Genomic DNA, 144179 nt, shown 5'->3' with positions numbered 1-144179 from the left:
CTCATCTTCTACAATTTGTTTTTTGCTCTTGTAATCTTTTGGATATTTAATGAATTATAATAAAATTTCCATAAAATACTTCAAACTTCATTTATCCCTCCCTTCCGGTTTTTTGGAAATTTCGAAAGGGGGGGGGGGGGGGGGAGGGGGTTGACAAAAGAAGAAATTGATATTTGTTCCGGCCTTACAGCCGCGACTTTATACCAATGTTGCAGGTGGTGGACAGTTATTAAAAATTTTATCTGATACAACTCTTGGCATCGAACTCGCGAACTCAGGCGGTTACTGACCTGCTTAGGCGACAACTGACCTGCCAACTGAGCTAAATATATCAAAAACCCAAATGGGCTTTAGCGATTGTGCGGGTTCGTTCGGTGCTGGTTTGTCAAGTGATATGGGTCTCGAATCAGATCTTGGCGGATTTCAGCAAGAAAATTCGTATGAAAGCGGATCAGCTGAATGAGCTTTGTAACACTTAGCAGAGTTGCCAGATTTTAAATAATTGATCGATATAAAAATAGAATCACAGAGGTGTTGTTAGATGACCAATTGGTCTTTGTTTCAAGTAAGTTCGACTAGGAATCGAACTCTAGTCCTCTGATTTAATATCTTTCTGACACCTTACCAATAGGTCTAATCATCAGACTAAACAAGTAAATCTACAGCAGAAAACGCTCATCGTGCCCCGATTAATGGTGCTTACACTGCCCCAGGAGGAGTTTTATTTATGCCCCTACAGCGACTGATTTTCAGCTTTCGGCAAACAAATTTGAAATGCATTTTTAAACTTCTTTTTTAACAGAATGCGAAGTGCATCGAAATTGAATACAATTTATAAAAATTTCATAATAAATAAATAAATAATAAAATAATAAAAATTTAGCAACTAGTAGTTAGATATACTATGATTTTGGGAACAGAAACAAGCTGGGATGTAAATATAAAGAGCGAAGAAGATTTTGGTTCTAGTTTCAACGTGACAGAAACTTTCTTCTTTCCGACAAGAAATCTGGCGGTGGTGTGGTTGTGGCAATCAGCTCTGTCTTCGATTCTGAGCTCATTCCTACAACTAAACACAAAGAATTCGAGCAGGTGTGGTTCAAAGCCCGCATCTTCAATGAAACGCATATTTTTGGGTCGATTTACTTTCCGCCAGAATATGCCACTAAAGAATATTTTCAAAAGTTTCTATTTGACATTAACGAAATGTTCTCAAATTTTGAGCCCGAATTTAAAATTCACCTTTTTGGCGACGTTAACCAATCAAGCCTCCAATTCTTAATTGATGAAGAGAATGAAAGCATTCTCTTGCCGATCTGTGGTGATAATGAAACACTGCAAATTCTTTTTGATAATCTGGCTTCGTTGTGTCTCAATCAAATAAATCATGTAAAAAATGCCTGTAGTCGATATCCGGACTTATTATGTATTTTCAAATCTGACTGAAAATTTTTGCGTTGTAGAAGCCTCAGATCCAATTTGGAAAAACGTGGTCTTCCACATTGCTATCGAATTCTTAATCATATGTCCTGATACAAAACGTTTACCAGATGATTATGAGTTTATAGAGACTTTTGACTTTTTTCATGCTAACTATAATATGATTAAAACAAAATTACAAGTTGTTGATTGGCATACAATATTCCTTGCTGAAAACTCAACAGACAATCAAGTGGAGATTTTTTACAAAATTCTTGGTAATATTCTCAAAGAATTTGTTCCAACAAAATTAAAGCGACGAACAAATAATAACAAAAATCCGCCATGGTTCACGAAAGAGCTTGTGCATTTGAGAAATAAAAAGCAGAAGGCACATAAAAACTGGAAAAAGAATCCATCATTAGTCACTAAGTTAGAACACCAAGAATCCAGTAATCGACTAGACTTCTTTCCAAGACTATAATATAAAAATTAAGCAAAACATAAAACCGAACCCAAGAAACTTTTTTAGATATGTCAATACAAAATTAAAAAACAATAGTTTTCCAACTTGCATGCACTTTGGCAGCATAAAAGGTCAAAATTTCGACGAAATTAACTAATATACTTATTCATTAGACGCTTTCTTGACAGATCGCCACAATTTTTTTCACATGTGAACATTACATTACTAGGTAGTTTCATCAGTTTTCATGCCTCTCCTCAAAAGTTTTTCACAAATGAAAATGTTGCATTTTTTTCGAATACAGTCCTTATATTGTTTCAATGTTTTTGTCGACATTTATTTTCAAATCACATTTTCATTCAATCAGGGTTTGAAAACAAAAATTCAAAATTTTATTTTAATGTCACACTATTTTTCAAAACCAATTTGTTACTGATAGATAAGCAGCGGCTAGACCAGCCAAGGCAAGGTAAGGCTATGATCATTTAGTATCCGGGCACTTCATTTCGGTGATAGCTAGGTTACTAGAGCTCGGATATGCAAAACTTTAGCAGCGTTGTGTTCGTTATGAAAAGGACTATCTTGCCTATTTTTTCACATTTTTACATTAACGTGTGTTTTAGATATTTACGGTGCAAAAAGCCATTGTAAAAATAATTTTGTACAAATTTTCTCCTTTTACGCACTTTGCGCCTCGGAAATTCATTATTTTTTACTTGAAAACTCATGAACTGTTTATTTTCTCTGATTTTTTTTTGGTTCAGATGGTTGAGAAGCATAACTAAGGAGCCACTCTAGGATGCTTACGAAATTCAAACCAAGCATCGGAGTGGAACCCTTGATCTCAACTATAGGAACAAATTTATGGTTATTGAGGACAACTGAATGCAGACCTCTTAACTATGCAGTAAATCCGTTTCCGACAGGCAAAAAGTGTTTCCTGTCAAGTGGACACCCGGGAATTAACTTAAAATTAGCAGTTCCATGGATCGCAATCTGTGCAACCAGGTTTTACGCAATATAACAGATGTGTTCTGATGGACCAAGAAATTTATGTTAAACCCGAATTTAAGAGGTCATATTCTTCGAGATGCCTACTCATGAAAAGGTTCCAACCAGATTCCGATTGATTTTTACAGATAAATTTGTGTAAAATATCATGATTTTGAAAAGGTTTAGCTTCGGTGGTAAAAATAATAGGTCAATACATGGCTGAAAAAAGTGTGCAAAGATAAAAATTATATTTTATCATAAAGTAAGAGTATTTCTTGTCATCAAATTATTATTTTTATATTTTTACATAAACTATCATAATAACACCTTCATTTCCTCCATAGAAAGTTTTTCGATCAAATCAATAGTTTTTAAAATACAGAGGTTTGAAACTGCCCGGATACTAAATGATCATAGCCTTACTCTAAGAATACGGAATCTCAGGGCCGGCTGGCTACTGGGTAACCAAGAACATTTACGGATAAAATACACAAATCTGGAAATTTCATGTTTCTATGTTTTTTTTATTAAAGTTTTCTTGTGGCGTATTGTCTGTGTGTATAAAACAATGTTCTGTGTCTTGTGTGGCGTGTAGTTGTTTCACTAACCGTGATTATACTGCAGTTGCTGTTGCGTCTCGACGTTGTTGTTCCGGAATCAGGAGGGCCGTCGATGTAATGGCGTATCGACGGGGTGCCAAAACCGTCGGCGCCAGTGGGCGTTGCTGGACTCGGTCGTTGCAGGCGTCTTCCTTCATAGGCTTTTAATCGGTCTGCCCACGAGAGTGTCCCGTATCCGGACAGACCGAGAAGGGAAGTTCTCCTTGGTATTTAGGGGTCCTCAGACCCCGAGAACGTTGTTGCTGGTCCTTTACGTTGAGGCGCGAGACCACAAGGGATCAGAGGGCCGAACCGTGAAGAGGTCAAACCGGTATTCGGGTGAATTCCGTGGACATTCACAAACACTATACAGAAACTTGACTACACTCACGGACGCCTGGTACAGAAGAGAGCGATTTTTACGGAAGCAAGCTTCCTTTTCGCCTTCCATTATCTCTTTTTCTTTCCTCCTTTTCCTCCTCTGTGGAATGACAGCAGCCAGCAGTAAAATGTAGCCTACTATGGTGCTAACTTGTTGTGAGACAGACTGGACAAAGAACATGAATTTTCTAGAGCTAAATATTTAAAACTACAAAATTAAACAAAAATCAAACGATTTGTAACCAACCGGTTACAAATTATAGACTTCAGCCATTATAGACCACGGGAATTTGGAAAACCCAGGCCCCATAGGTTTGCTGATCGTACGGGTTGGCCGTTGTTGTCGTTGTGGATGTCGTGCTGCATGTTGTACGACGGCCCCCGCCTCGTTCCCTCGATCGGTGTCGATGATTGACTTTAAGAATTGGGGCCTCTTGTGTAAGTTCGTTGTTTTGAACGGCCTCGGCTGCGTTGAGCTACGGATGGTAGTGATGTTAAAAATATCTCAATTTATTTAAATATTGTATTTGAACAGTTTACTGACTTTTGGAACTACTAGTAGATATAGAACGATAAATATTATCACTTGAGAACGGAGCAGCATTTTCCAAACACTTTTGTCAAGTCCCGTACTAAATAGATACAATTCAAACTTATATACACAGCTGTCAATACTCATCCATTACAATTGATCGTTTAATTTAATGTTTCATGGCATGTTCATCATTTTGATCCATAGAAAAACATGAAGTAAGTCGTTAGTGAAATTTTCAAACTCATTGTATTGACAGCAGCACATGTTTATAAAATGTTTATTTCGAGAGCATCCTTGAATTTAATACAGAGCATTTGGTTACTAAAACATCTTCCAATTAAATAGCTTGAATCAGTTTAAACTTAAAATCATCGCAAGTGTCCAACATCCAATGAGTAATCCAAAACCCAACTTCAAAGTGGAGGCACCACCATTGTCCCCGTTGTTGGGTGGAATTGGTGTCGTGGGTGGTGCACTTGTAACCGTCGTTTCACTCGAATACATAAAAAAGCACCAATAGTGGGTGTGGTAATCATCTATCAATGGTTGGTCACAAATATTGGGATTTGCCGGAAAAAGGCACCCACGAGTGACAATCGATGGGCGAACTAAATGATATAAAAAATATAATTAAAAATTATTCGATGAAATTTCGTACGGAAAAACTTACTTTCAGATTGATAATCTATTGACACACAGCCATAGGTTCCATTCCTTATTATCGTGTTGGGTAAGCTGGGTAAAATGGTCTGAAGTTTGAGGAACATTGCTTGTGCATTTTGGTCAGTGCACGTTATATTAGTGGGAAGTCTACAGCCCTCGGAGCCATCGCACTGGGGACAAATGGTGGCGGTAACTATACGGTTGTAAGAAAAGGAATTATAAATTATCACAAAAACAGGATACAATCCTACTCTACTTACCGGATAACAGAGCACAAAATGCAATTGAAAGAACAAGATACACAACCTGATGGCGTCGTCGCAACATTTTTTTCGATACTAGTTACTTCCAAGTCCAAATGCTATCTGCTTTATACCTAGCTAAATATGATAACATTCGAAACACATTCGTTATCAATGCAATCGATAAGGGAGCGATTTGGCAAGCAGTTCGATGAATCATAAAATAATTCACCGAACTTCCTACACGCAAATTAATCTGCACGTGTGAAAAACTACATAATTATTATAATGGGAGCCTATAAAAATTTGTGCCATAAAACTCACCTCTAATTTATTTATTTATTTTTGTAGTAGGTAGTTAGTAATTTTATTCCTTTTAAGTTCATTACACTTAGTATTTCAAAGGTAAAAAACCAGATGTTTCTTACACTATAATTCTCAAATGTTTTAAACTTTCTGATCCCTCCCGTTGAAAAAGTTATGACACTCTCGTCTGAACGAGTTCAAAGTATTACTGGTTTGAATGCTGTTTGAAAGAGAATTCCAAACAGCAATGCCCCTGACAATGATAGTTTTGCTGTAACTGTCAGTGTGATGCCGTGGTGTAGTAAAATTTAACAAACGATTGCTTCTTACGGGAATGAGTTTATGGAATAAATATGAAGGACATATCAATTTAATAATCTTGTAAAAAAAAGATGCTAACTCTCAACTTGTAAAAATTGTTAAAAGATGTGCCGAAAATATGCATTTTATGGTGACTAACTAATTGTCTGGGAATCGAATGCAGCTATGTAATGCTATTTTTAGCTTTTTCATAAGATTAGAAGGAGCACCGATCAGAAACTCAGCTCCAAATACATAATGCGGAACAATCAGTGCTTTAACTAACATTAACTCGCTAATCGATCGTCAATCAGTTCGGACGTGTTTTAATCGCTCCTCTACACTTTGTGTTCATTTGTTTTTTGTTTTCGCGTGCGTGTTTATATTTGTCTGCGACCCGCGACGATTATTACCTTTTGCCGATTATTAATTTTGCTTACAAAATGAACAGCATGAAGTGTGATATTTGCACCTTGGACTCTGCTACGGATTCGATAATGTGGAAGTGTATTGGTTGCCCGCGAAGTTTTCATGCATCCTGCGTGGGAATCATTACCCAAAGGAACTCTTTCCGGAGCAAAAAAGCAGATCCCGGTACATATATCTTACCGTGCTGCGAATCATGCCAGGAGTTTGTACATGCTAAACTTGATTTTAAATTTTTAGTCGAGCAACAGAAAAAACTTGCGGAACAAATTCACCAAAATACGGAAGTGGCGCACCGCTTTGCGCTTAGTCATGATCAGCCGAACATGATCCTAGAAGCGATCGAGGGTATGGAATCAACGTTACAAGCAATGAAACAAGAGCTTGTGACCATCAGTAAAGACAGCACCTTAGCTGGATCAGTCGCGGCGCTAAAAAACCATGCGACATCTCTGTTCGACTCGGTTATGTTTGCTTCGAAAGAATGCCTGTCGAAGTCGGTAAATTCGGTGACGTCAGGTTTATCCAATGACCTGCGCAACATCAATGAGGAATTGCTTCAATTGCAGCAGTTGTCCATGGAAATCGCATCAAGTTGCACGATTACGTCAAATCCAATGTTGGAACTCGACATACTTGACGAATTGAAGTCACTGTCGGCTAACATAGCCTCTGCCCGTTGCCCTACTCCCTCACCTCCGACACCTGATTACCCAAGCTTAGAAGTGGAGCTCAATCGAAAGTTAAATGACTCAGGCTGGTGAATTCTGGGTAAAAAGAAGGTTTGGAATCGAAAATCAAATACCATCAAGTCACCATTCACCGCCCAGACACCATTTACCGCCCAAAATCACCCTTTTGTGTGTATTTCGAAAAAACTGGAATTTTTTCTAGAAAAATAAGACCTGTGTTCTGTGTCGGCATCATTGTTCGACCATTTCACTGAAAAATCACCACTTAATTATGCTAACTATAGCCAGAAATAAAATATTTGGTTTTTCGTTTCCGGTCAAATTATTGAATTCGACGCCTGTTAGCGAACTAAGCATAACTGTGCTCCTAGGGAAAAAGGGGTTTTGTTTACTAAATAGTACTTATTTGTCCTACAATCGACTTGAAACGATAGATTGGTTTTTGTAGAATAGATTTGCATCGGAAAATTTTCGATTTTTTCAATAGTTGTTGTTTTTGAAGCGTTTAGTGATGGGCGGTAATTGGTGTATAAATAAAAGTGTGGGTTCCTAATTACCGGTCACGCACAATTTCTTTGTTTTTAACGCATGTATTGTGTCAAAATTGTAAATTGTGAGAAGCATTTAGTTTGATTACGTTAGAAAATGATGTTTTATCGCTGAAAGTAACCGATTACTTGAGGCTGTTTGCCGGGAATCATCATTTTGTCAGTCAACGCACTTTGTTAAAATTTGTACAAAATTTGCGGGAAAGATTTCACAAAATGTATTCTCTTAAGATCCAAAATATGGTTTTGACAGCTCGTTAAATGGACAATATTAAAAAGAACAGTTTCCGTGTTGTTAGATAGTTTTTCCTTAAGAAAACATTATCGATACCCGAAAAAGTCGAGTGGGCGGTAATAGGGCCAGTTGAACACCTCAACGTTTAGTTAATTATTTTTAAAAGCGTACATTTTTCGCATTCCACTAAATTTTTTATTTGAAGTAGAGCAGTTTTGAGATGTATTAGAAAAGAAAGCGAATAAAAATCTGCCGTCGTTTTTTTATTACACATGTTTGAAGTTGAAAAACCGCTTAACTGGGCGGTAGATGGTGACATGATGGTACATATTTTTACCTCAGTCTACTTCCCTCCAGAAAGCGCTATAAAAGACTCGTATGAACTATTCTTTGAATTTGCTAAAAACATTTTATCAAAATTTGAACCTGAAACTAATGTACACATTTATGGGGACTTCAATCAACGAGCGGCAAATTTTATTAATGATGAAGAAAATGAATCACTTTTAATCCCAATTGTAGGAGAAAATGAAACGCTTAGTACCCTTTTTGGCAAATGCGCAGAGTTAGGTCTTAATCAAGTTAATCATATCAGAAATCAAAATAACTGCTATTTAGATTTACTTTTTACTAATATGACCGATGATTTCTGTGTGACTGAGTCACTTACTCCGCTGTGGAAAAACGAAGTGTTCCACACTGCAATAGAATGTTCCATATTTATACATGAAAACTCCACAGTGTTGGATAGTGGTTTATCTGAGCAATACTATGATTTTGAACAAGCCAATTACGCAAGTATTAAGAACAAATTAAATGCTGTAGATTGGCAATCATTAATTCGAAACCAAAACCCAGAACAAGCAGTGGATGATTTCTACAAAATTATATATGATATTTTAGAAACGACAGTACCAAAAAAACAAAGAAGTATAAAGAAAAGATCTAAAATTCCAGCATGGTACAATAGAACAATTATAAATCTCAAAAATAGAAAGCAGATAGCTCATAAAGCTTACAAAAAAGATAATTGTGATGTGAATCGCTCAAATTATTTGGCCATTTGCGAGCAGTTGAACATTGAAATTAAAAATTCGTTCGAGCAGTACAACAATTTGATAGAAAATAATATAAAGAAGGACCCTAAAAAATTTTTCAACTTTGTCAAAGAAAAGCAAAAATCTCAAAATTTCCCATCTCAAATGAAATTTGAAAGCAGAATAGGGAATACTGAAAACGAAATCAGTAATCTATTTGCAAATTTTTTTCAAGAAGTTTATACTACGCATGACGACAATGATCGAGATTTTGATTATTTCTCATATCTTGGTGATCCGTTACTAAATGTTGATGTCAATAACATATTGCTCAGTGAAATACTTGCTTCTTTGGATGCATCAGATTCATCAAAAGGTCCAGGTCCAGATGGTTTGCCCCCCAAATTTTTAAAGTTGCTGTCAAAAGAAATAGCCAAACCATTATTTTGGTTGTTTAATTCTTCTTTGGAAACAAGTATTCTTCCTGCAATATGGAAAGAATCTTTTTTGGTTCCAATATTTAAAAGTGGCATCAAATCTGATGTACGAAATTATCGTGGTGTTGCTTTATTATCCTGCATTCCTGAATTGTTCGAATCCATTATTAATAGAAATAAATTCTCACAAGTAAAAAATTTAATCTCGAATAAACAACATGGTTTTTTCAAAGGCCGTTCTACGACCAGTAATTTACTACATTTTGTAACATTTACTATAAAAGCGATGGAAAACGGCAATTATGTTTAAACATTGTATACTGATTTTAGTAAAGCATTCGATAGGGTCGACATTCCTTTGTTACTTATCAAGTTAGCTAAGCTTGGGTTTAATCATAGACTTTTGCAATGGATCCAGTCATATTTAACTGGTAGAACACAAAGAGTACGATTTGAAGGAAGTCTGTCACCAGTTGTAAATGTAACATCAGGTGTTCCTCAAGGTTCTCATCTTGGCCCGTTACTGTTTATTTTATTTGTTAACGATGTTGACTACATCTCAAAAGATTTAAATGTTTCAATTTACGCAGACGATATGAAAATTTTTCTGGTAATACGTAAACCATCGGATATTGAAGTGTTTCAACGTGGACTAAATTGTTTTTATACCTGGTGTTCAAAATGTTTACTAGAGCTTAATGTAAAAAAATGTAACTCAATATCATTTTCGAGAAAGCAAGTAATGAGACAAGAATCAGTAAAATTAGGTCAAAATAAAGTTGAAAGGTGTAGTCAAGTGAGAGACTTAGGAATCTTATTGGACTCTAAACTAACCTTCGTTGTCCATTTTAATAATATTATCTACAAGGCAAGTAATATGCTTGGTTTTGTCAAAAGATTTAGTCTACAATTTAATGATTCTTACACAATAAAAACTTTGTATGTAGCTTACGTTAGGCCCCTCCTTGAATACTGCAGTGTAGTGTGGTCTCCATACCAAGAAGTTCACATAAATCGTATTGAGTCAGTACAAAAGCAATTCTTGTTGTTTGCCTTGCGTAAATTAGGCTGGACGACTTTACCCCTTCCATCATATGAATCTCGATGCATGCTTATTAATTTAAATACACATCTTAACTTTTATGCTCCCACTAGATCTTTAAGAAACCGGAATTTATTTTACATCAATAGTCACAGAACAAATTATGCCAAAAATGTACCAATTCACAGAATGATGTCCTGCTATAATATGTATTATGAAAATCTAGATGTTACAATGAACAGAAATAAACTTAAAAAACAATTCTTCCGGATTAATTAGGCATAATATATAACTAGTTATAAACGTATTTGTAAATGAAACGGTCTACAATTGATTGACGACAATAAATATAAAAAAATAATTAACGGACATTAACTTGGCATTAACTTGGTATTAACGGGTAAAAAATATGAGGTTAGTCTCAGCATGCGCATCGTAGCATATATTTTGGAGCACTGAGCGTTGACAAATGATGTCCATTGGAGATTATTTTGGATTATAACACCTATATTTGAAGCTTTTTCGACGTAAGTAATCCTACTATTTTAAGAGGTGACAAATTGTAGGTACTGTAAGATGAATTTGATCTAGCTACCGAAAAATATACTTGAACGTCGTCAGCAAACATATGGATTATGCAACTTCTACAAACCGCTGGCAAGTCATTTATAAACATTGAGAAGAGTATTGGTCCTAATATGGATCCTTGATTGAACCCTGAAATCATAGGCATAAGTCGCGATGAAAAACTACCACAGTTAACAAATTGTGTTCGATTTTTCAAGTATGATTCTAACAATAAAACAGAATTTCCTGAAAACATGAATTGATCCGATAGCTTTTTGAGAAGTATATATCGTCAGTCAAGTACTTTAATTAGTGCGGTAGTAGTGTTGTGCTTAGATCTAAAACTGGATTCATATTCGATAAGTAGGTTATTGGAGCTTAAAAAGTTTTGAATTTGACATTTCAATATGCGTTCAAACATTTTAGAAAATGCACACAAGATATTTATCGGTTGAAGGTTGGTCAATTCGTTATTATTTGATTTTTTTTATAGGTATAATTTTAGAGACCTTCCATTCTCGAGGAAATTTACAGGTTTTAATAATGGAATTAAAAAGTTTACATAGTGGATGTAAAAGCGATGGTACCAGAATTCTTATAAATTTAAGAGGAATTCCATCTGAACCTGCAGCTCTTGATTTAATAGATAGAATTGCTTTTGAAATATCATCGCGTAAAAAATCTTAAATTTTTTGAATTACTCAAAATTTTAAAAAGTTTCGGAAAAAACTTTTATTTTTTCGATATTTCTGGTCTAGAGTCGCGTAAAAAAACTAGAACTTTTGGAATCACTCAAAATTCTAAACTTGAATGTTTTCCGGGAAAAAAATTTGTTTTTTATTTTTTCTGGTCGAGGATCGCGTAAAAAAAAACCTTGAATTTTTGGAATCACTCAAAACTTTAAACCTGAAATTTTATGGAAAAAACATCTTTTTTCTGATCGAGGATCGCGTAAAAAACCTCAAATTTGTTGAATCACTAAAAATTTTAAACTTGAAAATTTATCGAGAAATTTTTTTTTTATTATTTTTTCTGGTCGAGGGTCGCGTAGAAAACCTTCAATGTTTTTTATCACTCACAATTTTAAACTTAAAAAAAATCTTCGGGAGCAACTTTTTTTCGATTTTTCTGGTCGGGGGTAGCGTAAAAAAACTTGAATTTTTTAAATCACTCAAATTTATAGCTAGAAAATTTTTCGGAAAAAAAATCAGTTATTCGATTTTTCTAGTCGGGGGTCGCGTAGAAAACCTTGATTTTTTTTAGTACAAAGTCTTGAATTTTTTAAATCACTCAAAATTTGAAACTTGAAAAGTTTTCGGGATTTTTTTTTTCGTTTTTTGAGAAGTTTAAAAATCATGAGTTTTCGGTACTATATTGAGTTCAAGAGGAAATGTCTGAATAAATATTGCAATTAAAACTAAAATTTTTGAAGCAAATAATTTTTTTAAGTTTAAAGAAAAATATGATAATTAAATATTTTTGTAGGGGAGATGGGGGCATAATGGCCACCTTAAGGAAAACGGTTATTTAACCATAGAAAATAGCTATAATATGGAGGTTACATTATTGTTTCGTGTTCAGACACTTGAAAAGCCTATTCCCAACGGGCTGAAACGTGAAAAACTAGATGAAAACGTTAAAAAATGCCTTTTAAAAAATTTTGCCAAAAGCTGAAAACCAGCCACTGTGGAGGCATAATGAGAACCCCCCCCTGAGGCAGTATGAGCACCATTAATCAGGGCAAGATGTTGGGCAATCTAGCAGCGAATTCAATTCGATGAAGTCAGGTGAGTCGTAGATTCATCAAAAAAAGCAATAACAAAATAATCTAGGTCTGTTTGTAGAATACAAACAATTCACGCACGCTCATACATTAAGTGCTTTGTTCGGAGGATGATGCTACTAGCCGTATAATGTAACAATAAAAAAATCGATCATGAATTGTAAATGGAAAAAAATCACCTCGAACAGAAATCTAACGCTAGTCTTTTGATTACCTCTCCGACACCTTACCAATAGGCTAAATCGTCGGATGAAAACTAGTCAAGGTGTGGCGCTATAAATCAATTTTAATTCGCTGCTAGATTCGACGGCAGAAAATGCTCATTATGCCTCGATAATATGGTGCTCTATATGCCCCTAGTCAACAAATTTAAGTAAAAACGTGTTTTAAAATTGATAAATGTGAAAAATCAAAAATTTTATGATGGTAAAAGTTGAGAAACAATGTGTACATCATGTTGCAGTGCGTACATTATAGATCAAGGTTATTTTATGATCATAAGAGCTTATTTCGTGGTGCTCAAAAATTATAATATTTTCGTAACTTGAGAACCAAGCTAGTTTTTTTTAAATATCTCTGTAAAGATGATAAGGAGATTCCTTTTTTTGTGAAAAATTAATACTATAGGAAGTACGAAACAAATCCTCATTAAAATTTATTTAAGAAAATACGTACTTTCGTAGAAAAGAGTAGTGCTCATTATGCCCTGGGTGCTCGTTATGCCCTCATCTCCCCTACAGAATCGCAGCGCTAATATAATTTCACCACTAGAGCCGGTATGAAATTACCTTTCTAGTGAATATAAACGCAAATATAACGCAAATCTTGCGTTTATATACTTCAAATCCCGTGCAAAGTTGAATTTAAGTGCAAGAAAGTCTGAGAAATTGCAAATTGACTTAAAGTTCGAAAAACAGCTTCCTTTAAAAAATCGTCGAAAATTCTGTGTTTCGTATTTTGAAAATCTAAAAACGCAAAAATGTGACAAATTACGTCAACTTTCTAATCCTCTTTTCAAATTTTATCTGGTATGAATTAATCATTTTGACGATTCATTGATTTAAAAAAAAATTACACCACTTTTTTTACATTTTTTGTGGTCATGATCTTTAAAAACTTCAAAATGAGAGCTGAAGTAGGCGTTGACGGAATCGGACGTATAATTTTTTTTCCGCGTGTGTTAAAATCGTGGCTGGGAAATAAGTGTTTTCATGTTTTTCGATAATTGGAGAAACAGTTATACAGGGCAGTTTTCACTTATTGCGAAGCTGGATCAAGCTGTTAGGCCCTTGAATACCGATGCTGTTCTTCCCGGACAGTCCTGGTGTGAGTGAGCAAGCCTAGTGTGATGTAGTGTTGTTCCCAAGGCCGGGTGTGGCCCAGCGGCCACAAATGTCCATTCCAGACTGCGGACGAGTCCGCACAGTCCTCTTAGTCAAAATTGGAAAAATGAAGAAAGCCGAAGCTTAGTATCCTTTACTTTTTGGTTCATTCTTAAAAAGGGATATCGATATATTCTAAAAGTTTTAGGATGCACATTAATTGCTTTGAGTAGATATTTAGCATGGAGATTTACTTTCCTGTACCGTTTGGAAATTTTAGTTCAAATTCTAGTTATCATTATTGACAAATTAAATAAATAATAATAATTATTGACAAATGTCTTAAATTTCAATTTGAAAATTCTTATTTAGCTTGAATTTGATATGTTGAATGTTGATATTTTTGAAATCATTCGCTTACAGATTTTCAACGTAAAGATTACTATGATGCCTTTAATATTCTCGTGTATGCATTGGTGATAATTCTTTTCATCATTCAAATGTTATCTATACGGGAAAGTCGGGTAAGACGGACACAGCAGGTAAAACGGACACTTTCGATATTTCGAAAATAACAATGGTTTGCAAAAATCTAATGATGGGAATATGTTCGCCTAAGTGTATCAACACTTTCGAGACCCTTTGTTTATTTATAGCAAGTAAGGTCCCATAATAGTAAACAAAACAAACAAAAACTTTGAGGATCCATTATTTGATGTAATTTTCTCTTCTCATTTAGTAGTTCATAACTCGCAAAGTTTTCGAAAATTTCGACCGTTTTCAAAGGTAGAGTGTTTATTAGGCTTCTTTTTAACCATCTGGAGAAAAATCAGCAAATTTCCGTCAAAGGGCTTGAACAAAAAACGTTTTGAAAAAAAAGGTTGCTAAGGCAGGTAAGACGGACACCTCAAGGTCGGGTAAAACGGACACATAAGTTTCTCCAGGTATTTTAAATTTTTCATCGGTTTGATCTTCCATATGCCTTCGAAAGACCTTGGCAAGAGCAATTGTCGGTCGAAAAGCGCTCGGCATGTAAAACAGGCCATAAAACTGTAAAAATAGGACCTCCGGTTAAGAAAGTGCCTATAAATAACGGAATTCCGAAACCACAGTGGACTCAGACCTGTTGGTTCCATTTTGGTTTTAAAACGTTTTCAAATACTTAACTCACAAAAATACCTACTTTAACAGCAATTTTAGCGACATATTGTACCTTTTCTGAGCAGTGTCCGTTTTACCCGACCATTTCTGAAAAGTGTAATTGGGGGTAGCTTAGTGGGGTTAGCTTATGGGGTTTAGTGGGGGGAATGGACAGGACATCAAACGATCGGACAACTGATATACAATGGATTGTGGGCTCAAGCCAGCCGGAGTATCTCGGCAAATTTAGAATCATGAGTAGGTTACTTAGGTACCTTTACAGGATTCTTTATTTGTTTAGAACAGTTTGAAGGGTGTAAGATGAGTCAAACCTGTCCCAAGCCAGTGGTAACGGACCCCTTGGTTGTGCTGCAATTATTGTTGATAAGTTAAACATGAACAATTTTTGAATGTGCGATCGAGACTTCCCGTACCGACACGGGTCGAAAGACCTATCAGCCACTGGTGGGTTCTCATACATACATACATACATACTATGAATAATTCTGCTTATTTTGAGAAAAAATACGTATTCTACAAATTTTCCTTGTAACAAAAGCGGAACATGTGTCTAACCCTATCATAAGCGAGTGAGCATATTTTTGTTATGTACTTTAGGTCTCCCACGGATGCAATTTGCGGGTGCTTTTTTAATTATGAAAGTACATTTCCCTAGGCTAGTTAAATAAAAGAAGCATATGACACGTACATAAGTCAACGACATTGGATTGAGATTTTTATCTCAACACACAGCTGACATATTTAGAGTGGCCCAGGTTTCCCCATGGCCCACGTTACCCCGCTGTCCCCTACATAAATTTTATCCAAGTGAATTTCAGTTAGATGCTACGAAAAGAATATGTTATAGGAATAGGAGCTTTTTGAACATACCTACAACTTTGGTCAATATCAACTTGACATATTTCTTTCAATTTAACATTTCAAAAACTGAACACCCTTCATTTTGAAGGTGAGTCGATTTAGGGTCATTTTTGAATTTCTCAAACCCTGGGGTTTAAAAAGCTTCGTTTTGGTTCAAAACTCATTCATGATTTTTTGCAGAATTTTTAAGTAACGTTTACATGAGTAAATTTGAACTTTTAGGTTTGTATGGGAAAATTGAATATTTTGTAGTGAAAAATCAACATCGTTTTTGTTTCTTCTGTGGAACCGAGCCAGCTGATGTTTTTTGTGCCAATTTATAAATTCTTGAAACGAAATTTTTCGCTGAACTACTTTGTCAAAAATCGTAACTTCGTATCTTATTAGGCAATGATAAACAATAAATTCAATTGACATCCCTGATTGAGCCTCGCGAAGTATGTAGTCATGCAATACTTCGCGAGGCTCCAACAGTGATGTCAATTGAATTTACTGTTTATCAATGCGAAAAGACAGAGCCTTGTAAAAAAGCTAATAACTTTTTTGTTTAATAAGATACGAAGTTACGGTCTTTGACAAAGTTGTTCAGCGAACAATTTTCTTCCAAGAATTTATAAATTGGCACAAAAATACATCAGCTGACTCGTTTCCACAGAAAAAAAAAAAACAAAAATGATCTTGATTTTTCAGTACAAAATATTCTACTTTTCCATACAAACTTAAAAGTTCAAATTTACTCATGTGGACGTTACTTAAAAATTCTGCAAAAAATCATGGATGAGTTTTGGACCAAAACGAAGTTTTTTAGTGTCCAGGGTCTGAGAAATTCAAAAATGACCCTAGATCGACTCACCTTCAAAATGAGTGTGTGATTTTCTCGTTCTCACAGTGTTGTTCAAAATTTTTTGAATCATCTTTTGACAGTACATAAAAATGAATATCTGTGCTAAAATAGCTATGACGATATGCAATTTCTGAGATGAGTGAGAAGCATATTAGCAAAAGTAAAAAAAAAACAAAAATTTTCAAGGTGAAGAGGTCCAGGAAAGTACTCTGAAAGAAACTATTTTATATAGTCATGTTTGTTATTAGTATTTTTTTAAACCGCACTCGGGGATTTTGTTTTGAAAAGTAAAACAACAGATATAGATATTCTTCGCCTTACTTTCATGGCAGTTCTCCAAATAAGACAAAAAAAATTATTTCGAACTGCGCTTGTTTTATTTTTTACAGTGTTTAATTGATCAACCGTTTGATTACGACAAACAGGGCTCCCACAAAGGCAAATTGCATATTTCGATGCAAACTGGTGCTGCCCGCAGTGTAAGAAGTGCAATTGATGCCCACAAAATCACCAAGGTTGTGTTCGTTGCTACACAAAAGTGGATCCGACTTCGGCAGACATCCTTTGCGAAACATTTGTAAATCTGTGTAGAAAAGATTTTTCATTGATGTTTCATCATGGTTTTAATGGAGTTTCACTATTTCACTTACTGGCGGACACTAACTGCAACTCGAAACACTGATACTTTCCATTCTGTAGCAGTTTGGATTCCAAATTCGGATACACCGCCGTCATGATTTTGACCTCTGCCAGGGATTTAGCCGACTCGCATTCTTCCTTCACGGTAGTTGGGTTCGGACCGTAACAATTGTCAATTCCAGCGCAGGTAGGACAACCGACAGCAGTTGCTAAACGTTTGAGGACAATTTTGTTTATATTTTATTTTCTTAAATAGTTAGCTCTGAGTAAAGGTTCTTACCGGATCCAATCAATGCCACCGCAAAGACGAAAATTTTGAAAAACATTTTGAAATTTTTCCGAAGACAATTGTGGAACAACTGTTACGTTTCACTTTGAAATGTTAACTATATCAAATGTGTATCTGATGGGTATCACTTAAAGCGAAATTTCCTTGTAAATCTCACGCACGTGTTGAAGAGTTACAACTGATAAGCGCCTGATAGTTTCAAGTAGTTCACACTTCACAGTCTGATTCATACATTTGTTGGCCAAAATGACGTGAAAAAAAATCCCCATCGATCGACTAGTTGTGCAAAAGCTGATGAAACAATGTTTCAGGTCGGTTGAATTGAGACAAACCTGATATTCGATGATTTTAAGAAAATTTAATTTTTTGCTTGATGATTGATGATCCGAAAAAATAAAGAAAATTTCAGGATTGAATATGCGCTGATCTACATTTTGATAGATGCAGCTTCGAAGAAAAAAAAAACTTGTGATAGTGTCAGCGCAAATAAGCTACGTTGACAAGCTGGCAACAGCTCACACAAGAAAATATGAATGAGAGCGCCCTAAGGCGGCTTGCGAGCTAATATTGTAATGAGTGCCCATCAAATTTGCATAATTGCTTAGAACCAGCTCAATTATTTGTCACATTGACACAATATTCGGCTACTAGTTTTTCATTCACTTTTTTCTCATTCTATTGTAAAATATTTCAGCAAGCCATGCGTGCTCTACAAAAACAACGCTAAATCCACATTCAGCAGGTGTTGTCGCGTCGATTCATTTTCAAGGCCTACCTACTCCCTATGGATCTGCTACAAATACATGTCATTATTGATGCACTTTAGAGCGCGATGCCCACACACCACAATGACTGCCTTAGCGTAAGTGATCTATGGCCATTGTCAATGGGCACTGTCAAGTGCAATCGACTGGTCTTGGCGTGGCTTGCACCTCACTCATGGCAGGTAGCTAGTAGAATAAGATCAAGACAGCCATAAATTAGAAGAACGAGTGATAAAGTCAGCCAGACGCATGATCCGGCCTAAGTACAGTACTCACTCGTTAATCGGACACTGAGGGACAGAAGGGTGCGTCCGAAAAACGTTCGATTACCGAGGGTGCCTTGCAAGAAACATTGTCCTGTTTGAAATTTTTGACTCAAAACACTATTTTTCATCACAAAAGTTGAAATATTATTGAACGTTGAGTAAAACGTAGTGAAACTTAATAGAATGAGGTTTGAGAACTACAAACATTTGATGACAACAATATGAAAACAGCAGCATTGACAAGCCAAGTACAATAATCCATTGATTAATGAACAGAAAAGCTTCGAATTAGTGAAATATTCACTTAAATATTTAAATATTTAAAAATCCAAGATGATATTTTGAAATTATTCTAACAAATTGTCCGATTTTTGAGTAAACCTGGCTTTGAACACATCTCCCAAAAACGTCCGATAACCGAGTTTGTCTGATAAACGAGCGAGTACTGTACTTTGGTTGATACCTACGATTGTTAATTCTGCATGGGCCCGAAGTAAATAAAAAAAGAGAACACTGAAACCGGTCAACCAACAACAAACGCCACCCGACTTGTTAAGTTGTTGGTGGTGAGCTTTCAAGTTCAATCACCTGGTGATGATGACAGTCAATTGCAGAGCTAAGTGGATATCATTAAGTTGGGGTTTACTTTTGCCTATCAGTGAGCAGGGTAAAAGTTTCAGTGTAAAGCTTAGCTTGGTTGACTACTCATATCCATTTTAAATTGTAGAACTAGAAAGGAAGAATTCAGAAACTATATCAATATCCTTTTGAATAATCTCATGTTACCATTATTTAGCAAAAAGGTGTACTTTTCGAATCCCACAATCGCTGCAGTGGCTCAGGAGAATAAGCTATACCTAGCCAATGGTTGCTACTCCGTGGTTGACCGAGGCCATCAATTTTGCATAGAGCCCCGAAGAGTGGAGCTTGGGATTAGATTAACAATTTATCAGTGCACAAAACTGATGCTCTCTCTTAAAAAAAAAATTATAAATAACGGCGCTGGCCACGTCCTAGTAGTCAATGAGGGATGCACCAAGGATGGATAGTAAGGTACTCTTTAGTATCTATCAGCAACCTTTCAGTATAGTACAGAATTATTCGAATTTCAAAAAACTCAGAAACAAAGGCAAGTCGGTATCTCTACCTATAGAATCCGTCTATACGTCTGAGAATCTATATTTAAACATCTAAGTACAGTCATTTTATTAAAAAGGGAAAGGTTATGATAAGGATCCACTGTGAATAATGGTGCCGTCTTATTGGGTTTTCCTACACCTTCTATGCTTCTACATATTTATTATTTATATAAATTTCTTTTATAGGCTTAGAGGTACCGTAAACTGGGGGAACTTTGTTCACCGGGTTAACTTTGATCAGCATAATTTTTTGCAGATAATCATCATTAATTAAGTCTGAAGTTAAAATATATTAAAACTGTTTACTACGTTTGAAAGCCTATAAATTGAGTTACCAATTTTATTTTTATTCGTAGATTTTTGATATTACTTAAAATATCATTTTAAAATCTTAAAATATCTGGTTTTTTCAAGGTTCACAAACAAACATCTCTTTATGTGAAAGTACAACTTTTTTCTTTGTTAAGATTTAGTTTAAGTGTTATTTTTATGGCCATTTGGTGATAATTTTTGGATATTGAAAAAAAACGGTAATTTTCCATGAGAAAGCCCGTATAGTAATAATGGCTAAAACCCTATCAAATGGTTAAATTTGATGGAAAAAATGAACATGCGAACAGTACGAGGTCCTAGGGAGTTGCATGAAGGCAAAATTTTATTTATTTTTGAGGCCAAAAAAAAATTGAGAAATGTTTATAATATTTACCCCTAGATGTATGCAGCAACATTGTCCATCTTTTGATTAGAAATGTTTTTGAAAAAAAAACGTTGAAAAAAATAGTTTAATCCTAACTAAAATTACTGTTATTAATGTTTATGCCTTCTGTGCTAAATGGCACCATATCAGTAATTTAGGAGACGTGAGGTACTTAAAAACCATAGTGATCAAAGTTACCCCGAAACTCAAAATCCGGTTTTGTAACAAACATTTAATTATAGGCACCAATACCGTTTTAATTTACTGCAATCAATGATCATATTTTTATAATCCTCACCTAAGTAAGTGTTTTAAAACTTTTAGGTAATACGAAAAAGCAACACCTTCCAAAATATTCAAAAATGAATGAAAAAAGTGATCAAAGTTCCCCCAGTTTACGGTATTTTCTGGCGGTGTTAGTTTGCAGTTTATCCAATCATTGATAATGATAATTCATATGAGACCAGCAAATTTCCCTGACTGTGATACCCAGTGAAATGACAAAAATGACAAAAATAACAAAAATGACAAAAATGCAAAAATGACAAAAATAACAAAAAAATTACAAAAATTACAAAAATGACAAAAATGACAATAATTACAAAAATTGTAAAAATTTCTAAAATTATAAAAATTACAAAAATTACAAAAATTACAAAAATTACAAAAATTACAAAAATTACAAAAATTACAAAAATTACAAAAATTACAAAAATTACAAAAAATACAAAAATTACAAAAATTACAAAAATTACAAAAATAACAAAAATGACAAAAATGACAAAAATGACAAAAATGACAAAAATTACAAAAATTACAAAAATTAAAAAAATTACAAAATGACAAAAATTACAAAAATGACAAAAATTACAAAAATTACAAAAATTACAAAAATTACAAAAATTACAAAAATTACAAAAATTACAAAAATTACAAAAATTACAAAAATTACAAAAATTACAAAAATTACAAAAATTACAAAAATTAAAAAAATTACAAAAATTACAAAAATTACAAAAATTACAAAAATTACAAAAAATACAAAAATGACAAAAATAACAAAAATTACAAAAAATATAAAAATAACAAAAATTACAAAAATTACAAAAATTACAAAAATTACAATAATTACAAAAATTACAAAAATTACAAAAAATAAAAAATTACAAAGATTACAAAAATTACAAAAATTACAAAAATTACAAAAATTACAAAAATTACAAAAATTACAAAAATTACATAAATTACAAAAATAACAAAAGTTACAAAAATTACAAAAATTATAAAAATTACAAAAATTACAAAAATGACAAAAATTACAAAAATTACAAAAATTACAAAAATTACAAAAATTACAAAAATTACAAAAATTACAAAAATTACAAAAATTACAAAAATGACAAAAATAACAAAAATTACAAAAATTATAAAAATTTCAAAAATTACAAAAATTACAAAAATTACAAAAATTACAAAAATTACAAAAATTACAAAAATTACAAAAATTACAAAAATTACAAAAATTACAAAAATTACAAAAATTACAAAAATTACAAAAATTACAAAAATTACAAAAATTACAAAAATTACAAAAATTACAAAAATTACAAAAATTACAAAAATTACAAAAATTACAAAAATTACAAAAATTACAATAATTACAAAAATTACAAAAATTACAAAAATTACAAAAATTACAAAAATTACAAAAATTACAAAAATTACAAAAATTACAAAAATTACAAAAATTACAAAAATTACAAAAATTACAAAAATTACAAAAATGACAAAAATAACAAAAATAAGCAAGAGACAAAAATGACAAAAATGACAAAAATGACAAAAATGACAATAATGACAAAAATGACACAAATGACAAAAATGACAAAAATGACAAAAATGACAAAAATGACAAAAATGACAAAAATGACAAAAATGACAAAAATGACAAAAATGACAAAAATGACAAAAATGACAAAAATGACAAAAATGACAAAAATGACAAAAATGACAAAAATGACAAAAATGACAAAAATGACAAAAATGACAAAAATGACAAAAATGACAAAAATGACAAAAATGACAAAAATGACAAAAATGACAAAAATGACAAAAATGACAAAAATGACAAAAATGACAAAAATGACAAAAATGACAAAAATGACAAAAATGACAAAAATGACAAAAATGACAAAAATGACAAAAATGACAAAAATGACAAAAATGACAAAAATGACAAAAATGACAAAAATGACAAAAATGACAAAAATGACAAAAATGACAAAAATGACAAAAATGACAAAAATGACAAAAATGACAAAAATGACAAAAATGACAAAAATGACAAAAATGACAAAAATGACAAAAATGACAAAAATGACAAAAATGACAAAAATGACAAAAATGACAAAAATGACAAAAATGACAAAAATGACAAAAATGACAAAAATGATAAAAATGACAAAAATGACAAAAATGACAAAAATGACAAAAATGACAAAAATGACAAAAATGACAAAAATGACAAAAATGTCAAAAATGACAAAAATGACAAAAATGACAAAAATGACAAAAATGACAAAAATGACAAAAATGACAAAAATGACAAAAATGACAAAAATGACAAAAATGACAAAAATGACAAAAATGACAAAAATGACAAAAATGACAAAAATGACAAAAATGACAAAAATGACAAAAATGACAAAAATGACAAAAATGACAAAAATGACAAAAATGACAAAAATGACAAAAATTACAAAAATTACAAAAATTACAAAAATTACAAAAATTACAAAAATTACAAAAGTGACAAAAATGACCAAAATGACCAAAATGTTCAAAATGACCAAAATGACAAAAATGACAAAAATTACCAAAATGACAAAAATGACCATAATGAAAAAAATGACCAAAATGACCAAAATGACAAAAATTACAAAAATGAAATTAATAAATTTGTTTGGCACAACCTTCAAAGAGTGTTTAAAAATGACTGTTAAATAATAAACGCGACAACTGCTACCATTCTCCTCGATAGGACAATTTCTCGTGCACTTATGCATTCTAAGTGCTTTCAGTAACATCCAAACCAATCTTCAATGAAAAATCAGTTCATCTCTTAAATGGAGACACCGGACCATTATTAGGTAAAAAAGCTATCAATAGTCTAACAGGGGTATGTCTATTGGAATTAATAAACATGAAATTCAATTAACATCACTGCTTCAATCATCGGCTCACTGAAAAATACTAAATTAAACATTAGAAATAGCCTGCACCTACGCATTATAACTGATAATAAGATAGCTTTGAATGGTTCATTCAGCCAATTTTAAAGCCATTATTGTTAGAAAAACATTTCTAGCAGTCGGAGTTGTGGTGTAATCAGTAAAAACAAATACGAAGTTAAATCTTGTATTCCATTTCTGCTCCTCTTGTGATCAAAAGAGATTTTTTGGAAAAAATACGCTAAACGTAGACTAAAAGACTATCAACTCGGAATTATACACTAAAGGGTGATACGGTCAAAATTTGGTCAAGGAAAAACGTGTGTAAATCTGTGAGATCGTTTATTTAAAAAATCAAATTAAATTTCTTTTTCAAGTTTAATTAGTATAAAATTCAGGAAAAATATTCAGTTAAGCTTACACTTTTCCAAATCCAAATTGCCGGGCCTTACGCTTAACCCCTACCATCAGATTTTTTACAGCCACCTTGTCCACCTTCTTCGCCGCAGAAAGCCAGTTTGCCTTGAACTGCTACTTGTCCTTAGCAGTTTGTTTTTGTCTTCTTGACAATAGCCCAGTATTTCTCAATTGGGCGGAGCTCTGGCGTGTTGGGAGGGTTCTTGTCCTTGGGAACCACCTGCACGTTGTTGGCGGCGTACCACCCCATGGCCTTTTTACCGTAATGGCACGATGATCAATCCGGCCAAAACAGTACGGAACAACCGTGTTTCTTCAGGAAAGGCAGCAGACGTTTATTCAAACACTCTTTCACGTAAATTTCTTGGTTGACAGTCCCGGAAGCTATGAAAATGCTGCTTTTCAAGCCACAGGTACAGATGGCTTGCCAAACCAGATATTTCTTCGCGAACTTTGACAGTTCATATCTGCTGCCTTTCCCCTTCCTATTGTCATATAAAACTTCTGTCCCGGAAGCTGCTTGTAGTCGGCTTTGACGTAGGTTTCGTCGTCCATTACCACGAAGTCAAACTTCGTCAGCATCGTCGTGTACAGCATCCGGGATCGCGCTTTGGCTGTCGTATTTTGTTTATCGTCGCGATTTAGAGTCACTACCTTCTTGTAAGTCGATAGTCCGGCTCGTTTTTTGGCTCGATGCACGGTTGTAGACGATATACCCAGCTTATTTGCGGCATCTCGGAGAGAGAGGTTAGCGGCTTCCGGTTTTCAATTTCCCCCCGATCCAGACTTCCTGGCTGTCGACAAATGTTCCCTTAACACTTTAATTACGCTTTGGCAACTTTTAGCGATTTTTCCAGCTTTGCGTGCGAGTAGCTCGGATTTTCGCGATGCGCGAGCAAAATTTGATACGCTGCTCTTCTTCCTTGGACGGCATTTTGGCAACTGAAGAGTGAATTCCAAAAACAAAATAGGAGTAACATTCTACACACACACCCCTTCAAAATGAGGGATGTTCAGGTTTTTTAAATGCAAAATTGAAAGAAATGAGCCAAGTTGATATTGACCAAATTTTGACCGTATCACCCTTTAGTACTGCTAGGTGGTTCAGTCAAAACACACCGTTAACAGTCTACTTGGATAGTTTCTTGTTCTTGAAGCAAATTGTCACCCACCAGAAGGCTACTGCACAAACTTGAATGCATATATGCCTACATGCATACTAAATCAAGGGCAGGTGCAGTGTAACTCCAATGATTAAATTGGGGTGTTGACAAGCGGAAGTTGTTAGCTATTAATTTATTTAGGTAGCTCTGAAATATAACCATTAGACTAGTTCACTTTTCGGCTTTTTTCGCTGATCACAACGCCACTTACAGGGTTTGATCCTCATTCATTTTCAAGAACTCTGGCCGAATTTGAGCTCATTTAAATAAGTTTCCAGCGTGCGCTAGAAGTTTTATTGAAAAAAGTCCATTTTTCTGGAAAATTTTCTTAGATGTGTTCTAGCAAGCTGTTGTTAATATAAAATGATAATTTTATAGTGCTTGGTGATTGGTATGACAAGCATTCGTATGGACCTGTTTTAGATAATTGACTAAATCAAACCGAAAAAATTTAAAAATTCATAAACTACCAACTTTTACAGAAAATTTACTTACAAGTTAAGAGCTTAAAACCAGTAGTAAATAGAAAAAAAATATTTTCGATATAAACTTTTCATAAAAAGATAGCCTTATTTATAACCTTTAATTTGATGTATAAAACTTAATTATTGCAACAGTACAAGCAAAGATATTCAAACATTCACATCACATTCTTTGAATCATAATGTTGTCTCCATTCAAATTTTAGCATCATGCAACCTGCAAAACGTGGCATCAAGAGGACTTGCTTACAACTTGATCAAAGCGCGCGCTTTTTTTAACTCCTGGCCCCGTCATGGGGTACTTGATTGAATAAAATATCCTTTCTTGTGCACAAGTTGGTGTGGAGCAAACTTGAATGGAAAATATTTTAACAAATCAAATTTGTTGCATAGATATTTGAATAACTTTGTTAGCACTCTTGCGATCATTCAGTGTTATACATCAAATTAAAGGATATGAATAAGGCTATCTTTTTATGAAAAGTTTATATCGAAAATATTTTTTTTCTATTTACTACTGATTTTAAGCTCTCAACTTGTAAGTAAATTTTCTGTACAAGTTGGTAGCTTATGAATTTTTAAATTTTTTCGGTTTGATTTAGTCAATTATCTAAAACAGGTCCATACGAATGCTTGTCATACCAATCACCGAGCACTATAAAATTATCATTTTATATTAACAACAGCTTGCTAGGAACACATCTACGAAAATTTTCCAGAAAAATGGACTTTTTTCAATAAAACTTCTAGCGCACGCTGGAAACTTACTCAAATGAGTACAAATTTGGCCAAAGTACTTGAAAATGAATGAGGATCAAACCCTGTAAGTGGCGTTGTGATCAGCGAAAAAAGCCGAAAAGTGAACTAGTCTAATAACCATGTGTCAATAAGGTTGACACTAATGATGCCAAATATTAACAAAAAAACACTCAAATTGAAATTCACCTGGTATTTTTTCAATTTGTTATTTTTTTATATTTCGTGAAATTCTTCTGACTATTTTGTGTTATTTATTCATCATTTTTGTCATTTTTTTCATTTTTGTCATTTTTGTCATTTTTGTCATTTTTGTCATTTTTGTCATTTTTGTCATTTTTGTCATTTTTGTCATTTTTGTCATTTTTGTCATTTTTGTCATTTTTGTCATTTTTGTCATTTTTGTCATTTTTGTCATTTTTGTCATTTTTGTCATTTTTGTCATTTTTGTCATTTTTGTCATTTTTGTCATTTTTGTCATTTTTGTCATTTTTGTCATTTTTGTCATTTTTGTCATTTTTGTCATTTTTGTCATTTTTGTCATTTTTGTCATTTTTGTCATTTTTGTCATTTTTGTCATTTTTGTCATTTTTGTCATTTTTGTCATTTTTGTCATTTTTGTCATTTTTGTCATTTTTGTCATTTTTGTCATTTTTGTCATTTTTGTCATTTTTGTCATTTTTGTCATTTTTGTCATTTTTGTCATTTTTGTCATTTTTGTCATTTTTGTCATTTTTGTCATTTTTGTCATTTTTGTCATTTTTGTCATTTTTGTCATTTTTGTCATTTTTGTCATTTTTGTCATTTTTGTCATTTTTGTCATTTTTATCATTTTTGTCATTTTTGTCATTTTTGTCATTTTTGTCATTTTTGTCATTTTTGTCATTTTTGTCATTTTTGTCATTTTTGTCATTTTTGTCATTTTTGTCATTTTTGTCACTTTTGTCATTTTGTCATTTTTGTCATCTTTGTCAGTTTTGTCATTTTTGTCATTTTTGGTATAAATATTCCATCATCGACTGGTTCCCCCCAGCTAACGGCCATCATCGCCTAGCTGTAATGAGATTAATTCATCAACACGTTTTGAACGGCTCACACTTTTTTTGCTCTAGCTCACCAGTGACCGTCTTCGGAATCAACTTTACGGATGACCGATACCCCTCATAATTTATCGAATGTTTGTTTGTTTAACGCAGACAGCTATAGGGGATGAGTCACATTTCGGCTGACACCCCGTAATTTGGCAGCTCTCTGGCAGCTGCCATTTGTCATCGATAGTGTTGGGAATTCGGTTCTAGTTAAGGATACCCCTTCGGTGGTACCTTATTCAATTTGGTCATCCCAACAAGTTCCGATAGCTGAGCAACGTTAAACAATTTCTAATGTTTATTTTCCGACTTTCTTTCTATGACGCACTTCTTTTTAATTCAATTGATATCTTCTTAAACTTAATGTTCGCATGCTGCGAATACAGGGTTGCAAGGTGGAAGTTTATACATTTTGTTACTTTTTTTGTGTTGTTTGTAATTTTACTACTTATTGATGATATTGAAATCGATTCCGAAAGTTACACTCATACAAGATTTTGGCAAAAACAACATTCCTCAGGGAAACGTTTACTTACATCAGTCATTTTTTCAAACACATATTGTCATCCAAGTGTAAAATATTCCGGTCACATCAATATCTGTTTCGCAAATAAGCCCTAAAGACTAACTGTCAGTCATTTATAAAAAAGACAACACTAGAAGTATCAACCTGCTCTTGTTCGTTAATAAAACATGCCGATTCCCCTCGAGCATTTTGGAAGCTGCATATCGCTTGTATGCAACCTACAAGGATAGTTGAAGGAGCGCAAGAAAGTTTTTTGCAAAAATCATTTTTTCAATAAGAGTATAATAGAATTTTTATGAGAATTTGAATAGCTACCAAACAAGGTTCATAGTTTTATTGATTTTCATTGATTAATGCAGCCCACAAACCCCTAATAGTAAGTAATTCCTAGAATATTACGTTTGTTTTGCTTCTGGCCCGTTAACCTTGAGCTCGGGACCGGCTCGTTTTCTGTAGTACCTTGATCGATTAAGAGATCACGGTCTAGAACTCGATTAAGTAGCTGCGGACAAATATAATTAAATGCAATGGATGCGATTAGCTTGCACTTTGATACTGATCGGTGCCCTTGGGGGTTGGCAGCTCTTGAAGCCGTTTTACTACGATCAGGTTTTCCCGCTGCTATGAGTTAACACTTAGAAAACTCATGTGCTGTCTGTGCTTGATGGTGACTTAAGCTTAGCATATTGGGCTAAATATCCGTTAGATCACCATCATCGCATCGTCTGAATCACATCACGCAGGACAATCTGCTAGTTACAACTGGACCGTCTCAACTAGAAGGGGGTTTCGATCCAAATTGCTTGCAATGTTGGTGGTGTGCGAAATCAGAATGCGACAATTATCTGGTTGTTATGATTATTATTTATCGTTTGACAGTCCGTTACGAGTAATGTCAGCTATGATAGGGTTACCATATCCTTCAACGCAAAAAAGAGTACGTTGAAATCATATTTCAAAATATTTAGGAGAAACGGGAGAAACTAGGAAATTTAAATACAAATAGTGACATTTAGTTGCTAGTTATGTGACTTATGTCTTTTCAAAAAATACTTTAACAAATTGAAAGTTTTCGTTTTTAGTTTTTGTTCATTTTCCTGCAGATTTTTAGTGAAAAGTCAAAGGATCGTTGGATTATTCGAAAAGATAGAAATATGAACATCGCAAAAATGAGAAAATTTTGCATTTCAAAAAGAGTTCAAATTGCTGTTGTGCTCTTTGCTAACTGCTTAGGCGCTAATTGCATATTCAAAGGCGCTTATTGCCTGCACAGTTTATTTCGACGCCTGGGAGAAGCTTTTCTTAAAAGCGGTTTCAAAACGTTCGAAGCTGTACTTATAAAAAAAAGTAGTTCTGATGAAATAGCAAACTGGTGTTTAACAAAAATTTAGATTTCAATCGATTTGTGATGCTATTCATTTAAATTCATCGTTTGAACAACTCAACAAAGTAGAGAAACCTGAAATACCGTGCCATGAATGCATAAAGTGTTGCATTTCTTTCGGACTTCATGAACATATAGGAACACAAACTTAAGAACTGTAAGAAAAAAGTTCGTTTCTCTGATAAAATGTCTTTCAACGAAAAAAAAGAGTACATTCCGCATGATTTTACAAAAAGAAGAGTACGCTCATTTCTCGATCGAAAAAGAGTACATGTACTCTTAAAAGAGTACGTATGGTAACCCTAAGCTATGATGACGTCTGGCTGCTTGAGCTCAAGAATTCGCTTTTCGCACCACATATTCTTCAGGTATCTGTCTCTTTCAAAATCATGTAACTAATTGATGTTCATTAACTTAAGTCCAGTTTTAAGTTTGCAACTAAGTGTGATTAATTCTAATTAATAAAAAAAAGGTTTTTGACTGATCAAAGATAAATAATCTACGGTAAATACTATTGTTCATTGCTCTAAGTTTCCAAATTCATCACTTTCACACATTTTTTATATCTCTGTGTTTCTTTGGTACTGAACGGTATTCCCTTGAGGTTCAGTTTAATAAAAAAAAAACTTTCAACGCCCATAAAAGAAGCCAGAGATAAAACCTTTATTGGCTGGAATTGTCACTTCCATTGCCAAAAGAATGTGTTCCCCAAATGGCAATACATATTTCCGGATTCGGGAAGTGATCCGGCTTGATCTGGAATGTGCAGATGAATAATGGGTAGGTGGGGGTGAAAGTGTTCAGCCGACTCGTTGTAATGTAAGGTAAGCAGCACGTTTCCTACTGCTACTGCTCAATGATTGAGTGTCGTCTTTCATGTTTGAACGCCTCGAATCGGAAGGGAATGACGATAGTAAAAATCCGAACCGAGCCCAAGGAAGTGCCTGAGCGTTTCGGTTGGGATAAAGATGAAATACTTCATTCGGTCGCTCGAATCGAGAAGGAAGAAGAATTCCAGGTATGTTGGAATTGATTTCGGCAATACATAAATCATGATTTTCCCTCCGAATGTGTGTGGAAGACGTTTTTGGCTCGGCAATGTGGGCTTTCGCTGATGTTACTTTGTATTGTCATATTGCATAAAAACAGGGGCTGCTTCCTACCGTTTACGGGGTATAAGGATAAAGTATTTATGAATATGGATCGCGAACCAGAACGAAGTTTGATGTGAGATGCTTCTGCATTGCACTGTCAGGTTGTCGAAGAAAGGAGGCGAAAATTCTGTTGGGGGAGGGATTGTTTGGATTTGTGAAATATTTATGCTCTGCTTTTTGGCATCGGCACTACACGGTGTTGTTTCGAATTTGATAAGTTTATTACCGGGAGAAAGGGAGGATATTTGGTAAGATAAATCATAGCTCCGGATGGCGTGCATTTATTGACACCGCGGAATGGATGGGACGATTTTCGAGCTCTGGCTGACATGAAAATATTATCAGTAGCAGAATGAAAGATGTGAAAAGAGCAGTAAAGTCATCCCTGCTGTCAATTGCGATATAAATTATTTCATATTTTTGGCTTAAAATGAGCCAAACTTTCATGGATCAATATGCGTATGAAACCTTCAAGAAAAGTTTCAAAAATAGAAAAGATAAACGAACAAAAAATTACAAAAATGAAAAAAAATGACAAAAAATGACAAAAAATGACAAAAATGACAAAAATGACAAAAATGACAAAAATGACAAAAATGACAAAAATGACAAAAATGACAAAAATGACAAAAATGACAAAAATGACAAAAATGACAAAAATGACAAAAATGACAAAAATGACAAAAATGACAAAAATGACAAAAATGACAAAAATGACAAAAATGACAAAAATGACAAAAATGACAAAAATGACAAAAATGACAAAAATGACAAAAATGACAAAAATGACAAAAATGACAAAAATGACAAAAATGACAAAAATGACAAAAATGACAAAAATGACAAAAATGACAAAAATGACAAAAATAACAAAAATGACAAAAATGACAAAAATGACAAAAATGACAAAAATGACAAAAATGACAAAAATGACAAAAATGACAAAAATGACAAAAATGACAAAAATGACAAAAATGACAAAAATGACAAAAATGACAAAAATGACAAAAATGACAAAAATGACAAAAATGACAAAAATGACAAAAATGACAAAAATGACAAAAATGACAAAAATGACAAAAATGACAAAAATGACAAAAATGACAAAAATGACAAAAATGACAAAAATGACAAAAATGACAAAAATGACAAAAATGACAAAAATGACAAAAATGACAAAAATGACAAAAATGACAAAAATGACAAAAATGACAAAAATGACAAAAATGACAAAAATGACAAAAATGACAAAAATGACAAAAATGACAAAAATGACAAAAATGACAAAAATGACAAAAATGACAAAAATGACAAAAATGACAAAAATGACAAAAATGACAAAAATGACAAAAATGACAAAAATGACAAAAATGACAAAAATGACAAAAATGACAAAAATGACAAAAATGACAAAAATGACAAAAATGACAAAAATGACAAAAATGACAAAAATGACAAAAATGACAAAAATGACAAAAATGACAAAAATGACAAAAATGACAAAAATGACAAAAATGACAAAAATGACAAAAATGACAAAAATGACAAAAATGACAAAAATGACAAAAATGACACAAATGACAAAAATGACAAAAATGACAAAAATGACAAAAATGACAAAAATGACAAAAATGACAAAAATGACAAAAATGACAAAAATGACAAAAATGACAAAAATGACAAAAATGACAAAAATGACAAAAATGACAAAAATGACAAAAATGACAAAAATGACAAAAATGACAAAAATGACAAAAATGACAAAAATGACAAAAATGACAAAAATGACAAAAATGACAAAAATGACAAAAATAACAAAAATGACAAAAATGACAAAAATGACAAAAATGACTAAATTGACAAAAATAACCAAAATTACAAAAATGACAAAAATGATAAGAATGACAAAAATGACAAAAATAAGCGTTTTGAATAGGATAAAGCCAAACTCTACACAATATTTAGTGGTCTCTATAAGCGCTCGCTTACTTTGACCGAATAAGTGATTTATTAGTTTAAAACAACAAAACTCATACACGATAAATGATGTTCCAGGTTTATTTATCCAGAAAGACTTTACACATTTTTCAAAGCTTAAGCTTTTCTAGCCACTGGCTGGGGGACCACCCTGTGATCCACCCGGAGGAAATCCTTGTTGGCCACCACCCTGGGGACCCTGGCCTTGACCCGGAAGCGGTGGAAATTGGCCGTTCATGGGAGGAAACTGTCCGGATCCAGAACTCGGCAAAGTAGACGAGGTATTGGTCGCTGCTCCCTGTAATCCAAAACCAGGAATATTCTGAAAAAGATGATAACAACTATAGAACAAAATGTTTTACGCTGATTTTTGATTGGTTACTTACCAGCGCAAAGGCACTGCAAACTAGCATTCCCATAGCGAAAATCAGTTGGAAGAAGTTCATTTTGATTGATACTCTCTCGAACGAAGGTTTCCTATTTATATCAAATTTTAGTTACTGAGTTTAAAACAACCATTCATGTCAAATCGAAATGTAGGAAAAAAAATAGTCACCCAACTGTTCAAATAAAAACCAATTTCATTCATACTGACAGAACCCATAAAAATACAATGGTTATTGAAATAACATTTTGGATGAGATTTCAATCGTTTTTCGTTGGCTTTTTTGTTAAATTTGAATGCCTCGTGCCGACGAACGATAAACATCAACAACTGAAGTTTGGTTGAGCGTAGTCATGATGAAGTCCTCTGTGATTGCGTTGATAGTTTTCGTTTGCTGCTTCGAGGTCTGTACTTTAAATTTATTTTTAATTTTTAGAGTTTCTGAAAAATAATCTTTGAGGTGAACATTCAAAATTTATGTTTTTTTCCATAAAAGAATTACAAAAAATTTGAAAACTGTGATTTTATTTTATCCTCACCAGCTTAATGAGTCCTTTAAAATCAATCGTTATGCCCATCACCGGAGACGAGGCCACTCTAGGGAGTTTCCATCTGGAAATTATGACATAATAATCATAACAACGGCTGCTGCTGGAGCAACTACCATCTCGACTACGACAGTTAGACCACTCTTGACCACCACGAGTCCGATCATCATCAATCCAGTTCCTCCATCGGTGCAGAATCAGACTCTCCCTCCTGATGCATTCAGGATTGGACCAACGGTCTCTGGATGAGCATGGTATAGTGAAATATATGCTAACCAGTTGACAGAATAAATGGTGGTTTACACATATTCTATTTAGAATTTTTCTATTAAAGCTTAGTTCATTTGGAAATAGGACACTTTCTTTTGATGATTTCTAGTGATCGGATATGAGGAATTTAGATTGCGTTGTGTTGCCTGTAAAAAGCACGACTTATTTTTTTTAATTCAAAATTAACGCATTTTCGACATATTCAAGAAGCAAGAGAAGATACAAAATTAATTGAGCTCAGCTTCAAAATCCATCATTATCAAATCGGAAACTGACAAAATCGTTATTTATACCCAAAATAACTATGCGTGAGTGATGAAAAAGTGAAAATCCATTGATAATAATGTCCACAAGGTTCAAACGATGTGTTAGAGTGAAGCACATGATCGGAAACTACGGCAAAGGGTCATCAGGGATGTACAGGCTCATAAATCCAGAAATCTGACTCAGCTTCAATAATGAACTTCATTGGAGGTGGAATTATCGGCATAAAATTCTATGCCGGACCGGCATAAACAAGCTTTCACACAACTGGCATTGTCCTCCCAGCACAATCGCATTACATATGTCCGGGAGAAACCAAATAAAACATATCCCATATCCTATCACAATACAAAGCAGGATGGAAACAATCAGCCAGCAAGGGTATTGTCGAATGATGTAGCGAGTGAAGTGTGTGTATGTTAATCGCCAGTAGAAAAAAATCATTCTTTGTTTCCAACCGACGGCAAATAGCCACTAGCCAAGATGAAATGTGCGTTTGTATGTAAACCGGCCGGCTGTAGAAAAAAGTTTCTAGTTTCCCATCAAGAATTGAAATGGCTTCTTTTTTATAATCCACTTGACAGTCAGTTTGAAAATATCCCAAGTAACCAAAAGTGCTACAAAAGGTTTTCATTAAAGCTTACACAGCCCTGTTTCAAGCCTGTATAGCATTCTTCTATGCTAAAAATTTAAGTTCTTATAGATTCTTTCAAGGTCCATCATCAAATTTGAGTAGAAGGCGATTCATCCTATGCATGAAGACTTTGTAAAAAAAAAAATCAAAATTTAATATTCTCTAGCTTGCCCTTAATTTTGTTGTTTTGGTTTATCTTTTCTACTTCAAGTGTATTTTTTTTACATACTTTAAAAATTTCAATGCTGGAATATTTGAACCCGTAACCATCAGATAAGAGCTGAACACATTATCTCTGAATCATAATCGGTGCTTGTTTTTTTTTTTCAAAACATCAATTTGAATTATATTAAGGATTAACCTTTTCATAAACAGTAGGCAGCACAATAAAAATGTTGGTACCATAATCCGGGGTAATATTGATAACTTTTTTCAATATTTTTCGATTATTTTTTCTGTTAAGGGGAATGTGGCTTATTTCATATTTTTAAAACCAGTACTGGACTCCTATGAACGTTGAACATGGTTGCAGAAAATTATTAGACTATTTGAAATTTGATTTAAAAATCGATTTCGTCTCTTTTCAGAATTTGATGCTTTGGAGTAATATTGATCAGTCTCTATTTGGACGGTTTTAACGAGTTTTCTTGATCATAAAGGGTTCAAAACACTTTCATAATATTTACAAATGCTAGTTTATCAATTTGAGCTTGCTTTTTAACGTTTTCTTTCAAAAACATTTATAATCGAAAAAAGAACAATGGTGCTGCATACATTTAGGGGCAAAAACTATAACAATTGCTGAATATTTTAAGCTTCAAAATACAAGTGAAATTTTACCTTCACACATTCCCCTAAGCTAGGGTTGCCATCCGTCCCGCAAAAGCGGAACATGTTCCGCTATCCCGCTTTTTCCTCAAAATGTACCGCTTTTTTTCTTAGAAAATTTTTACAAAGTTCACTGACTTACAGCGGAAAAAATCAAACTTGAGTCTCAATTTAGATTCATTGGTTCAACACAGAAAATCTTTCAATTACGTATTTTTCTCAAAATAAGCAGCATTTTTCATTGTTATTTAATGACAATACTGAATAACTTTACAGTTCCTAGCATTACAGTAAGATTCTGATTCAGTGAAGCGTTCTTTACCGTTCAACATGAAGAATTCTGCTACAAACTTTCTAATTTTTTTCACTTGACGATAGAAATTCATTTCTGAATACTAAATTTTAATATCTTAAAATCATTTCAGGGTTCTGGTTCCCTATTATCAACATCTTAATTGTATTTCTGTTTTCGTATTTCGCACTATGTATCTGGTTTAGGAATCTTGATTTTCAGTTCACATCATCATCATTAGAAAATAGAATTGAAAAGATGTTTTGAAATTTTTATACAAATTTGGTTTTGCATTTCATTTAAAATTTTATCTATAATTTTTGTAACTCATATGCAATACAATAATTTATTTTCCAAATATGAAAAAAAACATAATATTAAGGCTATGATCATCTGGAATCCAGGCAGTTACAAACGTGTGTTTTTAAAAACAATTCGTTTGATCGAAAAACGTGAGCATTCTTGTGAGTTTCCTTATATTTCCGATCTAATTGGGCCAAAAAATTTCAGAAAAAGCAACAGTTCATGAGTTTTCAAGTCGACAAAGAAAGATTTCCGAGGCGGTTGTGCAAAAATATTGTTACCAAATTAATTTTCATTGTAAATTTGTTAAATACACGTCATTCAAACATCTGAAAAAATAAGCAAGGTAGTCCTTTTCACAACGCTGCCAAAATTTGGCATATCCAAACTCTAGGAATGTCGTTTTCGCCGAAATGAAGTGCCCGGACTCTGAATGATCATAGCTTTAAAAATTATCCTGTGTTTTTGTTTCATATTCAGAATCGATGTTCTTAAGCTTAATTCTTCTGCAGAAATAAAAAATGGCGATCCAGAATTGAAAACTTTAAGAAAAAGTCATCATACGAAATTCAAATTTTTTTAAATTGAAAATATAAAAATGATATTCAGATTGAAACCTAAGACATGAAATATTAAATACTAGATAGATGATTGAGGGTTCTGAAACAAGTTTCAATTCTTGGCTCGTATCACAATATTGATCTGAAATCTGAATTCAAAATTCGTTTATAAACATTTCAGAAATCGTATTGTATCTCGGAAACAAATTCAAAACTTAATTTCATAATTGGTAACTTGATAATGTTTGCTTATTCATGAGCTAAATCTGAATTTGGAAAATTAATGCTGAACTCTAAACCTGAATTCATATTCAGGTTCAGAATTCAGATACAGAATTAACATTCAATAATCAGATTGAAAATTGAAACATTTAATTTTGATTGTTATTTAAATTTCAAAATTTCAAATTTGTTACCAGTTTTCATTTAAGAAAAAAAAAATCAACATCCACAGGATTTTATAAAAGGAATTCATTTTTACGAAAAGTATTTGTGGATAGAGAAACATTTATCTAATATCCCGTAAAAATTCTATTAATATTATTATTGCTGTTTTATCAAGAGCCAAATTTCAAACATAAACTTGATTTTGGATCGAGATTGCAAGCCGATTTAGATTATTTTTTTTGGGCATAGAGTAAGATTTTTTTTTAACAAATTGAATGTTTTTTTTTATCAAATCAAATGTTTATTCTTGAACAAATTACCAAACAAACCAATTTTTATACAAATTACTCAAAGGTTTTTTACACGGTATCAAATCTGCTGTTTACGTATATGACTCGAAATATTTTATCTCAAATAACGTGTTAATTCTTGAGAGCCATATGGCAAAAAATCGTGTAAATAGAAGTCATGTAAGAAAAACAGAGTGTACTTTCTATGAACAACTTTGGCTAATGGTATACATAGGTAAATACAAGTTTGCTATACAATAAAGCTTTTTTAAGAGTTTTTAAAACGTTCCACTTTTTTTCGGCTGTGTCCCGCTTTTTTGTCGTGAAATGTCCCGCTTTTTTCTGAAAGTATCTGGCAAGCCTACCCTAAGCCTTCCCATTATTTCCATTTTCACTTTTATCTCAAAGTCAATCATTTGATAGGGTTCCTATTAGGATATATTGACAGTTCTACACGAACACCACCTTAGCAGGAGGCCTCAGCCCAAACCTTAGACCATGGGAGTACAAAATCGACTTTTGAGAAGGGCGTGCGATAAACGCGATTATCCGGTACTAAAGGGTGATACAGTAAAAATTTGGTCAATATCAACTTGACGTATTGCTTTCAATTTAGCATTTTAAAAACCTGAACCCCCTTCATTTTGAAGGTGTGTGTGTGTGTAGAATGTTGCTCCTATTTTGATTTTGGAATTCACTCTTCAGTTGTCAAAATTCCGTCCAAGCAAGAAGAGCAGCGTATCAAAATTGTGCTCGCGCATCGCGAAAATCCGAGCTACTCGCACGCAAAGCTGGCAAAATCGCTAAAATTTGCCAAATCAACCGTTACAAATGTAATTAAAGTGTTTGGGGAACGTTTGTCGACAGCCAGGAAGTCTGGATCGGGGGGAAATCGAAAACCGGAAGCCGCTGAGACGACAAAGAGAGTTGCCGGTAGTTTCAAGCGAAACCCTAACCTCTCTCTCTCCGAGATGCCGCAAATAAGCTGGGTGTATCGTCTACAACCGTGCATGGAGCCAAAAAACGAGCCGGATTATCGACTTACAAGAAGGTAGTGACTCCAAATCGCGATGATAAACAAAATACGACGGCCAAATCGCGATCCCGGAGACTGTACACGACGATGCTGACGAAGTTTGACTGCGTGGTAATGGACGACGAAACCTACGTCAAAGCCGACTACAAGCAGCTTCCGGGATAGAAGTTTTATACGGTAAAAGGAAGGGGAAAGGTAGCAGATATTTTCAAGCACCCGAAACTGTCAAAGTTCGTGAAGAAATATCTGGTTTGGCAAGACATCTGTACCCGTGGCTTGAAAAGCAGCATTTTCATAGCTTCCGGGACTGTCAACCAAGAAATTTACGTGAAAGAGTGTTTGAATAAACATCTGCTGCCTTTCCTGAAGAAACACGGTTGTTTCGTACTGTTTTGGCCGGATTTGGCATCTTGCCATTACGGTAAAAAGGCCATGAAGTGGTACGCCGCCAACAACGTGCAGGTGGTTCCCAAGGACAAGAACCCTCCCAACACGCCAGAGCTACGCTCAATTGAGAAATACTGGGCTATTGTCAAGCGGAGAGGGTTAGAGATACATTTTCGTATAATTGCACTGACCTATAAATTATATGTCTCTAATTCCACTGTAGGATACCACTTTAAAGTATTAAAACAATCTGCTTCTATCGTAATTCCCCATTATCAACGAACTGATCATCATGAGGTAACTGCATCATGAAAACAGTAGAGAATCAACGTATTATGTCACAAGAAGGATGCGCGATATGAACCTAAATTACGTACATGTTGATTGTTGACCCCGAGATACTGGAAGTGGCGCTAATGCAAAGACAAGTTCGTTAAACAATTATTTTGTAGGTTAAAAAAATAAAATGAAATGGATGTTTTCATATGTTGTCTCAATATTTGAAATTCATGCTTTATTATATCATAGCATTGGCGAAGGCAGCAATAAATCTTGATTATATTTTTCATGAATCGACTATATCAGTCATAAACCTTGAAAAGATTTTTTTCAATTTTTTTCTAAACCTAAAAAAAACCCTTAGAACGAAATCTCGACCATTTTCTAATACTTTTTAAGCATAATCTATAGATTGTTCATAAGCCTGTTATAAAGGTTTTTAAAAGTTTGTTTAGACACTTATTAAATTCCTTTACAATGAAGGTTTGTTAATTTCGCCTCAGAATCTTCTAGTAAAGGACAGATTTTGATCTGCTAAATGCTGCATTAATAAATATTTGAAGCAGTTGCTTTTTAAAAATGTTTTTTGCAGCCACTCAAACTTTTGAACATTTCACTTGATTCCTGATATATTCCTGTGCCTTGGTATCCACTTTCTCTTTACGTAGGTCCGGAGATTCCCAAATTAAGGCTAATTGCACCATGTCTTCTAGAATGTTCATCCACTTTCAAGGTCCCGAATAGACAGACTTTAATTACCAACCGATCGATCATAGAGCGCTGTTGTCCCAATGAAGTTTGACTTTGAAATTAACGGATGGTGTAGTGGGCAACCGGTTTAGTGATGCCCGTGTTGTATTCCGTAGGCATTCCGATCTTTGCTAGGTACTCAAAACGCAAAAACTAATAATACCCTTTGGCAGGCGCGATATCTTCGAGCGCTAATGTGTAATAGTAATTCTAGCGACTAATTACTGGTCACTTGTTGAATGCACACACTGCTACAGTTCGGGGCCAAAGGTTCGAGTTCTTGCACAATAACGAAAACGCCTGCTGGGATCTATACTGGTATTGCGCAGACACTCGCGTTGATGACGTTTGTTAGGCACTTTTAAGGTTAGACCCCTCGACGTAATCGATTGATCATTACCCGGTAAAATTCTGGTGGGCGTCATCTTCTTCAATGTGATCTTCTCAGCCAAACTAATGATGTTTACGAACTGCTTCGAGAACACTAATCAAAAGAGCATTTTATTACAGCACAACTGATTAATGGTTGGGTTGATGACTGACACAAGGATTGCGATCAACGTGATCCAAACGACCGATGACCTGTGCCAGTTATGGTTGACTCCACTCGAGAGAACGTCATTACAGAGGTCCTCATCTTCGCAGGCCACGCATTCCCGCGTTCCTCGGAAGCTCGCGTATCGTAGGTCACAAAAATCCACCGAAGTTGGTGCGAAAATACAGCCTCGCACGAAAAGGAATGTGGTATCGGTGAGTGAAGTAGCTCGCACGTGTATGCATTGATACTGATCACGTTCCGCCCTTTCGACCCAGGCAAGAGGAGGGATGAAGGTGGCCAGAGACCTATTTGTCAGCTCCACGATCTTTTCTGTACATTCAACCTTGTCCAGTTCTTCAGCGGAAACATTGCAAGCGTTGATCCCGATACAGAAGTTGCACTCCAGAGCGATGCCTACCAAATAAGGAGATACACATTTTAATTGAACCTTCCGAGAGAAGAATAAATCACTAAACACTACCTTGACCAATCAATCCAATTCCAAGTAGTAGGGTCAAGCCAACTCCAACCAAAGAACAGCAGCTACTCCAAGACCCCATGATGTCTTCACACTAATAAAAACTTTGTAACGTCCTGAGCTGAACCCAAGCAGTTGAATTCCTCCCTAGCAGGTCAATTTTGATGTGACACGATCAGCGATCAACGACTTACTGGGCGCCCGGGGTTTCAGAACTTGACGAAAGCCGGCCGCCAGCCTGTGTTGTCTACGCCTGACCTGAACAGAGAGAGAGCCTTTTTTCTGCGTCACTACACACCGTTGCAATGCACCTCGACGTTCGGGTTGTGGTGAATTTGTAAATTCTCTTTCCAGAAGTAAACAAAAGCAAAAGTTCCTTCTACTTACTTACCCCATCATCACATTCCCCCTTCGGGAGGTTCAGGTCAGCTCCAAACCCAAGTGGTGTGCAGCGCAGTGCACGTTGATGAATAAGAATATTTTAATTGCAAAAATGTGGCTACGTACCTAGGACTAGGACTAGGAGCGTAAGAGTGCAAGATAATTGATAGCTTGGGTCGATCAACTGACCGCAATAACTTTATGGGGCCGGTGCCAAGCGAGTTTTGCCGGTCGCGTGATCTTCATTCGCGTTTTTCTGCGGCTGGCTGGCTGCTCGATATATGACGCATTAAATACTTTGACTATGGCTGCAGGCCTACTACGCGAAAGATGATGACTATTTTTATCCATCATAGAAGGCGTTGCGTTTTAACGGGAGTAGCAAGAAGGGCTATCGTGGAAAAGTTTCAATGAATGAGCAATCGGTTCTTCGAACAGCATCGAACGGAAGTGCAAACGGGTTGCCTTTCCTGGTGGATCCCGCGAATGACACGTGCTCACAACTATAGGTTGTGTTTTCTATGAAACGATGATACAGGGTGAAGGGATTTTGCCGGATGAAGAGATAAGTGAGTCCCGTAAACGGGCTATCAAAGAGCTTGCTAAACGTCACTGCCATTCATACTGTGACTTCATTAAAAAAAAAAGCATGGATAAGGTTCAAAAATGTAGAATTAGTTATTGCTCAAAATTGGAGCCTCGAAGATGGGCTATTTTGCTTGAGAAACACTTGATTTCTGCTGTTTCATTTTTTACCGGAGGATGAAGGATCTATACATACAACCAAATAACTAAAATGTAAAAGATTGGAAAGGATTATCAATTGAAATTGGAAATCAAGGTTCTCTAATGAAGTATATGGGCGTTCGTTTCAATTCAGCAGAAGATTTTAGCCTTTCCTATACTATATTAATTACTTGATACATGATGGTCATAGAATTTTAAACACAGTAAGTCAAAAAAAAAATTTAAAATATAGAAATTCAAAACTGTATATAGGACAAAAGTATTTGAAAATTATCATAATTTTTATACAAAAAAAAACTATTTGCAACTAATTGCTGATTTTTAAATTGCTGGATCTTGGAATATTATGTATGATCCCGTTTCTTTGAAAGTTTTTGAAATAAGTAGGGTTAAAGGGGACAATTATAAAAATTGTTGTGCTACTGTTGAAGCATTTTATACCTCTGTTCAATTTTTTTTCAAGAATTTTGGACTCTGAGCCCCAACAGGCGAAACTCTAAAATATGTTCAAACACCATTTTTTGACTGGATGAATAAAACATCTCTTGTGATTTGGATAAAAAAAAAATAATGCTCTATAGTAATATCATAGCTGTTTTCCAATAAGTCTTCTTCAATGATATTTCCGCGATAAAAAACTTTCGATTCGAAGCTGTGGAGCAAGCTTATGCTTTACTATCTAAATTTCATCCAAAAAACAAAAGATCTTGGAGTAACATTCGATCAAAAGCTCTCTTTCGTTCAGCATATGGCAACAACTACAGCAAAGGCTTTCGCTTTGTTCGGATTCCTTCGCAGAAATACTTCGAGTTTCAAAGACCCTTATGCTCTAAAGACTGTGTTCTGCTCGCTCGTACGCAGTGTCTTGGAATACGCCGCACCAGTTTGGACACCTTATCATTCCGTTCACATAGACAGAATTGAGAGGGTCCAGAAAAGATTTCTTCGTTTCGCATTGCGTCATCTGCCTTGGCGAGATCCCGTTCGATTGCCACCGTACTCCGATAGATGTGGTCTATTATCATTGACGTCGCTGAGCCAAAGGAGAATTTATCTACAACGAATGTTCGTCTATGATATTATTACGAATGCTATCGATTGTCCGCAACTGCTTTGCTCTTTGAACCTACACGCTCCAGCTCGACAGCTTCGTAACCAGACTCTTTTCTGGCTACCAAGAAGCAGGACAGTATTCGGCCAAAATCATCCACTACAACGATGCTGCCAAGTGTTTAATGATGTTTCTTATTTGTTCGACTTCAATGTATCCAAAGCAAAATTTAAATGTTTGATTCGTGATGTAACCTAATTTTAAGCCAACTATATAACCTAATTTAAGATCGATACTCATGGTCTGTATGACAACATAGTCAAAGACATCAAATAAATAAATAAATAAAACGTTTCGTTATTTTTTGTGCACCACAAATTCGCTGAATCACAAAGATGTTGTTCAATATATTTATAATGTTCTTACCCTCATTATCTCAATGAACTCATTTCGGGCGTTAAAGCATATGATGAATTAAAAATAATAATTATAAGCATAATTCAAAAAAACTCAACCATGTGTTTCAAATAATTTAACGTTTTTCCGAATCGATCTCTGAAGTGAAGAAAACGAGTAAATTGAACACATAATTGGGTAAAACTACAATCGCTGGAGTACGATGCGGTAATGTAGAGTTCAATAATCGATAGAACTTGCCTACTGCCTTCTTTCAATTTTATCACTTTTGTAAATTGCATGATTTTGTGTTTGACTGAAAGATTTAAGAAAAATTTTAAACAAAACATAAAATTGGTAAAATTGAAAAGAAATCGAAAAATTGATAAATAAGATAAATATTTACAAAATTAACAATAATGATCAAATAAACAAAAATAACAAATGACAAAACTGAAGAAATTGAAATCAATGGAATATTGACATTGTCATTTTTGTCATTTTTGTCTTTTTAGAAATTTTTTTAATTTTGTCATATTTGTCAATTTTGTATTTTTTGTCAATTTTGTCAATTTAGTAAATTTTGTCATTTTTGTCTTTTTTATCATTTTTGTCATTTTGTCATTTTAACACTCTTAAATATTGTAGGAGTCAATTGATCGATTTCTCACCTTTTACGAAATCTTAAAATACAAACCTTCAGATAACTAGTGACTGTGTAATCTTCGGTATCCCAACATCAGCCAGAAAAACTAACAATAAACCTGTGATAGTCAACCCCAACAAAGTCATGTAGCACCACTTCTCGATTCGTTCAATAGCCGAGACTCAACCTGTCAGTGTCAGTTTTGACAGCTTCCAGCGGCAGAATAGCACCAATTAATCAAGGCCCACTTGATCCTAAATGAATTCCTTTCAAAGGAGGACAAGCCGAAGCTCCTTCGATGGCGTCTTCTTGAGCGTCTGCCATTTCCGAAAATCCATCTCGACTAGAATAATACACCTTGGCCTGAAACTTTCCTTAATGTACCTACCTAAACACAACTCCGCCGAAATTCAATGAATAAGCCGAATGTCGTCGTCCCATACCCTGTCTAGCTTCCTACTTAGGCCAAGGATCCCATACATGAATCCTCCAGCCCAGTTGAGAAGCGGAATGAAATTCGATATAATTTATGTCACTCCACACCCGCGCACGTGAGATTTTCCACGCGCTGTATGTATGTTTTCCCAGCGTCAGCCATCTGGTCTCTGGGAAGCGAAATGAAAATCCTCGGCTGCAAAGACAAACTATATTTATCGATGCTAATACACGTGGACTACCACCTATGATGGTTGACTTCTTGGAGGTTAGGAGAATCGGCACACGTGAAGCAACGTGGAATGGGGGATGAAATTTCTTGTTTGGTGTTAATAAATTTGCTTCGTATGTCGCTCGCTTGGTTGGGAAATTTCGGGGAGAACGCTTTTTCGATGGAGGTGTGAAACTTTGCCCGCCGAAGAAGATGGTTGCTATGTCGAGCTCGTTCGAGAATACAGGAAGCATATTTTGATTTTTGCTTCCGTCTGATCTCTTCGATCAACATTTTACGAGGGGTTGTTCCATGGCATTCTAAAGTTTTAAGCTATTTAAAGCTATCTCCAGGAAAAATGTTTTTCTATACTTCAATAATTTCTGGATTGGAGGATGGATACTGCAAAAAAATTTCTAGAAACAATGATTTCTAACTTTCAAAACTTGGTTCTTTTTCGAAAAATCATCAAAAGTAAAAAATGTTGCTTGGTTTTGCTTAGTCATTTTTAGTTTTTTTTCGTAAAAATGTAGATTTTAGAAAATACTTACTGTAGATAAGTGATTATCAAAGTGGTGATTATGAGAGACAAGCTCGTAACATCAGCGATAGCAATCGCTAGAATAGCTGAGCTCTCAAGTATCTAGAGCTCGATAATGTCAGATAATGATTAAATTCGGGATGAAGAAGTCATTGATGCTTAAAATCTCTTGAAAAAAAAATTAATCTCGAGATTAACCCTATAAATGAGCCGTTTGGGATTCCACATTGGCAGATCCTGTCAGGAAAATTTTTTTGGCGTGTTTTGGCGTGAAGGAGAGGGGCGGGACCGGGTTGGAGTGATGCCCAACCCAAGTATTACAAAAAGTCCCTATAAATACCGCTTTAAATTCTAGAGAACTAGCCAAAATAGGTTTAAAACGTAAAATATAACAAGTATGGGGGCCCCAGTGAAATAATGTAGGGTGATTTGCCAATCGTTGCACAGCTAAGCACATGATTTTGGTGTTTATGCTGTATTTTAGCCATTTCAACCAAATTCACTAAATTTTTTTTGTCGATGCACTCATACAGGATTGGTCAAAAAGATCCAAAAGATCAAGTGTTTGAAAAAAGTGACATAAAAATTTAAAAAATCATTTAAAACAGCTTGTCTGTGCCCAATAGTTGCACAGGCAAATTTTGTGTCGTGCATAATGTTGTCCGATTTTTTCCAATGGTTGCACATTTTAAAAATCAGTCACGATGAGGTCGAATAGGCTGATATTTGTTACGGAAGCTTATTATGAGAACTTCTAGTTCAAATGCAATTTAATTTTTAGACGGCCCCTTATGAGGGAGGGGGGGGGGAGGTCCTCCATATAAACCGTCCAATGCACTTTCCAATTCCAATTCGACCTAAAAAAAACACAAAGCCGCCAGTTTGAGTGTCTGGAATAGCATTTATCACACGTGAAGTTTTCTCAGAAATTCAAATCCACCTCTTAATTTATCCGAAGCCATTTGAGTGGAGTGTTATTTAACCTAATTTTAATTTTATGTCTTTAAAATCCCATAGAATGAACTGAAAGGTATTTAATGCTTAATTTTTAAGTGGCTATTACCAGGTGAAAAAATTAGAGAACGTGATCTATTTTCACCCCTTTTACCCCTATGAAGAAGATGCGATTTTTTTTTATCTTTATTTGAGAGGTTTTCAGCCGCAGGCTGGTTCACCTCTAAAAACTAGATGCGATTTTATAAAACTAATGTTTTAGTATTCACTCGATAGTCGATCGATTTTTACATAACGAAACTCAATTTAAAACTTGAAAATGGACACCACCACGCCCAAAGTTTCAGATCGTTTGACTGATTTATGCTCATGATATAAAATTTTGTATCAGAATTTTTTTTTCTTGAAAAGTTAATTGATTTCAATATCTTTTTCATATAAGAGGGTTTATTTGTAACTAATGTAACCTCTATAGCAATTGATCAATCTTCAGGAAACAATTACATCACATAGAATTGCTTCCCAAGAGTTTTCCGGCTGAAAAACTGTTTTGGATCAAATTGAGTTTCACAAAGCTATGACTGTTTATTTTTCTGGATGATAAGGGCCAAATAAAGCTTCACATAGATGTCTCTAGTGACGGCAACTCGACGCCAGATTCGAATTCCTGAGAAAATTGCACATCAGATAGGTAATATTTCGGGTCTTTCAATCTTTGACTTCTAGTTTTTGGGATTAAGGGTAGTAGTTTTCCGCCTGTACAATATTATGACAATATTAATAACAATATCAAGGGAATCACTGTTGACATGGAATAAAATTCTTTTAGATTTGTCGTCACGAAATTAGAGAAACAGATTTTTTCAGAACAGCTTTTAAATTTTTTGCATAAAATGTTGAGTAAATGGTCGGGATAAAGGATTTCAAAATAAATCTGATAAAAAAGTAGTCTCTCAAAGCCAATGCACTTAAGTTGACTTTGACACTTTTCAGACATTGCAAATTTCCCGACTTTCATACATACATAAGTTTTTTCAACGTGTTTAATAATTTCAAAACTTTATTTTTAAGATTTGACGGTAGAAAAAATAAACTTATGGATATATAAAGTGTCTTTGAATTATTGAATTAATTATTAAAAATCATATTGAGTGCGAAAAATGTGATATCAACAGACAATTCGAGTTGTTTTAGTTGCATGTAGTCAATGAACGTGTTCAATTTTGTGTTGACAATTTGTATGCGAGCAGAACTTTTCGCATATACAATAAATTCAAATAAGTTTGAAATAAATTTTGATTTAAATTATTGATTTTTCCCATTCTTAAGATTAATTGTTTGCCAGCATGAGAAGAAGCAAAGTATTTCATGAAAAAAGTTATAACCATTTCGAAATAAAAAATCGTAATTCATTGAAAAGTATTGTAAAATTGCAGAATTTGCTTACTGAAGCTTCCAATAATTTCATGACATGTTTTTGCGAAAGTTTCAAGTCATCACACTTCTTATTTTCATCCGGTTAACCAGCTTCAAATTAGCTGTCAAAACACTAAAATAATATTTTGAATTTTTCGTATGACAACGAATATCATTTCTGGGGTACAAGTTAGGTTTAGTTTTTGTTCACATTCAATGTTTTGCTAGAACCAAGAACTATTTTTAAAATACAAAATTATGTTTTTTGAGTTTCAGTACATCTCTGATGGTTTTTGAATGAAAATTTGGATTTATCCGAACAACCCTCCTTACTAATTCAAAACACTTTGTTATAATTCAGGACTTAATCAATCGCTTCCAAAATTTTTATTGCTATTTTCAGCTGTAAAAGCAAGCAAACAAAGTTATTGGAGGTATACGAATTTATAAATTTGACTTTCCAAACAAATTTTGCTGCGGAGTTATGTACAACAATGGGGCAGGAGGAGATTGAGCGGACCATTTGTTGCACGATCCAACATATTTTGTGGTTTAGTATGGATCATAATTTTTTTTCAAAATCATGGTGTTAAAATTGTCCAACAAACGTTTCGTATAGAAAACTGATACGAAAAATGTTTTGTTTTGACGTAAAACCTTATTTGCCGTAGAAGGAATGTTAAGGTTTTTGTTAACAATTAGCACAAAAACCGCAAGGAAAAAAAAAGAAGAAAAATTAAAACTGTCGTAAGATACACACTTACCAGCAGAAAATATCACAAAAGCCTCATTTCATCAGAAAACATTCCGAATTACATGATTTAGTATTATTTTTGAGGAAAAGTTGAAAAACAGCTGAAATATTGACAATTTAAGTCATGCTGTGCAACAATGGGTTAGGGGACAACGATTGGCAAATCACCCTACATACAATCTCTCTAATAGTTTCACTGTAATGTAAGTTGAAGGGTTTGAGCGGGTTTTTTCATGGTTCTGCCACATTTCTTCAGTTTGCCCTGAACTATTGCCCAATATTTCTCGATGGGACGAAAATCCGGACAGTTTGGTGGATTGATACTTTTTTCAACAAAATCGATCTTGTTCTCCTTATACCACTTAACGACATCCCGACTGTAGTGGCAGCTTGCCAGGTCCGGCCAGAACTTCACCGGACCTTTGTGGGTCCGAACGAATGGCAAAACCCTCTTCTGGAGACATTCTTCTTTGTAAACATTTCCATTCATTGCGTCCCCAGTGATGAAAATCTTAGTCTTCTTCCCACAACTACAGATCCCTTGCCAAATCATCAACTTACGAGCAAATTTAACGAAGTAAACTTACTTCAATATTTGACGAAACTTCGTCGTCCATCAAAATGCATCCGTTGTACTTGGTCAACACTTTCTCGTACAACTTCCTTGCCCTGGTTTTGACAACAAGTTTGTTTCAGCGTCCTGTTGGGGTGTTTGCTTGTATGATACGACCGCAAGCCTTCTCGCAAACAAATTCGTCGAGCTGTACTGTGGTTCGTCTTGAACTTTTTCGCCAAATCACGCAAGGAGATTCCAGGATAATTGTGAACTGATCGAATTACCTTTGCTCGCAGCTTCCGGTCATATGTTCCACTTTTACGCCTGGTTTGTTTTGCTCGATCCACTGTAAGGGTCTCCCGGTAACAAGGCAGCACCGAATTTACAGTCGATTTTGGATATTTCAGGAATTTCGCGATCTTTACTACTGACCACGTCGGTTTCTCTACGTGAGTGTGCAGAATTTTCTTTCGCCTTTCGCGTTCCATCGTCGATGGCTTTTGGCTGACTGCTTCAATCTTGATGAAATTTTCACCACTAAGTAAACAAACCATCCGGATCAAAACACTGTCAATAGATTCGCGATATGACAACTAGAGGCGCTGCAGTAAATGAAAAGATGCGACCAGATTCTATGTGAAACAGACTTTATCTCAACCACTTTAGAACAAAATACTGATCAAGTGATGTTAAAAATAGTCTTTTATTGTTATCTTCTTCAATAAATGTTGCCAAAAACTGTTTAAAAAGGGAAAATGACACTAGCTTCATCTTCCTCTAACTCATGTACGCATTCCTCCTATGAATCCAACTCAGCAATCAGATTGATCGAGGGAGAATGACCCTTACGGGTTAAATCAGAATATTGCATCTTAACTTGATCAATGACAAAAATTTTAATATATCATCAAGAAATAGAGAAATTGATATGAATATATGGGAGCTAATAGTCTACAAAGAGCGGAAACAAAATATAGCGGAACTTTTTAATTCGCTAGATCAATCAAAAAGCGGCAAAATCAACCCGCAACCGGAAACAGAAAGCTAGAAGACTAATTTGCTTTTTAAGGATTATCGACGTTGTACCGAACACTGTTTTTTTTTATAATTTAAGGATTTAGAGTTTCTGATCAGTGAGTTTTTTTGATATTTGAGATTAAAATTAAACAAATTAAATTCGACCGTTAGCAGAGTACCAGGCCATGGCCGTCTTAGGTAAAAATAGAATGAAATAAATATGTAGCCAGGTTTCAGCCCACGGCATCTTGTTGTTTGGGACTTTAACCCCCCTCCCCCTTAAAAATTTTTTTGCCAACAAAAATTTTAACCGTAGTAACTGAAAATTACTTCATCTTAAAAGGTGTTTAAAAATAAATGTTAACAAGCAAGTCAGAAAATGGACTCGCTTCAGGCGGAATTCAGTTTTCAATCACCCTAGACTTGTGACATTTTATTTTATGACACTATATGAGTTCAGGGAGTGAAACTAATTTGTAGTTGTAAATTTTGATTTTTAATTCCTTCCTTTTGCATTGAAACTATTTTGTATTGAAGTTTTTCATAATGGTTAGACATCTTTATGCTTTGTTTTAATTTTCAAATAAATTTATCGAATTTTAAAGGGTACAGTTTTTTTCATGATCAAATAAATTTACTGAATTTTATAGTCAAACTATTTAATTTTTTTGAAATATTTTTAATAAGTTTGTCTTTGTTTTTCAATTCTGTATTTTAGTGTTCTGAAAACATAAGCCTTTAAATCTAAGTTAATAATAAAAAAACATAGTATCAAACTGCTGTTTTTTAGAGAACTTAATATTCCAATTGAAAGTAACAACATCTTCAGAGCGTGTAATTTTAAACTTTAAACCCTGAGATTGAAAATTAATTAATCTTTCATTTGTATTTACTATACAAAATAATGTTTTTTGAGTCGATCATGATTTTTGAATTAATTTTTTAGCGATTGATGGTAGCAGTTTTAAAGCTAATTTTTAATGCGCATATTTTTTTTTGTGCAAAATTTGTATTCACTTTGTACTTTCTATATTCACATCAAAACTTGGAATTCGTTATTTTTATTTCTTTTATCAGTTTCTTATTGCTCATACGCGGCATGACATGTACTTTGGCCGTATAATTGAACATGTTGCATTATAGATATGTTAGGTTATTATTTTAAACTTCGAAAAATGAGCTTTTATGACTTTTATAATGATATTTGGAAGAATTTTATTGCAGAAAAAGGTTCTATCTCTGACTTTGATCACTGCCACTTTTGAAAAAAAAATGAAATATTTTTCTCATTTTATCAAATTTAATTCAATTATCAAGTATCAACAATTGAATAAATTTTCCTTAATTAAAACCGGATTTTTTTTTTGCGTAATCTAAAATTCACATTTCAAATCGTGATTATTTTTTTGTTCAAATTAAAAATATTTCAGCGCAATTTTTCAATCAACCCTCAATTGAAAATTAAGAAAAGAAATGTGAATTGAATTTATCATCAAAATTGGAAACTAGGCTGCAAAAAATTTATTTTTACGATAACATCTTTTTGAAAAATTTACCAATGAATCACCGGCATTGATTTGAAACTATCATTATTATTGGTTTTAAAAATTTTGATTTATTTTATCATTGAAATTCATTATTTTTTGAGTTTGTGTGATAATCATGAGTAAGAAAATGGCCTAAGAAATCAATTTCCTTAATTATTTTGTATCATTAGTATTCTTATTGTTTTTATCTAAATTTGAATTTCAAAAAAAAAACCCTCATTGAGCCTGGTTTGCCAGGTTTCAGCCCATGGCCATCAGAAATATAATATAGCTGAGTTCATCGAATTCGATTTTCATCAAAATGAACTTGCAAACTTTTGTTTATGGAATCGTAAAATTAGATGTGCCTGGATAAAAAATAATTTTCGTTTTCGTAGGAATGTTTATGGAAAAAAAGCTTGGTTATTGGCCGGATTTGCCCGGATATTGCCCGGATTTTGAGTTGTAAATTTTGAAATTCTATGCCTGTTTTTTACCAGGTTTTTGAGTAAAAATTCTCATATACTCCTCCTGGCTAACTCAGCATGCTTGATAGGTTGATATTCACTAATAGTTTAAGATTTCTGTTAAATTAAACAACTCTGAAGCATAATAACATATTGAAGATGGAAGTATATGTACATTAGACAAATTAGACTTTTCGCTTCCATATGATTTTTCGAAACCTTCTGGTTCACCAAGCATCAGTTATAAATTTGATATGATGTGGTTGATTCCTGACTTAGCGCAACGCATTTCAATTTTGTACGGAAGGAGAAATTTTTGCAAACTAAATCATCCAGGAAATTCAAATAAGCTTGAATGAAGTTTGCCTTTAATTATTGGTTTGCGCTATTCTTTAGCTTAATTTTGTGCTGTCAAGAGAAGAAGCTTACTATTTCATGAAAAAATTTATAACCATTTCAAAATAAAGAACTGGATTCATGCTTGGCAAAAGTCATCGTCATGAGGCGTGAAGCTGTGACTGTGAAGCCTCTTGGTCCGTCAAACTCAATTGACTGTTCCTTAACGACCAGTCACTTCGTTTGCCAGTCATTCATTCCTCATTCATTTGAAGCTAAAATAATAACCTAGTCAAGCAATCGCATTCAAGCGACCGATGACGAAAAAGAAACGCATTTATTATTATTGTTGCTCCTGCCAGCAAGCCGAAGACGACCGAAGAGGAACAAGAAAAGCATTTATTATTATTGTTGCTCCTGCCAGCAAGCTCGTTTTCAGTTTTTTATTGCTATTGTTGCTCTCTGCCAGCAAGTCGTTCAAATAGTTGTACCTGCCGTCAGCAGCCGATCGAAGTGTGAAGAGATTTGCCAGTCAATATCAGGAGAAATTTTGACCATGTGTAGGAGCTTCGCCAGTCGATGATGGAGAAATGTTGATTGTTGTCGTACTTTATCCGTCATGCGAGTAGTGAGGCTCCGTCAATTGAGAACAGTGCCAGTCGTTTGATGAAACAAAACTAGTCGGGTCAAGCGTGACGGGCGAAATTTACCATCACTGCCTGAATTTATTCAAAAGTATTAAAAAATGGCAGGCTTCGCATGCTTGAGCTTTCAATAAATTCATTGAATTGTTCTTGCCGAGGTATCATAAATCTACAAACTCATCGGCTTAGCAGAACACTTTTTTGTGATTTTTTATTTTCATCCTACGGTTAACCAGCTACAGATGAGCTTTAACTGCTGATATTAAAAAAGTTAAAAAAAAAATTTGTATAGCATCGAATACCTTTTCTGAGATACGTGCAAGATCTATGGTTTGTTGACAAGAAATGTACTGCAAGGCTCAAGGAATATTCATCATTCAAATTTGTATTTTTATTTACCTTCAGTATATCTCGGGATATCTCTGGAGATTCCTGAATCAAAAATGTTGTTCCCATACCTATTTCCATGCAAAATTAAAACACGTTGCGCTAGTTCAGAACTGAACGAATCATCTCCAAATTTTTAATGCTACTGTGACAGTAAAACCAACAACAAATAGTTATGGGAGATGTAAAACTTTGATAATATGACAGTTAATGTACAAACTAGGATTGCACGATCGCAGATCGATTCTATTAAATAGTCCTTGGATCGATCCTATGATCTGAAGAATCGACCCTTGCAAGATCGAAAGCTAAGATTTTTTCACCAATGCTCTAATTTTTTGGGTTTACTTAAGGGTTAAGTAATTATGACTTCTGTCTGAGAAAAAATCCTTAAAAATAAAAAAAATAAATATTGTTGTCAGATTAACTTTGAGAATGTTTTTTTTTTTTTGATAAATGCTTTGAAGAACTTCCCAAATTTTACATCTTTGTAGAATCTAGTCTGTATTTAGTATAGAAGATCGTACCACATATGTATAATCCTCCGACAATGCTTCTCGTGGAGGACCCCCCGTTCCCATCTTCGTGTAGCATACGGTTGCGTTCAATCAAGCGCCTGCCTAGCGCATGAAGATGATGCGTATTTTCCATCCGAGACAGACCGGAATTATCCCGAGGTGGGCAGAAAGTTGAAGCATCTTCAACCATCGTTCGCCCGTATGTTTTATGTTTACTCATTGGCTTTTATTTCGGAAGGATTTCGCGAAATCATATTTCCGTGGGCGGTGGTTCGATGGTTACCTACCCTTTACTCATATTTTCACCTTCTCCGGTCCCTCCCTCTTTTTTCCGTCATTAACATCATAGGAGAGGAACCTTCCTTCATTCGAAAGTTTGGCGATAGTTTGCTAGCCTCGCTTCCGGGCAGCCAGCAGCAGCAGCGGGCTTTCGGACCAGAAGGGTTCAATGTTTGCATTGGCAAACCCCTTCTGCCCTGGAAGCCAATCCTTTCACTTTAGGCAGCCCAACAATCAGGCAGCGCGATTTTCCGAGGAAAATTTTCCCGAACGGCGCGGCGTTCACTGTTTTTCTTCGATGAGGTTGGAGGCGGTGGGTCACGTTTAATATGAAAATATTTCCAAAAATAATAGTAATAATAATGTATCCTCCTTCCCCATGGTCTCACCTTACCTTGTGGATCTTTGTTGTGTTAAGGTTTTTCCCGGGAAAACATCGGAGGAAATTAGTGAGAGAAAAAGGGGTGGCAGTCAGTCAGCCAGCGAAGACTTGTGTAAGACTTTGGCTCGCTGCAAATATCGGCGTGGATGGCACTGGCAGAATGCTAGTAAATTCGAGAATTTATAGAATATTTAAATTACTTCTTTATCATTGCAGATTGTTTATATGTCGAGAGAAAATTCGACGACGAGGTGCGGGTTTTCCCCGAAAGGGTGTGTGTGTTTGTGGAAATCGCGGCCGGGGGAAGTGCCAATTTTTGGCAAACACTTTGGCCCTCGAGCCGTCGTCTTCGGCCGTGGGTTTGATGTGTTTTATAGTTATTGTTGGTTTGTAGTTTGAACCCGAAAAACCGGAAAGGGATTGAGGTGATGTGGAGTCGACTGAAGAGATTTGATTTATTCGTTCGACTGACAGTGGCAGCTTCCGAATTTTCCGGATCCTCTGAAGACTCTCGAACGTCTTTCAGGAACGCGCAAACGGGACGGGATAGAAATCTATTTGTTTAATAAACGCAAACAAAACATGGGTTCGCGAAAGTGCTCTCATTAGTTTTAGTCGGATTTCGGATGGGATAATAGAATTTGGATTTTCGAATGTGGATGGAGAGGGTTTTTGTTGTTTTTAGACTTGATTGAATTTATCATACAATATTGTTTCGCCGGCACCCTTTTGAAACTTCTCTTCGAAGGCAGTTGCAAAAATAATGATTTTGAAGAGAATTTGACAGCTTGTCTAAACTTTAAAGCATGCTTCCGAAAATCAATCATTTTCACTGAGCCATGCTTGACTACATTCAGAGCCAAAAAATCAAAGCAGTCAAATTTTCCTTCTTCAACCAAATCATACAAACAATCATGCATGACAACGACGCTTCTGTATTTGAAACACTTTTGCGATGCATGATGAGGTAAAAAAGGACGCAGACTATCAGCAACGAACGTCTCGATGCTGATTTCCTTCCCCTAACGACTTTCAACCTTTAGGATCATAACTGATATGTATCAGTTCTGAGCGATCTATGTAGGCTATCAGATGATTTTTTATTTTTCGTTTTGCCTAGAAGGACAAAATCATGACTAGGTAACCGCAATGAACTGTCCAGCATGTGCTACAGCTTTTTTGAACATGTGGTCCTGGTATTTATTCAGATTTTTCCTTTTGAAACATTAATGATCGTCTATCAATAACGAGCATTATCAACAATGATGCGAGGATAGACGTTCGGGAATGATTGAGGGAGCGACGTTCAAAATGTATCACCAAGTATGTCGATCACCGTCGATTAGCCACGTGACGAATAGCAACGGTAGCCTCCGGTGGGGCATGGTATATCTTCTTGTATAAAGTTAGTGTTGATTTTCGACATATATTCAATGGGTACTTTTACCACGTGCGTATCACAGCACTCGGAGGTAGCATCATTCTAGCTAGAAATCATTCCTGATTGCTTTTCTTGAGCGATTTTCCGACCACTGCTTTAAAGTCAGTCGTCCAAGGTTTTTTAAGTATGTACATGAAAAAACTGTTTAATTGATTTGATTCTAGTTGAAACAGTTGATCGTTTTCGGAAGATCGCGCACTTTGTGAGATCAAACAACACTTAAAGCAATATTTTAAAAGTACTATGAGTAAGAGGCCTAAATTTAGACAACGAAAAGAAAATATGTAAACCCTTAGCTGAAGAACAAAAAAATGTTTTCCAAAAAAAACCCAAACATGGAAAAAATATGAGGTTGGAAAAAATGAAAAAAATGACATAACTGATAAAAATGACAAAAAATGACAAAAAATGACAAAAATGACAAAAATGACAAAAATGACAAAAATAACAAAAATGACAAAAATGACAAAAATGACAAAAATGACAAAAATGACAAAAATGACAAAAATGACAAACATGACAAAAATGACAAACATGACAAACATGACAAAAATGACAAAAATGACAAAAATGACAAAAATGACAAAAATGACAAAAATGACAAAAATGACAAAAATGACAAAAATGACAAAAATGACAAAAATGACAAAAATGACAAAAATGACAAAAATGACAAAAATGACAAAAATGACAAAAATGACAAAAATGACAAAAATGACAAAAATGACAAAAATGACAAAAATGACAAAAATGACAAAAATGACAAAAATGACAAAAATGACAAAAATGACAAAAATGACAAAAATGACAAAAATGACAAAAATGACAAAAATGACAAAAATGACAAAAATGACAAAAATGACAAAAATGACAAAAATGACAAAAATGACAAAAATGACAAAAATGACAAAAATGACAAAAATGACAAAAATGACAAAAATGACAAAAATGACAAAAATGACAAAAATGACAAAAATGACAAAAATGACAAAAATGACAAAAATGACAAAAATGACAAAAATGACAAAAATGACAAAAATGACAAAAATGACAAAAATGACAAAAATGACAAAAATGACAAAAATGACAAAAATGACAAAAATGACAAAAATGACAAAAATGACAAAAATGACAAAAATGACAAAAATGACAAAAATGACAATTATGACAAAAATGACAAAAGTGACAAAAATGACAAAAATGACAAAAATGACAAAAATGACAAAAATGACAAAAATGACAAAAATGACAAAAATGACAAAAATGACAAAAATGACAAAAATGACAAAAATGACAAAAATGACAAAAATGACAAAAATGACAAAAATGACAAAAATGACAAAAATGACAAAAATGACAAAAATGACAAAAATGACAAAAATGACAAAAATGACAAAAATGACAAAAATGACAAAAATGACAAAAATGACAAAAATGACAAAAATGACAAAAATGACAAAAATGACAAAAATGACAAAAATGACAAAAATGACAAAAATGACAAAAATGACAAAAATGACAAAAATGACAAAAATGACAAAAATGACAAAAATGACAAAAATTACAAAAATGACAAAAATGACAAAAATGACAAAAATTACAAAAATTACAAAAATTACAAAAATAACAAAAATTACAAAAATGACAAAAATGACAAAAATGACAAAAATGACAAAAATGACAAAAATGACAAAAATGACAAAAATGACAAAAATGACAAAAATGACAAAAATGACAAAAATGACAAAAATGACAAAAATGACAAAAATGACAAAAATGACAAAAATGACAAAAATGACAAAAATGACAAAAATGACAAAAATGACAAAAATGACAAAAATGACAAAAATGACAAAAATGACAAAAATGACAAAAATGACAAAAATGACAAAAATGACAAAAATGACAAAAATGACAAAAATGACAAAAATGACAAAAATGACAAAAATGACAAAAATGACAAAAATGACAAAAATGACAAAAATGACAAAAATGACAAAAATGACAAAAATGACAAAAATGACAAAAATGACAAAAATGACAAAAATGACAAAAATGACAAAAATGACAAAAATGACAAAAATGACAAAAATGACAAAAATGACAAAAATGACAAAAATGACAAAAATGACAAAAATGACAAAAATGACAAAAATGACAAAAATGACAAAAATGACAAAAATGACAAAAATGACAAAAATGACAAAAATGACAAAAATGACAAAAATGACAAAAATGACAAAAATGACAAAAATGACAAAAATGACAAAAATGACAAAAATGACAAAAATGACAAAAATGACAAAAATGACAAAAATGACAAAAATGACAAAAATGACAAAAATGACAAAAATGACAAAAATGACAAAAATGACAAAAATGACAAAAATGACAAAAATGACAAAAATGACAAAAATGACAAAAATGACAAAAATGACAAAAATGACAAAAATGACAAAAATGACAAAAATGACAAAAATGACAAAAATGACAAAAATGACAAAAATGACAAAAATGACAAAAATGACAAAAATGACAAAAATGACAAAAATGACAAAAATGACAAAAATGACAAAAATGACAAAAATGACAAAAATGACAAAAATGACAAAAATGACAATTATGACAAAAATGACAAAAATGACAAAAATGACAAAAATGACAAAAATGACAAAAATGACAAAAATGACAAAAATGACAAAAATGACAAAAATGACAAAAATGACAAAAATGACAAAAATGACAAAAATGACAAAAATGACAAAAATGACAAAAATGACAAAAATGACAAAAATGACAAAAATGACAAAAATGACAAAAATGACAAAAATGACAAAAATGACAAAAATGACAAAAATGACAAAAATGACAAAAATGACAAAAATGACAAAAATGACAAAAATGACAAAAATGACAAAAATGACAAAAATGACAAAAATGACAAAAATGACAAAAATGACAAAAATGACAAAAATGACAAAAATGACAAAAATGACAAAAATGACAAAAATGACAAAAATGACAAAAATGACAAAAATGACAAAAATGACAAAAATGACAAAAATGACAAAAATGACAAAAATGACAAAAATGACAAAAATGACAAAAATGACAAAAATGACAAAAATGACAAAAATGACAAAAATGACAAAAATGACAAAAATGACAAAAATGACAAAAATGACAAAAATGACAAAAATGACAAAAATGACAAAAATGACAAAAATGACAAAAATGACAAAAATGACAAAAATGACAAAAATGACAAAAATGACAAAAATTACAAAAATTACAAAAATGACAAAAATGACAAAAATGACAAAAATGACAAAAATGACAAAAATGACAAAAATGACAAAAATGACAAAAATGACAAAAATGACAAAAATGACAAAAATGACAAAAATGACAAAAATGACAAAAATGACAAAAATGACAAAAATGACAAAAATGACAAAAATGACAAAAATGACAAAAATGACAAAAATGACAAAAATGACAAAAATGACAAAAATGACAAAAATGACAAAAATGACAAATATGACAAAAATGACAAAAATGACAAAAATGACAAAAATGACAAAAATGACAAAAATGACAAAAATGACAAAAATGACAAAAATGACAAAAATGACAAAAATGACAAAAATGACAAAAATGACAAAAATGACAAAAATGACAAAAATGACAAAAATGACAAAAATGACAAAAATGACAAAAATGACAAAAATGACAAAAATGACAAAAATGACAAAAATGACAAAAATGACAAAAATGACAAAAATGACAAAAATGACAAAAATGACAAAAATGACAAAAATGACAAAAATGACAAAAATGACAAAAATGACAAAAATGACAAAAATGACAAAAATGACAAAAATGACAAAAATGACAAAAATGACAAAAATGACAAAAATGACAAAAATGACAAAAATGACAAAAATGACAAAAATGACAAAAATGACAAAAATGACAAAAATGACAAAAATGACAAAAATGACAAAAATGACAAAAATGACAAAAATGACAAAAATGACAAAAATGACAAAAATGACAAAAATGACAAAAATGACAAAAATGACAAAAATGACAAAAATGACAAAAATGACAAAAATGACAAAAATGACAAAAATGACAAAAATGACAAAAATGACAAAAATGACAAAAATGACAAAAATGACAAAAATGACAAAAATGACAAAAATGACAAAAATGACAAAAATGACAAAAATGACAAAAATGATAAAAATGACAAAAATGACAAAAATGACAAAAATGACAAAAATGACAAAAATTACAAAAATGACAAAAATGACAAGAATGACAAAAATGACAAAAATGACAAAAATGACAAAAATGACAAAAATGACAAATATGACAAAAATGACAAAAATGACAAAAATGACAAAAATGACAAAAATGACAAAAATGACAAGAATTAGAAAAAAATGACAAAAAGGACAAAATTGACGAGAATTACAAAAATGACAAACATGACAAAAATGACATAAACGACAAAAATGACAAAAATGACAAAAATGATAAAAATGACAAAAATTATAAAAATGACAAAAATGACAAAAATGACAAAAATGACAAAAATGACAAAAATGACAAAAATGACAAAAATGACAAAAATGACAAAAATGACAAAAATGACAAAAATGACAAAAATGACAAAAATTGCAAAAAATGACAAAAATAACAAAAATGACAAAATTGACAAAAATGACAAAAATTGCAAAAAATTACAAAAATGACCAAAATAACGAAAATGACAAAAATGTCCAAATTTACACCATCTGAATTCCGAGTCTGAATTTAGATTTTGAGTTTTGATTCTGAATCTGAATTCTGTACCGAATTCTGAATCTGAATTCTGAATCTGAATTATGAATCTTGTAATGTTCCACCTAAATCACTCCTGATATGTTCAAAACTCACCCCGTTAAACAAGCCCCATCTCTTCGACTCTACTACACTCTCAACTCAGAGCACTCGTTCCACGTCAAGGATGTTACTCAATTCGGGATGCCACATCCTCCCCACAATGCAAAAGTTATCGTATTCACCTCTAAACACTAAACTGCTGTACGCGAACGGTTCTAACAATAGTCTACACTGTATCACGACCTCTAACAGTTCACCTTTGAATAGGTTACGTTCCATAAATTCGCGTTCGTTCGTTACAGGCAAATGGCTCACATCCTCCCGCTCGTGAAATGTCTGAGAATTCAATCATATCACATCTCCGCTGTTTTCAAATCCATAATAGTTTTCTTCCAGTACTCTACTACGTTGTACTTTTTTGGTAAGCTAAATCATGTCACGGTTCTACATAACGGTTCTACGAAGTTTACATCTCATGCAACCGATCGCCTCCTCTAATGCTGCTTTTTAAAAATCTGTTATTCCTATTTAATCAAATATTCTTCTCATATTTGTACCCGTTGCTGTGATAGGTTATTACAGTAGCCCCTCATCACTTTTCACAAACTGCTCAGCCGGTAAAGTATTTGTGGAAAGCATACGAGATTTGAAATTTTTACTTTCGACAATCCAGCTACCACAGTCTTCAACCTACAATCAGGTCCCGGCAACGATATAGGATTTGTCTATGTATCGTGTGACCAACATCTTTTAACTAAGTGTTGGTGAATCTCGTTTTTAAGCTTTTTTTTCCTCAGATTTAAGCTTTTTTTGCCTTGAGAGCATAGGAGATGAAAGCTCAAAACTGAAGAAAAAAGCTTAAATCTGTCAAAAAAGGGGAAATCTGAGGGGAAATCTGAGAGATGTGCTCCATACGGTTTGTATAACATTGCCAGGATGTGCCTACAATATGATCTCTTTCTTCAAAGCATGTGTGATGCACCTATATCTCATCGGTTAACTTCTGATTCAAACCCAAACAAAACTAAAGAAAATTAAATGTGGTGAACTAAGATTTTTTTTTAAACATATTGTACGTTTTCTTCTAGTTACATTTCTAAGGTTTGATAACTCATACAAATCTTTAAAATTTTCCGGGATAATCAACCAAAGTCCTATAAATTCAATTTAAATGATATGTTATTGACTAATGACTTTAAATTACACAAAACTTTCAGTCTAACTTTCATCAAACGTTCACTCTAGCTATTACTGTTGCGATAAAAACTCAACGCAATTTTTCAAAATCATATCGTTTGTGACCTGAGATGGTACCCAGTAAAACAAATAAGAAATAGTGAAAGAAACACAACAATAACTCCTCTCCCTGCAAATCTAGTGATAAAATCCACAAATTACCACTCCGTTTTCTACCCATTTGAATCAAATGTTCTTTATGTTTTATACTACAAAACATTCTCTTTTCTTTATTTTACATATCAATTAAATTGCTATGCAGAATGTCCCGACAATTCAGCCTACCTTTGCGATCCGCAATATTTTGGTGACGAATTTCCATCTGAGAATCAGCACCCCGCTCGGCTGATATGGAGTGACCTCACCGCTCATGAAGATGTCTAAAGATATTTGTTTGTCACATTTGCTCTGTGTTACTTCATTTGGCAAATTTTATCAGAGCAGAGACAATTTCCAGCAATATTTTTTTTTAAATTCGTTTAAGAGAATTCTTCTTCCGACAATATCAGCTGTTTTGTGCATTGTTTTTCTGCGCTGCACACTGAAACAATATGTACTTTGAAACATAAAAGCATCGATTGAGATAAATTCATTTTCATATTTATTCATCGATCAGTTTATTATCAAATGATTTCCATAATCTTTTAGGTTTTTTACAATGTTTACAAATGTTTCAACAATTCCAGTAATATTATTGCACCACGCCTAAATTTTACTTCGGAAGTCCGGACTGTCGACATCTGACAAACAAAAATGATGTGCTAGATTGCCTGAAATCTGTGTTTTGATGCCAGTTTGCCAACGAAGCTTCTAAAAAATTTGTTTTTAATGCAAAATTGTTGCTTGGTAATGAGCTCTACTCAATATTTTCAACACGTTTCTTTGCAAGGAGTTATACTGGCTTTCAAGATGTTTTTTTCTTGGATCTGTCCAGCAAAACACCCATAGCGATGGGCTTCACTCTACTCAAGGCATTAAACATTTTTCTTGGCAAGGAGCTTAACTCTACTAAAGACATTCAATTATCTGTTTTGATACGCGAAACATCCTTGGCAATGAGCTCAACTCTACTCAAGGTATTAAACATTTTTCTTGGCAAGGAGCTAAACTCTACTCAAGATGTTTAATGATCTGTATTGATAAGCGAAATATCTTTGGCAAGGAGCTTCACTCTACTCAAGGCAGGGCCGTAGGAAGAACCGCCTCATGGGGGGGGTTTTAGGCCACCCGATTTTTTCAATAATTTTTTTGCTCAAATAATGCATGAATAATACAAATTAAAAAGAACTGTTTTTATACTATTTGGTTATTTATTTTTAAGTTCTTTCACCTTGACAGCTTTTTGTATTAAATAGAACATTTTTTTTAATAGAACATTTCGAAAATACATCACTAAATCTTTAAAATTGTAAACTATATTTATATGAGAAATTCACAAAATAAGGTAAGTAAAGCTTATTTGATTTGACATTTTTCTAAAGAAAGTCTTGAGTATGAATCGAGCTTTCAAAAGTAGAAGAAATAGATTATTATTTTACGGTTCAAAACTGATTCTTGCTAAATCATTCCAAATTTTTAATTTTAGTTAGAAATTTGGCTTTTGAAAAACTGGAACATAAATAATGTTGAACAATACATCAAAAAGATGTTAGAAAATATTTGCCATTGAAAATCAAACTATAAAAATTTTAATAGCTTGATTTTCAATGGCAACTATTAAAATCCTGTGAATGATTTTAAAATATACAGCGTGTGCCAACAGGGTGTATCCGACTTTAACGTCGAATAACTCTGCCATTTTCAGCCGATTTTGACAGATGAACACAGTTTCGAATCGAAAATCAGTACCATTTTTGGTTTGAGTCGATACACAGCTAAATAACACGCTAAAGTTGTAGCGCTTTACATAAAAAAATATTGTTCAACTATGAAAACTATGCGTGCTTTCGTTGATAATATGGCAGGAACTTAGCGCGTGCAAACAAGACGATCCGTAGTTTGGTGACGAATTTCTTTTAAAAAGGGGCTGTAGCAAATTGCCAGGTTTCTATTCGTCAGCGTTTGTGGGGATAAATTTGCAAAGTAAAGTTTACGCCAGCAAATCCAAGAACACTGATGAACTTTAGGCAAAAAGCCCGAAATGCTGGTCAATATTAAGCAGATTTTCTGCAAAAGAGCTGCTTTTGTGTATCAAATGGAGATGGACATTTTATCGATGTCGTATTCTAAATCTGGTTTGGAATAAATGACGTGAAATTTTCTAAAAGAATGTTTTTTGTTTTTTAAAATCAACTGAAGTTGGTGGGGTTATTCGAAATTAATATCAGATACATCCTGATGGCGCAACCTGTAGATATATTTTTTTAAATTTAAAAATGGCAAAATAAACTCAAATTTTACTTTGATTTTGTAATTTTCTGAAGAATCATGTACTCAAAATGAATTGGTGAAAAATTTAGGATTTTGAAACGTAACTGACAACCCAAAATTATAATAATGCGACCTTTTGAAGTTTGAATTTCCCAACGAAAAAGTCATCTTGATAGTTTTAGCATGGTTGTGAAACTCATTTACTCATTTATATCTGAATTTTGAATATTAAATCTAAATCTACATTCTGCTCCTGAACTCAGAATTTAATTTTTAAATTTTTCACCGATTTTCAATACGATTTCTGAAATATACGATTTCAGAATTAGAATTGCCATTTTGAGGCTTAATAATTTTAGAATGTTGCATAAGATCCTTTATTTAAATGGGATTTCAAAGAAAAGAGTTTGAAACTTCTAATGAATATCAAAGATAAACTCAGGACGGTTTCTACTTTTATTTTATTTTTTCCATGTTTGGAAAATTATTATCTAAATATTAAAATTACAAACGAGTTTAAAAAGAAAAAGAATCAAATTTTGAATGAATTGCAAATCCAAATTTATTCGATTGAAAAACAGCTTTTCACATCTATTTTCAAATGATGATTCGAACCGATAATCAAGAGTATATAAATGGATAAAAAATTCGTAATATGAAAACAGAATGCAATTAATAATTTTATAATATGGAATCAGAACCTCTCGACTGAGATGAATTTCATGTAAAATCTAATATTCAGAACGAGTTTCTATCAACAAGGAAGAAAATTTTGAAAAACTGTAGCAGAATTCTGAGCCTGAGATGAGTTTTTGGCATTTTCTCTGAGTCATGATTGTTAATCTTGAATAACCTTACTCAATGATCAAAATTTGATTAAAAATTTCAAAATTTTTGTGTAGAGTAGAAAACTTCGCTTGCTTTTCTGGACCCTCATGGGGGGGGGGTTAAACCCCCAAAACCCCCCCCGTTCCTACGGCCATGACTCAAGGCATCAAACAGTTTTCTTGGCAAGGAGCTTAACTCTACTCAAGATGTTTAAATCTTCGCTTGACGTTCGCTTTAATTCATAAAAATACTTATATCTCGGCAAGGAGCTAAACTCTACTCGAGATTGTCGTAACCTTCATTAGTTTCAAACAATTCTGTTATCAAGTCCTTGGCAAGGAGCTTAACTCTACTCAAGGCTTGTTATGTAATATAGACTGAACTTCATTCAAGTGTTACATATAGTTCTTGGCAAGGAGCTGAACTCTACTCAAGAAACCATATGGTTATGATGCTGTGTTTGTTTATGAGTAAATCTCGACTCGAGTTGATCGGTTTAAACTTTAACAAATAATTATTACTATCGTAATGTACCACAATTAATTCCAATTCAATTGCAAACATGTGTATGAAAATAAAATTTTATTAGTTTGTTTGTTTTGTTCATCTCTTATACTCAAATAAACAATTAAAATAAAATAAAACAATGTTTGAAATTGTATACATCTGAATAAATATTCAATAGTAGACTATAAACTATTAACCGGTTGAATAAAATATTTTCTTATCAAATCAAAAACCACTAACAACGAATTTTCCTCAGAATAACCACATCGCATTTTACATGAGAATGTTGAACGTTGATTATTTCAGGTGTATTTATTTTATTTCAGCTTAAAACAAATGGAAACGATCCCTGATATTTTATCCAGTGTCATAAAATTCTCCAGCATAGATTTTCCTAATTGTTTTCGCGAAAATACCTTTTCTCAAGAAGTTTTGGGACAACATACCATTTCTCCATGATTTCCTATTCCTCCTGGCAGGATCGCCAATGTTCCACCTAAATCACTCCTGATATGTTCAAAACTCACCCCGTTAAACAAGCCCCATCTCTTCGACTCTACTACACTCTCAACTCAGAGCACTCGTTCCACGTCAAGGATGTTACTCAATTCGGGATGCCACAAATCTGAATTCTGAATCTGAATTCTGAATGTGAATTCTGAATCTGAATTCTGAATCTGAATTCTGAATCTGAATTCTGAATCTTAATTCTGAATCTGAATTCTGAATCTAAATTCTGAATTCTGAATCTGAATCTGAATTCTGAATTCTGAATCTGAATTCTGAATCTGAATTCTGAATCTGAATTCTGAATCTGAATTCTGAATCTGAATTCTGAATCTGAATTCTGAATCTGAATTCTGAATCTGAATTCTGAATCTGAATTCTGAATCTGAATTCTGAATCTGAATTCTGAATCTGAATTCTGAATCTGAATTCCGAATCTGAATTCCGAATCTGAATTCTGAATCTGAATTCTGTATTTGAATTCTGAATCTGAATTCTGAATTCTGAATCTGAATCCTGAACTCAGAATTCTGAATCTGAATCCTGAATCTGAATTCAGAATCTGAATTCTGAATCATAATTCTTCATCCGAAATCCAAGCTAGGCTTTCGAATTTTCATTCCTTGTAAAATATAATAGTGGATTGCAAAATTGAGGTCCGTGGAAATATCTAAATTCCAGTTGATTTTTGACCGCAAAGGTTTTTTTTTTAAATAATTAAGATTTAGATTCATATTTGTAATCCACGTATCTCAATCAAAGTAAAGAAAACCCGCAATTTCGTATTAATTTATTGACATATTTTTTATCCAATTGATTTTTTTTAATGAAATATTCAAGCATTGCTAAGCATAGGATTTTAATCAACAAGTTTGTATTCTGTTAAATCGGATTATATTCTTCTAATCATCGGTGCTGAGAAACTAAAACAATCGAAAAAATAAATTAGATTTCCTGTGATGTGAAAAACCCGCATAGATCAGTATTATACAATGACTATTCCCATTATCTTCTTCCGAAGACACCCAAAAGATTACTTCTATAGTTTTGGATTATTAATGTAAGATAAGGCTTATCATTTTTTCATGAAAAGGAATCGTTTGGACGCACTTTACGATACAGGGAACGGGTCGTTAAGTAGAGTAACCATTCAATTTTTTTGCTTTTTTCTACTCGTTTTGAAGCGAGTTGGATCATATGTGGAATCTTTACTAAATGATTGTCTCATTAGGAAAAAACGATACAGCATTTCGTGTAGTTTTGATTAAAAGATAACAATTACGAAACAAAATTGCATTTATTTATTAATAAATTATTTTACACCTTCCGATAATTTTCATTTTATGAAAAAAAAAAAAAAAACACTCCTTACGCGAAGATAGCGTGTGCTGCTGCGCCTAATTATTCTTCGGTGACGGAGAGGTACATCAACCGGGAAACTGGCTGGTGGTGCTGTTGGTTACACATCGTATCTTTTTCCGGCCACCATTATTAGAGCGCTATCGTCTTCCTCCGCTGAGATTTTGCCGGTTTAGTCTCGTGCCCACCTGTAGCCGTGCTTCCATTGGCCGTGCCTGAATCTTCCGGATGTTCAAGAACCGTTGCACCTTCTGGATGTTCCATTTTGCAGTGGTTTTGAAAATTTTCTGGTATCCACATTTCCTTGGAATCTATCGGTACGCAAAAATAAAATCAAATAATTAACACTTTCTTCTAAGTAAAGAGGTTTTCACTTACCTTCATCAGCACCTGTCGTCTGGTTGCCATCCCCGAATGCTTCCGCGTAGTCTTCGGAGGGTCCAAAAGCTACCTCCCACAATTCCGGAACACAAAACCGCCACGTTTATTGACGTGACAGCAGAAAATTCGATGCGCGTTGCAAAAATAATCTTTTTATTCCCGAGATGATTAATCTAATCTTTCCAAAATAATTTTTAATAATTTCGGCGTGTTGCAATAATAATCCATTTATTCAAAGAAGTATTAATCGTATCTTTCAATAATGATATTTTATCCGTTCTAGCGGAGGCACATTTAGCCAAAACGCAATGTGAAACCTTACTATTAATGTAATAAGAACCGAATAATACTGAAGATTCAGCATATCGTATTTGACTATGCGGGAACATATCAAGAACCAATGAATATTTTATTTTTGAAATATTCCTTGATATAGAACTAAAAAATAACATCCCGGTTTCGTTATAAAAATCGCCTCTACAAAATAGAGCGCTACAAATCCCATGCATTTACACACACGAAGGATTGTCATTGAGCCACACCCACCCTAATCGTCAGCTGTTTCGCAGTTTCTTTTGCGCGAATCTCCCGCTCCCGAATTTTGTTTCTCTCCCGCATATCGGCAGAAGTTTGTTTATGTTTTCATCGGCAGCGGTTGATTTGTGTTGTGGTGACGATACCGTCGGTAGAAAAGTTTAATTGCGTTGCTTTATTAATAATTCCGGTTGTTATCGATTTGTTCCACGAAACTGTCCCCATTCGCGTGTGTTTTCCCCAATCAAATAGTGAAGTGAAGTTCCAGTTAGAATGGCGTCCAACAGCTCGTCGGCAGCTGCTGTCGAATCCGGTCAATCCAAAACGGATACTTTCGGTTTCAATGGGTTGAAGATTTTCGAGGTGGCGCGCGATTGTTTGCCGGATGATCGGAAGCGAACGCAGAATCTGCTCGAAACCTGGGACGATATGTTGTTTGTGTGGAATTCGAAGAATTGTGCGGTGATGTCGCTGAACTGGAGGGCCGCCAACTTGAAGCCGGATCAGCAGCAAAAGTATCAGGTTAGTGAAGGGAACATAACCTACCTTTTTGTTTGGGCAGGATGGTTCTTGAGATTTCATGTCGTTTTGTTAGTTGTGTTGCGAAGTTTTTTTTTTTTTGGTTTCATGGAGAGCGATATGCTCTCTCGGGAGAATCTTCTCACGTGTTGCGTGTTTACAGTGAAGGCCTGAGTGAAGGATGATTTTGATAGGTCTGTTCAAGAGTGTATCCTTATTGAGTGAAATTATTTTTTAATCAAAGAACAAAACGAACCAAGAATGATGAAGTTTGTAATATGTATGTATGTCGAGTCCATAAATTTTATTATGAGAGTCAGTAATGCTTAAACATTCAAAATTGTAATTGTAATTGTTTCTTTATTCAGCGGCGATAACCTTTTTGTATAATTAGGGGAGAGTGGGGAAACGTGGGCCATTCTGAATATCTCAGATGTGTGTGAAGATAAAAATCTCAATCCAACTGTCATCGGTGTCGCTTCGCGTAACCATATTTTTCTATATGTTGTTGACTTTGATACACATCATATGCTTTTATTTATCAATCTTAAAAAATTTAATAAAAATTCTTACTTAATTAAACAAGCACTCGCTAATTTCTTCGATGGGGAACCTAAAGATGATAACAAAAATATGCTCATACCCTTAAGATCCTACTTTTGTCATGTTTTTTTTTCACGTGGAAAAGGAATTTTTGATGAAACATTAATAAGTCACACAAACGCAACCAAATTGCAAATCATAGCTTGTGGGGATTCGTGGGCCACCTATATTTTATGTTTTTACTAGCTGATTTACCCGGCCTTGCTCGGGTTTGCATAAAATATAAATCAAAATGAGTCGTTTGACTTTACGAAATTTTGGTAGCTTTGTATTCAATATGTTTTATATATTTATTATGAGAAAATTTTACCCATGTTGTGCCATGTATGTAAGCTTTGAAAGTTTTGTTTGTGTTTTTCAAGTTTTGAATGAGAATATTTAATGTGTTTCCGTTTTTCATATTTTTGAAACACTTATAGTTATGAGGTTCGAATTCATAGAAACTAAAAATAATTTCCCATGAATGCTTTTTTATTTCATTTGGCCTTATATTTTTTATCTTTAAATGATGATAAGGTAAACTATATTTTTATCATTCCCACTCCCCATCTAATGAAATCTCTTTTGGAGATGATCTCCTCGGACGCTATGTGTCAATGCTCCCCCGTATGCTATATTCAAGTTTTGTTTGCTCAGAAAAATCTAAGAAGGCTTCCGAAACTTGCCGCAGCTCGTGGCCTTCAAGTCTTCCAAGCCAACGGCCATGAGTTCTAATCCCAGTCACGGCATACACAGTAAACTTTTTCTTAAATGTTCCAAGTTCCACTAATATTTTTTGAAGTGATCTAAAAGAAATGATCTCGGAACCTAAATCGTCCATTTTATGATGTTATAACAAAAGATTTTTTTTCAATTTTTCCATTTTTGGAAAAAAAATCTCAAAAATTATTAGGAAGAGTGATTCTTGGAAATAATTTGATTGAATTCGCAGTACTTAACGGTTTAAGTTTTCGTATAATTGGATGATAAAATTGAACACATTGATGATCAACATTTATACAAAAGTCATAGATTGACCGATAAAATTGAATTGTATGAAACTTAAAACCTCATACTTAATTTCAAATAAAGTTTCTTGTGTTGGATTTGGTTTTTGCAGATAATGCACGTTAAATTTTTGTGTCCTCCACTTAGATTTCTCGACGCCTTTCAAAGCGTTGAAATCACAACTCTCAACTTATAACTCTAAATTAAATCATTTTATCTTTCTATATGAGGAATTCTAAAAATACGAAAATGGTTGGTTCTAAAAAGCTTGATTTTAAGAAAATAGCGTAATATGTTTTCAGCACTCAATCCAAATTCATAATGAAGATACATCATTGCATCCATACTTCACACACTGTATATTCTTATACACTCCAAAGCCCTGCAGCAGTGGTAGGGAGTACTTTGAAAACCACTACAATTCAAGTCAATACATAATTTACAGGTTAGTTGTATTTTTCAATCCGTTATGTTAGCTCATTATTGCATCCAAAATTCTCGTATCTACCGCGGTACCACGTTCTTTCAGCAGTTGAAGGTACAAAAAACACCCGCCAAAAATTTCCCCTTTCAAATCTTTAACGCTCAGCAAGCTTCGATTTGCTTTCCAATACACGTGAACTCTGGATAGTCGTTTCTTACGCCCGGCCCATATGGTGATGGTGAAAACAACCCGCCAAAGAAAACGAAAATCGGCTGCCTAATGGGTGCCATGACTTTTGATTTGTGGAAATAAAAACGAAAGTTGTATGGGAGGGTCCCTTTTCTTAGGTGGGAGGGGCTCAGAACTATCACTAAAACCTTACCCTGGTCCAAATACATCTCTGTACCAAATTTCAGGCAGATCGGTTAAGCGGTGTCGATTTGTATAAGGTGCATACAAACATATATAGTCCAACTCATCTTTATATATTAGATACACATTTAGAACACATTTAGAAGGATAATTTTTTTAAAAGATGTATCTGAAAAATTCAATAAATCTGTAAAAATTAATCCTTGCTTTTAAAATTCAAAATTTGAATTAGAAAATCTCAGTTGAAATTACGAAAAAAATAACATTTTTTTTCCCAATAATGATACTAAATCTAAAACAATACCATAAATTGATATCAAGTTTCTTAAACAAAATTCAGTATTGGAGAGCAATTACGTTCGAAGGAATAATTCAAATTACAAATTTTTACTATAGAATCTGAGCAGTCGAAAAAATTAAAAGAACAGTGAAGACTTTTAATTCCTCGAAACCAACATTAGAATAATGAACATGATTCAAATTTTAGAATTCAAAACAAATTTAGTTAAAGGATAAAATAGAAATAAAAATAAAACAGAATTCAACAACAAACAGTTTCAAATAAAAAGACCAGTGCCAGAGCTAGGTTCAGTCATCCAGATCCAGAGATTGGGATGAATGACAGCATGCTGTTAAATTCCCGGAAAAAAAAATCCAGATCCAGATAAAAATTCAAAATCAGTCTATAATCTTAAAAACTTAAATCAAAACTTACTTTAGAAAATGAGAAGACAATTTGAATAAAGAGTATTTTTTGTCTTTTCTTTATTAGAAACGGAACAAACTTTAGGAAATATAATGAGCATTGTAATATTCAATCAAATCATTTATTGTGTCTCTGAAATGCAGAACCATACTTCAAAACTCGGATATTGAATTTTGGCAGATATGAATTTGAAAACTGAAGAATTAAAGATCGTTTGTTGAAACTTACAGTTTTCTATTTGTTCCTTCGGCATCCTTTAACAATCGGCAGACTTCTGCTGTCACGAGCAGAATCAAAATATTGTTTGTTTTGGTTCCTCTTGCTATGTCCAATTCGCAATCTAGAACAATCAATCAATGATTGCTGATGACAGGTGATTATGATAAACGCGGTACAAATGTTTACATCATCACACGGTTAAGCGAGACTACTCAAATTGGGTTCGTGGTTTCACAATAGTGTTGCCAGATATTCTGGGTATCAAAGTACTCATTCAGAAATGAATACTTTCCCGGTTAGGGAAGATGGTAAGTGGAGAGTGAGACAATAGCAATCGCTAATTAAATGAATTGTGTAGTTGTGTAATCACTAGACTAACGAAACATGAACAAAGATAACTCTATTGTACCACTGAAACCTATGTTTTAACAATATTCTAAAAGCTCCGTACTTGAATTTAAAAAAATTATTAGAATTATTGATAAATTGTAGTTTCAAAACTGGGAAATTTGGAATTTATCTCATAATAGTGGAACATTTAATCTTTCTTTGAGTATTTTTGCCCCTGGAGTTAGGCACAACCAGTAAGTATAAGGTTTCAAAAAAAATTGTACTAACAGCTAGTTTTAATAGCTGTTAAGAGCAAAACTTTTTTTTTCTTCGGGAGCCCTTGGCAATTGCCCCCTTTGCCATACCCCCCCCCTCCCCCCAGTCTAATCTGGCGTTGCTCTCAGACAATATAGAGCAACAATGATTCATTTTTTTTTTGTAATTCAAAGTCAAGAAGAATCTTACTTAAGGTTGCCAGATTGCCCTGCTTTTTTCTTGATTTTTGTTGAATAATTTTTTAGTTTTGACAAAATTTGCCCGAATTTTTGGTCGTTAATTTTGATTTCGCCAGGCTTTAATATAAAATTTTCGGGATTTTCCCGGCCTGGCTACGTGCTGAAAAAATTCTGGCGTCCTTAATTATACTTCAGTGAAAAAAAGTGTCGAGGATAGATCAGTTACAAGTTAAAGACTAAATTCGCTCAATGCATTTTTAAGCTGAATTAAAGCCAACGTTTTGCAACAGAATTTTAATTTTTTTTTTAATTTCTTAGAATATGGTTACAAAAATATGAAACACGGAGAAAAAATTATAGTATTTTAAACAATAATCCATATTCAATCATATTTCTGATTGATTTTCGATCAACTATAAATCTGAAGATATCAAATATTTATATGATAGATTATTTGATTGATATTTTGCGTTCAGCGTTTCTATTATATATAGATTCAACTATAGTTGTATGATTGACTCATCGATAAATGTATTAAATTCAACTATATTTATGTGGTTGAACTCATGCATTCAATTATATGCATAGTGGATAGATGCTCCGATCGGCTGAACGTTGGTGGTGAAAAAAAGGTTCTTCCTTTTCTTCTTCTTGTTTGATCGAAGCAGGTTTGTTTTGCCTGCTTGGATTGGAAGAGTTAGTAATTACAGATGCCCAGCATACAAAGCGATCATTCATATAGTTTAATTCATCTAAATGAAAAAAACGTTAATAGATTCAGAAATATTGATGGTTGGTTGCGTAAGGTCAATCAACAGTTTGTAGTTAATTCTATTATATTTATAGTTTAATACCTATAATCAATCATACAAACGTATTTGAATTTATCATATCTATAGTTGAATCCTTTATACCATTATAGTTGAATCTATTACATTGATAATTGGTTATGAAAGGTCAATCAAACTGCTGATTGAATCTATTATATTTATAATTGAATTCCTAAAACCAATAATACAGAAGTAGTTGAACCTATCATATTTACAGTTAAATCAATTATACCATTATAGTTGAATCTATTATATTGATAGTTGATAGCGTAAGGTCAATCATCAGTTTGTAGTTCAACCTATTATATTTATCTTTGAATGCTTTAAAACCAACTACATTGTGATGATGTGATGTGATGTGATGAGTCACATCTGGCTGAAATAATTAAAACAAAAGTCGCCTTTTTTCTGCGTGAAAATAGCTGAAAAAACACTACTTGGTCAAAGTTTTTTGAGTCACCTGGAGAAAATTAAAAAAAGTGAAATACCAATTCGTGTCATAATTCGTAATTTGAAATATTTTGTAATCATTGGTTTCGAAAAGCATAAAACATAGAAATTTAAGAGATTTTTAAAAGGTAGTTTTTTTCTTACTTTTCCTTAACTGGCATTTACTAAGTTTCTTTGAACACCTACAGTCAACTTGTACCCAAAATTTGATAAGGATATTAATGCAAACTTTCCGCAACTATACTTTTTTACAAAAAAAACTTAATACAGAAAACTCCAAATCTAAAAGATTCTGAAATGCAACTGCAGTCAAAGATAGAACACATTTCAAAGGCCCAATCTGAACGGAAATCATAATCAATCCAGAAGTAGGTAAAAGAACATAGACAGTTGACTAGTGATATAAAAGAAAAATAGTTTCGAAAAGAAAAATAAAACTACTCTTTCAAAACGGGAAGAAAAGTGTCCGAAATGGAGAAAGTTGGCCTGCAAATGCTGCTGCAACCAGCATTTTCGCATTGAAGAGAGAGAGAGGGAGTTCCAATAGCCGTTGGATGATCTCTAAAATTATATAGTAGATAGTTGGGTAGATGATAAATAAAAACCCAGGACAGATGAAAAATTCACCAGCAAAAGCAATGCTTCTGCTTCATCTTCTAGGATCAAAAACCTTGAGTCGAGGACGAAAAATCGCAGCTTCTCTTCTCAGCCGTATGAGAAGTAAGTAACTTCTTCTTCGTTTTCTTTATTTTATTTTTCTTTCTAATGGTACCGAATGAACTGGCGACGAGGAAGATATTATTTCATTATTACGACGAGTGTGGGGACAATTTATACTTTTGAGATACTATTATTAGTGCAGTTGAAAATTTCTTAATACTTCCGTAATTAAGGATTTCCCCTTTTTGCTCTCTGCAGCCAGCCAGTTTTCGGTCCTCGACTCGGATCGGCTGTGTGGACTTTTGGACTTTCGAGAGTCGTCGGGCTTCCGGGATTGCTTCTCGGTGGAATGGTTGCATCCTCCATATTTTTTTTTATTTCACTTCATTTTCTGTCGAACTTGATTTTCGAGGCTGTGTTTGGGAAGGATGCGTTTTTTACGATGCTGGTCCGTATTTTTCACCGGCAGCAAAGCAGCAGAGTTGTTAATTTAGCTCACACAGAGCTTCACCGAACCGGCCATAAATATGTCATCCTGTTGTAGTGAAGCTTCCGTCTTGACGAAAAGCTGGCTGCTGCTGCTGCTGGTGGCGATGATTTGTGAAGATTTGTGGAGCGAGAAGGATTTCAAAACCTCGCTACTACAGTAATGCGCAAGCTGAAATGAGGTGGCCCTAACCAAATAAGGTCTCATTCAGGGCGCGCTCGTAAATTTGCTTTCGTGATTTTTTTTCCTTATTTTTGCTTGCAAATGGAACCTGAAAAAGGGAAATGATAAGAGCTGAAATTTAAAATTTCCGAGGGAAAAAAATACGACGTGATGTAATTGCATTCGTATTCTGGAGCATATTGATTAGAAAAGTTTTTGCATCCTGATGTCATGCTTTAAGAATGTTTTTCGAACAACTTTTCCGAGTCGCGAATTTATTTTACTATGAAACATTCTGGCAAAATCCCTGAGAAACTAGTCCACCTCGTTTTTTAAGTTCGTTTGTTTTTGTTTTTCTTATAGAAAGGTATAGTTATTGGTCGATTTGGGAGTTCATTAATAATGAGTCTTTGACATACCTTTATAGGAACCTATCGAATCAGTTCGACGAGTTCTGACAATTCGTGTGTTTTAGTGTGAATATTTGTACTCCTTGTTCTGGACGTTTTTGTGAAACTGTGCTGCACAATTAAAATGATTTTTATGATCTTGAAAAATGGATTATTTTTCGCTTCAATACAAAAAAAAACAAGAAAAAACACAATCGTTTGATTTTTTTTTCCTTAATAAATATCACGCAATGTTCACTTTAAAAAACATGTCCATTTGGCTTGCTAGCAATATCCAGCAATCACTAATCAAAATCATCACATACAAATTTATTCTTCTTGCTTTTTTAAAGATCTATGAAGAAAAAAGACATATAGTCAAATAAAATTTAAATACATCGATAATTTTCACATTTTTTCCTCATAACAAAACGTCAAAGATATTTATCGACCATTGTTCGATGATGTTTAGGCCCAAGAATAATTTACTCAATTGCAAAATATTCAATTAATTTTCAGTCGCGAAAACTCAAGGAAATTTTAATAAAAATTAACAGATCTTACAAAATTATCAAAAAACGACAAAATTGACCAAAATGACAAAATTACAATAAATATCCAGTTTTCAAAATTGTGAAAAAGGTCAAAATCGACTAAAATTTCACAATTCTTAAAAATGACAAAATCGACAAAAATGACAAATTTGACGACATTGACTTAATTCAGGGTGGCCACTCATTCGGAAAACGCGGGAAAAATTCGGGATTTAAAACCCATCGGGAAAATGCTGGAAAAAGAAGGGGATTTCTCCTAGAAATCGTAAATTTTCCCTTTTTTTTGTACAAATATGCACATATATAACTTCAAAATTTTGAAACTAATTCAAACTCAAAGCTTCAAACAACTGAAAAATTATAAAATTTTGTGTTCAGTTCAGTTTTCTGAGAAATAGCTGGTTGCAATATGTCGTTTCGCGTTTGAATTTCTGTGCGGTCTTTAATATGTCAACTCCCATTTAATTTTTTTTTAGTTACGGAATGTCTTAACCAAAATTCCAAAAATCAAATAATTGAGCAGAAAATTTAAATTGTTCAAATTTAATTCAAATTAGAAATTGGAACACCGATTACATATCGATATTTGCATATGAAGTCGGAGATTTGCAGTTTACTTTTGGGAGATTTTTAGACTTGTTGGATCTTTAAATAGTGAAATTTTGTAAGAATTTGACATTTTGAACTTTTAGTAAACTTTCAACAAATGTTGGCTAGATTTGATTAAACCGAACTAAACGTCATCGCCATGGGAAAATTTTGAAAAAAATAAGAATTTGAATCTCATTTACTAGACCGAAACCTGTGATATGATTTACTGAAATAATTTTCTGCGGTTAAAAACTACTGACGCACTGCACTGGTCTTTAAATTAATAAACTTTGTTTCTTGTAGGAATAATGTGTGTACATTCTACTGAAGTTACTCAAAAAAAGCTGATGCTGTTTCTTAATTTCCAATTGATTTTCTTGCTAGCGAGATATGAAAATACACAAAATTAGGGCCGGTGACAGTGAATTTAAAAATTGAAACCTTTTTAAATATGCTATGAATTATTTGTTCCATTTTAGAATTGTAATGAAATCACTCATCAAACGTTACAATTTTTAAATACAGCTTTTCTGACTGATTGGTTTATTTTATGTCGGGAAAAATGCGGGAAATCAAAAATTGAAATGGAGTGGCCACCCTGTAAATTGTGAATAGAAAAATTGAATATATTGACTAACCCGAAATGGCAAAAATGCCAAAAATGATGAAATTGACAAATTTGACAACATTGACAAATTTTAACTCAAATGACAAAATGGGCCAACTAAAAAATTAAAAATTGAAAAAAATGAATTCAAAATAAAAAATTCATGGAAAAATTGACAAAACTTACAAAATTAACAAAAAAAAAACAAAAAAAAAAACAAAAATATCGAAAATTTAAAAAAATTTAAAAAATTACAAAAATGGCAAAAATGACAAAATTAAGAATAATATGGACAACGACAAAAATTTAATTAAATTACAAAAAGGCAAAAATCACAAAAATTATAAAACTGACATAAATAACAAAAATGACAAAAATGACAAAATGACAAAGATGGTTAAAATGATTAAATTGACAAAAATGACACAAATGACATAAATGACAAAAATGACAAAAATGGCAAAAATGACAAAATGACAAAAAAGACAAAAATGACAAAAGTGACAAAAATGACAAAAATGACAAAAGTGACAAAAATGACAAAAATGACAAAAATGACAAAAATGACAAAAATGACAAAAATGACAAAAATGACAAAAATGACAAAAATGACAAAAATGACAAAAATGACAAAAATGACAAAAATGACAAAAATGACAAAAATGACAAAAATGACAAAAATGACAAAAATGACAAAAATGACAAAAATGACAAAAATGACAAAAATGACAAAAATGACAAAAATGACAAAAATGACAAAAATGACAAAAATGACAAAAATGACAAAAATGACAAAAATGACAAAAATGACAAAAATGACAAAAATGACAAAAATGACAAAAATGACAAAAATGACAAAAATGACAAAAATGACAAAAATGACAAAAATGACAAAAATGACAAAAATGACAAAAATGACAAAAATGACAAAAATGACAAAAATGACAAAAATGACAAAAATGACAAAAATGACAAAAATGACAAAAATGACAAAAATGACAAAAATGACAAAAATGACAAAAATGACAAAAATGACAAAAATGACAAAAATGACAAAAATGACAAAAAATGACAAAAAATGACAAAAATGACAAAAATGACAAAAATGACAAAAATGACAAAAATGACAAAAATGACAAAAATGACAAAAATGACAAAAATGACAAAAATGACAAAAATGACAAAAATGACAAAAATGACAAAAATGACAAAAATGACAAAAATGACAAAAATGACAAAAATGACAAAAATGACAAAAATGACAAAAATGACAAAAATGACAAAAATGACAAAAATGACAAAAATGACAAAAATGACAAAAAATGACAAAAAATGACAAAAATGACAAAAATGACAAAAATGACAAAAATGACAAAAATGACAAAAATGACAAAAATGACAAAAATGACAAAAATGACAAAAATGACAAAAATGACAAAAATGACAAAAATGACAAAAATGATAAAAATGACAAAAATGACAAAAAAGACTAAAATGACAAAAATGACACAAATGACATAAATGACAAAAATGACAAAAATGACAAAAATGAAAAAAATGACAAAAATGGCAAAAATGACAAAATGACAAAAAAGACAAAAATGACAAAAGTGACAAAAATGACAAAAATGACAAAAGTGACAAAAATGACAAAAATGACAAAAATGACAAAAATGACAAAAATGACAAAAATGACAAAAATGACAAAAATGACAAAAATGACAAAAATGACAAAAATGACAAAAATGACAAAAATGACAAAAATGACAAAAATGACAAAAATGACAAAAATGACAAAAATGACAAAAATGACAAAAATGACAAAAATGACAAAAATGACAAAAATGACAAAAATGACAAAAATGACAAAAATGACAAAAATGACAAAAATGACAAAAATGACAAAAAATGACAAAAAATGACAAAAATGACAAAAATGACAAAAATGACAAAAATGACAAAAATGACAAAAATGACAAAAATGACAAAAATGACAAAAATGACAAAAATGACAAAAATGACAAAAATGACAAAAATGACAAAAATGACAAAAATGACAAAAATGATAAAAATGACAAAAATGACAAAAAAGACAAAAATGACAAAAATGACAAAAATGACAAAAATGACAAAAATGACAAAAATGACAAAAATGACAAAAATGACAAAAATGACAAAAATGACAAAAATGACAAAAATGACAAAAATGACAAAAATGACAAAAATGACAAAAATGACAAAAATGACAAAAATGACGAAAACGTCAAAAATGACAAAAATGACAAAAATGACAAAAATGACAAAAATGATAAAAATGACAATAACAAAAATTACAAAGATTTCAAAAATTACAAAAATTTAATAATTACAAAAAATACAAAAATTACAAAAATGACCAAAATAATAAAAATGACCAAAATGACAAAAATTGCATAAATTTCAAAACCGACAAAAATCAAAACATTTACAAAAGTTACAAAAATTACAAAATTTACATTAATTCAAAAAATTACTTAAAATACCAAAATTTTCAAAATTACACAAATTTATCAAAATTATAAAAATAACTTAAATTCGAAAGGTAAATTTTGTCATTTTTGAAATTTTTTATTTTTGTTATTTTTGTAATTTTTGAATTTTTTTTTCATTTTTGGATTTTTTTTGTAATATTTGCTTGTTTTATAGGTTTTGTAATTTCTTAAATTTGTGTCATTTTTGTCCTTTTTGTCATTTTTTAATATTTTGTAGTTTCTGTAATTTTTGTAACTTTCGTATTTTTTATAATTTTTGTCATTTTAGTAATTTTTGTTTTTTTTACTTTTGTAAATTTTGTAATTTTTTTTACATTTTTGTCATTTTATAAAATTTACAAAATATTTCGAAAATGACAAAGATGACAAAAATGACAGAAATTCCAAAAATGACAAAAATGACATAAATGACAAAAATGGCAAAAATGGCAAAAATGGCAAAAATCTCAAAAATGACACAAATTTCAAAAATTTTAAAGCTTGCAAAAATTACAAAAATTACAAAAATTGCAAAAATTACAAAATTGTAGACAAAAATGTTAAAAATTACAAAATTGACAAAAAGAACAAAAATTACACAAACTTAAAAAATTATAAAACTTGCAAAAATTGCAAAAATTATTGATATTTTATGCATTTTTAAGGTCATCCGGCGCTTTAAGGCACCTCTAAATCAAGGCCGATTGATCTAAAATTTAGCACATGTCGGTTTTTTGGGCCATTTTGCTGCGTTTTGAAAACGTAGATGGTTTTTAAGCTACTAGTACGTCATTTGAAGAATATTTTTCGGAAACAGAAGCTTCTCAGGTTGTATCTCCAGGAAAAACCATTATAATAATGACTTCTTCTCGGACTGTAATCAATCAATGCTGCGAAGATTGCTCCACGCCTCGACCGACTAAACATTAAAAACAAAATCTCATTTACCTAAGTGAATCCAAGTCAAGCCGGCAACAACGGATGCAATTTTAGAAAATGAAAATTATGATTATATATCCACCGGGAGGTTCGCCTTAACGATTCCACGCACAGTTTTTTTTTTTTTTTGGTTTTTGGGGAGCCGAACAATTTCCGATGGCAGCAATTTATCAACTAATAATGAGTTATTTATCGCCATAATTAGCTTTTTATGGCCATAATCTCGGAATTGTTGAACAGCAGAAGAAGTAATGCAATCGCAATTCTGTGGCTATGGGAGCAAAACTTTTATTCCGGGTGCAATTGTCGCGGAATAAGACACCAGAAGAAACAGGACCGAATTTCCGCGGCACCAATGAGATTTTGGTTCACGTTTTGCCTAGTCGAAGGCTCTGTGCCCAAATTGGCGATTTAAATTATAGAAAGGAAATTTTATTACTTTTTATTTCCATCGTTTTGACTCTAGGCTAGGTTGATGAAGAGGAAAAAAAATCCTTGAAAATAATGGATTTTTCATTTTGTACAGGAAAATTTTTCACTGGAACAAATTTTCCCGCTCCCTCGCCGAGATACACCTGACCCATTCATTCAACTTCCATAGGCTCGGGAGGAGTTTTTTATGATTTCCCATCGCCAAACCGTAAAACTCGCGGAGACCAGTAATGATTAACATTTATTGGCCCGAGGGGGTGACGCAAGTTTTCATTCCGGTGATTTTTTTTTCTTCCTTCTGTGCTTTGCCCCCGTTTTTCATTCCGGTTGCTGTTCATCTCCCAAAAGGCCCACGAAAGGACCAATTTTCCTATCGACATTAAATTGCTGTTCGTGTGTTTGCTTGTACTTTTTTGTAACCCTCAAATGTGCCTGAGTTTTTAAATAATTTCTCTACTCAGAATATTGATGACATGTTTTAATAAAAAGTCATTATTATGTTGAGTTACATTTGACGAAGAATTTTTTCAACTTTTTTTTTAAATTGGAAAAAAGTCATTCAAGGGTTAGATGACGATGCACACAGTTCGATGGAAAATTTACCTTAATTTAGCCGGTACCGAGAACAAGTCCTCCACCCACGAGAGGGATCGCCAAAAAAGAAAGCCAAATACACACCGGCGGGGCACCAACGGCTAAAAATTGTCCTGCTTTCATAATTTTATGATCGTAACAAAATTATTCAAATTCTGGCACATCAGGGATCGGAGAAGAAACTCGGATGCCTGGCCCACCTTCATTCGACGACGACGACGACGGTGAAAGCGCAGCCAACGACGACGATGGCGTCAAAGATAACTCACCGAGTGGGGCAAAAATTTGGCCGTCAATAATTTATGTTCTGATGCTGCTGTACCTACCTTTTCAAGTTTTGATTTCGTTTTTTTTTTTCATTCTGGCCCGAAGGGCGGCCTAGTAGCGAACACAGAAATCTGAATGTCTTATTTGTGTTTCAAATAAATGCTCCCAATTTTGGGCTCTAACTTTACAGGTTCGCAAGCATTTGATTTTTTCTGAGAATTTCGCGATCAATAATAATTTGAGATGAAAAATTCGAAATATATAAATGAATAAAAGTATGACTAAAGCGGTTCCTGGTAACCGAGAAACATATTAATTGTACTACAAATATAGAATAAAAAACCTCTTCTTTATACTTACTGATTTGCTTTTTATGATTTGGACATGAGTTAAGATTTCTCGGTTAAATTTGAATTCTTACCTGATGTTTTCCAAATATTGTGGTTGAATTTATAAAAAAAATAAAGAGATAAATTTTTTAATCGAAATTTTTTGGGATTTGTTTTTCGGGCAACCGAAACTGTTTTGGGCCCATAAATTATTTAAAATGAAAAAATACCTCTCTACTACAAACTCTACTTAGAAAATAAAAGCAAATATAGAATTTACCAAAAAAAATTTAATAAGAAAACATTATACGAGGCAGGCCCATGCGACCCGCTCAGGGAGGGGGGGAGGGAGGGTTTTAAAATTCAAATTCAAGATTTTCAAAGTTTTGAATCATTGCTCTCTCCGGCAAATCATCAATAAATTATTGAAAATAATGTTCCTTATTCTGAACTAGACATTTGCTTAGAAAAAAAAACGAAGCAATCAAGTTTACAAATGTAACATCAATATTTCAGAAAACACAGAAAACGAATGCGATTTAAAATTTTGAATAAATAATTCGGGCATAAGAATAATAGAATTAAAATTCATCAATTTAACCCAGATTATAAAAAGAAACTAAATCTTTATTCTAAAATAAATTTCAGAGAAAATAAGAAATTAATCATGATTTTAAATTGTTCAGCAAAACTATAGTAATTTTTGTTTATTCATCGTCTTAGTTAACATTCCTTCCATTCATTTTAAATCGAAGGCTTGATTGAAAAACTCCACTGTAATATTTTAAATTTGAAGATATATTTAATCACCATTTTTGTGAAATCTTGATAAGGAAAAAAAGTCCATTTTCAACTTGAGAGAATACCTACCTACTTGATGATTAAATTTAATTTGATACAAAGGAGAATATCAATTTTATTTCAAGAGTACCAGTGATCAAAATTAGCGAATAAATAATTTTTTATTTCGTCCAGTTATCAACCTAAAAGACTGAAAAAGTTAAGTTCATTTCTAAAGTTTACAATTATTACTTCATATATTTATAAAACAACATGTTCAGTTTATCATTGAAAGCTTTATTGCTAAAGTACAGGTTGGGAAATAAGTGATTTCTTAAAAAATCAATAAGAAACTTATAAAAATAAAAATATTGAATTTAAAGTTTTGTTATAAATATTCAAAGTACAAAGCAAATATTTGTTTAATAAATGTTTTCCATTAAAATTTAGCTTTAAAATTGCTGCTTCGAATAATTTCGAAATGAAAAAATCATTAACGATTTAAACAGGTTATTCAAAGTAATAAAAATAAGTAAAACCTTTATAAATTTTCAAGCGCAAGTTTTGTAGTTTAAAATTTTAAGCTCTGAATATTTCAAAGCCATCAATTGAAATACTGGGTCCTACAAAGGACAAAAGGTAGAAACTAGGTTTTTCTTTTAAAATAATTAGATTATTAGGCTAATTAGGCTAAAATTTCAGACTTGAAAAACGATGAGGAACTTATTTAAATTATTTCTAAAGAAATTAAAAATGTTTGATTACAAAAATCGGAAAATTCATGTGAAAATTAAAAAAAAAATCGGTAACTTTAATTGAATTTTCTACACCCATAGAAGAGGTTGCAAAAATCCAATGCCTATTTGGAACATCTCTGTGCCGATAATGCGCTGAAATGTGCACTGTGCCGAAGATGATATGTTTGAAAAACCGTAACTGGCATAAGGACTCGGCTCCCAACTAAAATGATGCATGACCACTACATTCAAGCAAAACAAGAAAAACATTTTATGGGATTTCGTTCCTATTGGATAATTCATCCCAGAAACAAGAAAATAAAAATACAAGCCCGTAGGGAGAATCGAATTCAAATCACCAATCAAATCGTATTGCCAGACCGACATCTTAACCAGTGTACTATTTGAACTTCATGCAGGAAGAGGGATATTTGTCATAGGCATTCTGCCACCGATCAATCACAAAAGAAACGCACGACAGTGGCTTCCCGGCGTTTGGTCTCCTTTCAAGGTATTCATTTGTCTTGCGATGGAAACGGGAAAGGGAACGGGAGTGGAGGAAACGGGAAACCCATTGAATGAGAACTGTGCTTTGCTTACTGCCTGCTATTACATACACACGCTACATATACACAGCTGCTAAAGCCGGGCAGCTTGGCCGGTGTTGTTTGCCGGTCAATTGAAGGAATATATTCTTGTTGCTTTTGCTACATACACACGCACAGCTTAGCCGTGGTTGTTTGCCGGCAAATTGAATTGAAGGAATGTTTTTTTTGTTGCTTTTACTGCATACACACGCACAGCTCGGCCGTGGTTGTTTGCCGGTAGATTGAAGGGATTGAATAAGAAGGATGTTTTTGTTGTTGCTTTTGCTACATTCACACGCACAGTGCTCGGTTCGCTGGCTGCCTGGTGTTGGCCGGTATTTATTTCCATCCTTCTTCGTCTTGTGATGCGATAGGGAGGGACGTGAAAGCGTTTTTATTTTGTTTCTTTCAGACATACGCAATTCGGTTAACTTGGGAGATTAATGCCGGTGGGAGCAAATCGATTCAGCACCGATCACGTTATCTTCTTGTACCAATGATGCTATGTAATTGACTACACGCCATTGGCACAGAGGCTGAATTTTGGGTGTATTCAAACAAAATAAGACGTTGAAAAATATACGTTTCTAATATCGATGATATGGAGTTGATAAGTCTAAAAATGAATCAGTTTTAGGTGAAATCAATCATTGATTTGACCCGAATAACCCGGGTGGTTAAAAGGTCTTAAATAAATTATAAATTATAAATCATTGATAACTGTGGCTCTTACAAATCTTCATGAAATTAAAAACAAAAACTGATTCCTTATTTGTTCATTACATTTCGTTTATTTAGGAATAATTCTGATGACGATTATGATGCATGATCTAAAAAAGTTAAATTCGAAAGTTTTTATAAACTTGGAATATATCATTAACAAAAAAGCATTTCCGCCTCTAGTAAGAAAATTAAAAAAAAAGATATTATTTAATTTTACCAATTTGTTGATGAAACCTGCACTTGTTTTTCGCTTAAAAATTTCATAAATTAAATTTGATTTAAATGGAGTAACACGAACAAGACTGCTATAGCATTTTTCGCAGAAACCAAAATTAGTTGCGATCTAGAAGAAAATGGATAATTAATTTGAAGCATTTTGCATTTTTTATGTTTCAAAGATTTATCAAAAAAGTCAAAAAAGAAATTCTTAAATGATTGTCACCTATTTTCAAAAGAGATTTAGAAAACAAAGCTGTTAGACAAAAACCTAATTGCATATTTTGATTTGGGCACCCAAATTATTCAAAATCATCTCTTAAATTCTTTGCACCTAAGAAAAATGTAAAATTTGAGGTCTTGAGTAATTTGCCAAAAACTTTTTGGATATAGAGTTTAGGATTCAAAGGAATAAGAAACAAAAAATACAATTGAGGCTGAAATTGGTTTCTTGAGAAATATTTCATATCAGCATAAAATTTTGAATGACATTTACCTTTTTTAACAATCAAAGTGGTTAATTATAAAGTCATCGGTACGAGGATTTTGACCATCGTGCGTGTTCAACACCTTTCACATGGCTACCAATTTGTGATGTGTGAAATAAGTATTCTATGAATGAATTTTGAAGTTCAATTGGTTGGTTTCAAATGTTTAACTTGTTTAGTTACACTTCTTGGTAAAAAACAATTTTTAACACGAGTTATTTAGAGTTTTTGTGTGTAAAAATTTGAGTTTCAATACAAAAGGTATTAACTGAATTGCAAACGTCTACAATTGATATGTTTCAACTCGTGAACGTCATATAGATCCGTAAAACGAAATGTCTTTAGCCTAGAGAATGATTTAAGGCGAAATTCTGCCGATGGCGAGCCAAATTTCTGACATATTTGTCAACACTCGTTTTTAAACACCTTTTGGGAACAAGTGATTTCCGATAAATTCATTTCTTGTACTGAAAATTTTACTTGGAAAAAACTCCTTGGGGGGGGGGGGGTTAAACCCCTAAGCCCCCTAACCCCCCCCCCCCCCCCCCCGTTCGCACGGCCTTGATACGAGGAAATTACAAAAAAGGCAAGAAAACTCGCACATAAATAATAATTAAGAAAAATGACAATAATAACAGAAGTGAACAGAAAAAAAACCAATAGTTTTAAAGGGTGTCCACGATGAAATTGCCACACATGCAAAAAACGGTTGATTCACAGGTTGTGCAGAATCTTATGGCCGGGGTTAAGGCTTATGTGCTGGCATTTGCGTATGGACTGTGAATAAAATACGAGAAAAATAGTAAAATGAAGTTTAATAGTCATTCTTCAATCCCTGAAAATTTGATGGCAATCGGATGAAAACTCGAATTTTGCGAATCAATTTTGTGTGTGGCAATTTCATCGTGGACACCCTTTAAAAGTTCAAAAATGAAAAAAAAAGTTAAAAATTACTATAAATGACAAGCTGATCAAAACGATAAAAAATAAAAATTCCAAAAAATGTTCAAGATGAAATAAAAAATGAAAGTAAAAATTAAAAAAATCATTTTCATTTTAAAAAATTTGATTTTTTTTAAATCTATAAAACAACGAAAAAAAAATTGTTAAAAATTTCTTTTTTCGTAGTACATAGCATAAAAATTATCACTCTAAAAACGTATCCATTGGGCTTGCTTACAATATCCAGCAATCACTAATAAAAAATTGTATATATGACGTCATATTATAAATGACGTCATAAACATGAAGGGAGAAACTAACAGCCTTCACTCCCACTCAGATTTCTGTCATTATCACGAAAAACTGCGAGGAAGGAAGAAAAAAGCTTTGTTTTAATAAGCCAGTGCAAGTTATTTAAATTTTTTACCGGTTCAGTTTACAACCAATCCAGATTTCAAAATCTTGGAGCCGATGCTCCAATTCATAAAATGTTAATATGGTTTTCAGGAGTACGACCCTGAAATTATAATTTTTTTGCCCTAAATTAGAGTAATCACATTCGCACATCGTATGGTACGATAGCGATTGTAACTTCGATACTTTACCCAACGCTAAATTCGCAAGCAAAGGTCGCTCTGAGAAGTTGAAAACGACATAAGAGATGTTTGCAGGCAAAGCACACCATCTCAATTTCTCTCATGCGGCTCGTGTTTATGTCGTGTGAAAGCTTGGCCCCTTTTTGTAAATTTCGAAAATTCATCATAAATTTATTCTTCTCAAAACTGTACATTACACGGATAACAAATCTGTCAAACATATCTTAAAATTCTTTGTTTCATACAATTTTCTACATAGGTAAAGTTGGGATTTGATACTGTTGCATTTTATCACAAAAACCAAAAAAAAATTTCAATAGCTCACTAAACTTGTATTTCTTAAAAAACTATGGATGTGATCAGAATAAAGGGTGATACGGTCAAAATTTGGTCAATATCAACTTGACGTATTTCTTTCAAATTTGGCATTTAAAAAACCTGAACATGTGTGTGTGTGTATAATGTTGCTCCTATTTTGATGTTGGAAATCACTCTTCAGTTGTCAAAATGCCGTCCAAGGAAGAAGAGCAGCGTATCAAAATTTTGCTCGCGCATCGCAAAAATCCGAGCTACTCGCACGCAAAGCTGGCAAAATCGCTAAAAGTTGCCAGATCAACCGTTACAAATGTAATTAAAGTGTTTGGGGATCTTTTTGTCGACAGCCTGGAAGTCTGGATCGGGGGGAAATCGAAAACCGGAAGTCGCTGAGACGACAAAGAGAGTTGCCGGTAGTTTCAAGCGGAAACCTAACCTCTCTCTCCGAGATGCCGCATATAATCTGGGTGCATCGTCTACAACCGTGCATCGAGGCAAAAAACGAGGCGGACTATCGACTAACAAGAAGGTAGTGATTCCAAATCGCGATGATAAACAAAATACGACGGCCAAAGCGCGATCCCGGAGGCTGTACACGACGATGCTGACGAAGTTTAACTGCGTGGTAATGGACGACGAAACCTACGTCACAGCCGACTACAAGCAGCTTCCGGGACAGGAGTTTTATACGGCAAAAGGAAGGAGAAAGGTAGCAGATATTTTCAAGCACATGAAACTGTCAAAGTTCGCGAAGAAATATCTGGTTTGGCAAGCCATCTGTACCTGTGGCTTGAAAAGCAGCATTTTCATAGCTTTCGGGGCTGTCAACCAAGAAATTTACGTGAAAGAGTGTTAGAATAAACGTCTGCTGCCTTTCCTGAAGAAACACGGTTGTTCCGTACTGTTTTGGCCGGATTTGGCATCTTGCCATTACGGTAAAAAGGCCATGGAGTGGTACGCCGCCAACAACGTGCAGGTGGTTCCCAAGGACAAGAACCCTCCCAACACGCCAGAGCTCCGCCCAATTGAGAAATACTGAGCTATTGTCAAGCGGAACCTAAAGAAGACCAAAAAAAACTGCAAAGGACGAGCAGTAGTTCAAGGCAAACGGGCTTTCTGCGGCGAAGAAGGTGGACAAGGTGGCTGTACAAAATCTGATGGCAGGGATTAAGCGCAAGGCCCGGCAATTCGGATTTGGAAAAACGGAAGTCTAACTGAATATTTTTCCTGAATTTTATACTAATTAAACTTGAAAAAGAAATTTAATTTGATTTTTTAAATAAACGATTTCACCTTTAAACTCGTAGAACACTATTTCTGATCTAAGTACAATCAGTGGTGAGAAGTTTTATTAGATTTTTCAAATGAAATAATAATCACTCTGTTTGTCACATTACTACTTTTTCTCTTAATTTGTATCACGTTGCTGTCTTCTACAAAATTGTAGCCAGGGAAATTTCCTATTAAATCATGTTATTGACATATTGAGTTGGATTTACGCTGAAGGTAAAACGAGCATTTTTACAGTGATTAGTATGATTTTGTCTTTGGAAAACCATTTAAAAAAATTGAAAAATCTTCAATAAAATATAATCTTCTAGACACCCCGATGGATTATTTCAAATTTGGGCTCAAATGAAAGAGGTACGTCCCAGCTTTCAAATGGTGCAAAAATTAGCGATGCTAATTTTCGATAAATAGAATCGTTCCATCAGAGTGACTAGCTTTGAAGACAGGCTATAATAAAGGAAGGAATGTCTTCCTGTGAGAAAATCTATAAGAAACTATAAAAAATCATGAGATTCAAATAAATATGTGGAATTCACGATATTTTCCCAGAAGTGTGTTTCTATTTTTTCTTTCAGAAGTTAATAAATGATCAAAATTAAGTCTCAGAAAGAACATTGGTGAGCAAAACATATTCTGTGTGGGGCTGTTATGCGATTAGATTTGAAAAAGGTCTCGAATATGCTTGCATAACAGTCCCATAATTAACAAAAATGATGCTGCAGGTCTTACCAATTGCCTTATTTCGGAAATTACAGTTTCTACGATTTATTATGACAACCTTAAGTGCCTTAACAATTATCTTTAATAATATTGGTGCTGTTTTCTCGAAAAAAAAACCTAGAACACATTCAATTAAATGATTTTTGTTTATGCTGGAAGTTGTGGTCATAATTCAATAATATATTCCAAAACAGAAAAAGCTGATTTTCTCGCTTGCTCGTTTTTGCATGTGCGGCTGTTATGAAAGTAGGAGCAGTATACTGCTAATTTGAATCCTCTGCTGAATTTAAATTTTGAATCATAATTCTGAATCTGAATTGATTGAATGGCATTGACGATTTAAATTGAACAGTATAAATTTTGGGGATTCATCTCCTTCGGTTTGATCTGGACTTTTATCCTCAAACATTTCAAATACCTTCTTTTATAACATCATGAATGTATTCGCAAAGAAAGTTCAAAAATATCCAACATCAACCATTCCACATGTGTACCATGCCCTTTAAATGCCATAAACCTTATCCCCATCATCGTCATCGGTACCAGACTTTTCTTTGGATGATGAAAAGAAACCATTAATAAACGCGATCTCCTCTCGTCACAAATCCCCAGAATTGTCCCTGCCTGCCACAACCAAGTGTGACTTCCCTCGATCTAATAAGCCTCACCCGAAACCATAGGCAAAAACTTTTCCTTCCCGAGAAGTAGCAGCAGCGGTAATATTTATTAATCTCATATCTTTCGCTTTTCTTTTCCCGGTGACACAAACCCACCCCCTACTTCTTTCGAATTTTTCCCTGAAATGATTTGAGCGCAAAACTAAACCATCAAGACCAAAAACCGAGCAAGCAAGCAACCAAACCAAACCATCAAGCAAACATCCAAACAAACAAAAGCTTCAGATTTTCGACAGTAACTAAGAAGACGACGACGATATCATTTCCCATGTGGGAAAGATTTCGGATTTTTCCGACCGAAGGAGGACCATCGCCTTCTTCATTCATCGTCTTCTTACACAGCAATTGACGGATATCTTTGGCTGTCGGTGGTAGTTAGTTGGATTTTTGAGCCCGAGGATGGCGAGGGAAAGTTGGCGGTATCCGTCCTTTTGTGGAGGACTCATTTCGTCATTTTTATATGACTGGAATGAGCGAAGGAGCTCGAATGGTGTTTTCTTTCAGTATTGAGCTGCTATGCTTTTCGGCAAATTTCTTTGAGATAAACATAGTTCGACGTTGGTTTATTTATCTTGTTGGTTATGAGAGAATCGTTGATAAAGGTTGTTGTCGTAATCATAAAAATAACGTTTTTAAAAATGTGTCCATTAATGCTAAAAACATCTAAATTCAACATCCATTGTATATTAGCTAAATCAGGTTGCCAGCATAAGGACGTGTTTTGATGATTCAGCTTTCTTAAACTTATAGGAACCAATTCTACCTGATTCTTTACCAGGTTTCGTGTCCGGTTAAAACTTTTAGAAGTTGATAGTATCGTTGCAAAATCCATAATAAAAACGTGCGCCAAAAACTGAAAATCAATCACTGTGTGGGGCAGGTTGGGATTACTTTGGGGCAGAATGAGCTTCCTTTGAAATATAAGCTTATAAGGTGAAAACTTGTTTATTCATTCAGGCATGTATAGGATCCACAGGCCTTCGCTTGAACATATGCCCATATCACGGAAGAACCTGATTCTTCAACATGTCTTTGTAGACTACAGAATTTCTGCAAAAAGGAGGCATCTTCAATCCACTCGAAACAACCGTTTCAAATACCATATCTCCGACGCGATACTTGGTAGTAAAGTTGAATTCCAGAGTCTCTGCAAAATCTTTAGCCATCGTTGGTGGCTCAAACGATGGACTGGGCACTTCGAACAACTCTTCCGAGTCACAAATAGCGATGGTCAACAAAAACAGCAGCTCGAAGCGCCAACAGTAAGTCGCATTAATGGCGTCAACTCGGAAGCGCCCTCGCTGACTGAAATAGAAGCGGCAATCAAAAACATGAAATCCAACAAAACATCTGAGATCGATTGCATCTCTGCTGAAATGCTGAAAGCCGACCCTGCCTTGTCAGCACAAATGTAGCACCGTCTTTTCGCTGACATTTTGAATACCGGAACATTCCCGGCAACGGCTGTTTGCAGGGTATCCTTGTTAAGGTCCCGAACAAAGGAGACCTGACAGAGTGCGGTAACTGGCGAGGCATAATGTGATCTGTACAACCTATGTACTGTCGATAAAAATGGAAAAGAAACAACAGCTTGCCCCGGACATCCTTGCTTTCGTGCAAAGGGGTAAAATAGTCACCTTATGAAATCACGATCGACACTGACAAGCTATGGAAAATCATGGACGAGAACGGCTTTTTCGGGAAGCTGACGAAGATGGATGGAACGACGAAGTTGTCTAAGTCTCCTATATAAGAATCATTTTATGTCTGCTTAATGGGTAAACAAGGGCATCTGGAGATAAAATCTACTTTCACGTCATTAGTTTATACGTAATCACAAAAGTGTCTTAAAAGTCATATGGTTAAACTTACTTACTTACTTAATGATCCCGCGCCGATCCTCCGGTGCATAGGGCCGTTGTAAAAGACCTCCACTGTTGACGATCGGGAGCCAGCGTCTTCACCTGGTGCCAGTCAAGATTCTCGTTGACAGTTCGGATTTCAGCGGCTAGGCTTCGCCGCCACGAGTTTCTGGGCCTGCCTCTTCTTCGATGACCTTCTGGATTCCAGTCTAGCGCTTCTCTGCAAATCTCGTTTTCATCTTTTCGCAGCGTGTGCCCAATCCATTTCCACTTACGTTCCCGAATCTCGATTTCTAGCGGCCTTTGATGACACCGGCGATGTAGTTCCTCATTCGAGATCCAGTTGCCAGGCCACCAAGCGCGGATGATATTCCGCAGGCAGTGGTTTACACATGCTTGGCAAAAGTCATCGTCATGAGGCGTGAAGCTGTGACTGTGAAGCCTCTTGGTCCGTCAAACTCAATTGACTGTTCCTTAACGACCAGTCACTTCGTTTGCCAGTCATTCATTCCCCATTCATTTGAAGCTAAAATAATAACCTAGTCAAGCAATCGCATTCAAGCGACCGATGACGAAAAAGAAACGCATTTATTATTATTGTTGCTCCTGCCAGCAAGCCGAAGACGACCGAAGAGGAACAAGAAAAGCATTTATTATTATTGTTACTCCTGCCAGCAAGCTCGTTTTCAGTTTTTTGTTGCTATTGTTGCTCTCTGCCAGCAAGTCGTTCAATTAGTTGTACCTGCCGTCAGCAGCCGGTCGAAGTGTGAAGAGATTTGCCAGTCACTCTCAGGAGAAATTTTGACCATGTGTAGGAGCTTCGCCAGTCGATGATGGAGAAATGTTGATTGTTGTCGTGCTTTATACGTCATGCGAGTAGTGAGGCTCCGTCAATTGAGAACAGTGCCAGTCGTTTGATGAAACAAAACTAGTCGGGTCAAGCGTGACGGGCGAAATTTACCATCACTGGGTTTACAAATACTTGCAGTTTTCGCGTTGTTACCGCATATGTGCACCAAGTTTCGCACCCGTACAGCTATACGGATTTGACGTTTGAGTTGATTATTCGGATTTTAGTTCGTAGAGAGATCTGGCGTGAGCGCCAGATGTTTCGGAGACTCGCAAATGCAAAACGGGTCTTTCTGATGCGGTTTCGATGTCTTTCCTGGTGCCACCATCAGGCGTTATCTGGCTACCAAGATACTGGAAGCACTCCACTTTTTCAATTTGTTGCCCAGCTACCATGAAACTGGAGGGATTTGCTGAGTTGATCTCCATCGACTTGGTTTTTCCTACATTGACTTTGAAACCTGCTGCCTTGGAACTTTCGGTGAGGTCGTCGAGTTTGCTCTGCATATCCGATTGTGTTTGGGCGAGCAAAACAATATCGTCAGCCAGGTCAAGGTCGTTCAGTTGCTCCATTGTTGAAGGATTCCACGGCAATCCTCGGTTCTGTGCACAGTCGATCGATCCAGTCAGAATCTCATCCATTACGATGAGAAAAAGTAGCGGTGATAAGATACATCCTTGTCTCACTCCAGCAGTAACCGGGATTGGTTCGGACAAGACACCGCCGTGCAAGACCTTGCACGAAAATGCCTCGTATTGTGCTTCGATGAGATGGACTAGTTTCTCTGGGAACCCTCATCGCCTTAGAGCCGCCCAGATGTTTTCATGGTTAAGTCAGTCAAATGCTTTTTCGAAATCAACGAACACCAGCAGAAGAGAGTCCTGGAATTCGTTGATTTGTTCCAGTATGATTCGTAGCGTTGTGATGTGGTCCACACATGATCGTCCGGATCGGAATCCAGCTTGTTGCCGTCGGAGTGTAGCGTCGATTTTCTCCTGGATCCTGTTCAGGATCACTTTGCAGAGTACTTTGAGGGTTGTACATGTGCAATCGCAACTTACTGCAAGGAAAGTCACCTTTAGCACGAGGCACGAGGCACTGACTTAGCCATCCGAATGTTGGCACACGAATGAGCACAGATTCGCTGATACGAATGTCATACACCTGATGGCATCTAGTGTGTGTGAGGCATCGCTCAGTAGTTGCCGTCAATATACATGTACACTATAAACTCTCTCGAGACACCTCGATTCATAGTGTCCGCTACGCTCAATTCATAACGGAATCAATGTATGTACAATATGTAGCTGGTGATATATTAGAGCACCACACAGTACAGATCAACGTTATGCCTCGCCAGTTACCGCACTCTGTCAGGTCTCCTTTCTTCGGGACCTTAACGAGGATACCCTGCATCCAGTCGGCCGGGAATGTTGCAGTATCCCAGATGTCAGCGAAAGACGGTGCTACATTTGTAATGACAGGGCAGGGTCAGCTTTCAGCATTTCAGCAGGGATGCAATCGATCTCAGGTGCTTTGTTGGATTTCATGTTTCTGATTGCCGCTTCTATTTCAGCCAGCGAGGGCGCTTCCGAGTTGACGCCATTTATGCGACTTACTGTTGGCGCTTCAAGCTGCGGGTTCTGTTGGCCATCGCTATTCGTGACTCAGAAGAATTGTTCGAAGTGCTCAGTCCATCGTTTGAGCTGACTGTTCGATCGGTCAATAACTTACCTGCTCGATCTTTTAGCATTTATCGTTTAGGCATTCTTTCATTAGTCCTTGCACCACTGAGGCGGCGAGAAATGTAATAAATTAATCGGATATCTCCATTGGCAGCGGCTCTTTCTCCCTCTTCGGCTAGGGAGTTTGTCCAGGCTCTCTTGTCTCGTCTACAAGCTCGTTTAACTGTCTTTTCAAGCTCCGCATATCGTAAGCGGGCGGCTGTTTTGGCTGACCCGGTACATGCCTGCTCAATTCCGACTTTCGCCTTTCTCCGATCATCGATCATCCTCCAAGTTTCATCCGACATCCAATCACTTCTTCTTCCACGAACTTTACCGAGAGTACCATGGCTCGTCGTGATAAAGGCATTCTTGATTCCACACCACTGTTCTTCGACTGTTCCGTCTGTCGGCAATCCCGAGGCTCGGGATTCTAGCTGTTCAACGTATGCCCTTTTCACCTCTGGATTCTCCAACCGGCGGACGTCGTATCTACACCCGACTTTTTCCTCGCGCCGTTGGACACGCGCAACTCTCAGTCGTATTTCGCCAAGGACGAGGTGATGGTCAGATGCAATGTCTGCGCTTCATTTGTTGCGGACATCAAGAAGGCTCCTTCTCCATTTTCGGCTGATGCAGATGTGGTCAGGTTGATTTTCAGTTCGGCCATCTCGGGATACCCAAGTGACCTTATGTGCTGGTTGATGGGGGAAGAGCGATCCACCGATCACCACAAAATTCTATAAACAGCTCTCCGTTATCGCTCATCTGTCCCAGACCATGGCGCTCCATGATGCGCTCAAGGTCCTGATTGTCGGAGCCAATCTTTGCGTTGAAGTCGCCCAAATGAACTTGAATGTCACCCTTCGGAATTTTCTCTACCACGCTGTTCAGTTGACTGTAAAACTGCTCTTTCTCCTGCAAGTCGGCAACGTCAGTCGGAAAATGTCACTTTTTCAAAAAGTAAATAACATCAATTGATATATTTTAATAAAATGTACACAACGCATATTTTGTCATTTTGGTATGATTTTTCAGTCCGAAGATATAGTGTTTTAAAAATGATGATTTTTTCAAAATCGTGAAAAAAAGAAGGGAGGGTCCTGGAAAGAGGGGTGGGCGGATCATTCTCAAAAATTGAGGATTTATTTTGTTGGCCTCCGAAAGTCATTCGGCCAAGTTTGGCGAATTTTCGATAAGATGTTTTTTTTCGTTGTGCACACTTGACATGGAATGACCCATATATTCTTTTTACCAAAGCCGGCAAGTTTATCCTACAAATAGGCAAAATTTAACAAGGCAAATAATTTTGGTATGGTTCAATGATTATTTGACACTCTCTTCAGTGAGTAGGTACATAGGAAAAGGAGGGTTGGGGGGGGGGGGGGGAATCCAAGACAATTTAGTTAGCATAAGTTCTCAATTTATGGTAACGAAATCAGTAAATGGAATCAACTATGTCATGGAAAAGTATTTGGTTACGAGATATTAGAGACCATTGTTATAAACCCTTATGCCCTACAGTTTGGAGATGAAAGGAAAGAAGGGTGCTCCATATAAATTTGGTTTTTAAGCTTAAAAACTTATCAACCAATGAAACTATATTTGTTTAGAGAAGATTTTTGGGAAATATAAAAATGGGTATGAATATAAATAAAGACCCCGACCTCCTTTCAGCAGGGGATCATGGGAAAAACAGGGGGTTCTTTTATCAGTTTTTTGGCATAAGTCGATAATCATATTTTATAAATTTGGTTGTTCGCGTACGAATAATTTTAGACCCTCCTTTATCAGGGCGAAATCGGGAATAAATAGGCAGGTTTGTTTCATATCTTATATGACATAACTCGAAAACTTTTATCATACAAGTGGAGCAAAAACGTGGCATTTGACGTTTTTTAGATACTTCAAATATTTCTATGGTATAGTTCGTGAGCATTTCTGGCGAAGGAAAGAGGAGAGGGTGAGCAATTTATGTCAATGAACTTATAAAGATATAAATTAAAAAATCTTTAAAATCAAATTTATAGATCAAGATTCAGAAAATTTGTTGAGGTCATCTTTGTTTTGCAACTTGAAGGTCCAACTGCAACCCTGCAGCTCTCATTTTATAGCGATTGCTTTTGAATTATGTTGAAATTTTAATTAAAATAATGCCAACAAAAAAAATAACATTTTGAATGATTTTTATGAAATTATTTTATTGGCTATATCGGTGAAATTTTATATTCTTTGAGAAAGAATATTTAAGAATTGAAAGATTATAGACGGATAGAAGATTAGAATATGGTAAAAGAGGTTGAAAATGAGCGGAAAGGTAATTTTAATTTGAAAAACGTTTCATCACATTTCATCGTTCTGTTCCTCACGGGTCTACTACATTGCAGTGGTAAGTACAGATAGAATTGATTGACCACCAAACAAATGATTTTTGAAAATTTAATATATTTTTGAAAGGGGTGTACTATAATTGAAAATAAAAAGTAAATTTAGAAAACTTGTGTTTTATGCTGAAATTTTATTTAACTACTGAGAAATTGAACTTCGTTTTGATTACGAATGTAAAACTTACGATATTCCATATATCTACGGTTTATGACAACTTGAAGGTAGTAATAAAGATACAAAACTATTCGCAGCAGCACCTAGAGGTATCTGTAAAAAAAACCATTTCAAATGCAACAACAGCTCCCAGGTTTATTGCGAGTTCTAAAAGTGATTTGGCAGTGTTCAAAAGCCTTGGAAATATTTAAAAATCAGAAAATTTGAACGCCAAAGTAATAACAGTCCTACCGAATCAGCTTCAGTTGCACCCATTAGATAAGACAACAAAGTTACTCCATCAGGAATACAAGACTTGAATTTTTGATTTAAAAAATCTGTAAAAATGGTTTACCGCCAAAACTTCAATCGGTTCAACTTTAAAAATCAACGGAATCTTCATTTTCTTACGAAACCATTTTAATTGGCTCATCAAATAAACTCGCCCGTTTAAATCTTCTATCAGAGACCCCTTTGCCGAACGATTTCAAAGCTGAAACGAATAACATTTCCCGTTTATCACCACCATTTTATCATTTAGTCTCCTCCCCCATCGAAGCCAAATCAATTATTTCGTTCTCACTCTCCATCTTGAATCGATCCTCGAGACGAGAGATGATGGCCGAGCGAGCGGACGAAGGAGTTTTCTTGGGGATAAAACCGTGGCGGGACAAAAATGAGAGCCGATCCCTTAAAAATTGAACCAACCGAAAATTGAACTCTTCAGGAGAGCCCAGCAATCGATAATTGATTTGTGCCAAGTCCTCTAAGGAGGGACAGAGAAAAACCTTCGGTTGCCCCACCCGGATTGGATCGAGTTTTTTGTCGGAAGCATCCTTTCACCCGAATCGGCCCCAACCAGGAAAAAAAGTCGAGTGGAGTGAATGGAAACCAGGAAAAAATAGGAACCCCACTCGCTCCGTTCTTGCGTTTGCTCATTTAGTGTAGAGCACAGCTCTCATTTTTAATGTATTTAGTTGTAGGGAAGTGTGAGAAGTGAAAAGAAAAAAAAAATGCTGGGAAAAATCCGAATCCACTCGATGCGGGTCCTTATCGATGATAAGCACTTGCGCTGTGCGAGCTTTCCTCGTGGCCCATGGAAAAATCCCTGGCACAGAAACGCCCCTAATTGAATTTTCCGACCCTGTCTCGTCTCGTTGCCTTTCGTCGTTTAAGCGATCGTTTCATTTCGTTCATTCCTTTGTCGGATTTTCCGGGAGGTGAAAAATGAAAGGAGGAATGGGTTCGGAAAACGGGTTGAATTCCTGCACTGATAACGAAGCTTTGATTGGAGCTTTTTCCGTTGCCGGGAATAATGCGGGACGCAAAAATTGGGCTCCGATTGGTTGCTCCAACCCCGAACGAAGTGAAAGTTTTTCGATTTTTGCTTTTGTTTCATGTTTGATATCTGTTACATAATTTTTCGCGACCATTTTTTGCCATGCATTTTTTGGAATCGTTTATGGAGATTTGATAAATCTTTTCGTTTGGAACATAAGTAAACAATAAAAAGTGACAATAATTTAATGAAAAGAAATCTCTGTCCTTATGAAATAATTCTGTATAAGAGGTTTCAATTTAAAAGCGATTTCTTTTTCATGAAACTTAATGTGACAAGGCCCGGAAAATTTTAATTTATTTTGTTTGTATCTTCATGTGCAAGTATTTACATAACGAGACAAAAATAACAAAAATTCAAAAATGTGTAAGTGTAAAAATGACAAAAATTACAAAAATGATAAACCAGACAAAACTGACAAAAGTGACAAAAATGACAAAAATGACAAAAATAACTAAAATGACAAAAATGACAAAAATGACAAAGATGACAAAAATGACAAAAATGACAAAAATGAAAAAAATGAAAAAATGACAAAAATGACGAAAATGACGAAAATGACAAAAATGACAAAAATGACAAAAATGACAAAAATGACAAAAATGACAAAAATGACAAAAATAACCAAAATGACAAAAATGACAAAAATGACCAAAAAGATTATTATAACAAAAATGATAAAAATGACAAAAATGACAAAAATGATAAAAATGTCAAAAATGTCAAACATGACAACAATGACAAAAACGTTAATAACGACAAAAATGACAAAAATACCAAAAATGACAAACATGGCAAAAAGACAAAAAAAATCATAAATGACAAAAATGACAAAAATTACTTAAATGGCAAAAATGACAAAAATGACGAAAATCATAAAAATTGCAAAAATGAACAATATGGCTCAAATAGACAAAAAATTACAAAGATGACAAAAATGAGAAAAATGACAAAAATGTCAAAAAAGACAAAAATGACAAAAATTACCAAAATGACCAAAATGACAAAAATATCAAAAATTACAAAAATTTCAACAATTGCGAAAATTGCGAAAATTTCAAAACTTGCAAAAATTACAAAAATGACAAAGATATAAAAAATCACAAAAATTAAAAAAGAAAATACGAAAATGACAAAAATGTCAAAATTGACGAAAATGACAAAAACGTCAAAAACAATTACAAAAATGACAAAGATATAAAAAATCACAAAAAAAACGAAAATGGCAAAAATGTCAAAAATGTCAAAAATGACAAAAATGCAAAAAATGACGAAAATGACAAAAATGACAAAAATGACAAAAATGACAAAAATGACAAAAACGACGAAAATGACAAAAATGACAAAAATGATAAAAATGACAAAAATGACAAAAATGACAAAAATGACAAAAATGACAAAAATTACAAAAATTAAAATAATGACAATAATGACAATAATGACAAAATTACAAAAATGACAAAAATGACCAAAATGACCAAATTGACCAAAATCTCAAAAATGACAAAAATTTCAAAAATTGCGAAAATTGCGAAAATTTCAAAACTTGCAAAAATTTTCAAAAATGACAAAAATATAAAAAATCACAAAATTTTTAAAAAAAAAATACGAAAATGACAAAAATGTCAAAATTGACAAAAATGATAAAAAACGTTAAAAACAATTACAAAAATGACAAAGATATAAAAAAAACCCAAAAATAAAAAAAAAACGAAAATGACAAAAATGTCCAAAATGACAAAAATGATAAAAATGACAAAAAAGACAAAAATGACAAAAATAATAAAAATGACAAAAATGACAAAAACGTTTAAAACGACAAAAATGACAAACATGACAAAAAATTCATAAATGACAGGAATGACAAAAATTACTTAAATGGCAAAAATGACAAAAATGACGAAAATAATAAAAATTGCAAAAATGAACAAAATGATTCAAATTGACAAAAAGGGATTAAAATGACAAAAATGACAAAAATGACAAAAATGACAAAAATGACAAAAATGTCAAAAATGACAAAAATGACAAAAATGACAAAAATGACAAAAATGACAAAAATGACAAAAATGACAAAAATGACAAAAATGACAAAAATGACAAAACTGACAAAAATGAAAAAAATGAAAAAAATGACAAAAATGACAAAAATGACAAAAATGACAGAAATGACAAAAATTACAGAAATGACCAAAAAGTTTAATATAACAAAAATGATAAAAATGACAAAAATGATAAAAATGTCCAAAATGACAACAATGACAAAAACGTTAATAAAGACAAAAATGAAAAAAAAAATACCAAAAATGACAAACATGGCAAAAAGACAAAAAAAAATCATACATGACAAAAATGACAAAAATTACATAAATGGCAAAAATGACAAAAAATGACGAAAATAATAAAAATTGCAAAAATGAACAAAATGGCTGAAATGGACAAAAAATGACAAAGATGACAAAAATGACAAAAATGACAAAAATGTCAAAAATGACAAAAATGACCAAAATGACAAAAATCTCAAAAATGACAAAACTGACTTAAAGGCAAAAACGACAAAAATGACAAAAATAATAAAAATTGCAAAAATGAACAAAATGGCTCAAATTGACAAAAAAGGATTAAAATGTCAAAAATGACAAAAATTACAAAAATGACAAAAATGACAAAAATGACAAAAATGACAAAAATGACAAATGACCTAAATTTCAAAAATGACAAAAATTTCAAAAATTGCGAAAATTTTTAAACTTGCAAAAATTACAAAAATGACAAAGATATAAAAAATCACAAAAAAAAAATACGAAAATGACAAAAATGTCAAAATTGACAAAAATGATAAAAACGTTAAAAACGACAAAAATGACAAAAATGACAAAAATGACAAAAATGACAAAAATGACAAAAATGACAAAAATGACAAAAATGACAAAAATGACAAAAATGACAAAAATGACAAAAATGACAAAAATGACAAAAATGACAAAAATGACAAAAATGACAGAAATGACTATTATGACAAAAATGACAAAAATGACAAAAATGACAAAAATGCCAAAAATGACAAAAATGACAAAAATGACAAAAATGACGAAAATGATTAAAATGACAAAAATCACAAAAATGACAAAAATTTCAAAAATTGTGAAAATCACAAAAATGACCTTTATTTCTTGGTCATCACAAAAATAAAAAAAAATGACAAAAATGACACAAATGACACTAAGACACAAATGACAAAAATGTCAAAAATGACAAAAGAGACAAAAATAAAAATTGTCCAATATAAGAAATATGACAAAATTGACAATATCTGAGAATTTTCCCTAAGTAAAATATCTTTATGTAAAATTTCGATCTTTAATGGAAAATTCTAAATTTAAATATTAGTTTTTTAGTATTTCTCCAATGAAAGAACATAGTCTTATTTATCGTCTTATTGTTATAATGACCAGTGCAACTGAGAGGTTAATGAGATAAAAAAATATAGATTCAATCTAAAAATTGATTATTTCTTCCACAAACCACCAGCTTTTCGCTCTGGTACGATACCCTGACACATCTCCGTTTACCAGTACCCTGCCAATTACTTGATTTGGCAAATCCAATTGGTATCCCAGGAGATTCTTTTCCATCGCATTTTTTTGCCCAGCACCTCTCGACTCGATGCATCAGTTCGAATCTGGCCATAAAAAAATAAACCCAACACAAGAAGCCAACGTCCTTCCGTTTATTTAGGTTTTGTTGCTCTTTTCCGGAAGGGCCGATAATAAATTTCCCAGCCTCTGCGCCGAAATAACAGATGTTCGGTCATCATCGCTGACAAATGGCCCAAACATCATGAGCAGCGGCCAGGCATTCAGTCAGCGAGCCAACAAGCTCTCCTCCCACACAGATTCCATCAGGATTCCAAATTGGTTAATAGATGATGGATGTGGGCCATATCGAAGGTGCCGCGGCATTGAAAATGATAGAGCCAACCTCACGCGCCGCCCCCATGGGAGTGAATATTGTCCAAATTGGTCGGCATCCGGTCCTAGGTGTTTGGTGAAACATCCGGGAAACGGAGGTTGAGATGGGGGTTGATTTTGATGATCGAAGAGATAAATGCTTTTTATTCTGCTTCGGCACTTTTGGAGTGGACGAGAGTGGGTACGGTTTTGTAACCCGAGTTGAAATTGGTTACATTTGGTTAAGATTTGCTGCAGTTTTCCTGTTTTTATTCTTTCATTTCTCGTTCTCTTTCTTTTGTAGATTTTGCTGCCACTTCTATGCCTTCACACTCTTTATCTTTTTGTTCCACGAAGGTTTGCAATTTAATAAGAATACAATACCGACTTGAAATTTTATACCAATATATTTTAAATTTTATCAACCACCCTGGATGCCTGAATGCTTAAAAAGATCCTAAATAAACAAAAATTGGTATTAACAGAATTCTAAAGCTTTCTTTCAAATACAATTCGAATTGGTTGTCCCCGAACAGTTGTCCCCTACATATTTCAGGTGCGATTTCAAATCGTATATTTCGAGCTAAACTCGGCGAAGGGAAATGATTCAATAATGCCTTCCCATCAAACATTTTTGTAGATATATTTCTCAACAACTTTGTTATACATTTCATAAATGATCGTATAAAACTCGAAAAAAACAGCATTTAACTACCAAAGTGGAGGCAATATACTTACATATTTCTAAATTCTGTCTAGAACGATAAGAGCTATACAAATCGGTCCAAATTCAACACCTTATTCGTACATTCTTAAAGTACCTGAGCAAGAGAACACAAGTTTTCCTCTCAATTCATGCAAACCGTTGCCAGCGACAATATTTGCTGCTTCTCTCATTGGACAATTCTTTCGAATGCACCATCTGGTTTTTAGTAATATGGTTGCACTGTTACTAGCAGAGAGAACGACAAGTTTGCCCTCTCACTTAAATCCCGCACGGAAGAACAAATTTGCAAACATGACGAACATTTTATCGTACCCGAATTATACTGACTTAAAGTAACCATTTTTTTTCGAACTTTTACTTATTTGGTAGGAATTGCGATTCGCGTTATCATTATTAACGACTTAATCTATATTTTCTATTGCGGCTTTATGTTGGCTGGGTTGCAAATTAATCAATATTCAAAGCAAAATCTTTCTTCTTGGCGAAAAAGAATCTTGGACAGGTTTCTTTCAACTACCTACATGATTACTAAAAACCATCTGTTGAAGAAAACTTCAGAATAAAATAATATAAAGCTGCTGCACTGCTAAATACTTTTGGAACATTCCACACTACCTATATCCTTTTATTTTTTCCTCTGATACTACGAAAGCGCTAAATGTTAAATTAAGGGAGACATCTTCTCCAATAAATGCTGACACATCCCCATCACAAAGCAGGAATCCTATCGGGCAACTGTAAAGAATTTGGGAATCAAATCGATACACAAAATTACGCGAGGTCAACAACAGGCCACATAGGCTGGATCGTTTTAATTTTTAAGTAAAACAAAACTGCATTCATTCGTCTCGGAATTGGTCACACCATATTGACCTAATGCTATCTTAAAAGTCACCAAATAAAGCTCGAAATATGAAAAATCGTTCGGCATTATTTACTCAAAATCGATCATTTTTGCACTTATACCCGTTTGGCTCTGAAGGCATGATATCAAGATAACCCACCAGTGACCCATAGCTACACTCTACTATAGCGATTGTTAATTCCACCAGCGATCGTCAATACGCGAATTTCCAATCGTGGGTTTCAACACCTCCCCTCAATTCGCATTCGCAGATGGAGAATGTTGAAGAGCATCGTCGATGGCGAGCTTCTCGCAACGCCAACAACTTATCCCAACCTTCGGAAATCACCAGACTAACCGCAGCGCAGCTGAATATCGCAATTCCAACTCTTTTAGTAAGCTTTTCCTTCCAATCTTGATCCCCGGCAGAAGTCGTTGTCCAGCTTGGCTCTGCCAGAATGCCCTTCCAGCACTTGTATGCGAGCTTACGCATTCAGACTTAAACGTAGGACAACACCACTAGAGGTTTACTCCCTAGGCGATCAGCTTCATCCAAACTCCAGCTTCATCCATCCGGTCATCAGCAGAGAACTTACGCTACTATCCGCAGCGTAGCTCGAGACGACATCTAGAGAAACCCTTTCGGAACCCGCCTTGCCGTCATCGAACTAAAGTGGCACCGCTGGATGTTCTCTGCGCTGATTGGATCCTGTGGCTGACGAACTCGTTTGTCCTGGGAGCTTGTACACTTGCTATCCACAAGATTACCCCTCTCATGCTAACCCTTTCTTCCAATCAGCGTTGTCAGATCTGCGGATTTTAAGTATTTCTACGGAGCTACGGGTTTTCCGCATTTCCTACGGATTATCGAAAAAAAATAGGGATTCTGCGGATAAACGAAAATTTTACCTGGCGACCAACAAAAAGGTCATCAACTTTCATTTTGCCAAAATCAGTACATTTTCCGATTTTCGTCAAACCTACGGACTTGAGCGGTTTGCAATCTGACAACGCTGCTTCCAATCCAGACGTATCAGTGCACAAAACCTGTTGAAAGAAAGAGATTCAACGCAGATTTCAGTGGTGGAATTGAGTTTTCGTTTATTTGCCATCTCAGTGAGGTCCTTAGATATCTACACTCTACACTAGCGATTGTTAACTCCACCAGCGATCGTCAATATGCGAATTTCCAATCGTGGGTTTCAACTTTTTTTTTTCTTAAACTTAGTTAGTTAAAAATTTACATTAATACAATGTTTGTCGAGACGCTCAAATCACACGTTTTGAATAACTTTCTACGACAATTATACAATTGAGGTTTCCTTTTTTTGCCTAAATTGCACTTAGATATTCTACCTAGATCGCAGTGCTACCGGTAAACAACTGCAACTTTAACCAATAGTGCAGGGGTGTCAAGTTGCATAGCAAAGTAAAAATACTAACGCGGGATGATACCACAAAAGATCAACTGAATGGTCCCAGTGGACTCGCTCGCCAACAGAAAAAAGAAAAGGTAGAAATAACTTGCCTCCACGCATCCATTTTCGAGTACGAACTGGCCCTTTTGGATCATTGTGCAGTGTGTTGAACGGATTTTTTGGGAATCAATGGCATCCTGGCCATTTATGTTTTAATTTTTTTCAGATCGCCAGCATAGCAAAGGTTTAGGCCGTCGAGGAATGAGAGCACATCGATAAAATGGATTTAAAAAAAAAAACGGTCCTAAACACAGAACATTGATTCTTATAATCCTCCTCTCAAGCTCATAGCGCACTACTATTTCTTTCAACTATCCTGCTGATAAAATTATACACAGAGATTTCTCAATCGGGTCGATACAAACACGAAAAAGAAGGGCCACACTCAAGCCCGTGCACACCGTTCGGTGGCAAAAACAGCGGTTTGGAGAGCGACTAGGATCAGGGTTGCCGATGTGCCTGATTTTTATCCTGATCCTCCCAATAAATTCTCGAAACGCCCAAACAAAAAATTACCTTTAGGGATTTAGAGTGTTAATTTGACACTTTTTGCTTTAAACCGCTATAATTCGCTTGTTTATTAACTGTAAAAATTGAACAATTTTACTATTTGTACAGAATTTTTAGTTTTGTAAACCTTGATACCTTGATACTCAGATAATATTCAGCTTCAATCACTGATTTTTATAATGTTCAAGGTCAAAGGAAATAATCGATGAAACGTGTTTCGTAAAAAAAACTGTAGGTCGCTAAGTGCATAAGAATTCTGATGTTAAAAACTTTGTGTTGGTCATATGATTGTATGTATTGTTTGGTTAAGATTATGGCCACGAAAAAAAGCAAAAATGAAGTGTAAAAATTGTACTTATCAATCGATCAACCGATGAAATTCCCAAGCAACCAAAAGTCACATATTTACTTGAATGAAGGCATTGAAAGTTACATATTGGCTGTCAAAGAGTATCAACTGCTCAATTCCCTTTAGTGAACTTTATGTATTCCTTAATGAAATTGAAAGTTGCAAAAGTGATTAATATGTACGTTGTATGTGACTTGTTTTACCCAATTCCCATGAGTGAACTATATGTACTCATTAACGAACTTAAGAGTTGCAAAAGTGATTAATACGTACGTTGTATGGGACTTATGTCACATAAAGGGCACAAAAGTACTCAAAACGGGATTTACTAAGTCACATAAAGGGCAAAAAAGTGCTCAAACGGGAGTCACAAAAAGTGCATTGAGGTGCTTTCAAAATCAAATCACCACATCGAGTTTTAGTTTCAGTTAGAACAACATATAGGCGTGGTCTTGTGGTAGCTTGTTCGATTCTCACCACGAAGGTCGGGGTTCGATCACCAAGCCAGGCAAGTTATTTTTCAATAAGTTATTTAGTAATTGAGTAACCATTCTGATGCAACATATGTAGGAAATGTAGAAAAAAAGCAATTGAGCAATTTGTCGATTTTGGAATCCGGCGCGTGGCATCATGGCGGCACCATGTACAGAACATAGTAAAAATCAAGAGAAGGTGATATGAACCAATGCCAAGGGCCGCTGGAAGCTGAATAGAAGATCATTAAGACTTGTTTTGGAACTTGAAAGTATCAATAAGAACTTAAATTATGAGCTGCATAGAACGGATTTCATATCAATGATGGGGCTGAGTAAGTGTTTTTGTACCTGTTTTATGGGACTTTTGGTTGCTTGGGTTGTCACTGTACGAAAATTTTGGATGGTGGATTAAAAATTTAACGTGATTTTACACATTTTGGAATCATTATTAAAAACGAATTACATATTTTCTGACGAATTTTCAAAACACATACACACACAGGATCTCAATGAAACTTGATGTTTCCTCGAAGAGCTCCTTTTTTACTTAACTCTAGGCGTACAGAAAGTATACTATGTATGCCGTGACCGGGATTCGATCTCATGCCCGTTGGCTTAGAAGACTTGAAGGCTATCCTCTACACCACGGGCTTTGTCCTCTTCTATAGACTCAGCCGTCTTAAGAGCTAGAGGTCTGAAATTTGACATGGATGCTCATTGGGATCGGGAATGATGAAAAATGTTTTCAGATTTTCGGATGACCCCTTTTGAAGGGGGTTGTCCATACAAGACAAATATTGATTTCACGATATTGACGTTACTTTTCGTCGGATTGTGTTGAAAATTGGCACATGAATATTTTGAAAGACACGCAATTGATTTCAGGTGTCGAATTTTGTGTAAGGGGTCAGCCAAAGGGGTCGTTCATATTAACTGTTTGCTGTTTTTGCGATATTGGCGTTATTATACATCGTATTCAGATGGAAATTGGTACACGATAGTTTTGAGTGACGTGCAATCGATTTGAGGTATCAAATTCAGTGTAATCTTAGTGATTTTGACGTTTTTATACATTGGATTGGGATGAAAATTTGCACATATGAGTTATTAGGGACACACAATTGATTTCACTTATGCAAATTACAAACAGGGGTCGACCAAAGGGGTCGTCCATATTAACTATTCACTGTTAATGCGATATTGTCGTTATAATATACCGGATTCAGATAAAAATCGACGCACGAGAGTTTTGAGGGACCAGCAATGGATTTCTGGTTTGAAATTTAGTGTAAGGGGCCGGCAAAGGGGGTCGTCCATATTAACTTTTCAATATTTTTGCAATATCGACTTTATTTGACATCGGATTGGGATGAAAATTTGCACACGGTAGTTGTCGGAGACGGGCAATTGATTTCAGATATCAGATGTTTTACCAGGGGTCGACGAAAGGGGTCGTCCATATTAATTTATTTTTCACTGTTTTACGTTATTATGCAATGTATTGCTTTGAAAATTTGCACATGGCAGTTTAGAGGGAAGGGCAATCAATTTCAGATACCAAAGATTCTATAAGAGGCCACCGAAGCTTGTTTAACTTTTTGCAATAATTGCGTTGTTATCCAACGATTGAGTTGATCTTAACACACGGGGGTTTTTTGGCACGGTCAATTGATTTCTGATTTCAAATTTAGTAGCAGACGACAGAAAAGTGATCGTCCAATATTTTTGCAATGATTACTTAACAATGAATTCGGAAGTGCATTTGGAAAATACTTGGCAATTCACTTTCACAGCAACTGTTCACGGCATATTCTAAGTTGAAAGCGAAACGGAGTTCGTATGGAATCAGCTAGTAATATAATAAACCAAGAGTTTGTTTTGATTAGATCGTATGAATCAACATAACCTAAATTGAGTTATTCACTGCAAACAATTAAAAAACGTGTATTCTACGTTAGGTGAAAACTTTGTTTCATTTGATCAATAAATAAATTTTAGAACACAATTTGAATTTAAGACGTATAAAAACTTTCTCATTTTTGAGTGCAATTTGGGTTTAACGACGTTTTGCGCAGCACTGGATTGCCGTGATGCAAAAGGATACAAAACAGCAGTTTGTCGGATGGGTTTTTGCGACGTTTTGCATTTTTGGAAAGAAATTCATTGCCAGGTGCTACAAAAATTTTATTTATTTAAACAAGAATCGTTTAAAAGAGTTGTTCTGAATATCGCAGTGAAATAAATTTCTTCATCTTGTTACTGAGTTAGTGCAATAATCGTTAGTTTTATGTCTTAGTTTTTTTTTCAACATAATAATTTTTCACCGAACGGTGTCAGCCAACCTAAAAGCTTCAAATTAGCTATTTCTGCGGTTTCTGCACTCCTTGAATGGTTATCAAAGTCACAGATAGTCATCGGCAATTTCCTGTTGAATATGAACCTCATGCACAGCCCCTCGCAGTACAGATTCCAAGCTGCAGCACAGATGTGATTAGGAGATTGATAAACTCCAATGTTAGGGACTTAGACAAGGCCTTCTCACCAATTCTGTAGACAAAGACAAAGACAAAGACAACGCTTCAGGGATTCAAACATACATAAGTCCTCTTTCTTTATTCCTCTTTTTTAAGAAGCTTGAGATATTACCGCTCAAGAATTTCCTCAAATTACAAACCAATAATTTAGTCATACCCCAGAAGAATCATAATATGTTTCCATTTTAGAAATTGAGAACTTAAAGCAAATTAGCACAAATTCGCGAAGGTTCGGACCAAATAAGTTATGTTATAAGATAAAACAAATCAACAATTTACGAAACGACGTTTGCGCCAAAAGCGTAGGTCGTAAGCACTTGTTTACCGAACATCTAAATTTATTACCTTTATCTCTCTCACTGGCATATTTCTCATCTTTTATTGGATCGTATACCAATTTTATAGAAAATTTTGAGACACATTTAAAATACAAGATTTGAAAATGTGTTACAAAACTTCAGCAGCGATTTTCTCGAAACAAGTCAGGTGGCTCATACGACCTAATTGAATCAAACTCTAGATTCGATCTATTCGATCGAATCTATCGGAAAGTTGCCCATGTACTACTCTATGTGAAAATATTTACTTAATTGATAATCATAATTCGAATTTTAAATTTCGAATATTATGTATATTTGATCGAGCTTTTGAAATGAATATCAGTTCGGAAATCTATTTATTTTGCCAAATATCTGATTCGAAACAAATGAGAAATTTAAGGACGACTAATGTTAGTTATTTTCCAATCCTCCATGGCTATGCATACAATGCTCATCTAATTTATTTTCATCACTACCGTATAAAGCTTTGAATTCATGGAGAATTTTCATCATCAAACGCAAAAACGAACTAGTGATATTTTATCTAATATCTCAGAAACACCACAACAATAATAATCTTAACAGTATGAAATTAGCGGAAATTTAATCTTATTGAGAATGAGCAAAGATTTTTCATGAGTATACATAGTCTTTGTAAAAGTCCTTCGAAATAGTGTGCTTGAAAATTAAAAGCGATTTGTTTGATGGTTGGATCTTTCGTACAGATGAATTTTTATTTTTACATTTTTATGTTTTACTTTTTTTTAATCACATATTTTGAAGCCATGATGAGAACGATATTCAAAAAATATAAAATTTTTGCTTATTTCTATATTTTATCAAGTTGTTTAGAGAGAAAAAATCCACACCATGATGGATGATTGAACTGTCAATTAAAAGTTCTTAAGCGTAGTTTAGCTTAAAACATGTGAACAAATACACACGTGCAATTACAGCTTAGTAAATTACTAAGCTGATTAGATAGATTCCAAAAAAAAGGAGTCCACAACTCATAATTTATTATATCAACATGGTCGATAACTTAACTTTTATGTAAGAAAGTCAAAAAAAATCACCAGTTCGGCTTTATTTTAATAGAAGCCTGATTTATCCTAATTTTTATAGTCATGGTTTCCTGAATTTTATAAAAAAAAAATGTTGGCAACCCTGCTTAGAACGCGTAGTGAGTGGCTAGGCGTGCCTGTCTGACTCGGCCGCTCTGGCAGATTTCGGATAGCGCATCTCGTCGACGAGAACTGAGAATGAGAGGAAAAGATTTTGCAAGCGTGTTTTTGTTTGGAGCGAGAGTGCGTCAACGGCCAAAACCAGAGATGCCAATGCGCCTGATTTTTTAGGATTTCCTTGATTTTTGAAAATATTCTGGTTTTGCCTGATTTTTACAAATGTGGTGAAAAATGGGTGGTAACAAACTGGATTAGGTTCAGTAATGATAGTGAAAATGTGAAAATGTGGCTGAATCAAAGCAATCGAATAATTCTCCTTAATTCTTATTTGAAAAAAGGGAATTAAAGGGAATCTTTCGATAACTGTTTCAGTAGAATTATTCAACCAAGTAGGCTCACAACATATATTAGAGTGAAAATGTGGAGCGATGACCAAAAAAAAGGTCATCACTTTGAGTGAAATTTCCGTTACCTTAACGTAGCCTGATTTTGCCTGATTTTTATTTCATCAGTTCCCTGATTTTTGGAAAAAATGTTGGTAACCCTGGCCAGAACGACGAAGAATTTCGCTCGAGAAAAATGGTTTGCGTGTGCTGCGCGTGGCTAAGTGCGTTTATTTTGTTGAACCCTGCTTACAGGATAAGAATATCGAATGCCAAACCACCCATTCGAATAGTTTGCGTGTAGCATAGAAATATACAAGAGGTGATTTCCATTGAAATTCGTTTGATGACAACCAAAAAACTCAAGCTTCCTGTATACTTCTACTATTTGCCACCTCCAATCAATCGGGAAACTAACGCCCGAATCACCATCAAGAATTGATAGGTCCATCACTTCATTCCCCAAACACGAGGCAAATAACACCTCGTCCACCCACCATTTTCCCTCCCAAAATGTTGACACCGTGCCCGAACCATAATCATAATAATAGATCATTATATTGTTAGCGACAACGAACGAAAGACGGCTCGGCTCGTTGACGACGACGGCCACCCGCACACCTAACCTTACTAAATCACTCCTCTCGATGATGGTTTAGAGCGTGACGAAATGGTCTTCGAAGGGACCATACTTTTTATGGACATCCAGCCAGCATCGTCATCATCATCGGCAAATTGGATCAACACCAAAGTTTCTGCTAGTCTTCGACAAATCAGTCAAAGTAGTCGTTGGTTTTTTCCCCGGTCATCCATCCATAAATGATCCTTCGCCTACTTGAACCAGAACATGGCAACAGCTCTATTAGCGATTGATGGGCTCCTTTGGTTTAGATTTTTTTTAGGATTTGTGTTGCCTTTGCTGAATTTCTTGAGCATTTTTAGTGATTTAGATAGTGCCTCAATACGTGCGTTTGCTTTCAGGAGTTTACGACGTTCTACCAAAAGATGCATCAGCTTAGTTGTATCGACTGCAATGAGACTAATCTAGTCTTTATGCAGTCTTAGAATTTATGTTCGGGACATCCGTATTTGATTTTTATTACTATTCTAAAAGACACTATTCAAGTAAATGTTACCTTATCGGGCGTTTGAAATTGAAACAATGTCATTATTTACAGTTATGGTTTGGTGTTTTCCACCGAAAGGTAGTTCAGCTTTCGTCCTGTTTTTTTTTTTTACCCATATTATAAAAGGTAATCAACCACCGGACAAATACGCGAAGAAACTTCCTAACGGCAACTATAAAAATTCAATTTCCGGTATGCTGCACATTTACCAGTTTGGGTTCATAAAAATGATATTATTACACACTCCCACGCCCAAAACGCACACATACAACAATACACAAACTCATATTCAGTTGCAAGGCAACAGAGAGTGAAAAAAACCAGGACTTTCAACTAGGGCGGGTGCAAGCAAGTGAATCAGTTTTATGCAAATTGTTTGTTGATTTTTTTCTTCGCCTCGGTGTGTGTATGTGTTCACCAGAAGAAAAACAAAGCAGCAGAAAGTCATTTTGTGGTAGCCTTATGACTTTTTGTGTTGTGGTGAATGGCGAAAGTGCCCATATTATAACTATAGTCTGTAGTTGCAGGCTTCGCAAGAATGGGATGCGCTTGTCGTCATTCGGTTTGCTAATAAAATCGTAATATTTATTTTTATTTTAACGCTCTCGTTAGGAGCGATCAAAATTCTTTCTCATTTCGCCGTCTCATATTTTACAGTTTAGTTGGGCGCAAAAAAGCTACATTGTAAGAAATGTTCTCAATTTTGAATTTAAATCCAGCATCTTGAATCTAAATCTTGAATCTTAAATCATGATTAAAAATCTGTAAACTGATTATTGAATCTGAATCTTGATTCTTGCTTCCTGATTCTTGACTTTCTTGATTTTATTGATTTTCTTAATTTTCTCGATTTTGCTGATATACTTAATTTTATTGAATTTTTTACTCTCTTGATTTTCTTAAGTTTTTTAATTTTCTTGATTCTTATGATTTTCCTAATTTTCTTGATCTTCTTGATTTTCTTAATTTTCTTGATACTTATGATTTTCGTGAGTTGCTTGATTTTCTTGATTTTCATGATTTTTTGTTTTCCTTCATTTTCTTGTTTTTTTTTTATTTTATTTAATTTTTGATTTTATTGATTTTCTTGATTTTCCTAATTTTTTTGATTTTCCTGATATTCTCGATTTTCTCGATTTTCGGAATTTTTTTGATTTTTTCTTTTTTTATTTTCTTGATTTCTTGGTTTTCTTGATTTTCTTGATATCTTGATTTTCTTGATTTCCATAATTTTCTTGATTTTCTGGAATTTCTTTTTTTTCTTGATTTTCTTGACTTTCTTAATTTTCTTGATTTGCTAATTTTCTTGATTTTCTTCATTTTTTTTTTTAATTTTCTTGATTTTCTTGATTCTTTTGATTTTTTTTATTTTCTTGAGTTTCTTGATTTTCTTGATTTTCTTGACTTTCTTGATCTTGATTTTCTTAATTTTCTTGATTTTTTCTTAATTTTCTTGATTTTCTTGACTTTCGTGATTTGCTTGATTATCTTGATTTTCTTGGTTTTCTTGACTTTCTTGATTTTCTTGGTTTTCTTAGTTTTCTTGATTTTCTTGACTTCCTTGATTTCCTTGATTTTCTTGATTTTCTTGATTTTCTTGATTTTCTTGTTTTTTTTTTATTTTCTTGATTTTATTGATTTTATTGATTTTCTTAATTTTCTTGATTTTCTTGATTTTCTTGATTTTCTTGATTGTCTTGACTTTCTTGATTCTTAATTCTTGATTCTTGATTTTTGATTCTTGATTCTTGATTCTTGATTCTTGATTCTTGATTCTTGATTCTTGATTCTTGATTCTTGATTCTTGATTCTTGATTCTTGATTCTTGATTCTTGATTCTTGATTCTTGATTCTTGATTCTTGATTCTTGATTCTTGATTCTTGATTCTTGATTCTTGATTCTTGATTCTTGATTCTTGATACTTGTTTCTTGATACTTGATTCTTGATTCTTGATTCTTGATTCTTGATTCTTGATACTTGATTCTTGATTCTTGATTCTTGATTCTTGATTCTTGATTCTTGATTCTTGATTCTTGATTCTTGATTCTTGATTCTTGATTCTTGATTCTTGATTCTTGATTCTTGATTCTTGATTCTTGATTCTTGATTCTTGATTCTTGATTCTTGATTCTTGATTCTTGATTCTTGATTCTTGATTCTTGATTCTTGATTCTTGATTCTTGATTCTTGATTCTTGATTCTTGATTCTTGATTCTTGATTCTTGATTCTTGATTCTTGATTCTTGATTCTTGATTCTTGATTCTTGATTCTTGATTCTTGATTCTTGATTCTTGATTCTTGATTCTTGATTCTTGATTCTTGATTCTTGATTCTTGATTCTTGATTCTTGATTCTTGATTCTTGATTCTTGATTCTTGATTCTTGATTCTTGATTCTTGATTCTTGATTCTTGATTCTTGATTCTTGATTCTTGATTCTTGATTCTTGATTCTTGATTCTTGATTCTTGATTCTTGATTCTTGATTCTTGATTCTTGATTCTTGATTCTTGATTCTTGATTCTTGATTCTTGATTCTTGATTCTTGATTCTTGATTCTTGATTCTTGATTCTTGATTCTTGATTCTTGATTCTTGATTCTTGATTCTTGATTCTTGATTCTTGATTCTTGATTCTTGATTCTTGATTCTTGATTCTTGATTCTTGATTCTTGATTCTTGATTCTTGATTCTTGATTCTTGATTCTTGATTCTTGATTCTTGATTCTTGATTCTTGATTCTTGATTCTTGATTCTTGATTCTTGATTCTTGATTCTTGATTCTTGATTCTTGATTCTTGATTCTTGATTCTTGATTCTTGATTCTTGATTCTTGATTCTTGATTCTTGATTCTTGATTCTTGATTCTTGATTCTTGATTCTTGATTCTTGATTCTTGATTCTTGATTCTTGATTCTTGATTCTTGATTCTTGATTCTTGATTCTTGATTCTTGATTCTTGATTCTTGATTCTTGATTCTTGATTCTTGATTCTTGATTCTTGATTCTTGATTCTTGATTCTTGATTTTTGATTCTTGATTCTTGATTCTTGATTCTTGATTCTTGATTCTTGATTCTTGATTCTTGATTCTTGATTCTAGATTCTTGATTCTTGATTCTTGATTTTTGATTCTTGATTCTTGATTCTTGATTCTTGATTCTTGATTCTTGATTCTTGATTCTTGATTCTTGATTCTTGATTCCTGATTCTTGATTCTTGATTCTTGATTCTCGATTCTTGATTCTTGATTCTTGATTCTTGATTCTTGATTCTTGATTCTTGATTCTAGATTCTAGATTCTTGATTCTTGATTCTTGATTTTTGATTTTTGATTCTTGATTCTTGATTCTTGATTCTTGATTCTTGATTCTTGATTCTTGATTCTTGATTCTTGATTCTTGATTCTTGATTCTTGATTCTTGATTCTTGATTCTTGATTCTTGATTCTTGATTCTTGATTCTTGATTCTTGATTCTTGATTCTTGATTCTTGATTCTTGATTCTTGATTCTTGATTCTTGATTCTTGATTCTTGATTCTTGATTCTTGATTCTTGATTCTTGATTCTTGATTCTTGATTCTTGATTCTTGATTCTTGATTCTTGATTCTTGATTCTTGATTCTTGATTCTTGATTCTTGATTCTTGATTCTTGATTCTTGATTCTTGATTCTTGATTCTTGATTCTTGATTCTTGATTCTTGATTCTTGATTCTTGATTCTTGATTCTTGATTCTTGATTCTTGATTCTTGATTCTTGATTCTTGATTCTTGATTCTTGATTCTTGATTCTTGATTCTTGATTCTTGATTCTTGATTCTTGATTCTTGATTCTTGATTCTTGATTCTTGATTCTTGATTCTTGATTCTTGATTCTTGATTCTTGATTCTTGATTCTTGATTCTTGATTCTTGATTCTTGATTCTTGATTCTTGATTCTTGATTCTTGATTCTTGATTCTTGATTCTTGATTCTTGATTCTTGATTCTTGATTCTTGATTCTTGATTCTTGATTCTTGATTTTTGATTCTTGATTCTTGATTCTTGATTCTTGATTCTTGATTCTTGATTCTTGATTCTTGATTCTTGATTCTTGATTCTTGATTCTTGATTCTTGATTCTTGATTCTTGATTCTTGATTTTTGATTCTTGATTCTTGATTCTTGATTCTTGATTCTTGATTCTTGATTCTTGATTCTTGATTCTTGATTCCTGATTCTTGATTCTTGATTCTTGATTCTCGATTCTTGATTCTTGATTCTTGATTCTTGATTCTTGATTCTTGATTCTTGATTCTTGATTCTTGATTCTTGATTCTTGATTCTAGATTCTAGATTCTTGATTCTTGATTCTTGATTCTTGATTTTTGATTTTTGATTCTTGATTCTTGATTCTTGATTCTTGATTCTTGATTCTTGATTCTTGATTCTTGATTCTTGATTCTTGATTCTTGATTCTTGATTCTTGATTCTTGATTCTTGATTCTTGATTCTTGATTCTTGATTCTTGATTCTTGATTCTTGATTCTTGATTCTTGATTCTTGATTCTTGATTCTTGATTCTTGATTCTTGATTCTTGATTCTTGATTCTTGATTCTTGATTCTTGATTCTTGATTCTTGATTCTTGATTCTTGATTCTTGATTCTTGATTCTTGATTCTTGATTCTTGATTCTTGATTCTTGATTCTTGATTCTTGATTCTTGATTCTTGATTCTTGATTCTTGATTCTTGATTCTTGATTCTTGATTCTTGATTCTCGATTCGTAAATTTTCATGTGATTTTAATTTTTGCATTTCAATTCTTTAATAGATTGTGAATTTTGATTTTTTTTTTAATGCACGCATGTCTCCAACCAAAAGTTTTGCATTTTCCATGTATTACCGGCAATTATCAATTTATTTTACTGCTTGTGGGCACCAAAATATTTTCCCCAAAAATGAATGAAGCCACCAGAACCCGGAGAGCCGGAGCTGATGATTTTTCCATTTCTCCATTAAGATTGTTTCACCTATCAGATCTCTGTCAAAAACGAACAAACAACACTTCGGGGGGTTATTCGGTCTCGAAGATGAAAAAAAGTTAAAACTCTGGCGCAAAAGTAAAGTAAAACGGCGGCTACTCTGCTCTCTTCTTTTAATAAGCTGGTCGACTGGAGGAAAAGACGCGAGTTCTGTAGAAAAAAAAACCCGGTACAATAAGGTACATGCCACGAGTATGTTTTGTTATCATCAGCGAAAAATCGAGCTCCCATTCCACCAGAAAGCGGTTTTTTTTCGAACTTCTTAGCAATATGAGGGAGGAGAAAATGGAAGAAAAATTATCTCCTTGTTCGACCTCGGTTCATCATCCTGTGTGTATTTATCCACCCACCCACTCACCAAAACAGTACTTAGCTCGGCTTCCAGTAGCAAGATATAGGGCGAACAAGTTAAATGAAGAAAAAAAATCATAAAATAAGTAATTTCTCCTGCATGTCCTTTCGTCGAAGCGGAACCATCGCTTTTCCCACATGAGGGTTTGCTTTCTGTGGTTGTTGTTGTTGTTGTTAATATCGTTCGCGGGATGATGAAACTTGAGGTGGAAGTGGTTTCAGTATTAACCTGTGAAATTAAAAGTCCTGCCACAGCCACCGACACATTTTACAATTTGCCCGGTGTGGCCTGGAGCGTGAGACGGATATCAGTTTTTTTTTAAAACAACTACGCAAAGGAAACCTCCAAACCGACTAATAAAGATTGCCGGGTAATTGCGTGTTTTTACCGACATGTTCCAAGTAAATTGGAAACCACGGGTATTCGAACTCTTTGTCTCAACTATACGTTAATCTTTGAAAGAAGATGGTAGGATCGGGACCAAAATATCTTGAACATTAGAATCTGCTGCAATATCTTCCTGCTAATAATTGGCATTATTTGTTTATTATTCAAGATCGATTATCGAACAGTTTTTCTGGTTAATTGACAATTTGATCTCCGAAAGGCCAAAAGATCAACTTTCGATGAGATTCGTCGTTGTTTAGTTTTTTAGTTAATTCGCGCAGAAGATGCCACCGGCCGCACCTGAAATTCCGGATCATCGTCATCTCTATGAATCGAATGATTCCGGTGAAAACTTATGGCCCTGAAGGTTTTATGAAATGATTAGCCAGTTGCAACGGGATGCAGTCGGGCGTGGGTGTAATCGAGGTGCTTAGCGGGTGATTTAAATGCGCCACTCCGAAGAGATCATCCCCCTGTTTGGTGCTTGCCCGGCTAAGAGACCTCTCAATAGGGTGAGTGTATTCTGTATGGCTCTTGATTACCGATAACCCTACCGTTCTTCAATCCTTTGACTCTCAATCAATTATCCCCGAATAATTATACCGAAGAAAGCCAAGATAAAACGACAAAATCTTCAGTTGGTTCCGAAAATACTAACTGAAAAAGAAAATAAGTTCCTTAGAATTTCTTAAACTGACTCACTTTCTCCGTACAAGTTTGCTAACATCGCGTAGAAGGCAGGAAAGGAGCTGAAAAAAAACAACGGAAGTCAACCTAGACTTCCAGTAAAAGAAATACGGAACGGAAAAAACGATGTCTTCAACAATTCAACAAAAGTCACCAAAGAAAAACTACATCAGCATGTTTTTCAAAAACGAACTCTATCAGCCATAAAACGATGATGGTGGTTTTGGTTGTAAGCGGAAGTTTACATTTGTGATTTTTAGGATTTTCCTACTCTGTTACCCTACATTTTCATTTGGGTGGTTTCCCCTCTAACGCTCAGCGCTCGCTCAACTATTCGACCAAAGTTTGCATGGTAAATCGTTTTACAAGTCCTAGAGGATCTAATAGTGAGCTTAAATTTGAATAAAAGTGAAGTTGATTGATTCAATGACGTGAAAGGAATGTGAGGAGTTTTTTTTTTTCAAGCTCAATCCGAAAATATGAATAGAGGAGTCAATTTTTTTCTGACTGGTTCGTTTAGGTAACTTATAAATGGGCTTGACTTCATTTCTAAAAGGTAGAAAGCAGCCCACCGATGAAATTAACAAAATACGGTGGTCAAATCGTGCGCAAAATATTTGGACTGCTTGTGACGAGATATTTTGAAAAAAAATGGCAATGGACAGAAAAACGAACTCTTTAGCGTTCACCTGGCAGATTTCCAAACAGAAACTTTTAGTCGAAAACTCTCGCCTGTATTTTCCGGAGACAAAAAAAAGAAGAAAAATTGAAAAATATCATGTCTAGTACTTTAGGAGGCTAATGATATGTGGAAACTGCAAATTATTCAGTCTTTCATAACGATTAATTAACGTTTCTTAACTTGAATCGAAATGCAGTCTTCCAGTGAAATATTTGTCATAGTTTACCCGATCAGGAGGGAAAAACTAAATTATATCTAAAATAGATCTTCCTTTCATTAAACACACGTTGAGGCGTTGAGTTCTCAGCAACAAAAGAGACTTGCTCATAACTTTATTTCTTATTTATAGACAATAGAATTCTCACTTCGTGGATAATCGCGATGTCTGATAATTCGGACTTATCGTTAAGGGTATAAGCAAAACAGTTCGAAACTTCGCATATATAACAATTCTCCTTCCATTAGTTAAAAGTAATATAATAATTTTTTTTTTGTTCAAACATAATCATATAAAAATACTTTTAATAAATTCACAAAACACAATTCATTCAATTCATTCGGACTCATTTTAATTGAGTTTTTTCTTTGTTTGATAATTCAGACCGCGATTTACTTCGCGTGCAGATTGGACTGCGTAATGGATTTGTTTGTTCCTTGGTGGTTTTCATTTTTCTCGATTTCGACCTTCGGGACACCGGTGAGTTCATCGAACACTGTGGATTGCCAATCTCGTCGTTAGAGCTGCTTGACTCCCTGCGCCGCTTGTTCCGTTGTATTGCCACACTTATGACTGCACCTCTCGATCGTGATTGCTGAACCAGCTTCAACTGGTTGCGATGAGCGTTCAATGTAGAACTGCCAATAGATATAAGAAAAACATTGGGTGAGACTCTTTTCACAAATTTTCCCTGAATCCATTTTTCAATTTGCCTTTTATTCGGATTTTTATAATACAAAGTATCACCCAAAATCAAATTAGAAAACGGATCGAGCGGCAACATAGAAGATTTGTCTAAAGTAGACGCATGGTTGTTTACATGTTTGGTATCTTTAATTTGGTTTTCTGGTATCCTTTCCTCCTCCTTTTGTTTTTCTAAATGTTTATCGTATTGGCGATTAGGATGTAAAAGATCAATTAAGGTTTTAGGTTTGAAAGATAATACTTTTTCAGAGGGGAATCTTTCATTCACTCCACTTGTGTTTCTAAAGTTGACTAGAAAATACGTTATTTTGTCATCAATAGATAAAGTTTTTATCTGATTGTCGAGAAGAAATTTTTTAAAGACGTCCTTTACCGTCCTTACCATTCTTTCCGCCTGCCCATTACTACTAGGATGGTAAGGTGGTGATTTCATAACTTTTATACCCTGTTTTTCCATAAATGAAATAAATTCTAGAGAATTGAATGGTGGACCTCCATCTGTAACTAAGACATCTGGAAGTCCAAATCTAGCAAACATTGAATTAAATTTTCGAATCACTTTACTAGCATCAGTTCCATATTTCATAATTTCAATTTCCAACCATTTTGAGTGACTGTCCACCATAAGCAAAAAATGTTGTTGATTAAAATAAAAAAAATCTGCATGTATTCTGCTGAATGGTTTTGTGGTCGGAATCCATGGTACAAAAACATCTTTTCGAGGAATGGCTGTAATTTTGAGACAAACTTGGCACTGTGACACTGTGACAAACTTTGGCACAAGTTATGTCGTAAGACGGAATACTATGTAAATAAATAAAATTGGCACTGTTTTACAAATTGCTCTATATCACCGTTAATTCCTAGCCAAAATACCGACCGTCTTGCTGTTTGCTTCATCTTGACAATACCATTGTGATTCGAATGAAGAAGATTCAGAATGTTATACTGACAAACCTTTGGGATAATGACTCTATCTTTATATAATAAACAACCACTTGAAATTTCCATGTCTTCTTTTAACGAAAAAAATGGTTGCAGATTTTTTTCCAACTTCCTCGGCCAGCCATTTGTTTGAAATTCAATAATTTTCGAAAGAGAATTATCTTTTCTTGTCATATCCGAAATATTCTTGAAATTAAGGGGAAAATCGTTGAAAAAATTTATACTTTTTATGCTGTTGTAATCAAGGTCATATGGAACTGATTGGTCAAGGGGAAAACGAGAGCAAAAATCTGCATTTCCCATTTGTGATGCAGATCTGTATTTTATTTCAAAATCGTAAATTGACATTTCCATCACATAACGTTGTAATCTAGTAACACATAGCTGAGTTTTTCCTTCTTTACCAAATATCCCAAGTAGCGGTTTGTGATCAGTATAAACCGTAAACTGCTGCCCAAATTGGATAAGACCTTTGAGCAGAGTTTAAAGAAAAGGACACAAAACTAATTGGTTTCTCTTGACCATCAATATCATGAACGATCACTCCACCAATTCCATAATTACAAGCGTCAGATATAACAATTATTGGTTTTTCAGGGTCATAAAATTCTAAAAGATCTGCTTCCATTAGTGCTTGTTTACTACCTTCAAAACTTTTTTGACATTTTTTGCTCCAAATGAATTTAACATTTTTCTTTAACAAATTATACAAACAACTCAGTTTTGAAGACAAATGTGGGATAAATTTCCCGTAATAATTTATGAGGCCCAGAAAGGCTTTTAATTCTGAAACATTTTTCGGCGCTTTAGCATGCTGAATTGTGAGAAGTTTTTCAGGTGATGGGGATAATCCTTTATCGGAGATTAAGTGTCCCAAATAAGTTAAACTATTTACAAAAAATTTGCATTTTGAAAAATTAATTTTAATGTTTGCTTTGTTCAAGCGCTCAAGAACAATTAAAACCTTTTCATAACACTCATCTTTTCTTTTACCTGAAATAAGAACGTCATCTAAATAAACGCAAACATTTTTCAAACCCCCTCAAAATTTGTTCCATAATTTTTTGAAATACAGCGCTACTGGAAGAGGCACCTTGAGGAAGACGATTGTATGTAAACAAGCCAATGATTGTATTGATTACCATGAATTTACGTGATTTTTTAGAAAGTTTTAGCTGAGTATAAGCTCCAGTCAAATCCAATGAACAGAAAAATTTGCAACCTGATAAAGTTGCAAAAATATCTTGGGCCAAGGGAAGAGGGTAGGTGTTGGGAACAAGTACTTTATTAATGGAAACCTTACAATCGATAACCAATCTAATTTCATTATCCTTTTTCAAAACAATGACAACGGGGGAGGCCCATTCGCTTACATTAACTGGTGTTATTATGTTTTGATGTTCAAGATCATTCAGATGTTTAATTACCTTTTCTCGTAGTTTATATGGAACCTCATATGCTTTCTTGAATATAGGACGATTTTCTTTAAGTACCAGATCAGCTTCGAAACCTACAATTGGCTGAGATAAGTCTTTTTCAAAAACATTAGGAAACATTTGTTTGAATTTACCCATATCCTTATTTTCTCCACGGTCGACATTAATATTGTTTACTTGGTTAGAAACCACAAAAGTGCTGCGCCAATTTGGGTAGAATATATCCATCAAATTTCTTCCAAATAATGGGGAAAAATTATTATTGGTTTTTAAAACTATTATCCAAACTTTCACAGCAGCTCCATTCAATTCAACCTTTACGAAAAATTTTCCAAAAATATTTAATGATTTCCCGTTTACCACGACTAATTTGCTTTGGCAGTTATGCATCGGAATGTGGCTGAATAGTGAATCGTAAGTGAACACACTGATCACAGAAACTGCGGCACCACAGTCAATCTCCATCCTCACTTTTTTTCCATCCAAATATGCGTCAACCATACACGGCTCACTCTTGCTCCTTTGAGTTGCAATCGTCATACAAGCAAATACATCATCATCATTGTCATCATCATCATCATCATCATTACCAGAGTTGTTAAGTCTGAGCCTTTTAAAATTGTATGTTTCATCATTAGACATCTCACGTTCATCGACAAAATTTAATGATTGACGAGATCTTTGAAAGTTGCAATTCCGTTTTATGTGCCCTTTGTTCCCACATCTGTTGCATATTAAATTATCGTGATTATATGTTCTTGGAACATTACGAAAATTGCTACGAGAATTAGAAAATCTAAAATTTCTGGAAAATCGATTTGAGTCATATCTGTTTCGAGGAAAATCACGGTTGTCTTTGAAATCAGAATATCTTCTTGGCGCTCTTTCATGACTGTAACTACGACTTCGACCACTACTGCTACTACTTCGGCTCCTGAATCTCACTTGATTTCTGTTCCGACTACGACTTTTCTCATAATCATCATCAAAATTATTTTCATATCTTCTACCCAACCGATGTTTCACCGAAAGAACTCTCCCACTTTCATCTCCAAATACTTGAGATCTCAAATCAGCCAACTCACTTCTCACGACGATTTGTTCCACATTTGCCAACGTTAAGTCCACTTGTCTGAATAATTTCTTTTGCAATTCCTTATCATACAGCCCAAAAATAATTCGATCTCTAATAAACCCATCTTTACGATCTCCAAAGTCACAGTTCTCCGCAAGAAGCTTCAATGCCAAAATATAATTTTCTGACGATTCATTCGGTCCTTGTCGGCGTTGATCAAATTTCCAACGAACCAGCATAACATCATCCTTTTTATCCAACCTTTCTTTCAAACGCTCAATCATACAATTGTAATCAATAGTGCTTAAATCGCGCCCCGGGAAAATCAATTTAAGCTCTTTAAAAATTACCGGTCCACTCAGAGTGATAAATAGACTACGTTTGTTATCGGGCTGTACGTTATTCAATTGGTATAAAAAATCCATCCGCTCCATATACTCTTCAAAACTTGAGCCCTGAACAAAGTAATCCACAGCTCCAATGAGTGCCATAACGACAATCTAGATAGCAAAATATATAGGATATGAACAAAATCAAATTTTTGGAACGACTTACTTGACCTTGATGACTTACGAGTTGAAGCGGTAGCCGTACCACTTATGAGTTCGCACGTGTTGCTGCCGATGGTGATGAGTTGCGTGTGAGATGGTGAATGCGAGTTTCAATTATTAACCTCTCACCTTGCACGATACCACTTATCAAAATAGCTTCTCTTCAAATAATGATTTCACTGATAGTGCAGGATTTTCTTTTTGTTTTTCTTAACAGTTTTTTTTTTTGCAAAACAGATGCCCACCTAAAAAACGGAATTACGACTCACTGTTCACTATTCTCTATAGTTCCCAAACCACGTGTTCTCTGTTACACTTTATTTTCAGTCCTTTAAATTATTGCATTTACAGTTCTCACAATTTATTTTTTTTCCAAACCAAGCCCACGATTGTTTTTCACGCAGTTATTTCTTTAAGATTTTTATTTCCCGCACACTGTGAAATTTTCACGTTGCCTTTCGACGAATTTCACTTTCCAAAAATATTTGGCGCAGTAGTGCTTTTTTTTGTATAAAAATGATAACGTTGTAGCTTCTTTCACAGTTTTTCAAAATTTGGTTGTCTTAAAGAAAAGAGTTCTAATTTGATATCTGAACTACTGCATTAAAACAAAATGGCCCCATACAACCTTTTGTGTGACGGAAAACCACGCTTAAGAAAAACGCTGTATCGCGCTTTTCCGAATTACCTTTCACAATTAAAATATGTGCCACTTCTGAAGAAAACTAACATGCACGCCACAGTTTTCCGCAAAAGTATTAAGCTTTTACTTTTAATAAATCCAGTAACGCAATATGCTTTTTCTCGTCGCCACTAAAATAGATCTTCCTTTCATTAAACACACGTTGAGGCGTTGAGTTCTCAGCAACAAAAGAGACTTGCTCATAACTTTATTTCTTATTTATAGACAATAGAATTCTCACTTCGTGGATAATCGCGATGTCTGATAATTCGGACTTATCGTTAAGGGTATAAGCAAAACAGTTCGAAACTTCGCATATATAACAATATCAAAATGAGATATTTTGATACTAATTTTTTCCTATCTAAATGAGTTATTATTCAGTACTCTTCTTCTTACATCAACATGGCCAAAACATGTAGGCATCCTGGAAAATGAAAAACTTGCGTTCCTCATTTTTCTTTTCAACATAGTATTATTAACATATTATATTAACATATTATTCAGTACTCGTAGGATGTTAAAATATCTCAAATTATATCAAAAAATCTATACGATCATAGCTAAATTATATCAATTTTAGATATGCTCCTTTCAATATTATATCTCGTTCAGATAGCATAGTTTGATATTGGGCAGAACAAAACCTATCAAAATTATAACTTTTCAAGATATGAGTGCTTCGAGAAAAATTACTAGGGGAATGTCAATAAACCATATTATTTGCTAAAACCATGTTCCATTTTTGGTTTCCCAAAAATTGGATCCAATTTCAGGATCTGTTGAGCGAAACTCATTAATGGACGGTTTGGGCCGTTGACTTCGATGTCCGTGTTTCAGAAAAAGTTGTACATATATCAAAATAAGATATACCCGATCAGGAGGGAAAAACTAAATTATAACAAGATGAGATATTTTGATACTAATTTTTTCCTATCTAAACGAGTTATAATTCAGTACTCGTAGGATGTTAAAATATCTCAAATTATATCAAAAAATCTATGCGATCATAGCTAAATTATATCAATTTTAGATATGCTCCTTTCAAGATTATATCTCATTCAGATAGCAAAGTTTGATATTGGACAGAACAAAACCTATCAAAATTATAACTTATCAAGATATGAGTACTTCAAGAAAAATTTCTAGTGGAATGTCAATAAACCACATTATATGCTAGAACCATGCTCCATTTTTGGTTTCCCAAAAATTGGATTCCATTTTATGGATCTGTTGAGCGAAACTCATTAATGGACGGTTTGAACCGTTGACTTCGATGTCCGTGTTTCAGAAAAATTTGCACGTATATCAAAATATGATACAATCATATTATTTTAGGACAATCCGAAAAAAATCTTTTTTATTGAAAATGAGCTCAACTCCATTCAAGTCTGTCAATCAGAATAAGATACAATTGAGATTGGAGAAACTTAAAATCGAAAATTTAAAGTACTCAATAATAACTGAATCAGATGTAAATATCTTGGTGAGATACGTTTGAGTTATTATTTTGATATGCTCTCCTGATCGGAATGCTTCAATTTTGGTTTCCCAAAACTTGGATTCCATTTTATAAATCTGTTGAGCGAAACTCATTAATGCACGGTTTGGGCCGTTGACTTCGATGTCCGTGTTTCATAAAAAGTGGCACGTACATATATCAAAATATGATATAATCATTTTATTTTAGGACAATCCGAAAAAACTTTTATCATTGAAAATGAGCTTAACCCCATTCAAGTCTGTCAATCAGAATAAGATATAATTCAGATTGGAGAGTTTTAAAATCGAAAATTTAGAGTACTTAATTATAACTGAATCAGATGTAAATATCTTGGTGAGAGACGTTTGAGTTATTACTTTGATATGCACTCCTGATCGGGACACTTCCCGATCAGAAGGGAAAAACAAAATTACATCAAAATCAGATATTTTGATTCCTATTTTTTCTATCTAAGTGAGTTATAATTCAGTACTCGTAGGATGTTAAAATATCTCAAATTATATCAAAAAATCTATACGATCATAGCTAAATTATATCAGTATTTGATATGCTCCTATCAAGATTATATCTCGTTCAGATAGCATAGTTTGATATTGGGCAGAACAAATCCTATCAAAATTATAACTTATCAAGATATGGGTGCTTCGAGAAAATTTTCTAGTGGAATGTCGATAAATCACATTATTGGCTAAAACCATGATCCATTTTTGGTTTCCCAAAAATAGGATTCAATTAATGGATCTGTTGAGCGAAACTCATGATTGTACGGTTTGGGCCGTTGACTTCGATGTCCGTGTTTCAGAAAATGTTGCATATATATCAAAATATGATATAATCATTTTATTTTAGGACAATCCGAGCAAAATCTTCATCATTGAAAATGAGCTCAACCCCATTCAAGTCTGTCAATCAGAATAAGATATAATTCAGATTGGAGAAACTCAAAATCGAAATTTTAGAGTACTTAATTATAACTGAATCAGATACAAATATCTTGGTGAGAAACGTTTGAGTTATTATTTTGATATGCTCTCCTGATCGGGTAATCATTTCATTTTGGGACAACCCGAAAAAATTCTATATCATTGAAAATTATCTCAACCTCATTCAAGTCTGTGAATCAGAATAAGATATAATTCAGATTGGAGAAACTTGAAATCTAAATTTTTCAGTACTTAATTATAACTGAATCAGATGTAAATATCTTGGTGAGATACGTTTGAATTATTATTTTGATATACTCTCCTGATCGGGTAGGCTTTGAGAAAACCCGTTTTCATGAGAAATTGATCGAAGGGGACCAAAGTTATTCATGAAGAACCGAATTTTCATGTTCCTCCCGAACAAAATGTCCCAAAATCCCATACAAACTTTAGGCTCGTTGAGCGACCCCTTCCCGTGATCCGATCTGGCCAAAATTTGGCATGAGACCTTGTACTAGGCCTAGGATCAATTTAAGCCTGCAGCGCATAACAATTCACAAGCTTGATATTTCTCATACAAATTTGGGGCAGTCTAATCATCAGGTAACTTCGCTGAAAATTTCATCAAATAACATTCATGCATTCAAAAGTTATTCACAAAACAAAGTGTTGCATTTATTTTTCGAATACACTCTTAAAGCTTAAGACTGCAAAACGTTTTGCTTCATGCCTTTAAAATATCGAGAATTGAATTTTGTTCATTCAAATTTCGTCAAGATTTCCGTTTTTCGCTGAATTGGAATAAGAATTACAAAACGGAAACTTTAATCACTTTTTCTCAGATGTCAAAATTATTCACGGTCTTGCAGAAAGCTGATAATTGTGTTAAAACCAGTATTTCTAAAATTTTTGGCATGTTCTATAGTTCTGCCAAAAACCTGCACAAATTTAAAGAACGAATGAACCTATTCATCTAACCTAATATCTACAAAAAAAATTACAATATTCGGTCACACTGAGTTCAAAAATATGAAATGTTATATTAGCTCTAGCATGACCGTAGGAACGGGGGGGGGGGGGGGGGGGGGTTGGGAGTTAAACACTCCCCCCCTCCTAATGAGGGTTTAGAAAAGCAAGCAGGGTATTCTACTCTACACTCAACATTTTTAATTTCTAATTATATTTTGATCATTGGGTAAGGTTATTCATGAGTAACAATATTAACTCAGAGACAATGCCAAAACCCCTAAAACTAATCCCCGGTTCTGAATTCTGCTTCAATTTTATAAAACTTTGTTGCTTGTTGATAGAAATTGGTTTCTTAAAATTAAGTTTTAAATAAGATTTTACTGATTGCAAACGTTCTAGTTCCATATTATTTGAATCTTAATTGCATTTCAGTTTTCGTATTTCGAATTCTGTATCCAGTTCGGGATTTTTGATAATTCAAAATTGGATACGAAATTTATATGCGTTTTCAAATAAAATTAGAAATCATCTTAGGTTTAGTTTGATTTTTTATCGAAGTTTTTAAACTCATTTCCTATAAAATCCATTTTTTTAATTTAAAAATTACATCTAAAAATCCTAACATTTTAAAGCTTCAAACTGGCGATCCAGAATTGAAAACTTGAATCATATTCATATTTTTTTATATTCACATTTTATTTTAAATTTGCAAGTCGCATGGAAGTTATAATAAAAATAATTAATTCTGATTGAAACCCAACACATCAGGATTAAAATTAAAGGTTCATGGTTGAGAGTCTTAAACAAATTCCAATTCTTGGCTTGTAATGGAAATGCCAATTTGGAATCCAAATTCAGGAATAATTTTTTTATGTTTCAGAAATCGCATTGAAATTCTAAAACCAACTCTAAAATTCGAATTCTGAGTTCAGGTGCAGAATTAAAATTTAGAATTAATGTTCGAGATGTTCATTTAGATTCAGCTCGTTAATGAGTTTCACAATCAAAATAAAATTATCAAAATGACTTTTTCGTAGGACAATTTATCTTGTAAGAGTTCGAATACTTATAATTTTGATTGTTAGTTGATTTTAAAATATCAAATTCTTCATCAAGTCATTTTGATAACATAATTTAGCTTAAAATTACAAATTTAATGTTAAATTCGAGTTAGTTTTGTCATTTGTTAAGGAAAATGCGATTTTTATTTTTCTCAATATCATCTACAGGGTTTTAATTGTAGAATTGGTTTTCGATGAAAAATATTCTGTGTTATCATCCTGTAAACAAATTGTAGGGAATTCCATACTTTTCTGTAGTTTTTTTTAGTTGCAGTTTTTTCAACAGCAAAATTTCAAACCAAAATCTTAAACTTGGAATGAGTTCACAAGAATCAGATTTGAACGACAAAATTTGAACATTACTTTAACTTTTGAAAATTTCAATTATTTTTAAAGGTTTCTGGAAAAAAAGCTTTTTCTATGCTAAAATCTAATGAGAAGCTAGGTTCACCAGTGTGTTTTCAGCTAATTCCAAGATTTCTTTTTTTACTAGACGGTTCCTTAAATGAATACCTTAGCTTACCATTTCAAAGTTTTTTTTTAAAGTCTCTACTTTATACGAAAATCTTTTATGTAAAGAACTTAAAATTGAATAATTAAATAGTATAAAAAATTCTCTTTTTTTTATTCGTGTATTGATTAAGCAAAAATATCGTGGTTAAAAATAATCACTAAACCCCCCCCCCCCCCCCCCCCCCCCCCCAATGAGTCGGTTCTTCCTACGGCCCTGAGCTTTAGTGATTTTCGAGATATGATACGTCCAATTTCTAGTTCTGTTGATAAAATTTTATTAATAAGTAATTTCAAATCAGTGCATGAGACATAGAGACAAATCGTTTAGGTTATCTTAATGAAATATCGACTTTTAATATTTATTTAAAGTTGAAACATTTATTTTTACCTGTACTTATGAAATATAACTCGTTTGAATTGACTTTAAAAAATGAGCTGTATATCGTATACGAATTTGAAATTATTTTCTTATTTATGCAATCAGAAATTTACTTTAATCAGTTATAATCTGGGGTTCTTAATGAGCTTCGAATTGAAAAATTGACGACGCATACTTGATTAAATCCGAAATAAATGTTTTGCATATGATTTTCAATCTATTTCTTTTTAAATCTCTTATAAAGTGAAAATTTTAAAAATCACCCTACTCTATAAATTAAAAATTTAAAAAGAAGAGTTTCATACAAATTAAATTTTCGAAATTTGTGTGCTCTATTTGAGGGGCTATTATTCAATGTTAAGATGGCAAACATTCAAGTTTATGCTTACTGTTGAGCAAAAGAAACTATTTAACCTCCCTTCCTTCTAACCTAGGATCAACGATTAGTACAAGTATATAGTCGTCACAAAAGCTTACTTGTAGAAGTTAAAGGTCTGGATAAATTATTTTAAAAAAAAATCAAGTATCGTAATCCGGGATAAGATTGATCACTTTTTTCATTCATTATTGTATATTTTGGAAAGGGATGCTTTATCGTAACACCTTAAAGTTTTAAAAGTCTTACTGAGGCACGAAGTATAAAAACATGATCATTTCTTACCGAATACGTAAACGACATTAGTGGCTACAATTAAATGTTTATCGCTGAAGCAGATTTCATGTTTCGGAGTAACTTTGATCAGCATGGTTTTAACGTATCCCAAAAACTTTAAAATTTTTATTTTGGTGCCATTCAGTGAAAAAGACATAAAAACATCAATTACATTTATTTGTTGTTAGGGCCGATTACGTTTTCTTTCAAAAACATTTAAATTTAAAAAATGGACAATGATAATGCATATATTTAGGGGAAAATTTTTAACATTGGTAAATTTTTTTTGTTACAAAATAAAGATGAAATTTTACCTTCATACAATCTCCTAGGCCCTCCTACTATTCCCATTTTTTTTCTTCCAATTGAACCATTATTCGGTAGGGTTCCTAGCCATTTGTTAATACAGGCTAACTTTTGGAAAATGTTCTTATTTTTTAAATATCATAAATGCATCATTAAATGGCTATAAAAAAAGCATTAAAACTATGCATATACAAAGGCAAAAAGTTTAACTATCACATAAAACAACCCGTTTGCTCCTAAATGCTTTGGTTTCATCAGAAGAAGTGTTTTATTGCGAGCCACCGAACAAATAGATATTTTAAGATTTTGAAATAACATTTTTACAAACAGCAAAAATTTCCAAAAATCAACCAAATTTTGCGTACATAAAACTCAATTAGTAGGTTTTCAAACGTAGAAAACAGTTTTCTGAAATTTAAACTATAGACTGAGTTATTGCAAGCAAAAACAGTATTTGCAATATACTCTCAGTTGGAAAGATAGAGTTTAAAAAAAAATTTAACTCAGCCCATGGAAACTAGTTCATCAAAAAGTGGTTTAGAATTAAAACAAAATCTGTATAAATCTGTATTGCCGTTAAAAAATCCGTATACAAATCTGTATCTGTATTGACGTTAAAAATCTGTATAATACAGAAAAATCTGTATATAGGGTAAATGTACCCGAACTTGGCCCCTAAGGCATGGTTGACTATATTTCCCATGATTGTAGTCTTCCTGTAATATGTACCTTCAAAAGTCCTTCGACAAATATGATTGCTTACTAGCCTGAAATGTAGTAAAAATATGTCCTTGCTTTAAAGCGGTGGATAATTTGATATAAACCTGATCAAACTATTGATTGAAATGCTCCTTATTGTGGCCCCCGTTCCGAATTGTGGCCCTTTATGAGTTCCTTAAATTGGCCGCCTCTAGAAGAAATTTGCCTCACTAATACAACAACAGCCCCCACGAATTCGTAGATAATATCCTGGAAGGAAGCACAACAATGTTCTGTGTTGTTTTCAAAAAGTCGAAAGTACGAAATGTCAACCAATTTATAAAATTGATATTTGTGTGCTGAATTATAATCTTACGTAAAAAAGTTTCATTTGTTTGTTTCAGTTTTTGGTGTGTTTAAAATTTCTATTATCAGAATGACAATCTAGAAAATAGGTTCCAAAATATTACATTGGTTAACATAAATATGTTTATTAACCGAGCAAACAAATCGTTTGTCAAATTTTTTTAAATGAAATCATGATAGATCTGTTTCCATTGAAGTTAACATACGATAGTGAATGTTCATATTTTTTTATTCCACTCCCATAGAAGGAGGAGAGTCATTTTAAAAACCATTATGACCGAGGCAAGAAACAAGCTAAAGCTAAAACTCAATTAAGCGAACGATTCTTTGAATCATACATATTTAAAATGTCGCCCTTAGGAATTTTCTAGCAACCGTTTGCGTACACCCGGATAGCAAAACAAAACAAACTATCGCTCACTCCAGCCAGCCTGATAGAAATAGATTGCATCTCACTCGTTCGTTTGGGGACTATGGGCGATGGGCGCGCTCGCAACTCGGGTATACGATTTCTCGTGTGTTAGACAGAGAAAGCAATAGCCTCCACTCCGATTTCACTCCGATTAGCTGTCATTCTTATGGAAATCTGTGTAAGAGTAAAGAGCAAGCTTTATTCTTTTTAGCAGGCCCAATCCCAATAGCCAATGGAAGCGAACAACAAATTTACAAGCTGGGTGAAATTCAAGCTGCATCCCACTCGCACTCATGCAAAATCATCATCCAAACTCGGCAGCGCTTCCTTCGCATATTCCTTTCCTACGGAAAACAAACGTCGTCACCTCATGCACAGTGATCCATAATATAAAACAAACTTGGTCAAAACATTATTTTTGATTTCATATGAAATTGAAAACAATAAAATTTAGCTCTTTATAACATAATTTTTCAACATTGTAACCCAACTACTTTTTTTTAATAAACATAATATTTAGAATGTCATAATTTGAACTTTGTAACCATTCCTTTCAAAGCGACACATAAACAGCAAATGTTCAGCTCCAGCACAAATAAAATGAAATCAAAATACGTTGGACCTTATTTCCATTTGTAGATTTCTTTTTTGGGTATGGATAAAGTTACTTCAACGTTGAGATCCAAGATATCGATTCGGATCCGAATCCTGTTGATTTTGTGCTCAGAAGTTGATAATTTACCAAAAAAAAAGGCAGCTAAACTTTTAGTATTATAATTCCAACTAAGATGCCAAATACGCTTGAGAGATAAATAAATTGATTATAGTCCAAAATACATTTATGGTATTTTTAAGTTATTTCAATTCAATCATTCTTTTTACTTTCGACCGGTTTTAAATTTCCAGACCACTGTGCACTAACGGCCGACGATTCGGCTGCCGGCTACCGGCTACCGTCTGCCTGCTGATTTCGTTCTCACACATACATACAAACCTCAATTAGTGGAATTTCATGCCAAGATTAGGCGAAAAAAATTTTTATAATTTCTTCAATTTTAGATCAAATATGTACGTTGTTTGGAGTAGGTTATAATTTTATATTTTTTGCCACGTTTTGCTGTGACCAACGGTATTTTTTAGTGATTTTTTCATAGGGAAGTGTGTTTTTTAAATCGATCCGAAGGTGGCAGATGCACTAGCAAGGTAGGTTCATTTCAGATTTTTCCCGAAAATCGTAATTTTACTTCCAGTTCGTCATGTGAAAAAAAATTATTACGCAGTTATTTGGACTCAATTGCGAACAAATGCTATGCAGAATGTAGACAAATGCGATTTTCTTTTATGTTTGATTTATTTTATATTTTTAGGCACATGTTTGACATACAAATTACCAAAATGCATTTTGGCATGCCAAGATAAGGAGCATGCCAAGTTAAGGCTCACCTACCCTATGACACCGCTGATGCGAACCATTAACGTTTGACGAGGGTGGGACGTAGGAAATTAAGAGGGGGAGAGAAAAGGGAACGTAAAAACGAGCCTGCGAGCTTAAAGCTCGAGACGAATGATAAGCATTTGTCCGGTTTGTTCCAATTCGCTTCTTCAAACATAAAATCGTATCAGAAATGATAACTTAAGTCATTTCATTTATAATGGTGATGCGAATCGAAATTCCAACTGCATAGTGAAAAGTTCGTTTAAATTGTCGTCTGAAGTCAGTTTAAATCGGATATGATAGAAAGTTCGAAATGTTTGTAAATTTTGAAATGATTCTGCTCCCGCGCGGGCTTCAAGTAAGAAAATCATCATCTTGTTCTCTCTGCAAGCAGCAGTGCATCCAGATGGCTAAAACTAAGATGGGATTATCTCAATTATCAGATCCTTTCGGCTTCGTCGACCGATAATTATACATTTCTGTGAGAATGTCAAAAAAGATCTTAAATATTAAAAAAAAATGTGTACATCATGCATTTCATGTTTATTTAAACAATGACTAAATACCACACGTAAGCCACCTCAGACTGGAATTTTTCCAGATTAAGCATTCTTCGTACCAAGTCGGGGCTTTGGTTTGAAACTCACACAAGGACCTTCATCATCGTTTGACGGATATCCGGGTTTCTTCAAACGTATTCCGATTCCGATTATATTGTACTGCTCCAACAGATTCCAGTATTTAAGGCTACGGTAAAAAAAAAACCCGTGCTATAGTGTACAATCAGGCGATACATACACGGAAAAAAGTGTTGAAATAGTCAACCTCACACACTTCTGTGGCTCCATAGGCATTCGGATTACTGGAAAATAAAGTGATGGCTGGGGGAAAACCCCGGTACAAATCATACAAATTCCACCATTTGATGTTTTCGCACAAGTGTTTTTCGCCACTTAAAAGCGCAGTCACAGGGGCAGGTATAATTTATTTCAATTTTTCTCGCATCTCAAGCCCATGAAGCGAGCGAGGTTTGAAGCGTTTCTATACTTTTTTTTATATTTCTTCCTTTCTCCATTCGGTTTCCGTATGGTGGTTGTTGTTGTTGTTGAGGAAAACCATTGACTGAAGGAATTATCCGCGGATATGCACCAAGAGTATGGTATGTTGGCGGTTTGGCCCGCCTCGTGCTTTTGCGGTGTGATTTTCTCGCAGGTCGATGAGCGTTTTCCCGCGACTATGTTGAGGAAAAGGAAAAAAAAATCAACCACACCAACCGGGAAAATACAACGGAAACCGGCGAAAGAGCAAAATTGCCGCTTCAATGAGTTCGCGTTTGGTGCTTTGATTTTTTCACGGGGTTTTGCTTGCCCGCTCAAGTGGTCTGTGTGTGGTACCTTTGGCTTTTGATTTCCGTTGCTGCTGTTCAGCTGGTTTGATATACGTATATTTTCCCGGTTTCTTTGAAACGAAAAGGAAATCTTTGATTTCACTGTAATTTTCCTCTTCAAATAATTGCTGTTAGAGGTTTTTGTTCGAAGAAAATCAGACAAAATCAATGTTGAAACAACAAGGACACTTTTGTTCAATTTCAGTTGGATAACGAGAAAATCTGGGTCTGAGTCTAGGCTACGGATTTGAACTCGTTTTCCAAATTCTGAAAGCTGAATAAGAAAAATGAAAACCATAAACAAAAAATTAAAGATACAAAAACAAAAAAAAATAAAAGTAAAAAAGGATTAAAAATAACAAAAAACAAAAATAAAAAAATAAAACAAACCAACAAAATAGAAAAATATAAAAAAAAAACATAAAAATAAAAAAAATTAAAAAATAAAATTGAAAAAAACAAAAAAAAATCATAAAAAATAAAAACAAAATAAGAAAAATTTAAAAAAAAATAAAAAAAATTAAAAAAAAAACAAAAAAAAAATAAAAAAAAACCAAATTTTAAAAATTAAAAAAAAACAAAATAAAAAAATAAAAAAAAAACAAAAAAAAATTAAAAAAAATAAAAAATTAAAAAAAAACAAAAAAATAAAAAAAAAAACAAGTGAATAAAAAAATAATAGAATAAAAAAATAAAAGAATAAAAAAAAACAAACAAAAAAACAAAATAAAAAATAAATAAAAATACAAACTGCAAAAAAAAAATTGATAAAAAATAAAAAAAAACAAAATTGATGAAAAAAAATCAAAAAAAAAAATATAAAAGATAAAATACTAAAAAAAGTTTAAAAATAATTAAAAAAAAAAAACCAAAATAAAAAAATAACAAAATGAAAACAAAATAATAAAATTACAAAAAAATAAAAAATTTAAAAATACAAACAAAAGTAAACAAAAGAAAAAAAAATTAAAATAATAAGAAAAGGTTTCAAACAGAGAAAAAAAAAAAGGAAAAGTTTACAAAATGAGAAAAAATAATTAAATTTCGATGAAAAAAAATAAAAATTAAAAAGAATTTTAGCCTTGAAGAGAAAGTAAAAATAAAAGAAAGATGAATTTTTTTTTTATAAAAATTGAAAAAAATGAAAAAAAGAGATAAAAATGAAAAAAATAAGATAAAAAATAAATAAAAGAAAAAAATAACATTATAAAAAAACAAAATTTAAACATAAATATGAAAAAGTAATAAAATAAAACAAAATTAAAAAAATCAAAAAAAAATAAGAAAATAAAAAAAATCAAATTAAAACAAAATAAAAAATTAAAAAAGTTTAAAAAAATTAAGGAAAAATAAAAAATAATTGTTGAAGATTTATAAAAGAAAAAAAAAGAAATTTAAAAAATAGTAAAGATTACAAAAAAAGAAAGAAAACAAAAATTAATATGGAAGAAAAATATAAAAAGAAGAAGAAATAATTAACAAAGAAGAAAAAAATAAACAAAGAAAAAAAAATAAAGAAAGAAGATAAAAATAAAAGAAAGATGAAAAAATTTTATAAGAATAGGAAAATTTTTTTTAGAAAAAAGCAGGAAAATTTGAAAGTTAAATAAAATTAAAAAATAAAAAAAGTCAAAAGAATTTTTAAAAAACTTAAACAAAAATCAAAATATATAAAAAAATGTATAAAAAATTAAAAAAAAAGATTTAAAAATAATAAAAATTATTCGTTCGTTTTTGGCATTATTCGATTTTGGCAATATCCGATTTTTTCACATTTTCCAAAATCAAACGCTTTTTTGGAAAGGCATTACCGTATAGTTTTCGATATAACAGGAGAAAAACAATAAAGACAAAAACCATCAAAACAATCTTGAATGTTGGCAAAATAGAACAACAATAACAAAAAAAAATGTAAATAAAAATGCAAAAATTATTAAAAAAAAAACTTAAAAATAAATTCAAACAAAAAAATAGAAATAATGAAAAATATTTACAAATATGATAGAAATAACAAACATTCTATATATTACAAAAAAGTTCTAAATGTTAATAAAAATGTAAAAATTATTTAAAAAAAAACTCAAAAATAAATACAAACAAAAAAATAGAAATAATGAAAAATATTTACAAATATGATAGAAATAACAAACATTCTATATATTACAAAAAAGTTCTAAATGTGTCTAAAAATTAATTAAAAAAATAAGAAAAAATGACTAAAAGTTATCATAAAATAATGAAAAATTGAGTTAGTAATAATAATAATGAATTATTTTTACTCATAGGTGTGAAAAAGTTGATAAATACCTTTCGATTTTAGCACGGTTCGATTTTGGCAACATAAAGTTCTCCAGCAGGTTGCCAAAATCGAAAAGGGCCTGGAAATAAACAAAAATAAAAAAAAAGATTTATTTTTTATAAAAAAAATAATAATTTGGACAAAACTCAGAAATTATTTAATGAAAATAAAAAAAAAAAAAACACTAGAAATTCTTTTTTTTTGTATCTTTACATGTCAAGAGATTTTGAATTGAGGTTGCCAAAAAATTGGTTTGATTTTTGTTAATTTTGATAAAAAGCAAACTCGGTTTTTTACAAAAAATCGAAAATCATAATAACTCTTTTCGAGATTTTTGTTTGTTTTTTTTGCAAATATAGTGGATAAATCTGGTTTCTTTTCAAAATAAAATCCGGGCAGTCTATAATGCTCAATTTAAACTCTATTAAAAATATCGAAATTTTGAAAGCTCGTGTGGAATCAGGAATGAATCATCCAAAAAGATGAAAATCCCCGGAAAAAAAGCTCGTTTTGTACACTATTATGGAAATTTTAACCGAACCGAACCGAACCGAACATAACAAGTTCCCATCAAAATTTCAACACGGTGACTTTTGTAAGGATCAATTAGAAAAAAAATCGGCATATCTGAAAAATCGTCACACTAAAGAAGAGACTTTCCGCTGTCCACGCACTATTCACAAAAAAATTGGATCGGGGGAACACTTTTTTTAATTTTACGAACAAAATACACGAGAAATTTTAAAAGTTTTACCAACAATTATTTTAATGGCTTTAAATTTTCATTTTTCAATTATTTTTTTCGTTCAATTGATTTCGAGCTCAAAATTTTCCTCCGATGACACATTTCTTCATTGAAAATTTGCTAGCTCATCTAATTATCTATTCATGATTCCACCCCGAGGCAACCCAGTCCTTCCTGAGCCAGTGTCCCTCCTCGATATTGATGGCTAAATTATAGGAAAAAAAAACCCTCCCCAGCCAGATTTTTCCCTCGAAATAGGCAAAACGCGCGCGCGAAAAAAATTACTCTCATTCATCATCGCTTCAGTAGGATTTCAAAAGTTCGACCCCATCTCTTCATCGCTGGTCGTTTTGTCGTTTGCCTCGCGCCGAATGTTTATTATCAGTTGATATCAATTATTCATATTTATTGCCTGCCGAGAAAGAAAGTGAAGTAAATTTAATGAGAGTTGAGCCCGAAAAAAAACTAGCTGACGACGTAAACGCAATCGAATTTTTCCTTCGCTGCTTTCGAAGAAAATTTTACGATATCGAAGCTGAGATAGGAAGAAAAGTGACGGTAAATCTCATTAATGAGTTGAAACCCCCCGGCTCATTGGGTTGTAAATTATTTTCAAACATTGACTTGAAATTATTTTCTTCGCGGTCGTTAAATTTCGTTCGGCTTGTTTCAGCTTTTTTTCGTGAAATATTGAACACTTTAATCAAAATCAACTTTAAAATTTATATTTTTTCAGCTACTTTCTACCATTAAAACCCAAATATTTGTGGATTCATGTTTGCTTTTTTCTTCTTTTCATTTCCTCAGACGCTAATTCCATCGGCCCCGCAAAACTTTGCCGTGGAGAAGATTGTGCCGTCGATCGAGGCCACCTTCCTGGCGCTGAGTGGCCCACGGGGTCTCACGATTCTGGAACTGCCCCGACGTTGGGGACCCAATGGGCAGTACCAGAATGGGCGGGAGAGCATCATTTGCCGGTAAGTTTCTCGCTTCTTCTTCTGTTATTTCGGGGGTAGTGTTTTTCGATGGTAAAACCAAGAAAAAGGAAAGGGAAGCGAAATTTGTAATCGGTGACCTTTTGGCCGTTTTGCTGTAAGAGGTGTATTTCTGGTTTTCGTAACTCATAAAGGATACATAGAGTTACGGCAAAGTTATGTTCAATCAAGTCGAATAAAGTTTGACAATTCAGCACCAACACGAGAAAAGGGTCTATGTTCATTTATGACGTTTCGAGAAAAACGCGTTTGAAAATTTTGCAATCTGTTTTAAATCGCTAATTTAAATTCACGAGGAATTTTCCAAGTCTATATGGTCAAAAAGGTGCGTAGGATCATTCTAAATATGTTTTTATCGATACGACGGTGTTATCATGGAAAAATAGCTCGCAATTGTTTATAGACCCTAGCTGGAGTATGAAATTCGTCTAAATGATTTATACACCCTTTGCTTTGTACTGTATGTCTCATATGTGTGAGTGAGATGAAGATAAAATTTCCCCTATTTTTTGACAAAGGCTTATGGTTCTAGCTACAGGAGTTCTGCATTCTTCCCCATTTAATTTTTTGCATCTAGACCGTTTGCTTTGTTGTGGAGTAAAGGGTGTATAAAACAATCTGTGTGAGGATAATGTCATTTTATGGCTCTAAATTTTTTAGACCCTTTACTCAAACTGCATTATAAATCTTACGAAAACTGAAAAGCTAAAAACGGTTTTTGTGTTAAGTAGAGCTCATATTGGGCTATTTGAATCCCCTGAAAACGGGGTTTGTTTACTTTGTCTTTTATACCCTTTTCACATGTTGGTGCTGAATTAAATACTGTACATTTGAATTATGCTTCAAAGTGTAGCTAGCACACTGTTAGCGAGCGAAAAAACAAAATATCTCATATTTGGTCCGCAATGCGTTAAGTCAACTGTCATTAGAAGGGTTTTAATATATTTATGGAAAAAAAATCTCCATAGAATACGCAAAACCGGTAATGTCCTTTATATTCGTGTGTCCGAAATTCACCTGAAATTCATTGTTGGTGATTATATTTCAAATTTCAGAATTCAGAAACCAGAGCTTAATAGTCACATTCAGTATGCGATAAACTAATTTTTAATTGTTACATCATCTTTTTAATTCAATCGAAAAGTGTAAACAAAATTATAAAAAAATAAAAATTTGCATCAGGTATGAGTTTAGATGTGAAGAAACGATTGTTAATGTACCTAACTCAAAATTGATAATTTTGGCACCTCATCATTCTGATCCCAAGAGCCTCAATTATATTCCTTCTCCTTTGCATATAAACCTGCTTTAACTATTTTCTGTAGAAATCCTAAATCGTTATCGAATAACCTTCGAATTCAAAGTTTGAATAACTAAAAATTTTAAGTCCTTTCACCCTTTTACATTTAACATTTGAAATAAATTCTTATTTTGGCTAAATAAAAACCCTGATAGACATATTCATTTATGTATTTTAAAACTGAGGAGATCATAAAATGTCAATCCGAAAATCGGGAAAAACCGGGAAATTGAAATGGAAATTCGCTGGCACCCTGCTAGCAACACGTTTGAAAAGAATATCATACAAACTTTTGCACCGATTTGAAAACAATCTTTAAAATAACTAAACAACAATTTAAAAAAGTGAAGACAAAATAATCCAAAACAATACATAAACAAAATGCCAAAAATGGCAAAATTTGGGGAATAAAAAAAACAATAAATATTTGATTTAATGTAAAACAGCACAAATTTCAAAAAAATGGACAAACAAAATCAGTAAATAAAAAAAATTCAAAAAAAAAACTACAAAATATTGCAAACTGAAAAAAGGCCAAAATCTCAAGCAATTTATGAATGACAAAATTGATAAAAGTGACAAAAATAACAAAAATTACCAAATTTTCAAAAAATTACAAAAAATACAAAAATGACATAAATGACAAAAAATTACAAAAATTTCAAAAATGACAAAAATGATAAAAATGACAAAAATGACTAAAATGACTAAAATGCCTAAAATGACAAAAATGACAAAAATGACAAAGATGACAAAAATTACCAAAAGTGACTAAAAAGACTAAAATGAAAAAAATAACAAAAATGACAAAAATGACAAAACTGAAAAAAATGACAAAAATGGCTAAAATGACAAAAATTTCAGAAATCACGAAAATGTCAATTATCACAAAAATTACAAAAAAAACATAAATGACAAAAATGACAAAAATGACGGAAGTGACAAAAATGACAAAAATGTCAATAAGGGAACATCCATAAATGACGTAGCATTTGAGGGGGAGGGGGGGAGTTTGACTTTGTGTGACGATGTGTGACGAGAGGGGGGGTAGGGGTTCAAGTGAAGCTACGTAGCATTAATTAAATATCGGAAAAAAACTCAAAATTGAGCAAAATTATGCCTAATTCAATCCAGTCTGAACATGTAGCTTTTAACTCCTACTGCCCGACTGTTTTCAAGCGTATCAAGGAGCGTACATGCAAGAAATGCAATTTATATTTTGCTTCAAATGTTCTCCAAAAGGAGCATAGCAAAATCCACAAGGTCCCAGCCTCGGATAGAAGTTTTCGTCCAAAGCGAATTGTAGGCAAAAGAGGACACGAAGTGCTGGTCATCACTCCGGAGGACGATAGAGAGTGGGTGGAGGCAGCTGACATCGCAGATGCAATTATTCCAGTCGAACAGATGATGGAGGAAAGCTGGCCAACGATTTCATTGGAATCCCGAATGGAGATAATTTGGACCGACGCAACTGATTGAATACTTACTAGCTATCCTGTTTGTTGAAAGGTTGCTTGATTTTTTTGACTGATTGATATGCTTTTTTAAACTTCCATTTATAACTTCTTTTCCTTTTTTTTTGTTATTTTTTGTATTATTCTTGCAAAATGCTGATAATAAAAGTAAAAATTAAAAACCGAATTTCTAAAATGGGGGGGGGGGGCTTTATTAAAGCTACGTTATTATCTAGGGGGGGTCTATGACTTTGTGACGAAATGCTACGAGGGGGGAGGGGGGGTATAAAAACTCAACAAAAAAAGCTACGTCATTTATGGATGTTCCCTAATCACAAAAATGACAAAAATTACAAAAATGACAGAAATGACAAAAATGACAAAAATGACAAAACTGACAAAAATGACAAAAATGACAAACATGACAAAAATGAAAAAAATGGAAAAAATGACAATAGATAAATGACAAAATTGGCAAAAATGACAAAAATGACAAAAATGAAAAAAATTACAAAAATGCCTAAAAAGACTAAAATGACTAAAATGACAAAACTGAAAAAATGACAAAACTGAAAAAATGACAAAAATGACAAA

The 144179-nt window shown here is 33.5% G+C and overlaps 5 protein-coding genes across 5 annotated transcripts; 1 reads left to right on the top strand and 4 right to left on the bottom strand.

The window, feature by feature from the left end:
• Window positions 1-4656: 4656 nt before the first annotated feature.
• On the bottom strand, window positions 4657-5436 carry LOC129757211 (uncharacterized). The gene is made up of 3 exons (XM_055754347.1): window positions 5317-5436; window positions 5064-5249; window positions 4657-5001 (listed from the first exon to the last, which is right to left on the bottom strand). Exons 1-3 carry the CDS (start codon window positions 5381-5383, stop codon window positions 4745-4747), a joined length of 510 nt encoding a protein of 169 aa, XP_055610322.1. The 5' UTR covers window positions 5384-5436; the 3' UTR covers window positions 4657-4744.
• Window positions 5437-17214: 11778 nt separating this feature from the next.
• LOC129758369 (uncharacterized) lies at window positions 17215-17931 on the bottom strand. Its single transcript, XM_055755869.1, has 3 exons — window positions 17779-17931; window positions 17510-17707; window positions 17215-17442 (listed from the first exon to the last, which is right to left on the bottom strand). Exons 1-3 carry the CDS (start codon window positions 17822-17824, stop codon window positions 17252-17254), a joined length of 435 nt encoding a protein of 144 aa, XP_055611844.1. The 5' UTR covers window positions 17825-17931; the 3' UTR covers window positions 17215-17251.
• A 14966-nt stretch (window positions 17932-32897) lies between these two features.
• On the bottom strand, window positions 32898-33310 carry LOC129750516 (acidic proline-rich protein PRP33-like). Its single transcript, XM_055745477.1, has 2 exons — window positions 33217-33310; window positions 32898-33152 (listed from the first exon to the last, which is right to left on the bottom strand). The coding sequence occupies exons 1-2, from the start codon at window positions 33274-33276 to the stop codon at window positions 32958-32960; spliced, it is 255 nt and encodes an 84-aa protein (XP_055601452.1). The 5' UTR covers window positions 33277-33310; the 3' UTR covers window positions 32898-32957.
• Window positions 33311-40517: 7207 nt separating this feature from the next.
• Window positions 40518-41348, bottom strand: LOC129756319 (uncharacterized). Its single transcript, XM_055753167.1, has 2 exons — window positions 41063-41348; window positions 40518-40995 (listed from the first exon to the last, which is right to left on the bottom strand). Exons 1-2 carry the CDS (start codon window positions 41139-41141, stop codon window positions 40532-40534), a joined length of 543 nt encoding a protein of 180 aa, XP_055609142.1. The 5' UTR covers window positions 41142-41348; the 3' UTR covers window positions 40518-40531.
• A 27531-nt stretch (window positions 41349-68879) lies between these two features.
• On the top strand, window positions 68880-140842 carry LOC129757569 (nuclear pore complex protein Nup88-like). The gene is made up of 2 exons (XM_055754843.1): window positions 68880-69281; window positions 140644-140842. Exons 1-2 carry the CDS (start codon window positions 69033-69035, stop codon window positions 140815-140817), a joined length of 423 nt encoding a protein of 140 aa, XP_055610818.1. The 5' UTR covers window positions 68880-69032; the 3' UTR covers window positions 140818-140842.
• Window positions 140843-144179: the final 3337 nt, after the last annotated feature.

The sequence above is a fragment of the Uranotaenia lowii genome, chromosome 3 (genome assembly GCF_029784155.1).
Source record: "Uranotaenia lowii strain MFRU-FL chromosome 3, ASM2978415v1, whole genome shotgun sequence".
NCBI classification, from domain to species: Eukaryota; Metazoa; Arthropoda; class Insecta; order Diptera; family Culicidae; genus Uranotaenia; species Uranotaenia lowii.
The sequence above is the reverse complement of the archived record's forward strand: the minus strand, read 5'-3'. Positions and strand labels throughout refer to the sequence as shown.

Excerpts from the sequence above, each read along its gene's own strand:
- LOC129757211 (XM_055754347.1), bottom strand. The coding sequence starts at position 5,383 with ATGTTGCGACGACGCCATCAGGTTGTGTATCTTGTTCTTTCAATTGCA. Across the intron at positions 5,250-5,316 it reads ATTTTGTGCTCTGTTATCCG|TTACCGCCACCATTTGTCCC; the intron begins GTAAGTAGAGTA and ends ACAACCGTATAG. Across the intron at positions 5,002-5,063 it reads AATAGATTATCAATCTGAAA|TTCGCCCATCGATTGTCACT; the intron begins GTAAGTTTTTCC and ends TATATCATTTAG.
- LOC129758369 (XM_055755869.1), bottom strand. The coding sequence starts at position 17,824 with ATGTTTTTCAAAATTTTCGTCTTTGCGGTGGCATTGATTGGATCCG. Across the intron at positions 17,708-17,778 it reads GGTGGCATTGATTGGATCCG|CAACTGCTGTCGGTTGTCCT; the intron begins GTAAGAACCTTT and ends TCAAACGTTTAG. Across the intron at positions 17,443-17,509 it reads GTTGCAGTTAGTGTCCGCCA|ATTTACAAATGTTTCGCAAA; the intron begins GTAAGTGAAATA and ends TTTTCTACACAG.
- LOC129750516 (XM_055745477.1), bottom strand. The coding sequence starts at position 33,276 with ATGAACTTCTTCCAACTGATTTTCGCTATGGGAATGCTAGTTTGCAGT. Across the intron at positions 33,153-33,216 it reads TTTGCAGTGCCTTTGCGCTG|AATATTCCTGGTTTTGGATT; the intron begins GTAAGTAACCAA and ends CATCTTTTTCAG.
- LOC129756319 (XM_055753167.1), bottom strand. The coding sequence starts at position 41,141 with ATGGGGTCTTGGAGTAGCTGCTGTTCTTTGGTTGGAGTTGGCTTGACC. Across the intron at positions 40,996-41,062 it reads AATTGGATTGATTGGTCAAG|GCATCGCTCTGGAGTGCAAC; the intron begins GTAGTGTTTAGT and ends CTTATTTGGTAG.
- LOC129757569 (XM_055754843.1), top strand. The coding sequence starts at position 69,033 with ATGGCGTCCAACAGCTCGTCGGCAGCTGCTGTCGAATCCGGTCAATCC. Across the intron at positions 69,282-140,643 it reads ATCAGCAGCAAAAGTATCAG|ACGCTAATTCCATCGGCCCC; the intron begins GTTAGTGAAGGG and ends TCATTTCCTCAG.